The following is a 109430-nucleotide window of genomic DNA, read 5'->3' on the forward strand; positions in this document are numbered from 1 at the left end:
ACTTGCTAAATTGCCCGTAGGAATGCATGTAAGAGTGAATGGTGTGTGAGTGTGCCCTGCGATGGGCTGGCCCCCCATCCTGGGTTGTTCCCAGCCTCATGCCCATTGCTTCCGGGATAGGCTCTGGACCCCCCGCGACCCAATAGGATAAGCGGTTTGGAAAATGGATGGATGGATGGATGGATCTTATTTGCTGATATATGAACTGTGTGTATGCTTATGAAACAAATGTATCGGTTAGGCCTTGGATGTTCTTCAAGGTGTTACTATATAAGCAATTTGGCAGTATTAACACTATAGCTTCACACTTCTAGGGAGTAAGATCTGAATCCCATTCTCAGCTCTCTGTGTGTATGTGTGTGTGTGTGTGAGAGAGAGAGCGGGTATACCTATCCTTATGGGGACACAATGTCCCCATAACGTGATAAATATCCATTTTTTTTCCCTTATGGGGACCGGTTTCCTGGTCCCCATAAGGGAAAACTGTATTTTATAAAAATCAGTGACTGCTATGAAAAAATTAAAAATGCAAAAACTCTTGTACTTTGCTTGGTTACTTATGGTTATGGTTAGGGCAGGGTGGGGGTTAAGGCTGTCATAGTTAGGGTTAGCATTTTTCCCATAGAAGTGAATGAGTGGTCCTCAAAAGGATATGTAGGTATACCCTACATCTGTGTGTATGTGTGTGTGTGTGTTTGTGTTCTCCCTGTGTCGATATGGGATTTCTCCAGATACTCCCATTTCAGCCCAGTCCCAAAGTATGCAGGCTGGTGAACCTGTGCCTAAATTTCGTATAGTGTGTGGATGTGCGCCCTGCGATGGGAACTGACCAATACGGCCAGGGTCTCCCCAGACTTGTGCCCTGTGTCACTGGGAAAGGATCCAGGCTTCAGCTACGATTCCAGTGGCCATCAGGCTTGGGAGTGAGGGACATTCTGCTTCCATGGATGGAGCAGTGACCACGGTGTGACCTAATATGGAATTAAATTAAGTTTTCCCTTGAGGAAAAATTGTAGAATGTACTGACTCCACGTGTGTTTAGTTTTGACCCATCTTGATTTATATAGAATTTAATTTAAGTTATTAACATTGTAAATTTGAAAACTTTTGCAATGAGTACAGCCTCCTAGCACCGATCAAATCAATACCTTTATTCAGTGTTCAAATTCGACCTGCGTTTATAATTATATCTGCAATGAAATTCCAGAAAGCAGGCGGCCACTTATTTCTTCTTAGTTCTGAAACTTCAGTTCTGATGACTCTCAATGTATAGCACACACGCCAACGGTGACATTTAAGATTCTCCGCCATTGCATAATGCTGAAACCCGATACGAGTCCATGAGCTTCTCCACTTAACCCCAAAATGAACGGGGAAGCGCTCGTCCTGTTACCGCCATGAGCTGCGCAGCACGTCGTGCATCATTCACGAGTCTGAGTGGAGCTTACGCTCCATTGTCCCACTCAGCCCTGAGACACTGACCATTTGACACCCCTGTCCAGGACGGACGGATACATTTCAGTCCTGCTCAGCAGTGGCTGATCTCTGCTCTATGCTCCCAAGGTGTCACCCGAGTCTGGGTTCAGGAAGAATGTGTTCTCTTCGTCATATAGTTACCTGGGTGGTCCCCAGAATAGATATCGATTTTGATAAACAAAGTATCCATTATCTCGATGACACTGTAAAGAGGCTCCAAAGACTTCTGCAGATCCGAAACATAATATTTCCAATGTTTACTTGTTACTTAGCAATCAGACTCAGAGCTTACACTGTGCTGCTTGTAATTGTGTGTGTGTGTCTATGGATTATGTTTATATTACATCGTGGGGACCAAATGTTCCCCACAAAGTAATAAAAACCTGTGAACATGCCAAAAATCTTGTATTTTATATGGTTACTTATGGTTAAGGTTAGGGCCAGGTAGGGGCTAAGGTCGTCGTTTTAGGATTAGAGTTTTCCCCATAGAAATGAATGGAGAGTCCCCACAAAGATATAATTACAAACCTGTGTGTTTGTGTGTGAATCACAGTGTAACAATGACATTTTTCATTTCTTTTAAACACAAGACAGTCAAACCTGTCACTAACCTAACTTGCCTAGGTTTAATATGTGACCTGAAAATGCATTTCTGATCAATAGCTATGTAGTGTACATACTGTAGATCAATCCATCCCTTAATTGCTTATCCCAGATGGTCTCAGAAGCTTGGAACCCATCCCAGGCAGCACAGGGTAGAAGGCAGGGATATGCTCTGAACAGGATACCAGTCCATCGCAGGGCACACAACCTTCATTCAGAAAGAATTAGCTAAGTGCATGTCTTTGGCCTGTCCCAACCAATATTTATGTATTTATTTTAATTTAGTGATCTGTGGTTATTGTTAACACACAACAAAATGTGTCCTCTGCATTTAACCCATATGTAACATAGCAGGGGACAGCTAATTCCGCACACGGGGAACAGTGCTTGGGGGCGGTACCTTGCTGGTCAGGGATTCAAACCTGCAATCTTTCAATTACAAGTGCGCTTCCCTAACCACTAAGCCACCCTGCCCACAATATGAAGAGAACATGCAAACTGTACACACACAGAGCAGCGCTGGCATTCAACCCCCCCCCCCCCCCCCCCAACCTAGACATGTAAAGCAACTGTGCTCCCCAATAAGCCATCATCTTTTTCATATCACTTTTCCTGGTGAGGGTCCCAGTGGAGGTACACCAGCATGTCTGGTCAGACCTCCCTTATCAAAGACATAAACTCTCGCTCGTTCCAGGGTATCCCCAGAAGTGCCCAAGTCAGCTAGGGGATGTAAACCTGTTAGTGTGTCCTGGGTCTGATCCAGGTTCCCAGAACAGCTCCACTGGGATCAGATCAGCCAGCATCCTAATAATATGCCCAAAACACTTCAGCTGGCCCCTCTGGATCAGAAGGAGTAGTGGTTCTATTTCAGGGTCCCTCCAGATGTCCAAACTCCTCATGTTGTCACCAAGATCCTTGTGGAGAAACTTCATTTTGGCCACTTGTACTCGTGACATTAAACTCATTAACCACAGTTCATGACCAGAGGTGAGGTGAGTACAGGCTAGCAAATCATGAGCTTCGTCCAATACCTTGAAACCCACAACCAACGAACCCATCCCTCTATCCAGGGGCATAGCTAATAATTCTGGGCCCCCTGACAAAATGTCACCTTGGGGCCCCTGCTAGCAATGCCATTTTCTGAAGAAATATGGGATGCCACCCCCCATTGATAACATTTACTGGGGGAGATTCCTACATGGTAGAATTTGCCATTTATTGTGTAATGTTCCCGCAGAAAAAAGGAAACCACAGGAGAGCCAATGGAGTCGGGGCTGTTGGGGATCATAACTGGTGTGGTGCTGAGGCATCAGCCCCTCTGAGTAGGTGCGTGGAAGATCTTGCCTCATCGGCACGATGACCATCTTCCTCTGCTGTTGGAGGGGCTTCATAAATTCCTCATTTCAGTGGCAGCACTCTCTAAGGTACGCAGACCAGGGAGTGGCAACATCTCTATAGGTGGGTATACCTCTTATTGGTCTGATCACCCTAATGGCTGCCATACTCAGGGAGTAGCTGTTGCTGTGGCGGATCGACACCTGAAGGTGTCTGATGTCACTCTTTTCAACGAGCATATTATGAGTCTGGGAATAAGACACTGTTTGGCTGTCTTGTCTGTTGTCTCAGTGTATGCTCTGACCGCAGTGAGTGATGTCTCGATAAGGGAGGCATTTTATTTGCAACTTCGCTCAGTTGTTGATGGGTGCTCTCAAGGTGACACTCCTCTGGTTATGGGTGATTTCAGTACAACCACTGGCACTGACAGGGCTGTCTATGAGGATTGTGTCAGTCCCCGTAGTTCTGACACTATGGTGAAAGTGGCTCCATGTTTCAGGGGCTGCGGGTCATTGGATCCAGGTTCCAGCACCCTGAGCTTCATCGTTGGACTTGGTACTCCAGTACCAGTAGTATGGTGGAGGAGATCAATCACATCCTCATGGGCAAATGCTAGAGGATCCTACAGAACTGCAGAGACTACAGGAGTGACCGGTTCGTGAATTCCCACTACAGATTTGTTGAAGATTCAGCTTAGGTCCAGTAGGCTACCAGCTACTAGGAGAATGAGGCTGGACCTAGCCAGACTCCAAGATCAAGCTGTTCCTGATGAGTTTCTAATGAGTTCCTCATGTGAGGAGCTTGCAGACTTGGGTGTAACTGCTGATTCTAATGTGATGTAGGAGACCTTCTATGACAAGACCCTGAGGGTTGCTGAGGGTTGTATTGGTGTTCATAGAAGGAGATGTTTTCTCTCGCAGGGCATCCTGGATACTATAGAGAGTCACAGCACACAACTTGATGGCAACTCTGGTCTTTAACAGGAACTGAGATTGACGGCTGCAGGTGCTCTTTGGACAGATAAGGAGGTGTTTGTTAAAGGAATCTGTGAGCAGGAGACGCACCATCTATGGTCTAGCGACCCACATCATGCTGACAGAGGAATTGGAGCATTATGCGCATCCAAATTTTTTCCTCAGCGTCTCAGGCAGGGCGGGTGAGGGAACAGACCTCAAGGATGACACCATAGTTGTGACCCTTTGGGTAGGCTACTTTGAGAAACTGTTAAAAGCTGATCCTCCAACTAAGACATTGGACATCTTTGGGTCCATAGCTCTTGAGTCTGATCCCCTGATTAGCTGCGAACCACCCAGTCTCACTGAGATTGCGCAGGTGGTGAACCAGCTGAGGGTAGGGAAGGCTGCAGGGATCTGTGGTATCCGGGGTGAACTTCTCCAGTCTGGTGGTAAGGCTGTTCTCCTTGCATTGCAGGCAATCTTTGCTTCCATTTGGGAAATGGACGTCATCCCAACTGACTGGAAAATGGGATTTGTTGTGCCTATATGGAAAGGGAAGGGTGATCAACTGGATTGCAGCAACTACAGGGGGATAACACTGCTCTCAATGCTGGGTTAGGTCCTTCCTAGGGTCATTCTCAACAGGATCCAGGATTACTTACAAGCCTACCAGAAACTAGAGCAGTCAGGTTCTATGCCTAAGAAGTCATCCATCAATTGCATCCTGGCGCTGAGGGATCTCACCGAACACAACTGAATATCGGCAGAGTTTCTTTGCAGCCTTTGTCAGTTTTCATAAAGCGTTCAAGTCAGTTGATCAAGCTGTTTTCTGGGACATCCTGAGGCTTTGTGGGATCTCCCCAAAGTAGCTGGACATCATGGCCAGCCTGTACACTGGTACAGTGAGTGCTATGCAGACTGCAAGCAGAATCTCTGCATTCTTCCCAGTTGATTCTGGGGTTCATCTGGGGTGTATTCTTGCTGTTAATCTGTTCAGTGCCTGCATGGACTGGTTGTTGGGAAAGGTTGTGCAGGTTGACGCCTGTGAGGCATCTGTTGATGAAGAAAGATTCACTGATCTTGACTTTGCCAACGATGCTTTGATCTTCGAGGAGTCAATGGAGACTTTAATTGGAGCTCTCGAGAGACTGAGTGAGGATTCTGGATAAAAACCAAGATCCAGGCCTTTAATGACCTCTTGAGCACAGCCATCAGCTGTGTGTCAGTCTGTGGAGAGAATGTCGACCACACTGAGTGGTTCACTTACCTCAGCAGCGACATTCATGTCTCTGGTGACTCTTCCTATAAAATCAGTAGATGGATTGGGAGAACATGGGTGGGCATGAGGTCATCTTTAAAGTGCTGGTGTTCCCTGTTTTGTTGTATGACTGCAAGACATGGATACTATCCAATGACGTGAGATGAATACTGGACTCTTTTGGTACTGTGTCTCTTCAGAGAATCCTTGGGTACCGCTGGTTTGACTTTGTGTTGAATGAGGGGTTGCTCAAGGAGTCTAGAATGAGACACATTACCTGCATTGTGAGAGAGCATGAGTTACAGAATTTCCCTGAAGGTGATCTGGCTCGCCGGATCCTCATTGCTTAAGACATGAGTCACTTGACCAGGCAAAGAGGATGCCCACGTAACACCTGGCTGTGGCAGATAGACAACCATTTCCGGAGGGTGGGACTGGACCGCGTGTTGACCTGCGGGGGTTGTCAACCAAGATTCTAAGGTGTTTTTTTGTGTGGTGGGTGTGGCAACACGCTGTACCAGTGCATGCTCCCCAGCCTGGCCTGACCTGACTGTAAAGCCTTCTTTTTCCAAACAATTACACTACTCTTTGTAATGGCTAGACAAGGGTCACCAACCTTTTTGAAACTGAGAGCTACTTCACAGGTACTGAGCCATACAAAGAGCTACCAGTTTGATACACTCTTCTTAAATAACAAATTTTCTTAATTTAAAACATGTTTTAAATGTTTTTTTATACTGTAGATGTTGTCATTTGCAAATCTATACAAATGCAAATGTAATTAAAGAAGAATAGCAACAGGATCAAATTAAATTTTAGACGTTGCTCACTGGTGAGTTGTGCTATTTTTAGAACAGTTCTGCGGGCAACTCATGTGGTTCTTGGAGGCATCCTTGTGCTTGCGGACACTATATTGGTGACCCCTGGGCTAGACTGATCATTTTTGTTGTGAAATTATGGGATATACTTAGACCTGTGGCAGTTTGGCTACTTTGCGTTAACTCTTTTTTCCTCTTTGGATTCTGCCTCATAACATTCGACATGCAGATTTCTGTTGATAGGATAACCACAATAACCACATGTTGATTTTGTAGTTAGTTGGGGATGCATGGATTTGTTCGTTACATAAACTTATTTTATTGTAATATTTTTGTACTGGGATGTTTTCCATATTGTTATGGAGTAAAACTTTTCTTAATCTTCTTAGTCTAAAGTAAGAAGTATATGTAAAATAAGTAAAATTTATGCTCCCTGTTTCGCATTTAAACACTAACTGACACTTATTAGACACACTTTGCTAGTATTAGGTTGGACCCCCTTTTGCCTTCAGAACGTCTGAGATGATATGAATTTTGTGACACGGCATGTTATTCTGCTGGAAGCAGTCATTAGAAGTTGGGTTCACTGTGATAATAAAGAGATGGACACGGTCAGCAACGATACTCAGCAAGGCTGTGGCAATTAAACAATTTTTGGTTGGTATTAAGTGGCCCAAAATGTGCCAAGAAAATATCCCCCACACCATTACACCACCAGCAGCCTGAGTTGTTGGTACCAGGCAGGATGGATCCATGCTTTTATGTTGTTTATGCCAAATTCCAATCATACCATCTGTAGCAGAAATCGACATTTATCTAACCAGACAATGTTTTTCCAATCTTCCATTATCCAGTGTTGGTGAGTCCATACCCACAGTAGCCTCACTTTCTTGTTCTTAGCTGACAGGAGTGGCACGTGGTGAGGTCTTCTTCTGCTGTGGTCCATCTGCTTCAAGGTTCAACGTGCTGTGTGCTCAGAGAATCTTTTCTGTATACCTACTTTCATTGTGCATGAAAGTCCCAGTAGATCAGCAGTTTCTTAAATACTCATACCATCCTATCTGGTATATAAAATCTAGGATAAAACCCAAACAAAATTAGGTCTTGGTGTAGCACTACTGTATGTGACTGTCTTCTGACACAGAAAATGGAATGATTGACATCTTGCTTATTTCAAAACAAATAAGTATTCTGTACATCGAAAGTAATACTTTCACTAGAGATTGACAAATGGTTCGCCAACTTCTCACTTCTGTGCACTTCGTTTTGTATTGCCTGTGACATGGTGCATTTTGGTTAATCATTTGATGGTTTCCATTCGGCTGTTACAGTATTCCGTTTTGCAGAGCAGAGACTTTAAGTCCACTTTCTAAATTTTCTGGGTAATCCAAAAATCCCTGAAAGAATATCACAGGTATTGCACATTTGAATTTTGAGCCATTTGGATATTTTACATTGTAGTTCTGTAGCCGTTCGTACGTAATGGCAGGCATTCGGTAAAATGCGGTATCCTTGCATTTTTAGATTTCCCTGCTTTTTCCCTGATGTTAAAGGCATATGATTCTGTTACTGCATCTGAAGCAGTGTAGACGTTCATTAAATCACAGGCTTGCAGAGTAACGTTTGGAGTTAGCGGCCTGCATTGTGGGGGATACAGCTTCCACTTCAGGGTGCATCTATGCTCCCAAAAAATGGAATTCAGCGTCCAAGTATATAATTTTTAGTTCACTAGTTCAGCTGTTCTTATAAGTGTCTGTCTCTCTCTACCCAATGCATGGAAAACCATGCCTACTGGGGCGTTCAAATTCAATTAAAATTCTTGTAGCCTACCTCAATTATTAAATTATGTAGATAATTATAAACAGAGCAGTATTACTTCATCCAGAACTAAAACCAATTAGTAAATAGATAGCTATACACTACACAGTATAAGCATCTGTATAAAAACCTAGGTATTATTCATGAAACATTGAACTTGCATTTTGAACCTGCCACTCTTGAGCACGTTAGAGCAGTAGTTCAATATAACAGTATGTAGTTAAACATTACCTACTTAATGTGGACAGAATGTGAAACTTTTCTTTATGTACTACACTACTACTGTAAATAATATACTGTACATGTAATTTTTGGAGAATATATTTCAGGAATATTCTGCAATTAAGTTTCCATTACAGAACTACATAATTATGTAGAAGGAATTTTAATGTGTATATGTTTTACTTAAATTAAAAATGAAGGTGCCATTATAGAGTTAGTTGGCTTTGGCTACACAGCAATAGTAAAATTTTGTTCCTTGTTGTCTTGACTGAAATGCCAGCTGTTTATAGGATAACAACATTTAAATCAAAAATAGGCGTATAAATTATTCACAATATGCCAACTGGTAATAATATTGCACGTAATGAATGCTGTTAATGAATTGAGCACAGATTAAGTCGACAAGCAGAGTAACAACTGGTAACCATCAATAACACCACCTTCTTCGTTATTTTAATTACTCGTAGACTGCTTCGAGCATTTTGGGCGGAACGGTAACACCGATGTAAATTTCCAGTTAATGAATGCATTTATTAAAAACTCCTGTAGGGTGCGGCATTGGGCATTTGCAATGTTCACAGTTACGTTGAAGCTGTAGCTTGATAAATGTATAGCAACTGACTTTATTAACTTAAATGTAATCGTGTACCAAGTCTTCATTAATACTTAGCCCACATGGCACGTAACAGAAATGGACGCATGCGCACTCTCTCCACTTTTAATAATGCAACAGCAACACATTATCCCATTACATTTTCTCTCCTTAGCAGAGGAATTCAGCCGGTGATTAAAATCCCCCCCCCCCCCCCCCCATACAAACAAAACACACGTATAAGATTAAAACAATTTATTATAATATAAACGTTTCAAAAGATGGGTTCGTAAGCTATTAAATACAAATTATGTAATTTAATGGAAAAAGTATTGGAGTCAAAAATTTACAGCATAGGTTATTCAGGATATTCGAATGGAACTGTATCAATAACTGCAAAACCTATCGCCGTCAAATGCCTGTATGGGATATTAAGCTACAGTACAGGGCTGATCAAAGCTGTGTCATACAGATCATGTAAGTTTAAATATGAAACCTCATGCATAGAAAATGCTACGTTCCAACCATAAATATAGCCTACAGTTCGTGTCACAAAAGGTACTTGCTTCCAAGTCGTTCAAAATTATTAGAAAGTCGGTCAAGAATAAATAATGATCATATATAGTCACAGAAAAAAAATACGTTGCTTGCATTCGAGATCCTTAGTGACAGGATCAAAATATGTCTATTGAGCAACATGTGTAGAGATGAGTTAGGAAAGGTTGGATAATTCCGCGTGAAACGATACAAAAATAACATTTAAGAAAAGGTTGTCTTCCAAAGTATTTACAGTCATTGTGTTTCTGTAGTTTATAGAGTCATTTGTTTGTGAATGTCCCTTTACTTCTTTTTCGTGACTTTTCTGGCGGTGGTCTTGGCTTTTGGTTTTGCGCTTCTCACTTTCTTTGGCTTGCTCGCCTTGGCCGCTTTGGAGACCTTGGCTTTTTTCACGGGTTTCTTCGGCTTGGGCGCCGCTTTCTTCTTCGCCGGCGTCTTCTTCACTTTCTTCTCCGCTGCTTTAGGTTTCTTGGCTTTCGCCGGGGATTTGGCCACCTTTTTGGGTTTGGCCACCTTCTTGGGCTTCGCGGCTTTGACCACCTTCTTCTTAGCTTTTTCCACCGGTTCGGGCTTGACTGCCTTCTTCGTATCTTCGGCTTTGGCCAGTTTAAATGAGCCCGAAGCCCCGATGCCCTTGGTGTGGCGCAGGATCCCAGTGGCCACAAGCCTCTTAAGCGACAGTTTGATCTGGGAGTCCGCGTTGTCGCTTACCTTGTAGTGGCTTTTTATGTACTTCTGAATAGACTGTCTAGACGCACCTCCGCGACTTTTGTCGGCGTGGATAGCCGATTTGATCATTTCCGAGTATTTGGGATGAGATGCTGATTTCTTCTGGGATTTAGTTTTCCTTGCCTTCGATGTTGGTGCTGCTGCCGTCTCTGCCATGGTGATCCCGGGGTATTTTAATTAATAGCAGTAAATATCTTAAGTCTTTGCACCTTCAAAATAACTCCCGAATTCTCTCCTGCAAGTCTGTCACAAATAGTCCAGGTCAGATATCTGGAAGAAGCGTCGATTTTTCTCATAAAGACGTCTTTCCAGTGGGTATTTTAATTAAGTTAACCCTCTATGGCATGAATTTTTATTTTAGGAGGAAAAAAATATTTGACTCTAGTTTTAGGGAGCTTGGGGGTCCTTGATAAAATATTAATCATAAAATGTGTCCCCCCCAGCCCCCCCCACCAGATTTTGGTCTGTTGTCTCAGGGCAACAAGATGCTTCAAGGGTACTAAAACGCCAAGGTTTTGTATATTATATAATAAGTTGAATGAGAAGCAAACAAGCAATAAATTAATTTAAAAAGTTTTATTTCAACGACAACAACAATTTCAACAATCATCAGTGGATGGTTTATCAATCTGTGTGTTGGAGATTAGCTACAGTGTATGTTTGTGTTTCTGAATGTATGTTCCTGTGGGGTAAAGACTGAATCAGTGTTTCTCCAACCCTACAAAGCACAGTCTATATTATTCTGTATGGAACCTCAGGAAGCAGTTGCTGGTGGATGTGAAACACAGATGCACGCCACATTTTTGGCACTTGGCTTTAGGTCTACCTTTGCATCCGGGTACCTTGCATCTCCCTTTCTTTTCATCCATGACCATCCAGTGGGCTGTGGCATCCAGACTCACATCAGGGACTGGAATAGGTGTAGCGGGTCCTCTTCTCCTCTTTTCTTCATACTCCCCAGCAATTGTGGAACTGGGACGACCTCTCTTACGTTCCAGATTCTTGCCACTTTTGCACAAGCTTTCTGCAATATATGACTTAAACGTGTAAAGCTTCATCTGTTCGTCTTTTCTCATCCCAGCACTGCTGCAGTCTCTCTTGTAGAGCAGCCAGGCAGTCACGATGGTCATGTCGATAAGGTGGAACATCAGCCGGTGGTACCACTTCTTCGATCTGATTTTGTTGCGGTACAGTGCAATGAGAGAGTCCAGCAGATCCACCCCACCCATATTCTTATTGTACTCTCTCACCACAGCAGGACAGGGGACTTGAATGATTTTTTTTTGCTTGCCATCCCACCTATCAACCTTGGTGACTGGGTGTGCTCCAATGTAATTACTGAGAAGACTGACTGAACGGTTATCATACCACTTCACAACATGCAAGGTGGTTTCTCCAACCTTAGCCGTCTTCTGTTCAAAAGATCCACGTCCTACATCCCACCCACGTACTACTTGCTCCTACATCTGGCAGCTCAGGGGGTTGCACAGCTCTCCCTGTATAAATCTCAAAATTGTGTGGGACACCATCAGAGCCAGCTAAGATGAGTATCTTGTAGCCCCATTTCTTTGGTTTTGATGGCAGGTATTGCTTGAGTCTATTTCTTCCCTTGAAGGGGACCATCTGCTCATCTACAGCCAGCTTCTCAGACATTGGGATTCGATCATGTTCCTTACACCCATAAAATGTCCTTGCATCCATTTCCTGTGAATAATAGTAGATAGTACATCAAAAAAATTGATTATGGTGATAACTATGCATCCCTACACATCTCCATCCATGAGCATGTTATTGTTAAAACGAAAGTGGTCTAACTGCGCAATGTTGCCCTGTGGCAACAAATGAAAGACTACCGTTTTAGTATATAAATAAAGACAAAAAGTGCCTTTAATCAATTAAATAGGCTTCTTCACATATTCATGCACATCACAGATATTATTTATACAAAATTATTTACATTTTAACATGTTAAAAAGTGAAATGTATCTTACCTTTTGCTAGCAGTGTGTCCAAGCCGGCTATGGTTGCAAAAAGGACTGTTCCACCCCCAGACGAAAGGTCAAACCCACGCCCACCTCAAATTTTATTGGTTACAGACTTGTCATCAGACTTTTACTGTGATGTTTTTTTGGAAAAAATTTAAAGGGGCAGTGTGTGGGCCAAAAAAGTGGTTTGTTGCCTGAGGGTTACACCATGCCATAGAGGGTTAATATTGGTTTTCGAGTGAAAAGTTAGTTAAAACAAGTGAACAAGGACCAATCGCCACCGTATAAATATATTTTATTCTCCCAGCTACTCCTGCGAGTTTATCAAGGCTCGGCGCGGACGTGATTGAGAACACCAACTGCCAGCAGCTGATCTAGCAGCCTCTATGAAACACTCGCAGTCCGGTTTGTGTTTCTTCTTCCTCGATCTCTTGCGAAATTTGCAGAGTGTGGGGTCGAACGGGCTCGCAGAACCGCTCAGCATGAAAGTGGACACCCTCGGCTTCACGGACGTACCGGGTTTCCGCAGCAATCCCTCGGCCGATTAACTTTTATTCCCTGAAAACCTCCGCGAAGTGATGCGCGCTAAGTTCAATTTTGCAGAATTCCTGCAAATTTCACCCAAACAGATAAAACTGACGACAGAATTACCAAATGCATATGGAAAACTGATCAATATTGTAACGTTTAAACGTGGGTCGATGTGTGTAAAACACTTTTTTTGTTTATAATACATCGATATAGTTTCCTAACTAACACAGCCCTGCCATTGACTTTGAGTGACGTGGTTGAGATTATTTACTGTTTAACCTACTATAAATGAAAAGACTCATAAATTAAGTCGATGATATATTGCGGATTATGTATCTGCATCCTTGTTTGATTCAGCCGAATGTCGATTGTGTACTTTTTATGGCTGCTTGAAGAGGGAGTTTGAAATTCACAGACGCGAGCTGTAATCAGGTCTGGGTTTCTTCGGTGTTAGGAAAGTTGCCAACACCCCCAAAGATCTGGTTTTCTGATCATCATTTGATTATACGAATGGATTTTAAACAAATGGACTTTGCTTTAAGCACTCTACAGGACATATACGTCAGTTTAGCATTCCCATTCTCAATAAAATAAACAATTCGTTTATTATAGAAACCAGTGGTGACATTCTTTTGTTCAGAAACTAACTCGAGCAAGTGTATCGACTTAGAAATAATACGATTTTGAGACCCTGGTTTTCCCAAGCCGATTTCTGCTGTCAGTAAAACCCACGAGTGCATCTCTGTTTTACATTTAAATGCAAAACAATTGAAGTTTATTTTAATTCAGATTTTTCTGAGCTGATATATTTTCATAGCAAAACGCCATCTTGGATGCCTCCAGTGTTGGATACATTGTAAGCTTTTCACTTTATTAAATCCATTCGGTGCAACATTATTCGACAAATGAAATAATAATTTAGGTAAAGCAGCCCCTTAAACACAGCCATTTTGTTTAAGTGAACATTTTTTTCTCTCGAAGGTAATAAAATATTACCTTCGTGTTTAAGCACAACCCACGGTCTGTCGTTTGCACCAGTTTACTACTCCTGGCAGAAACAGGTTAACAGTCCAAGGTGCATTGTGAAATTATATACTGTACTGTCTAGATTACTTTTAAATAAAAATAGATATTAACGTGTGTCAGGTTATCAATGGCTCGCCAAATTAATTGCAAGCAACGGAAGTATAAGATCTTCACTGAAATGAGGGTGCTCATTTTGTTATGCTACCGTATATGCAATCCATGTGTGTACTTTACATTTACAACGTATATTAACATATACGACTTAAATTGTAACGGAATTAAACTGTTTTGCCCAACATTTCTGTCCTCTACCAAGTGTTAAATTGTGTCCATGTGTGTTTCATATTTCTCAGATCCAGAGTACATTCTTGCTTTTGATAATAAACCGTGAGCGCTGGAATGGTACCTGGTAGAGAGATTACCCAGGCTCGCTGCGGGTTGGTGCTGAAGACAGCACCTAGAGTCTACACCCCCAGGCGACCGCACACACCCGGCCGCCACCCGCCGGTAGGGTGCTTCGAACAATGGGTACCACAATCGGTCCGTACACGATGCTGATATTATTATTATTATTATTATTATTGTTGTTGTTGTTGTTGTCGGTATTCCCAATAACTTAACGCATCCAACAAAAAAATGTAGAAAATATTTTTATTATTTATTTATTCATTAATTACAGTAGTTGCACTTCGGAAATGATAATATACCGCTTAGTATGACTGGGTAAATGTCCGGTCATTTTAGAAGAGAATTTAGTCAGTTCAGCAAGTCTAGAAACAGTTGGAATCGTTAAGTTTACAGGTATGTACATGGAGCATGTACGCTCCATAAGTGGACTGCAATATGAACATGTAAAACCACAACCAACAAAGTACAGTCCTTTCCTTTGTACAAACGTGCATAAATCAATATTAAGGTGATCAATTAAACATGTGTTGCAGCCTTTGTAGACTTTTATGGCATTTTGGATGGTCAAAAGGTACGCAGCTATGATTATATGCGTAAAACATGCTTGTAAATGGGTGTGTTTATGGCAATTCAGTATACATTCAGGTATATGGAATTTAAAAGAACAATGAATATTTGGACTGTAAATTGAGTTGAAAGATCTCACCATTTGGGTGGGGGACGGTTGCATTTAGTCAGGCTTATGAAGCTTGTCCCCGTGTCAGCGCCACCTAGAGGCCTTTACCAGGTCCGATTTTAGTGCAATGAAGATTTTGCGCTCTTTCTCTTTCTCAGAAATACGTGATCTGCAGTCACTTTATTGTTGAATATAGAGGATATTGACCAAAACTGTAGAAATACTTGACAGTGGTAAATGACAGGCATAAAACAATAACAACATCAATAGTATTTATTATTATTATTATTATTATTATTATTATTATTATTATTACTATTACTATTATTATTATATTTCGGTGTTATAATACCATGACATAATAACAATATAATACTACTACTAATAATAATATGATATAACATATCCCTGTTTAAACTGTAATTCCTACTAGTATGTTGTCAAAATATTTGGATTTTCCCCCAAAAAAGCCCTCATATGGTTCATTTATGCTATACCCCCTGAAAATTCAATCCTCAATTAGAGCCCTTAGCTGTGGAGATACCCTAAATGATTCCTGGCTTTGTAAACATCTGCACTCCCACCCTTGGTACCAAACAGCACACTCTTCAATATAATTTCAGTTTAGAAGTGCGACTGAGCAGATTATTTGCTGGCAGGTTAATTGTGAGGAGATATACGGTACTGTGCAAAAGTGTTAGGCAGTCCAAAGAAATGTTTAAGCTGTTTATCTGGGTAGCAAGTGTACTTTGGCTTAGAACAAGAAAACACAATTAAACATTAGAACATGTGTGAATTAAGAGCAACACAATAAAAACTAGTAATAATGTCTTTTGTTTTCTAAAAAGTTACGGATACCTAGTTGGATGGCTAGATGAACACCGCTTCAGTTCCCAAACTTCTCCTCAGGGGCTCCTCAGCCGTTCCATGATTTTGTTAAATTTCACCAACAGCTCAATTAAATAATTAAAACCAAAGATATTGGTTTTAAAAGTCAGTGACAGATTGACCAGCTGTGTGAGGTGTGCTAGTGGCCAAGTCAAAAAATACATGGCTGCACTGGACGGTCGCTGCAAAAACTAGGATGATTTTAGCAGAGGTTCTGAAATGTCTAAGCTGACATACTTTGACAGGCATAATATCATAGTTTTACACCAACACAAGGATAATCTAAATATCATTTTCTTTGCATGCCTAAGACTTTTGCACAGTACTGTATAATGCTCATAGGCTGAATGTATTATGGGATTAAGCACTAATACACCTTTTTCTTTGCCTTTGCAATCCCCATGAAATTGCAGAACAGATGCAGCCTTGTTGAAACACGCCTTGGCTGTCGCTGTACTTCTCTAATTATTTTTCGAGCCTGACTTGTTTGTATTCGCAGTGACATCAGAGACATGCTCTTTCTGCTTGTGTCGATTTTCTTCTTATGTCCAAGTTTCATCATCCGATATTGTACTAAAAGCCTGTTTTTGATTGGATCCTGTTATGGCAGTACCAATTGTGGGAAATAATCATTGCTGTGATTGTGGTTCTCCTGCTGTGCTGTGTGTAGGTCAACGCATCTACATTCCTGACTTGGAAGGATCATAAAAAGTGGTTCATTGAACGGCCAATGGTTTATTTTCTACCAAGTTATTTTAAATGTCCATCTTGTATTTTAGGTACTATGTAGTGAGTACTTGAAGTATTAGGTTGCCTTCAGATGTATTTTTAGGACTGAGGTATAGCTTAAGAAATGCTTTAGGCATTACAGTTACAACCAGGCTTTTCTGCTTTTACTCAGGATATAAGTAGTGCATCTTTCTTTTTACATCAGCTCTTTCATGAGCTAGACAGTAACCACAGATATTGAAATCGTCTTTGAAAGTATTTTTTGCTTAGAAAGGAATTTGTAGTGACTTTTTGTTGGTGACTCTTCATCAAAGCAAGCTGTGACCTGCAGAAGTGTTCAGGAATGATGGAGCTACATCGTTTAGCTTGTGTATTTAGACTCTAGATTGTTGCCAGGGAAACTCTCTTTTTATTATCCAAGATTAATGCTGCTATGACAACAGAACATCATATAAACCCAAGCATTTGATTTAGACAGGGTAAGGTATTGGACTGGAAGGTATTCATCAACAACTGGGAAGTCTATATTATAGACTGTATTTACAAATAATCAATAAATAAAATCGGTGCATATAAATAAAATTTGGGCACATATTTATTTTGCACATGTTTTGTCTTAATTTTGTACTGTATAATGTCTTCTGAACTGCTGACAGTCAAACAGACTGCATGCTGAGGTAAATTACCGGCAGGCATTCTGTGAGTAGCTTAATACTTGTTGATTAGCATTTGTTGCTAAACCCTGCCTAGGGATGTCGACGTGTGAGGATGTGTATTGCTGTTTCTTGACGTTGGGATGTGGTCGCTACATGTGGCAGGCACAGGCCTGTCACTTTCAGCTGGTGACGATGTGATGTCCCCTTTCCAGACACAGCAACCGGTGCTGCATACCTTCTCAATGAGGCCTCAATCTTTTTACATTACAGCATAATGTTAGTGCTAAATATGTAAGGGCCAAAAGCTCAATACTTGGTATGATGTGCCATGGATGAGTAATCAGATCATATGGCTGGAGGATTCCTGGGTGGCCTATGGAATACACAGCCTTGGTTTTGTGGCTCCTGAGTGTGAGACCCTGTGGAGTACGCCACCTTGGTTTTGTGGCTCCTGAGTGTGCGACCCTGTGGAGTACGCCGCCTTGGTTTTGTGGCTCCTAAGTGTGAGACCCTGTGGAGTACACAGCCTTGGTTTTGTGGCTCCTGAGTGTGAGACCCTGTGGAGTACGCCGCCTTGGTTTTGTGGCTCCTGAGTGTGAGACCCTGTGGAGTACACAGCCTTGGTTTTGTGGCTCCTGAGTGTGAGACCCTGTGGAATACGCCGCCTTGGTTTTGTGGCTCCTGAGTGTGAGACCCTGTGGAGTACGCCTCCTTGGTTTTGTGGCTCCTGAGTGTGAGACCCTGTGGAGTACGCCACCTTGGTTTTGTGGTTTCTCAGTGTGAGACCCTGGGGAGTACGCCGCCTTGGTTTTGTGGCTCCTGAGTGTGAGACCCTGTGGAGTACGCCGCCATGGGTTTGTGGCTCCTGAGTGTGAGACCCTGTGGAGTACGCTGCCTTGGTTTTGTGGCTCCTGAGTGTGAGACCCTGTGGAGTATGCCGCCTTGGTTTTGTGACTCCTGAGTGTGAGACCCTGTGGAGTACACAGCCTTGGTTTTGTGGCTCCTGAGTGTGAGACCCTGTGGAGTACACAGCCGTGGTTTTGTGGCTCCTGAGTGTGAGACCCTGTGGAGTACGCCGCCTTGGTTTTGTGGCTCCTGAGTGTGAGACCCTGTGGAGTACACAGCCTTGGTTTTGTGGCTCCTGAGTGTGAGACCCTGTGGAGTACACAGCCTTGGTTTTGTGGCTCCTGAGTGTGAGACCCTGTGGAGTACACAGCCTTGGTTTTGTGGCTCCTGAGTGTGAGACCCTGTGGAGTACACAGCCTTGGTTTTGTGGCTCCTGAGTGTGAGACCCTGTGGAGTACACAGCCTTGGTTTTGTGGCTCCTGAGTGTGAGACCCTGTGGAGTATGCCGCCTTGGTTTTGTGGCTCCTGAGTGTGAGACCCTGTGGAGTACACAGCCGTGGTTTTGTGGCTCCTGAGTGTGAGACCCTATGGAGTACGCCGCCTTGGTTTTGTGGCTCCTGAGTGTGCGACCCTGTGGGGTACGCCACCTTGGTTTTGTGGCTCCTGAGTGTGAGACCCTGGGGAGTACGGCGCCTCGGTTTGGTGCCTCCTGAGTGTGAGACCCTATGGAGTACGCCGATTTGGTTTTGTGGCTCCTGAGTGTGAGACCCTGTGGAGTACGCCGACTTGGTTTTGTGGCTCCTGAGTGTGAGACCCTGTGGAGTACACAGCCTTGGTTTTGTGGCTCCTGAGTGTGAGACCCACTGGGGCTTCATGAGATTAGAAGTAGGCGATGGCACTGAACGCTCTGCTGACTCCACACAGCAGTCTCCCCACTTCTGTGACCAGCATATGGTGAGCCAGCACCATGCTCCTCTATCAAGCCATGGAGCTACATGCTTCGTGTTTCAGGACTGGGGCAGGTAACTATTTTAACTGTTTCAGCTGTCATCTCCCACCCTCATTCCATCAGAGTAGCAAATTACACACAATAACCTCCCAAAGTGTAGCACCTGTGGCCTGTCAGTCTGTCAGCTTCTACCCTGGAAGTGGCCTGTCGTTCAGCTTAATCTTATTAACTTTGAAATGCACATAATGACCTATTATTTCAAAGTCATTATTTAATAATGCATTTGTCATTATCAGTAATAAAGCTTGGTCATTCATTAGAACATTTCTCAACACAATAGTATTAAGTGTAATAAATATTATAATTTCTTTATTCCAGAAGGTCACGTTGCTCTAATTTACGTAAACAGTGAAAAGCAGTAACATCACTGCCGCAGACTAAGTTTGCACATTTTTCTTATTTTATCCACTTTGTATTTGCTTGTATGAACAGCCATCACATACATGCACAAATAAATTTAACTCTCTTTCTGTTTGTAATCTAACAGAAACCATAAATCATTTATTCAACAAAATTAATTAGAAATGTAACTTTTTTATTTAGTAACTTTGGAAGATATAACCTTTGGAAGATATAACCTCTTGAAGTCATTTGTTATAACTGTCAGTTTTTTGCATCAGCCTAGAGAAATTTTTGTCCGTTCCTCCATCTGGGAATTCCTCAGTGATACAGGGAGGGCGGCATGGTGCGCAGTGGTTAACACTGTTGCCTCACACCTCTAGGGCCAAGATTGAGCCTCTACCATGGGTCCATGTCTGTCCTCCCTGTGTCATTGTGGGGTTTCCTCCAGGTACTCTGGTTTCCTCTCATATTCCAAAAACATGCTGAGGTGAGTTGACCTACCAAATTTCCTGCATGTGTGAGTGACTGGTGAGTGTGCCCTGCAATGGGTTGGTGCCCAATCCAAGGTTGTTCCCTGCCTCGCATCTTTAGCTTACAACATTTCAGTTGGATGAATTTGACTTGGCCATTCCATAACCCTTCATTCGTTTTTTATAGCCACTCCCTTGTAGATTTGCATGTATGTTCAAGGTCATTATCATGTTAAAAGACTTGTTTATGGTTCAGGTTCAACTTTTTGACAGATTACCTCACATCTGGTGATACATTCATTGTAGATACTACAATGGCAATTTGGCCTGTCCCTGAGACCACAAAGCAGCCCCAAACCAAAACACTCCCACCACCAAGCTTCACAATTGGTAAGAAGGTCTATTTCTCAAATTGTATGTTTTTTTTAACCAAATATGGCATCTGGAATTGTGCCCAAAAAACTCCACCTTTGACCCATCAATCCAGAGAACATTGTTCTAGAAGTGTTGTCCCTCATGCTGGTGTTGGGAGCAGTCTTCTTCCTTGCTGACCTCCCATGTAGGCCAAATTTGTGAAATCGCCTTCTAATGGTTGACTCCTAGAATTTCACATGGGTTGTAATAATAGCTCCCTATATATTCTTTGATGATACCCTTGGGGTCTTGGACTCTTCCTGATGCATCTTGCGCACTTCTCTTTGGTTGAATTTAGTCGGATGACCTGGTCGGGACAGATTGCCAGTGGTTCTGAATCTTCTCCATTTGTAGATTATTTTACACACAAATGAGTGTATGATTTCGAATAGCTTGGAAATGGCTTTAATTCAATTTATGATCTCCTCATTTGCATCTGATTCTATTTTTTAGGTTTAATGTAGGTTTATCTAATTTTAGAATATTTCTCTATCAATGAAGATCTAATATTTGTCTGTCCGGAGATATGATATTTTTTTGTGTACTTACTTTTTCACATGACTCTATGTATAGACAAGCCATTTCCCTTTGGAGTTATCTACCTCTATCTACCTGGTCTTACGGTGTGCCAAGCACACGTTATAAACTCTTAACAGCCCCACCAGTGTCTTCACAGCTGAGGTGCCTGACATCTGTCACTGACTATCACCTGAAAATATCATCTTATTCCCAGGTAATCTGGAGGTATAATGACCACTGCAGCCTCCAGAGGCTGCACATTGGTCGACCCAGAAGCAGGTCCTTTTATTTATCTTCCGCCCCTCATCCACGCTCAGCGACTGTCACACTCTGTCATCATGCCAGTATTCACACACTCTGTAGGTCTGCCAGGCTTTCATCTGATTCCCCAGTAGAGGGCGGCAGGACCCTGGAGAGAAGTGTAGACAGCAGAGACAGGGGTGAGAGCAGCCCCACCGGTGTCACGCATGGCTGCAAGCACAAAGGACCCTCCTCAATCACCATAGAGATGGAGGTTCTCTGCTCCTATGTTTCTCCAGGGGGTTGAAGAAACTGCTTCTGTATATCCAGGCTCTGACTTCAAGGTCCATTGTGCCCTTCCATGTGGCTGGAGAAACACGGAGTGAGGCATTTTCCTGTGGTCCTGCTCTTTCATGACTGGAAGGACTCAAGCATCACTGGGCCTCCAGACGTCGCTGCAATGATGCCTGGACCTGTGTAGGACTGACCTACTACATTCCACATTAATCACTTTGAACGAGACCCCAAACATAACCCTTTTGTTATCTTGCATTTTTGTGTTCTCTCTCACAGTAAGGACTGGACTAAATACAACCACTCAACATTTCCATTCCAATGATCAGGTCATCAAGTAAATAGATTGCTAATTGAAAATACGGCAGCCTAAGGGTTGGACCACGACTGAGCTTAAGACTTTACGTCAGCCTTCCATTCGCCATTTCAGCCTTATGAAAATTGATCATAACTGTGCACATTACTCCGAAAATGATTTTTTTATTACCGTTGTATTTGCAAATGGTCGTCAACAGAGGTAGTAGCTGGTGGCTGTGCATCAAATAAAACAACACTGGTGGTCCAGTCCTCCCTGTCACTGCATCCATCTGTAAAGGTTACCCTGTACCCCATGATGGATGCTGGAGACCAAACAGACAAGTTAGCCGATGTTATCAGACAGCTACATATCTGTTTACATCTGAAACATCAGTGGCTGGAGAAAGGTCGAGATCCTCATCTCATACCAGATGCAATGGAGCTGTGTTTCTTCATAGCTATTAGAGGTGAAGGGCAACAGGATTGTTTGTTTTCTATGCTTTCTCCCTATAAAAATCTGTTTGACATTCACAACATTCACAAACAGCTGTCCATGCGGGGCAGGTTTATTTCATTATTGAGTTATTTGAAGGGGGCCCAAATAATGGTAGCCTTTCTAACGATGTCTCTTGATTAAATGTGATTATGAACAGCTTTATGCATGAAGGTACTGTATTGCTGCACAGCTGGAGGTGAGAAATTTTGTGTTCGTTTTAAGCGCTGTTGGCTGACAGTATTACTGAAGGTGCATGAAGGGGCCGACCGTTATGTGGCCTTGAGCAGAATTTGAGGGGTGAGTTTGTCTGGTCAGTATAACCAATCTCTCATTTTGGTCCCCAATTAATCCAGTTAATGGTCTTAAAATCCTGCTCACTTGCTGTCTGTGAGACCAGCTGACTACATGGCTCAAGTCTGTAGTCAGTCAACTTATTCTATAATAATGATCTGCCCTGTACCCAGATTCAATGCATTTCAAGTAAAAAGCCAAAATCGTTAAACCAAGATGCCTGCAGCTTTTGTGTCCTTTTCCTGGTGTCTGGATGAGATGCCAGTCTTAAAATACTTGTGTAATTATTTTGGATTATATTATTTATTACCCACAAAGCAGTTTGTGTAAAAACTCCTGTCGTAATGATTTTTCCCTATAGGGATTTGAACTCACACCCCATGTATAGCAAATTCAGCTCCATGCCGTGTCTTTGCCCAGTGCTGTTCATGTGCAGTGTGCTTGTATTTTCATGCAGTAGTGAGTTCCGTGGGGGCTGCATCTGAGCTGATATTACACCGAACAGGCTACTGGAGACTCACCGCCCCCCTCCTTCCTTCCCATTGCTGATTACACCGCACCACGCTGAAGGCTGGAAAGATCATATGCTTTGAAACCTCTCTCTCATCACCGCTCACTAAACAGCTACCAATGCACAGTATCTGTCCCTGTAAAAATTAATTACACCTTCATGCGCTTTCCAAAGATCCAAAACATTAGCATCCCAGACTGTTTTCATGAATAGTGAAATGTGCAACAGACACATACAGTAGAAAATATTTGCATTGATTTGCAGAGCGTCTGCCAGAGATTTCATGTAGCCCAGAAGACAGTTAATAATTTCAGCTGGATTTCACTGGAGGCAGTGTTCTGCAGTTGACCTGCTGGTTGGTTTTTTTGGCACCAGGGTGCAGTCGTCTCCCCCTGAGCTTTGCATCTGCACCAGGCCAGCTGTCTGTCACTGCTCATGAGAGGAGCACAGAGCATTCAGAGGATGCAGCATCAGAGATCAGGCTGAGGATTGGGTGTCTGGGATTGCGCTGCGGTGCTTAATCGTGAATGCTAATAGTAATGCTACGCTGCGTCTGCTTCGGCGTGGACTGGAGCCCCGTGTACACATGCAAGCCCTGCCTAGGAAGATGTTAGCACATTGCTGTCATCTTCATGCATCTTCATTTTATCCTCAGAAGGGATTTGATATACGATTTCTCACTTCACCTCAAGGTAGCAGTCTGTCTGCTTCTAGCTATGCACCCCATGCTAACATATAGCAGCAAAGCTAGCACCCCCGGGGGCCCTTGTGCTGCAGTAGCGCCGCTCCACAGGCATCTCCTGCTTTGCTGGGCGCCCGGAGATCCTTCACAGGAACCATGAGGTCCATTTTAGGAGAAGTCCTGCCAGGGCGAGGAAGCTGCTGTCAATCCCTCCAATTGGACTCGCTCACTTTCATGAGACCGGTTCACCTCATGGGCCCACTAGCCTGTCTTTTCTTGGTCTATATGTATATGTAGGGATGGATTCACTTATCTGGGGGCCCTAGGCTGGAGTTGCTGATTTAACTAATCATTCCATTTTTCCTGCGGCGGGGCAGGGCCCTGATGTCTGCCGCGGCCCCAGGCCATAGCCTAGGACAATGTTTCCCAGCACAGTCCTCGAGGACCTAGACGCTCCACATTTTTGCTCCTTCCCAGCTCCTGGTCTAAGATTTCTATGCATTACTCTGGCCCTGCCTACACAATCCTGCCTAAAGATGTTCCTCGTCAGGGGAGCCCTCTGCCTGTCACCCCTAGTCATTCGGCCATTCTGTCTTCCTGTTGATTTATTTCTACATATTGCATTAATGTGTATTATTTGTGAAATATGGTGGATCATGCCTCTCTCCCACCTTCCTGTGTCCCCTTATCCACAGTATTCCCTTATCCCAGGACTTGTCAGCATTCTATATCATCAAGAGGGGTTTATCAGTGTGTTTTTCGCTGTTATACAATCTTGGCCTGCACTATGCAACCCCTTCCTTTACTCTTTCAGCAGTGATAAGAGATACTTCTCCTCCTGATTTTCTCTTTTTTTTCTTTTCCCAAAATCTGAAGTTTATATCTGGAGCCATTAAAGTCAGCAGAGTGGGTGAATGCTCCTTTTAAGTTCCCTCCCCCAAGACCACCTCTCTCCCAAAGCATATCTGCAAGCAAAGAGATATTTCACTCCAGACCTGTCCATTCCACCCATTTTTACTCATTCTTATACTGAAAATTAAAATGACTTTAAAATTGCTGTTACACAAATCGGAAGCTCTTTCCGAGGGCTCAGTACCTTTCATGTAAAGTAATGTTTTTCTTGTTCTCATCTAATCTGCTTTCCAGCTGGTTACTATTTATAGCCTTGTGATCTCGAGGCCTAACTGTAAAGTAGCTGCCACAGTCCACCTTTTCTGCATTTGGGTCCCTTCTCCCCCCAGTCATCATTGCTTTGTTTGAGAATAAAGAGATTTAGTGCTACGCTTACAATGTAAACCACACCTGAAAGTGATTTTCCTTGCCCTGTGCTGGACTTTCTGTAATGCAGTGTTATGCTGTTTTGCTTGGGTAGCTGAAATCACACACCACGTTCCAGCTGAGGTCTTATGAGTACGACTGATTACCATCCATCTATGCACAGATATATCCAAGTATTTCAGCAGCATGTTCACAGAGACACAATACAGGCACGGATGAAAATATGTAAATGTTTACATCGTTCTTATGAGCTGCCGTTATCTACTTCCCCAGAAGTACCAATACTGACAATTCCAGAGTTCCAAATAAACCACCTTACATTTATCTCCATTGAATTTCACCCACTTCCTCCGCTTGTTGCAGCACCTATTTCTCTATCATTTAGAAATCTGTGAAATATGTCAGAATCAATGCACTATGGTAAATCTCGAATACTTCTGCCTCTATTGGAGGCTGTGTCTCTTAAACTCGCATAACACTTTCTGCTAGTTTTTCTTTTTATATCCATGCACTGCTTTGGATCGCAGTTTTAAAATCTATGCTGTTACAGTAGCTGCCTTCAGGTCTGCTCAGATGTGTGGATTTCCTCAGTCCATGCTGTGCCTTTGAATTGTTTAACAAATTCGAAGTGAATGCTACCCACCACAACAACACCTAGTATCTGGACGCCTAATTGGTCTGAAATTTACAGAACCGGTTCTATTCTAGTTTGGATTGGCCGATTGACCGGATATCAAGCAGTTATTAGCAGGAACGCTAATGCCGATTGGAGAACAACCACAAACCTCACTGCTATCAACCTGGCAATGCAGAGGTCTGATGAGACCCCGGGTGGCGCTCATGTCACTGACAGTGGAGAAGCCCTGACAGATATGTTCCTTTTCTGTCTTAACAATGGCCTCAGGGAGGTGATGCCAGTTTTCTTCTGATCTCAAATAGCTAATCTCTCAGGCCATGGTCACAGCCATTAGGTCCTAGATGTAATGCTCCATGTTTCACTTTTATTTAAAGGATGCATGATCCTGTATGTGCCATTTGTGGGAAGTGTTGAAGCTGGTAAAGCGAGCACAGATGACAGACGTGACTGTAAGAGTGTTAAGGTTAATTAAGGCCTGCCGCAATGAAAAGAACTAAAAACTCATGCAAATGGAATAATTCCGTTTTTTTAAATATTTTGTGATATAAAACTAATACTGTGTGTAAATAATTCATCTTCAGTCAATTATTTTTATTAAAATAGTACAAGCAAAGAGCAATTAAAGAATCATTTTGTAATCCAATGAAGTGTGTAATTTTGGAAGGGGTCTCAATACTTCTGCAGGGCACTGTAAGCATGACATGAGCACGAAATGACACTGAATGGGACATTTCTCACTCAATTTCTCTTTAGTTTTCGAAAGGCCGCCTGGTAGCTGGTTAGTGCGTGTCTTGCAATGACTGTAGCAACACCTGGGTGGGAGGGGGGCGGGGGGCAGGAGATTTCATTTTCGCCGCTACATTAATTGCACATTAGCTGTTTCTCGGTCAGCTGGTGCTTACAGTGTATGTGTGAACAAGCCCCTGGGACGACTGTCAAGCGCAGCTCAATCTTTCAATGTCAGGAACCCACCCGCCCCCAACCCCCCCCCCAACACATGCTCAAGCCCCACCCACTGCCAAGAGGCCACACAAAAGCCCAGGCCCCAGACATGTGGAATAAGCAGCTCCTGGACCAAGAGCTGCAACGTCGTGCACAAACCTCTGCTATTATTATCTGCCTCAGCATGTACTTACGACATGCGTAGTGATCCTAGCCGGAACACTTTGTCCTGATGCCGTGTAACACTCACCTTTTCGACAGCATTTGAAGCTAATTTTCCATTTCTGAAAATGGTTAGGAGGAGGTAAAGCGTGAGTTATTTTTTTCTTTCGAGGGCCTCCACGGGTGTGCGGTAATTGAATGGAGAGGTGACGACGTCACCCCGCGTCGGAACCCGCACTACCACATGCGCCCTCTAGGGGCGGGGCCTCGGCTGCTGGAGTCAGTGGACTGAGAAAGACAAAAGCCTGACCAGGCAGCCCGGGGCTACAGGTCCCGTCAGCGCCATGTGCCGACAGTGTGGCTGCCCTTGCCCGTGACTTGCCCATCTAACCCTGGTGGCTGCCGGGTAAATTCGTACCTGTAGTTTGCCTGTGTCACCCATGGCTACAGCAAACCCACATCACACCCCTATGGGGCCACCGTGGAGGTGGGGGTGGGGGGAGGTCTGGCTTCTGCACAGCGAAGGAACCAGAAATAGTCACCAGCAACCTAGAGAATTGAGGGTTGCGGTTATTTACTGTACTCTCATCACTTCTTAAGGATTCATGATGGCACATTAAATCATGCTACTGTTTAGAACCATTACCTTTCTTAATGCACACCAGTTGATAAAAGATCTAGCAGTGCGATTATTTAAATCATTCCCTACAGTCATAAATCTAAATGAATGACATGACCTTTGTGTTTCAGGCTGCGTGCATGAGACTCTCCATCATTCCGAGTCACGTCTTGATTCATTGCTTGATGAAAGGTGATCATTGCTACAATTATGGTAGCTATGCATTTCACAGAACATCTTAGGTATCATACATACACAAAGGCCATGCATTCCAGTAAATTGTGCAGTACAGTTACAGATTGTCACCGCTGAATAGTTCATGAGAGTCAGTTCCAGTTGGCTTATAGCTGGGGGACAGACACTGATGGATGTCAATGACAGAGAGCTCCAGTGGGTAAAGCCAGGTGAAAAAGAAGTTTGTGTGGAACCAGCAGTGGGATGATCGCATTCAGTCACTGGAGTCTGTGTGCAAGCTGCAGTGTAACTTATTCCCCCTGCTTCTCCCAGACGCTGTACCCATACTCTCCCGCAGTGTGCAAAAGAGCTGCAGCCAGCGGCCACGCCTCCTCCGGCTCCCATTGGCCGGCAGGGGCCGCCTCCCTCCTCCACTTCATTGGCATTCAGGCAGTGCACTCTGTGTGGAGGGCAGAGGAGAGTGCGAGTGCTACAGGAGCTGGCTCTGCTCCGGCTCTCCACTGGCTGTCAGCGCCGCCGCCGCCGTTCTCCTGCTCGCTTTCGCAGTGCTGCAGGGACAGAGAGAGGGGAACACTCTCCAAAGCACAAACCTGGGACCAGCCTACTTCTTTTTCTCCATCTTTTTTCTTGGGACCTAGCCACCAAGGAGCTAGCTCATTTTTGGCCACCTTAAGCATACCTAACCCCCTTCTTTTTCCTCCCTCCACCCTTGTCCTCCGCGGTTCTTCTGAAATTCCTGGCTAGTATATGGATAGAAGTTCCTTGTTTCAGCTCATACAAGAGCAGGTAAGCAGCCGCTGGTTGTTTCTATGGTTACAGTCTCCTTCGTCACCCTGCCTCTCCATATCCTTTCTTCAATCTGGGGCATCGGGGAGATGGGAGAGGCTGAGCGTGGTGCTGATGCAAGGCAAAGGGGCTTGACACTGGAGTTCGGACGGACGCTAGCCTTTGCTAACCGCGTCAGAGTTGGAGACAGGTCCGGGACTCGGGAGAATTCGCCCGGTGCTGACGATTCTGGCGCTGCCCGTCTCCGCCAGCGGCTGTCTGAGTTTGTTTACGGCAGCTGTGCTAGCACAGACGATTCCCTGCCTTTGCAGCCTGCCCCCAGGAAACGGACAAAGCCGGGGTCTGTGGCTCTCTCACACTCAGCTGTGTTGAGACCCGCTGTGGCTAGCGGAATGGCACAGCAAAGTTAGATTATGCCGTCGCACTTCCCGAGAGAGGGCTGCAACTATTCTTTCAGTTATTGCCTCATTTTCTTCTCAGTACATGCGTTACTTCTATCCTGAGAAATACATTATAGCTTCTGCTGTGACTGAAGACTCAGCGTAGTCACGTTCATGGTTCCAACATCCTGGCGCTCCTGTGATTCCCTTCTGATACAAACTGATTCAGGACTGTAAGTCTTTAGCTGGGCATGGACTGCAGCATAAAGTAATGAGACTATGGTGGACCCCCTTCTGGGAACTTAGGATACAGCGATACGATGCCGCTCGCCTGTTGTCACTGGGGTGATATATTGAATCATAGGCTTAATTGAAAAGATTTTCATCAAATCAATTCTGAGAAAAGAGACATTGTTTAAAAGCAGTATGTACTTCATTTTAACTCATTTTAGTGTCATTCGGCTCCATTGACATTAGAGCGATATTGCACTAGTTACATTTTTTTTATAGATTTGCTATATGACTTATTGTGAAGAGACAATTGGCACGTCCAATAGCCAGTTAGTAATTAGCACGTCCAATAGCCAGTTAGTAATTAGCACGTCCTGCAGCCATATGATTAACATGTTTACCATTCGACTGGTTTATCGCCAGCGATCTCCATGAATAATTACCACACAATACATTGTAGATAAACATGGTTTGCTTGTTGAGTTGCCGCAGTTTGTTAGATATCCCACTGGCCTCCTGAAACGCTGCCGCTTGTCTGTGTGTTTAAGTGGCTATTGGCTGGAGGAGGCTGCAGACTGGATAACTGGTGGGAATTTATCACCTCTGGGGAACGTATGATAGCTGGCACTAGCCATGATGTGCCAGTGAGGAGTCAGGCTGTAGTGTAAAGCTGAAGTTACTGGTGTAAGTAATACAACTGTAAGATGCCCAGTCAGAACCGATGAATAAGCTCTGCTGCCGCTGACAGACACGTCACACAGATACTTTATTTGGAAAGATTTTTTTAAAGCAATTTGTAAAAAAAGAGAGAGGAAAAGTGTTCTGTAAATGAATTAAACTGGCAGATTTGCATGAAAGGTCAGACAGCAGAGCGCAGAAAGATCTGTTGATGTTAGATGCTACATCTAATCAAGATCTTTATAGCAAACTGCAGTAATAATAGTGTGTTACTACTGGATGGTGTCTTGGATATGAGGCACTTATCCTTTGTCTTTGCTATATTTTGCCTCAAGTTTAAGCTGTTTTTCAGCTGTGTTGCTTTGCATTTAGCTCATTGGGACATTTGCGGCACCTGCTGCTTACAGTTTGTCATCCAGCAGTAAGCACTCCAGCTTAGATCACTGCTCCTGACATGTGATTGGTCAGAGACTTCAGTCCAGCTTGCCAAGGAAGTTCTCCTTCTTGAGGTTCCACATCCAGAATGTGAATTCATGCATACACAGGTAACATTTCAGGTTTGATGTAGACGATACATCCCTGTGCAGGGTGTAGCCCAGCCTTGTGCTCTGTGGTGGCTGGGGTGGGCTGCTGGCCCCCGGTGACCCTGACTGGAAAAAGCAGTTTAACGATGGATGGATGGATGGATGGATGGAGAGGATGCTAGAGCTGAGATGTAAAACCGGGAAAGTTGGAATCAATGGTTGAACTGTTAATTGGAAATAGCCATCAGTTCTTTTGGCTGGAGGATCAACCAGCACCCCCCCCCCCCACTAAACTGCTCCAGCTACCCATTTCAGCCAGCTCTGTTGCTCTAAATATGGCAGTCTCAAACTGCCTGACACCCTTCCATCAGTGTGCCCATCAGGCTCCCTGGGAGGTGTCCTGCCACCTTCTGTGTCTGCGTCTATCTCACTCATCCTGCTACCAAACTGAGATTTTCATACTGGCTACTCTTTGTTTCGAGATTCTCGAAAGATGCCGCCCCACCCACAAGCCTTGCCCAAGGCCCCCCGCTTCCTGAAGTGTTTGAAGGCAAACGTTTTCGGCGAGTTCACTCCAACCTGCCTGTTCACCCGCCTCTTTACCTATGTAGCCTTTGATTTTTAGCGATAACATTCCTAGTAGGATACCTCAGAAGGCCTATTACTGTTTTTATTGAGCGCAGTGATTCAGCTATGATCAGAATAGCCCTATGCTGGCCAGAGGAGGTGGGGGGGGGGGGGGGGGGGGCAGGAGCAGATGGGGATAAAAGCACCAGGGGGCACAAAACCAACAGATTGTCAGAGGTTGCAGAGGAGAAGATGGAAATGATGCGAAGCCTCTGAAATGGGTTAGACAAAGGCGTGTTAGGGAAGTGGAGCTTCGTACCACAGCTTTTCCTGGGCATCTGGCCTCGCCTGGTCTTCCCTGCACTAGAGTGACTTATGCACAGTATTGGAAATCTTTCGCCGCTTCCTTCATTCTTGCTTTTAGTGAAGATTAGATGCACACGTTCGCATAAATCTAAGCCAGAGTTTAGTCCCAACAGTACCAGTCAGATTATTGAGGTTGCTGTGGCTGTATTCTCATGTTTATTTAAGTATATTTATGCAAGGTTTCTGCATGCTTATTGTCAGTTGGTTGCTTGTTTGTCTGTCCGGGGCGGGTGGGGGCGCGGGGGGGGCATGAAGAAAGGGCTTTATTAGCCCACCTAAAAGGAAAGCAGAGGTGCTGAGCTCAGGCTATTTCAGGAAAGCCATGACACACGGAGCTTTTCACAATCACACAAATATTGTGGCTTGCCGTTCTGCGTAGGTCTAATACGAAAGCACCGCAGATTGGAGCGGGCCCACACGACGACGGGGCGGCATCCAAACACGCAGTATGTAATTAGAAGCTTTTTAAAGATTCATCTCCTCCCAAAGCTGCTCTCGCACTCCTCGATTATCATCGTTTGGCTGCTCAAGTTTGAGTTCGAGCGCATTTACGGCAAAGTAGGGCAGCGATTCCTCAAAACCTGCCATGGCTCCCGCAAGTTCGCCTTCGTCGGCCTGGGCTCGCGACTCGCAGATGTTTTCGCTCATTATGGGCACGACGCATATGGTGTTACGCATCGACGCAGTCACCCTTGCATTGGGTTTGGTTTTTTATCTTTATGGAAATTTGGAATCTGCATAAGCGTGGTTGGTTGTTTACATGGTGCGGGGTGCAAATGGTCTAGTGTAAACTGGTATTAGTAACCACTGTAATGTAGTCCCACGCTGCCCTGCAAGGCAGAATAATTATGATGATGTGTACTTGTCAGTACGTTTGGCACTTCGACCCACTGCCATGTTCTGGTGAACATCATACGAGGCCCTGCTGTTCTCAGGCTATGGGGGCCTGATTCACCTCTGACCCCCCCCCCCCCCCCCGTTCTCCTGTCCATCCCACTCCACCCCCCCACCCCTCCTCCCCATGCCCCATCCCACACCCGCGTCTCCTTCCTGGCGGAGCAGATGCCCAGTGCTTAAAGGCCGCTTATCATGGCGGCGGATCTGACACCGAGGTGTTAACGTCTGTTTATGCTGAACCCGGACCTCTTTCTGCTCGCTCTGAATCTCCTCTCAGGTCAAGAGGAGCGCTTCCCCCTCGCGCCGCCATTTACATTCAGCTGGCAGTCTTCCTGCGGTACCTGCTAAGGGGAGAGACCCCAGCGCAGAGCGTGGGGGAGATGGGCTCCTCTCCTCCCCTCCCTGTCGGTTTCTCCCTGCGTTGTACATTAATATTATTTAAATCACGGGTTACCGGCTGTCCTTGTACGCCTCAGCACAGGTGGCCATGACGGCGGAGTACGGCTGGGCTGATGAATGACTCGGCACACAGAGCTGAACGCAGGAGGGGGGGGTAACGGGTTGGACATGCATTCTGGTTTGTGCGGGCTTGTTGTTGTACCACTGGGCCGTGATGGGGGTATTTATCCACACTCTAACAGGGTCCTGCAGGTTAACTGTCTGATAGTTCGCTCCGACTTCCTCCAGCTCCGTCCGCCTGGCCCCTGACTCCTCCCCCCCATACCCTCTGTCTGCCTCTTTTTCATTCCACTGCCCTCTCCCCCTCTCTCGCTATCTCCCTCGTCCCTGGCCGTCTCTCTCCTTTTCATTGCCCCTTCCCGGCGCCCGTCTCCCGCACAAAGCGCAGTGAGAACCGCGGCGGTTGAGGCGGCCTGTCACCATGGTGACCGGTGCAGCTTTGTCGAAGCACTGCCTTTGCCGTGCTTCTCGATAAGGGCTCTGCCTTTGGGGCGGCCGCCTCGCCTCCCTCAGCCATCTTCTTTCCTCCCTCATTCATGGCACCGCTGGTTGACGGTTAAACCCATGACCCAAGTCGGTGCCTGGCAGGAAAAGACTACATATTCAAGCCAGGTTGCTGTCTGTGAGCTTTATTGCTAACCATCCTTCTCTGTGCATTTTTATAGTGCATGTGCAGCTGGTAAATGTATGTCCAGTAAATTGACCATTTTTCAAAGCACAAATGGCAGTTAAAGCTTGAGGATTATATTGGGTACATGTCCAACATCTAACTCAATGGACCAATGAACCCCTTCCCTTGTTCTCCACGGAGCTGTTAAATGGTTTGGAAAAAAAACTCCATGGTGACAGTGGAATTCTGCACCCACCCGCGTTAGTCCCCGTGTTTACACGTGAAAGTGCACGCATTATTAAACGAAGCCATCGTCAGCCACTCTCTACGTGATTCACCAGTGAGGAGTCAACTTGAAAGAGTCATCGATTAGTCAAGTCGTGCGAGTTGTCGGGATGATGGCTGTAACCCTCCTCCTCCAATGACGTGCTGGCTTGGGGTGAGCCCCCCGCCCCCACCCAACAATCTGCAGCCCAAGCTTCACCGACGTTTTACAAACGATGTGACGTTGACATCACAATGCCTTCTTTCAACTGGAAAGCAGCAGAGCAAAGACTGTTTGCTTCTATATTGCATGTATGTTGACAACACCTTGTGAGGCAGGCTCACATTGCCACGCAAATGAAGAGCTATGGAGCAGCATTTTTAAATGATAGTCGGATAAAGTGAAGGGCTTCGGCTGCCCATTCAGGAGAAGTGAAACACATCACAACGCTGCACAGACCTCTAGATGTTTCTTTTTCAATTTCAAACCTTGCGATTGGGTAAATACCTTTTCTTTTCACTCACAGTGTTTGTTTTGTTTTGCTGGGCACCACATGTTCCTGTGATGTCTCAGTAAGGCTGATGCTGATTCCAGCCCCTGTCTTGCCAGTGAGAGCTGACTCAGCATCAGTATTTTGACAGTGGTGGCGATATTTGTTTTCATCATAGGATTTCGCAGCCTGGTAATGCTGGGAGAGTCTGGATATTGTTGCAGCATCCGAGAGTAGAACTGAACTTCCTGCAGCCTCGGTGTGACAAATACAAAGGTGACCGTGGCTGCAGTCACAAAACAAAACACTGAGCTTGTGACCTCGAGCTCCAGTATTTTATCGTCTTCAGGTCATCGTTTAATTTGGTAAACACGCTCAGGTTTCCAGCAAAAGTAAAAATATCTGCTTCGCGATCCACCTGGGTTTAATACACATGGGTGTGATTGCTTTGGTCTAATAACAGTCCAGTGACATATATCTCTGTACAAATGGCAATGACTGGCTATGATACAGGAACTCCTGTCCGCTTCATTTATGTTATCAATCCAGTCTTCTTCATTTAAAGGTTTACTGATGAACTGCTCCTCTACGATTTTCTCCCACAATGTAAAACGTTTAGTCTTTATTCTGTGTTTCATTCAAGGTGATTTTCATTTTTTTTATTATGCAACATGTAATTTTTAAGGATTCTTTGTAGGTGATGGCATGGTGCCACACTGGTTAGCCCTGCAGAACAGAGTTAGAGTCTGTTAGGCGAGGTCCATGCGTGTGGAGTTTGCATGTTCTCCTCTTGTCGTCCTGGGGTTTCTGCCAGGTACTCTGGTTTCCCCCCACAGTCCAAAGACATGCTCAGGTTAATTGATGTTACCAAACTGCCCGTAGGTGTGTGTATATATATATATATATATATATATATATATATATATATATATATATATATATATATATATATATATATATATATATGTGTGTGTGTGTGTGAGTGCATGGTGTGTGAGTGTGCCCTGCGATGGGCTGGCCCCCCATCCAGGGTTGTTCCCTGCCTCGTGCCCATTGCTTCCGGGATAGGCTCCGGACCCCCCGCGACCCAGTAGGATAAGCGGTTTGGAAAATGGATGGATGGATGGATATATATATATATATATATATATATGTGTGTGTGTGTGAGTGGATAGTGTGTGAGTGTGCCCTGCGATGGGCTGGCGCCCCATCCTGGGTTGTTCCCTGTCTTATGCCTTTAGCTTCTAGGATCGGCTCCAGACTCCAGGAACCCTGAATAGGAGAAGCTTGTATGGAAAATGGATGGATGGATTCGTGGTAGTTTATTTAAAAAAAAAAACATTTATGTATTTGTTCTAGTCTTCTGTTTATTGTTAATTTACACTCTTTTTTAGTAAAGACATTTTTTAGTTCACATTTGGGACAATAAAAAGCCACATGTCCCTCAGAGAAATACAGGAACTCAAACTGAGAAGCTTTATTTGGACTTCATGTTAAATGTAGTTAGGCAATGTTAAAGTGTTAGAGGACTTGCGGTATATTTTCCAAAAGATTCATTTTAGTCCATCTTCCCATCTGCTTATCCAGGTCACGCTTGCAGGGGTAGCTTGGAACCAGTCCCAGGCAGCACTGGGCACAAGACAGGGGTATGCTGTGGAGAGGATGCCAGTCTATCACAGGGCACACATACACTACAGGCAATTTAAATATGCCGATTAGCCTAACTGTTACCCACTGAGCTGGCCTGATTCACATTCATGTTTTAATTTTTACCTTCATGCTATTTAGTCTACTTATAGTTTTGCTTGACAGTAAAAAATAACTTGCTATGGACAGATCTAATGTAGTTTCAGTCTTTGCATTTTCTTTCAGGCACGGCCTGAGTTTGACCCGAGCATTTCTGCCATCTTGCTTTTTAATAGTCCGAGCAAATCAATAGCCAGTTGCTGACCTGCTGCAGCAACAGTTTGTTTATTTCGCTTTGCGTGGAGTAAGTCTCTCCCGTCAGCCGTCATCTCCATTCCCGTGCCGTGCACCTTATCCGTGTTTTGATGGTCTTGGCCTATGACGCCTTATTTTAATAACCACCTGCTTTTCTGATTTCTGAAGTCCTCTGTGATACATCCCCGCAATGACCGACTAGGTAATATCAGAGGGTGGGGTTAAAAACATGTGCATGATGAGAGTTAGTCGGTGGGAGGCTTGTGCTCTGGCTGAACATGAGAAACCCTAACAAAGACCAGAAATAAACAGTGTCAGTGGACGGGCCTGTGCAGATGTTGCTATGTCAGTCACCAGTCAGCAGGTGGCTCTGTATTTGCAGAAACAGATTTTCTGATCTCTGTGACCACTGATAGGGCTCATCTTAATTTTCATAAAGACAGACTTAAGAGCAATTAGCCCGCTGACCAGGAAGAGCAGAAAGCTGCATGAAAACTCTTTCATGATCACATATTTCCCCACAATAGATAAATAAGTAAAGCATCGGACCTGGGGAGTCAAACAGATTAACCGGAATTAAAATACCAATTAGACAGACTAAACCAGCTGAAAAACCAGTGGCTGTGCAAGGAAACAAGGCAGCCGGCCTAGAAACCAGATCCGTGTTACGCCAACTAACAGCCGTCACCTGCAAATGATCGCTAGAAATGCAGACGCACAAACCAAGGCTGCGTGATCAACCTCGTGTCTGCTGCATCTGCAGTCAGCCACACCCCCCCAGAGGGAAATTCCTTTGACAAAGTCAGCCAAAGCTCGAAGTAAAATAGCTCCCCTTCAGGGCCGCGACAGGAAAGCCCGAAGGCATCGAGAGACACGGTGTAAAGAGCTCCATCGCGTCGCTGCGGATCTGAGGCGGATGGAGCTGCGGATTATCAGTCCCACACATCCACGCACTCGCGGTACAACGGAGTTTAAGAGATGCAATAAGTAACTAGGAGCCACGTGCCCGGAATGACTCCAGAATGATGCAAGAGCTGAAAATCAGCTCTCACCAAGCAACAACACGTTGTGTTCTGGCACATGAACAAATGTCTATGTAGTTTTACTTGTAAAGCTAATATAAATGAGCTTTGCCAGTGAAACATTGTTTGTTGCTGTTCTTACACAGTTTCATAATATATGGGAGGAGCATTAGTTTATTTCACAGATAGCCGGGAATGAATGCTGAGACATTGTTTAACAGGCACAGAACAGACAAAGACAAGTGTCTGTGTTGGCGAGGCCCTGCTTAAAGCCCATTCCATGCAAGGCACGATTTCACCCTTCTGACGATTGGCACTTTTATGACGCTCCCCTGCCTGGATCAATTAAAGAAGAGAAGCGGTGAGCAGGCTTCTGCATTAATAGCTGCCCAGGCTTTGGCTTACAGGGAATTGACAAAGTGCCTGACTCTTAGTGGGTTAGGAACTGCTTACTGGTTCTGCATGTTCTTAGGCTTGAAGACTAGCTTCAGGTACACTTTGATGTGAAATCAAATGATGAGCCGTAGCCTCATAGCAAAGATGAACATGTGAACAGATCTGATGTCCTACTGCCTTACACCTTGCTTTCTTTAAAGTGTTCCATGCCTTAATTTTACCTATACTGCTATTTGAAGAAGTCCCACATGCAGAAAGCATGGTAATGGTTTCTACCATTAACACAGTTGTGTTGTCGCGTTTGGCAGCTGGACCCAGAGAACACCGGTTTCATCGCAGTGGAGAACTTCACCAGCCTGGTGGAGCACCATGAGCTGCAGCTGGACCCATCCAAGTTGGAGATGCTGTTTGCCCTGGTGCAGAGCAATGAGGAGGGCCAGGTTTGCTACCAGGAACTCATCGAGCTGGTGAGTGCTGAAGCGAGCTGTGATTGGGTGGGGGGTCCCAAAGGCATGCTCTCACATTGGCCAATCAGGGAGAGGCAGGGCCGCCCTCCACCATGACATTTAATTAAGACGTTATCTGTGTCTTGGCCCTCTGGTGTTTCATTTTTGCCGATTTAATGCTGCAATGTTTGTTAAGAAATTAAAGAGGAAAAAAAAAATCCCTGCTATCTATGAAGGATTCATATCCATTATTAGTCTGACACAGAGGCATGTCAGCGGACTGTCTGTGCCCTGAGAAAGGCCGGATTTGCTCAGGTCTGCGACTTCCCCTCACGCCTCCACGGCCAAAGCAACAATCACACCAAGGACTGGGAATAGAAGCTTTTATTCTCTCACTTCTTTCTTATGTTTTCAGCTTTCTGATATCCACTGAGACCCGGGGTGCTGGTTCTGTTGTTATCGCTTCTGTACTCTGTAAGCAATGAAACAGACGTGGGAGTATTTCTTCCTTATGAATTTGCAACCTTTACCCCTCAGAATGTGCCTGAATGTCTCTGATTACCGGTGTTTACTGTAAGATGATTGCCGGCGGCAACAAACCCCTCCAGATCATTTTTGTCAAAGTTTATTGAGCGTGGTTAGCACCCCCCCCCCCTTTAAATGTTTTTAATGTCTCATTTTTTTGAGGAAATATAGTATCCAAAAATGTGTTTTCTATTCACTTGTGGAAGCCCCCTCCCCCTTTAAGTCACATTCACACATCTTAAATTCAGAGCCGACTTAGGCTGTTTGTTCCTGATAAGCCCAGAAGTTTCCAGTAAGTCACCATGAGAGAATCTACAGGCATAATGGCAGTAATATCCCTTTTCTGTGACAGAAATGTGATCTTATTTTGAATCTCAATCAGGAATCAAGCACCCTGCTTCTGCAAGTATAACACTGAAATTGACGTCCAAAGCACGAAGTTAGATGATAGCTACATCTATTATTGATTAATAAATGAATAAAAAAATTATGGTTAAAATATTGTTGAATTACTGCTTAGGTTAGCTATGTTATATATAACAGTCCCTCGCTTCTATCTAAGACTAACATTAGCTATGTGAGTGTTCTCGAAATTGGTGTGCTAGTTTATTGTAGCACATGACAGGAGCAAATATAGTGTGTGGGATTCCCTGTCATACGGCATCATAATAAAACAAACAGCTGACAGCAACTAGCTAGCTTTAAAAAGTCCAAAGACGTAGCGAGCATTGCATAACGACAGCTGTACGTGCTTTTATTTTTGTTCATGCACCAGCTTCTTGTGGGAGAGCTCTAGTATCTCCAAGGAGCCGCAAATTAGCACCCCCCCGCCCCCAAGAATTGGATTTGTGGGGCCTTAGGCAAATCATTGACCCCACTAAGCAGTACATCTCTATTGGGCATGACGTTTGCATCACTCTGATGTAGTAAGCGGAAATTTCTATGACTATAATTTAAACATTCAGTTTGTGAAATGTTACCGATAGGTATTTGAAGGTTTTTTTTTCTCACTTTTTTTCTGAAAAATGAAATTTTCAGTTTTAATCCCAGATTTTTTTTGAAACTCTGTTTAATTACTACAGCTTGGTGTTCTACAGGGAATGTTAAAGGGCAAATCTGTTTCTTTGTATACATTTAAGTACCATGATTAACAACCACAAAAGAATGACACTTACATTATTACACTCGACAGTTATGAAAAATCCCAACATTGTAGGATTTCAATAGCTAAACGTTTTTGAGACGTTTTGTATTTTAAGATTTATTATTTTCAAAATATCAAACAGTTCATTAGATAACAATTATTAATATATGGAAATTGCCCTAATATTGACAACACTCCTATTAGTAATGCGTGAGATATACAATCACTGGAGGAAATATAAGGTTTTAAATTAGTCAGTATCATACATAACCTTGTGAAATAAATGGCTATATATAGCTAGTTAGATAACTCGTGTAATTTAAGTTTCAGTAATGAGTTATGTTTGTAAGCAAGCCTGGGAATTAAGCTTGCCCACTTATCTGAGGCGAGTAATTTAGACAAAGGGCGAATACAAAAAAACTTAACACTAGCTCACTGGCTAGTAAAAGATTTGCACATCAGACTATATTTTTTGCTGGACTGGCCCAGTTAGGGGCGGCATGGTGGTGCAGTGGTTAGCACTGTCGCCTCACACCTCTGGGACCCGGGTTCGAGTCTCCGCCTGGGTCACATATGTGTGGACCAAAAACATGTCCAAAAACATGCTGAGGCTAATTGGAGTTGCTGCATTGCCCGTAGGTGTGCATGTGTGAGTGAATGGTGTGTGAGTGTGCCCTGCGATGGGCTGGCCCCCCATCCTGGGTTGTTCCCTGCCTCGTGCCCATTGATTCCGGGATAGGCTCCGGACCCCCCGCGACCCAATAGGATAAGCGGTTTGGAAAATGGATGGATGGATGGATGGCCCAGTTAGGTAGTAGCAAATGTTCTTAAGTTCCACCCATTTGTAAGGGCTTCCTCCCGGTACTCCGGTTTCCTTCCACAGTCCAAAGACGTTTATTTTAGGTGGATTGGTGTCTCCAAATTGCCCCTGGGGTGAAATCATTTGCATTCATGTTTGTGCCCTGTGATGGACTGGCATTATTTCCGGGCTCTCCGAGGCCTCGTACACTGTGCTGCCTGGGATAGGCTCCAGGCTCACCATGAGCCTGCATTGGGGAAGTGGTTATGGAAAATGGATTCAAGGGTAATAATCGCCATAAAGTAGCCCCTGGCTTAAGAGAGGCCCAACTGATCACTCATGTTACTTTATGTAAACATTCTCTACTATTGTGTTTTTTAGGAAGTCTAACAAATCAGTATGTGTGCATTATTGAATTTCTTAAATATGCATGTGCTTTTGAAGTATTCTGGAGGAGTTTTGTGAGTGTGACTCCAGATTCACACACTATTTTAGTGTTAAAAAAAGGCATCATTTTCGCTCTATAGTTGGCAGACAGTGATTGTTTTTTTGCATTTCTCGTTCTTGCCAATGTTGTCATTAAAACAGCTTTTTATATATGTAGGATCATTTTGTGGCTCAGTTGTGCTGTAGTTGCTCATTCCATGGTCTTGAATTTTTCTACTTACCATTGCGTTTTTTTTTTTCTGGGCAAATCGGTGGGCTGCCCTCGGAACACGAGTACGTTGCGAGCGTCCGGTGACGCACCGGCGACCCTGTGCATTCTGGGACAGGCTCCAGGTCGCTGTGACCCTGACCGCGTCAGTGGTTACTGCGGATGGATGGACAGATGAGATGTCCTGCCTAATGCTATGCGTGCCCCCTTCTGGGGAAGCCCTGCTGGGCAGAATGCACGAGATGGATATGGCTGCAAATCGGCGTTATGTTGGTGCTTAGCCAATGTGCTTCCACCCAACCGCATCTTTCCTTGCTGGGGAACCCCGTGGGTGATACCTGACTGATGAGAGAAGCCAAGCCTTCTGAATACAGCTATAAACCACTGCTGTTATATCAGAGGGAATGTCTGCTAGCATCGGGGTGAAGGCACACTGGGCTAATTTAAAGCGAGCTCGCGGCAGGCGGAGGGTGCTGACTCGTGCATGTGCGCTGCAGACAGCTCTCGGGAGTACCGGCCTCCGTTTGGCACCAACCCAGAAGCGTGCTTTGAATCCTTGTCCAGATGGAAGCGCGGCATGCTGACGTCACTGTTAACCCCCACTGAGAGAAGTACAGAGGTATGGAATCCAGACACTTACGTGTGAATCCCCAACCCAGCGGGCCGCATGGTCATGCCTCTCCCACCCAGCTTCGGCTGAATGTGGCCGGGCACATCTCGAAGGCCAGTTCGTACAGGCATGCAGACTGCATTGGACCACCGTGCGCAACGGCGCAAACCACTCAAAGACCAAAACAACGTTGACTGTGCGTCCAATGCCACAACCGCACCACGATCGCTCATTGACCAGGGGAACAGCAGCAGGAACTTAGAAAGAAGATCAGACCAAAGAATATATATAATCACTTTTTCTACTCTCTCTTATCACACTGAAAACAAATACATCGAGTGGGTACAGAGTAAAGTTGACGAGGAAGTTCGTAAATACCGACATTTATATGATTCCTCATTCCAGGATCGTAAAGACTCCAGATGGCTGTAAAGTAAAATAACGTACAAATGTAACTGCAACTCAATACACCTGTCTAGGGCCTTCTGCCAGTGTTATTATAGTTTTGATTTTTTTATTTATTTTTTATATGTTTTCATTTCAATTTTCATTTGAAATCCAGTTTAGTTTTAAGTGTGGCTTAGTTTTTATTTTAAGGATGTATATCTAGTTTTAATATATTTCAGTAATTTTATTTTTAGGGATATATGGAGAGCTGTTTGCTATTTCTGTGATTCAAGTACACTGCATGAAAGAGGCCCAAAGAAAAACGAATCATTACTTTAGCTAAATAGTAATGGAAAGTAGTCAACATTTGTTTTTATTTCAGCTAATTTCGGAAGCAATATTTATAGTTTTTGTATAGTTGTGGTTTTATACTTTATTTTCTAATCTTTTTTTATTTCAGTTTATGATTTTTTTTTACGATAATAACCCCAGCTTGCATACTGTACATACATAATGCAGATTAATTTTAGTAACATCTTTTTAATATTCCATTCATACCGCACTTCATAAACGTGATTTAACAAAAGGTTTGCTCTATAGCGCCTCTCATGGCCAGGTGTCAAAGCATGTGGATCCCTGATGAATATTTAGAACCCGAACGGCACTACAGTTCACTCTGTGGCATATCCCCATCCTCAATGAGTGTGAACCAGCCCTCAGGCTACTGCTGCATGCAGTCGGAAATCCCCCCCAGAGTCTCCTTCTCGAAACACCTGCCTGCTTCAGGGATCTGGTTCTGCACTGATATCAGGGACCATGAAGCTGGAGCAAGACAGGCTAGGAAGTCACCTGCAAAGCTATGGCGGCACCCCCCCCCCCCCCCCCAACCATGGGACTATTTCCCTAAACATGCCTGACATGATCCTCCACCGCTACCAGATCCCAGCAAACCCCAGCGACCGGACTCGGCTCCGGCATGAATAACGAATGTGCCCTGAACTGTCAGGAGGGGAATCTCCACGACAGGAGACACAATCAAACAAATGGCATCGATATATGGGCTGAGCGGCACATGATAGCGGCTGAGCAGGCTGTTGCGTCTCGGGACGTAAGCCGAGACCCTGGGATGTACCTGCGAAGAGAAATATTGGCAGGCAGCAGATATAATTAGTGGCTTTAAATGTGTGTGATTGCTATAAGTCTGTGACTGCTGGAGCAGATGATGCATCCTTAATGAGGCGTCACATTACAGCTGTGCAAAATTTACCAAATTAAACCTCAATCCATTCCACGGTCCTCAGAAATTAGGTAAATGTTGACGCGATTCAGGAATGGCGTACACTCCGATGTGGTCCGTGGGCATCGTTAGAGTTATTAAAAATATTTTTTAAACCTGAAACAGTTTACCTTTGGTGTCAACCAGGATGACTTTTGTTCAAGTGAAAAGGTCACCAGAATGGTATGTAAGCCTGAGCTGACGGCGGCGGGTGAACTGAAACCACTCTGGTTGTGTCTTTAAGCCGAACCTCAGGCACCCTCTGTAAACTTCCCTCGACAGACCCAAGTCTGGTGCCACAATGAAAGTCTGTGCTGCAGAATTATGGGTAACGTCTACACATACTGTACCGCAACGTCATAGAGTTTGCTTAAGGAAAACATCCTGCCTGAGCATGACCAGAAGAAGCCTGTCCTAGAGTGCAGCGGTGACCCCGCACAGAGCTGTCTACTTCTTTGGCCAGCGAGTGCTTTGCTCACCATCTTTCCCAATCGGACCCAAGAAGAAAAATGCACAATGCTGACAGCTCACGGTTAAGGTGTAGGACATTAGGAGACATGCCGGGGTAACTCCCCCTGAATGATGCCTCAATTTGTGCGTTGGATAGGCTAGCTGATGTGCCTTGCCCCTACAAGATGCACTGCCAGAATCAGAACATTAGAATGAGTAATGAGAATGAACTCAAATCTCCATCGCTCCAAGATTGGAGGTGTACCTTACTGTGCCAGCGTGCCACATGAAGCATGCAAAATCTACCCTACAGGGGGTGGTATACAGCTTAGTGGGTCAGGGCCTTCTGTCAGTGTCCAGAAGGTTGTGGGTTCTAAACCTGTGACAGGCAGATTAATCATATGCCCGTTGGGCTCTTGAGCAAGGCATGTAACCTCAACAGATCCCAGGCTGCCCGATGCTGGTGGACCTTCTGTTGTTCCATTTACCTTGGAGGATGGAACTCAGAACTGGGAATGACGTCATGCACGAGTTAACCGTGTTCCAGTACAGCAAGTCGGAAATCCAGTTAACAATACCAGGGACCTGTTTCAAAAAGCAAGATTTCTTGCTTAGCCAGATACCTTGTCGGCCCCAGTTCTAGCCTGGTTAATTTTTTGCCATTTTGAGCAATATCAGCTGATAACACATTATACAGTGTTTTGCGCATAAAGACAACAAGCAGCAACACGTCCACAGATAGAGGTTGGACAGTAGTGTGTATACAACAGATTTAATGAGCCACAAATGAAATGTAACTGCTAATAAAGAGACTAAAACTACAGCTATAACTTCTGTTGATAAAGGGTGCAGCCGTCTGGGATTCTATGGTTGTGTAGGGTTGTGTAGATTCAGTTGAAATTTCTAACTATGAGTTCGAATGTAACGCAGCATTACTCTCTGATCTCAAGCTTCTCTTCACTTAGGACCAAAGCATCCTCTGAATAGTTAAATGCAATGCAAAATCTGTTCTAATGAAGTATGTAGAAGTGTGTTCGCAACGGAACACGCCAATGACTTCCTGAGCGTGTACACATGGCATTACATGAGGTGTTAGTATGTGCACCAGAACATAGAGAGCCAACAGATTTTCCCGGCTGGCCGCAACGGGTGCTGAGCAGATGGGGGCTGACATGTGCATGTCGCAGGACCCAGGGACACACAGACACGCACGGGTCCCGACCTTCGGCCGGTGCTCCAACTCTCTCTCCTGCCAGACTCGGCAGCCCGGGGTTAATGATGTCATTATCGCTTTCCAGGAAACGCTGGGTGCTGCAGCAAACTGCGACGTCACCTCGTTAACCTTCCTCCTCGCAGGCGTCCCCCAGGACCTTGTCTGTTCTCTGCTCACGTGCCTTATGATCATCAACGTGTATTTGCTAAATTTTTGCCATCCTTGTGTGTTCAAACCCTGACATCTGAATTATTCTGCTGGTGCACATGTCTCTGACACAGGACCCAGTCCGAGGGGTCTGGAAGCTCACAGCTAGAACTCAAACGTATTTCCTATTTTGTGTGTGTGTGTGTGTGTGTGTGTGTGTGGGTGGGTATACCTATCCTTATGGGGACACAATGTCGTTTTCTTTCCCTTATGGGGGCTGGTTTCCTGGTCCCCATAAGGGAAAACTCTACTTTATAAAAATCTGTGACTGCTATGAAAAAACTAAAAATGCAAAAACTCTTGTATTTTGCTTGGTTATTTATGGTTATGGTTATGACTGGGTGGGGGTTAAGGCTGTCATAGTTAGCGTTAGCATTTTTCCCATAGAAGTGAATGAGCGGGCCCCATAAGGATAAGTATACCCTACATGTGTGTGTGTGTGTGTGTGTGTGTGTGTGTGTTATTTTGATATTAGGGGGACCATTTTTTTGGGCCCCAGAAGCAGAAAATCAATTTTATGAAAGTCTGTGACTGCAATCAAAAAACAAAAAACCTGCATTTTGTTTGGCTACTTATGGTTAAGGTTAGAGCTGGGTGGGGGCTGATGTTGTCATTGGGATTAGGGTTATGCCCATAGAAATTAATGGAGATATGAATACAAACGTGTGTGTGTGTGTGTGTGTGTGTGTGTGTGTGTGTGTGTGCACATGGATGCACATCTTGAGAGCTTTTCCTTAAAGGTCGTGCGAGCAGACGGCAAACAGAAACAGCCCGATGCTACTACTCGTGATATTTTAGTTTCACTTTTAAGAAGCTGATGATCGCTCTTCACACATGCTGCTTTGTGGCTTTGTTTGCAGTGGTGGGGGGGGCTGGTGGTGCTGGAGGAGATACAGCCTCCCTGTAAGTGTGATTAATGGTGTATGTGCGTTTCTCAGATGGATCCACACTCAGATGGTGCGGGGCGGTGTTGAGCTTACGCCTTGAAAGTGCGCTAATCCCCCACCCCATTCCCAGTCACATGACAGGGTAGGGTGCTCTGGAGCTCCCTCCGGTGAAAACCTCTGCCCTTCCGCCCCAGCCGCCCGTGTGTCAGCACTGCGGACTTGCCCGTGGGTGAAGGGAACAAAGGGATTATCCAGGAACATTTCGCACGGAGCGCCGCCAAACCTTCCTGTATTTATAGTATCGAGACGCGACTCCAGCTCCAGCTCCCGTCGGAGGCCGGCTGTGCCACCCCGTCTCCACGCAGCACTATCCATATGCTCCTGTGTAAGATAAAAAAAAAAAGGATGGGAAAACAACAAACCGGGGCTCTTTGATAGCTGTAGCTGTGCATGACAGCTAAAAACACTGACGGCACAGGCAGGACTGAGTGAAGTCCCAGTTATTGCTGTGGACTTGCTAAATTTAGTGCCCGTGTGTAAAACCGGTGTTGTTGCCCTGAATGGACCCTTGGGCTTCCCCCTCCCTGCAGACGCTGTCTCTTTAAAGTATGCAGCTCCCATTCACTGCCCCCCCCACCCCCCCCCCTACACACACACACACTCTCTAATTTACATAAAACCAGCTTAACATGGAGAACTCGAGAAACGCTGCTTGCAGAGGTGAATCACGCAGGCGAGAGCCGGTCAGCATCCTCACTATCCCCCCCCATTGCCCCCTTGCCTGTGTGAATTTTCTCTAAACTGCAGCTTACTTCAGTTATAGCGTTAAATGATTTAATCACCTAGTATCATAATTATTTCTGGTGCTACAGTCATTACTTTTTATGTCCGGTTGAATTTTTTTTACAGTTTTTCTTTGCTTGAGGTTGTATTACTGGAGTGCAAGACAGCATCATCTGATGGAATGATTTTAGGGCTGCACACTGCGTAACTGCCAAACCCTACTTATGGAGGTTCTGATGAGTGCTGACATTGACGCTGCTCGGCACTGATTCCCCAGTCCCGCATTTAATCATGTCACCAGCAAGCGAAGACTAAACCCAATGCTGGTTTGGTACCTCGGTGGGGAACAAAGAGCAGGGACTAGAACCTGCACCTCTGCATGTCTGAAAGAGACTTTTAGTCACAAGTCTGGTGGCTCAAACGTCATCCTGCCTGCATCTGTCCCAGGTACAGCCGCCAGCAGAATCCCTCTCCCAAAAACAGGGGCCTCAGTCTTGACAGGATCACCCAAAGAGCCCCACGCCACCCCCCCTGCACGTGGACGGATGTTTCCCATTGTCGGGTACGAGCTCTGTCAGAGCCGCCCTCATGCTGGGGTATCGGCTGTTAGGCGGGGTGGTACGTCTGCGTAACGGCGGAGTGTGCGGGTCCTCCTGGGGAGGCTGCACTGCAGAGTCGGCAGGTGTTTAGCAGACATGGCGCTGATCAAAGTAGCATCTCTGGGAACGGCGCTTGTCGGAGTGTTTACTGCCTGCTGAATTAAACACGAGCAAAACTGCCTCTCGCTTCTCCCTCCCCTCCCCCGTAACGCCTCACACCATATCCGAAAAGAAAACCGTAAAACAACACCTACAGTTTACTTCGTTTTACAGTGTGTGCAAAATTACCAATACCTCGACATTCCCCGAATTCTTTCCTTACTCTCCCTACACCACATTTAAATGTCCTACACCCTACCCTGGTGTGTTCTATAGGTCGCCGTGTTCAGGCCCCTAGCTCTGAATTCTCACTTTTAAATGTTTATTATAAATGGTGAATATGATTTTTATTTATTTATTTATTTTTTTAGTTATTACTCAAAATATTTTTTTTCGTTTTCAAGAGACGAGTCAAATATTTTTGAAATCGTGATTTAAGCGATGTCGCATTGCATGTTGGGTAGACGCGATTCCACGGCAGGCGATAGCAAATGCAGCCTAATTTATTTAGGCAGCCCAGGTTCAGTCCCTCGGTAATTCAGCAGGCGAGGGTGTCTGTACCCCCATCACAGACTCAAACGGACTGTGCTGCAGTAATTACACTGTCATCGTTGTTAATGTACCCTCTCTTTACCGTCTTCTTTCTCTGATGAACTGAACGCATTACAGGACTCACCAAATGTTTCTGTCTCCAAAGCCAATTTAAACCATCCAGAGGATTTCATGCTATAATTTCCTGTGTGAAAAGCCTCTTATACTGTGCAGGTACTAACTGTGTATGTGTGTCTGTTTACTTTTACATTTATTCTGCGCTATGCTAATAGAAACTAGCTAATCTTGCTGCGGTTTGTGCTGAGGCTGACCGGCCTGCAGCCATTAGAAATCAATGTGGAGTAGAGCTGTCTGTCATCTCAGAGGGTGACCAAGGAGAGGACAGTACAAGTATCCTATGATGACACAGATATAACCGTGGAATTTGCATGGATATCTATTGATTATGTTATTACTTTATTGAATCAGCATGAATCTGCTTGTGAGATTGTGACAGTGTTTCTGAAATATCTGTGTTAATAAGTATGTGCCCCCCCCCCCTAATATAGTATCACTTAGACTATCATAGAAGTAACAAGTTGCCTTCAGGATTACATATTAACTTAACTGCTCAGCACCTGCAATTAGCGCGATAACTGATAAACGCAGTAAGCAGCATGGATCCCAAAGACCTTACAAAATAAGTGTGTGATGAAGTTGCTGAAAGGTATGCATCAGGCGAGGGATATAAAAATGACAAAATCTTTGAACATACCTCAAAGTGTTGTTAACTTAATCAGGAAGAAGTGGAATGTGCGTGACACCACCCCCAGTCTGCCAAAAGCGGGGTGTCCATCAAAGCTAAGTCACCAGGAACAAGGACAGTTGGTCAGAGAAACCAGCAGGAATCCAATGGCAAGATCTACAGTCATGTGAAAATTTTTTATATTTACTTCTTTATTAAGAAATATCAATATATCGAAATGAAATCTTCTTTCAAATTATATCTGTAGATAAAGGCGATGTAATTGCATCTATGGAAATACAAGAAACAAATTCACTTATTTAAGAAAAGAAATTACCTCTGGGTACTCCAGTTTCCCCCCACAGTCCAAAAACATGCTGAGGCTAATTGGACTTGCTAAATTGCCCGTAGGTGTGCATGTGTAAGTGAATGGTGTGTGAGTGTGCCCTGTGATGGGCTGGCCCCCCATCCTGGGTTGTTCCCTGCCTCGTGCCCATTCCTTCCGGGATAGGCTCCAGACCCCCTGCGACCCAGTAGGATAAGCGGATGGGAAAATGGAAATTGGATGGAAATTAAGTAAGATGTTAATTTCCACTGAGGAAAAAGTTAGGACACCCTCACATTCATCACTATTTAAAATGTCTAAAATTTGAGTCAGGTGCACCATATCAGGTAAAAATGGTTAGAAGATCGTTACAGAGCTTTTTCTGGTAGAGCCTGTCCTATTTAAACCACATATATATATAGTTTGGTTTGCTCTTGATTGTTGAAGTGAGTGGCATCATCATGGTGAGATCCAAAAAGCTCTCTGAGGCCTTCAGAAAGAAGCTTGTACATGCATATGAGTCTGGGAAGGATATAAAAAAATCTCAAGAGAGTTTGGAATCAGCCATTCCACTGTGCGGAAAATAACTTACAAGTGGAGAACATTTAAAACAACAACCAGCAACCTAGCAAGTTCACCTCAAGAGCAGAACGCAAGATACTGAAAGAAGTTTCCAAGAATTCTCAAATGTCATCACGGGTCATACAGGAAGCTCTAGCCACAGTTAATGTCATGGTACATGCATCTAACATCAGAAAGAGATGCACAAGTTTGATTTACATGGGAGATGTGCAAGGAGGAAGCCCTTGCCATCAAGAATCATCTGGGCAACACTGAAGTTTGCCAGTGACCACCTAGACAAAGACCAGACATTTGGAACCTCATGCTTTGGACAGATGAATCTAAAATTGAATTATTTGGACGCAGTAACAGAGGACATGTTTGATGTAAACCAAAGGCAGCTTCTGAGCAAAAGAACCTCATATTGTACCAACTGTGAAACATGGGGGTGGAAATGTCATGATTTGGGGCTGCTTTGCTGCAGCAGAACCTGGCCAGCTCACCATCACAGAAGCCACTATGAATTCTTCATCACATCAGAGGGTGCTTGATGACAATGTAGGACCAACTGTCCAGAAGTTGAAGCTGAAGTGGGGGTGGATCATGCAGCATGACAATGACCCAAAACATTCCAGTAAATCTACCAAGGAATGGCTTAGAAGAAAGAAATGGAGAGTTCAGGAATGGTCAAGTCAAAGCCCGGATCTGAATCCTGTTGAGATGCTCTGGGGTGATTTGAAATGGGCTGTGCATGCAGGACACCCTTCAAACATCACACAGCTTAAGGAATTCTGCATCGGAGAGCGAGGAACACTTTCTGCTAGGTGATATCAGAGATTGATATATGGTTACAGGAAATGTCTCTTTGAGGTTATTTCAAACAAAGGGGGAAATACTAGCTACGTATTAGGGCGCAGAGTGTTCTGACTTAATCCTCAGCAGGAACTGGCATCTTAGTTAATTTCCTTTGTTTAAATAAGTGAATTTGTTTCTGCTGATTCAATTACATGACCTTTACCTATAGATATAATTTGAAAGAAGATTTAATATTGGTCCCGTGACCCAGTAGGATAAGCGGTTTGGAAAATGGATGGATGGATGGATTTAATATTGGTATTTTGATATTTCTTCATAAAGAATTAAATATTTCATGGGGTGTCCTAATTTTTTCTCATGACTGTACAGAGTTTAACGGCTAACAGAACAAGATGTGCATCATCCAACAATATCAATGATACTGACCACATATGGTGTGTATGAAAGAGTGGCAAGAAGAAAGCTGTTTCTCAAAAAGATCAATGACCCAAAGCACAAGGCCTAGAGTTACTATGCAATGGCATGCAAAAAGAACGTGGATTTTCTACAGTGGCCAAGTCTAAGTCCTGACCTAAATTCAATTGAAACTGTTTGGAATGAGTGGAATGTTGCTGTTCATCAGTGAAAATTTCCCTGCGTCTCCCAGCTCAAACAGTTCTGCAAAGAAGAGTGGGCAAAGATCCCAAAATGCAGGTATGCCAGCCATGTAAAAAGCTGCCCTAAGCGACTGGCAGCTGTAGTTACTGCCAAATGTATTTCCATCAGGTACTGACATGTGTACTTAATAAATGATGATATCTCTGTTTTGTTGTGTGTGACTTGTTTTTTCAAATTAAAACGATTTCACTTATTTCATTTTAATTTCGTGTGCTTTGAATCAGGGCAAAACAGGTCTTAATCCTACAATTAAATTTAAAATTACTGATTAAAGCACAAGAAAATGTGAGATATGTGGAGGAGAGTGTGCTCTTTTTCTGTCCCCTGTAATTATGGAATTCATTCTCCGGAAGTGGTCAGTGCTCTTTGGCTCTGAAAAAAAGGTAATTTTCATTGGCTGATCCAGAGGTGCCACTAAAGATTTTGGGCCCCAGAAAAGCACATTGTACTGGACCCCCAACCCAGATCAAACAGATTAGGTTTTTTCAGTCACTCCTTGGAATCATTATAACTTTCCCCAACTTTATGGTGCCTCTGGGCTAATCAGTCTGTCCAATATCTGCATGACTTTGGACTTTTGGACTATGGACTGGTCAGAATTATGCCTTTTTTCATTTTGTAATTGGTTCAGTTGAATAATTATCTTGAGCTATGTTGTCTTTCCATGATGCCTTGTTAGGCTGATGTAGAGGTTAATCATCAAAAAAATAAAAATAATGTTTTCAGATAAGTTCTGAATGATTAAGGGAGGTACAAGAGGTACAGCGTTTTATTCATCTCCTTTGGGAAAGATCTTAAGTATTAACATAAGATGTAAGCTGTGTTTCCAGTGCCGTATAAAACAAACATGGCATCTCTTCGACAAATCTGTGATTTTCATTGGCTGTCAGAGATCATCCAGAGTCAGATTTTATTTTACTCTCAATATGCTCTTGTGACTGTACTGCCTTCCATAAAATAATTCCCCGACAACGATGTGCTCTTGAGAGCGGAAATCACTACAAAATATTTTAAGCTTTTGCAGGATAGGGGAACCGTCTACGCCTGTCTAGACCATTGAAACAGCCCCTGCCTTTTAGCCACTGAGTCGTCAAGGTAGCGCTCTTATTCGTTTGGGAAGCGGAGAAAGAAACTCACGCTGATACCACAAGACCTCAGTGGGACGCGGCGTGTGAAACCTTTCCTTGGCAGACAGCCATTTTTTTTGTCTGCTACGCTCCCCTTTATTTCCAGTAGCTTGTCCGTGCTGCTTCGAATCTTCCGTCTGAAACTTTATCCCAAGAGTCCCGGTGTGAATTAAAGGCATTTGTCTCACAGCAGCAAGCGGGCATCTTCACATCCAATCGGGGATAACGGAGCACGCTTCCTAGCATTAAACATAGATCAGCGCTAAACTCTTAAAATCCCATGTTCTGTTATCCTTCTCCCTTGTGAACGCTTCTCTCAGCTCCTGTCAACGCTCTCCCCTATTCTCCCCCTCCCCCCAGATGAGCAGTAAACGTTCTAGCAGCTTTCGGAGGGCCATTGCCAATGGCCGCCGCACGCTGCAGCGCGAGATCCTGCTGGACGAGACGGGCCTGGGCATCTACAAGCGCTTCGTGCGCTATGTGGCCTACGAGATCCTGCCCTGCGAGACCGACCGACGCTGGTACTTCCACCAGAACCGCCTCTGCCCACCGCCTGTCTTCATGGCCATCGTCACGGTTGTGCAGGTGAGAGACTTGTGCGTTTGCCTTTGCATTTCATGCTTAACGGCGCTCTCTAAGTTTGCAACGGGAGGATCTACAAGGAGATCGCTGGAGAGAGGTCTCTGGAGGGAGATCTCTGGAGGGAGGTCTCTGCTGGGAGGTCTCTGAAGGGAGATCTCTGGAGGGAGATCTCTGGAGTGAGGTCTCTGGATGGAGGTCTCTCTCGAGAGAAATCTCTGGATGGAGGTCTCTGGAGGGAGTTCTCTGGTGGGAGATCTCTGGATGGAGGTCTCTCTTGGATCCATTTCATGGTTTATACTCTTACATTTTAAGGTGTAATTCTTTGAAACAGAAATGGACTGGAACTGGCAATTTTTGGAGCACCACCTACTTGTGAAACTACTACGTGGCGCACAAACACGGAAACAGTAGTGCACGTTCAACTCGACTATTTTTAACCAGAAGACTCTAATTAAGTTTTTCAATAGCCCACTCCAAGCTCCCACACACACAAAGAAACTGCGAAACAGCAATAAATCTGGAGGTCTGTATTGGCAGTACAGGGTACCAAGTCGATTGGGTGTTAAGGGTCACTCTGTGACCTCGTGCTCTGCTCCCTACTGGATCCAAGCTCACTGATCCAGTCATCCATTTGTGGTACCAGCAGAACCTCCCAGACAGTGCAGTAAATCCATTCCATTTATTGACACCATGGAGAAGCGGGAGAGATCTGTGCTGTGAGATCCTGGTTCTTCAGAAGCATAAACTCCCTTGATATCTCCAATTCCAAGCCTGTCCCTAAGCAGACAAGGCAAAATCTCCATTTTATGTTTCTGCAAGCACTTCAACGCTTCTTAAAAAAGGTTCCCTGCAGTGGTAAATAAATGAATAGTCGCTCAAAATCTGTATCTTCTCTTGCAAAAGAAACCATTTTTGAAAGATTTTCAATTTCTGAAATTGACTTTTTTGGGGGGGGGGGGGGGGGGGGGAATCTGTTGTATTGAGCTACCAGGGAAGTTCCGAGAGCTGCTGCGGTCAAAATTCAGATGTGATGGGAAACAGATGTGAAGTTGATTAAGGTGACTGATAAAATGCTGATCAAAGCAAAGAACAGCAATTTTGCCTGTTTTATACTTTAGCCCTTTCATCATTTATTTAGCTTTTGAAACCTCATTCATATTTTCTTGAGCCTATGAAAATATGAATAATAATGAAAAAGTAAATGTTTTGAAATCCGCAATCATAAAGCTATGTCATGTTTATTGCCCCATAGTAATTACACAGCAGCAACTCTGTAATTAAGTGACTTGATATTCTAAATTTATTGAACCGTGTTAGCCGTAATAAGAGTACAATTACAGCAGCTGGCTGTTATAGATGATTGTGTTCATGTGGTGTCCCGTTTTTTTTAATGTTTATCCCTGATTCGCCGCGTTTCTCCTGCCCACCGCAGATCATCGTGTTCCTCTGTTACGGCATCATGCTGAACAAGTGGGTGCTGCAGACCTACCAGCCCGATTTCATGAAGAGCCCCCTGGTGTATCACCCTGGGCACCGGGCCCAAGTGTGGCGCTTCTTCAGCTACATGTTCATGCACGTAGGGTAAGGCACCAGATCGGAAAGGCCGGGCAACCACAAAAGCCTGCGGTCCCCAGAAATAGATCCAGGAAATTGGCAAGGTGCCACCGCGGGGCGTGACGCATCCCGGAGGAAAGGTCAGGCCTGCAGCTAAGCGAAACCTCTTTTACTCAGTTATTAGATTTATTGTCCATGTTCAGCTGCAGGAGACACTGAGTAAAGTTTTAAAAAATGTAGCTTATTAAAGGAATGAGGAATGTTTGCAGAGAGGCCTAGAGGATGCTCTGGCTTCTACCTGAGCACTTAAACACTTCACTGAATTAATTGCTTGATCTGATTTAGCGCTCTCTCTCTCAAAGCGGAGGTTATTAGCTGAGACATGGGAAATCTGTTTGTGTTTATACTGAGATACTATGTGTTTAAAACAGAGATAAACTATTTTTGTCGGTAGCGCAGTGGGCTTCTGTAAATCCAGCCCATGTGGGACCGCAGCGTGTAGCCAGAGTGAGTATATCCACAGTGACCGTAGCTGTTCTACCCCACCGGCTAGCCTGGAACAGCTGGGCTTCAACGCGCTGCTGCAGCTGATGATCGGCGTCCCACTGGAGATGGTCCACGGCATCCTGCGCATCAGCCTGCTCTACATGGCCGGGGTGGTGGCCGGTGAGTCGCTATAGCCTTCGGCGACACCACGCGTCCACACTGTCGGGTAACCCAACACCACATCCTCATGGTCGGCGGTCACCGGCCCGGGTTTATGATGCTCCTGCTCAGCTTGTCACAAGGATAATAGCTTCATTTTCCTTGAAGTCGTCATACAAATACACTTGATCTTATCCTGAAGTCAATTTTGTGGTCACTGTTACGGAACAAAGCTGTAAAGCTCCACGACATTAAATTGACGCACTTTGACAAGCATTCTTAAACTAAAGCTGGTTAAAAATGTCATTTTAAAAATTGTATCTGGCTTTAGTTATTTTGAACCCCCCTGCATGGCACTTATCTTCACAGCCCCACAAGGTGATATGTCCTGATAGTTTCCCATATAGGCGAAATTTGATGTTTGCACTTGGGGAGCAAAAAAATAAGGCATTCTGCTTACCTTATGTGATAACGCACGTATCTAATGCACACACAATCTATCACTTTGCCTGCCTATAGGGTATCAACAAACCACTTATGCAAAGGTGAAAAATGCCATGATATAAAACAAGGGTAACTTCACAGCACTATCAATTTAGTGAGCCGTCATGACTGTGCATGATAGCTAGCCAGGTGAAACACTTAAAACGTAATTTACCTAATGTGCGAAAAGTTGTCTCATTTTTTTCCAACTGGCATAGGCTACGTCCACACGTGTTTGTTGAAAAATGTAGATATTAGTCTCTTTTTTTTGCCTTTCATCCACATTACCCCAGAGTTTTCAGCCCCGAGAAGTGGAGAGTTTTGATAATGTTCTCAGAACCATCCATCCATTTTCCAAACCGCTTATCCTACTGGGTCGCGGGGGGTCCGGAGCCTATCCCGGAAGCAATGGGCACGAGGCAGGGAACAGCCCAGGATGGGGGGCCAGCCCATCGCAGGGCACACTCACACACCATGCACTCTCACATGCATTCCTACGGGCAATTTAGCAAGTCCAATTAGCCTCAGCATGTCTTTGGACTGTGGGGGGAAACCGGAGTACCCGGAGGAAACCCCACGACGACACGGGGAGAACATGCAAACTCCACACACATGTGACCCAGGCGGAGATTCGAACCCGGGTCCCAGAGGTGTGAGGCAACAGTGCTAACCACTGCACCACCACGCCGCCCCTCTCAGAACCATATACTTCTAAAAATTCAGTTTTAACATTGCAGTGTGGATGGGTGAAAATGGAGACGTATGAACATGCAGACTCTGAAAGCATCCTGATTGGGCCATACTCACCATGTGGCCTTTCCTTGATTTGATCCCACTAGTTGATCCTCATTGTCTGATTGGTCACCTGATCACCCTACACGGAAACAAACAGTATCCCAACATGGCGGATATGGAGGTGCTGCTTTCAGTGGCGCTTCCCCTGTTGCAGTTAAACAACATGTGTGACTGCTGCATATTTGCACAAAAAGCAACTACTTTACTGGTTATTGCGTTGATGCACACATGCCCAATGTAGGCTGACAGCTATGTCTTTTACGAAATGTAGCAGCATGAATGTAACATAGATGTCAAAATGGCCAATTAATTGAGATTTTGATTCAGAAGACTGGGTTGAGGGGTGATACTGCTCCCCCCAAATTCCACCCATGGTTTTCCATGAAACATCTCTCATCTGGGGTCTTCCAAAGGGCACTGGATATGCAGAGTTTAGGGTAATCAAATCACCACTGGGTCCTTAAGCAAGACGTACCTTCTCTAGGGGTTCGGGGTACGGGCTAATCCTGTGCTCTGACCCAAAGCTTTTTTCACTTGGATGGCGATTTGAATAGGCATGTAAATGTAGTTGCACATATGTGCTAATGACACATACAGAGCACTGTTCTATCTCCTCGTCGTACTGAAAGAGCGCAGGCTTGACAGAAAAGGCAACTCGGCGCACATCCTCCCACAACGAACAGCAGACCTGGTAAACACTCGAGCTGAGAGAGCCGGAGATGCATCTCTCAAATTCGGCCCAGCACTAGGAGGGTCTGTTGACAGCAGGTCTCATCTCTCTTTATCCTCATCAAAGGCGGCCTCTACGTTGATGTTCTGAAAGACGTAGAAAGGGCTTTTTCCATTTCCAAATCGGAGGCAATGAAAATCACTTTGCCATCGACCTTGTACCCATCTTTGTTGCTTTGATTAGCGAATATTCCTTTCTTTAATTGCTGTCAATGCCGTGTGTGAGTTTTATTGCATTCCTTTCTAACTTATTGACCTTGATTATACAGCCAGTAATGGAGAAAGTGTTTATCATTGCTGCCATCAGTCATGTATGCATCCTACAGGATCTGTTTTCAAGGAGGTGACACCAGTACCAGAATGTAAGCTTAGCTGTGCCGGCTTCTGCACTTACCAGTATGTTTTATTTTTAAAAAGTCATGTGCAAATGTATATTGTCTTATTTTCGCCTTCTGTGTCCTTTACAAAACAACATATTGGGCGAAGTAGGGCACCCAGTGGCCCAGCTAGATTGTTTCTCCTTGTTTAATGCTTTGGATTCGTCATTGGAGATATTTAACAGCAACCCTTATTTGTATATTCTGACCTAAATCCTCAACTTTAAAAGGTCCTGCTGTATTTCAGTAATTTCACACTTTTTCATGCCTTCCTGTGAATGAAAAATGCTCCTTTGTTTCAGTGCAAAATGGGGGATGCACAGGGAAGATTCATCCTGTAATGCGTTTGAGGAATGCCTTGGGAGGGGCATTACAGTGATCGACTGACTGATGGAGCTACCAGGAGTGGAGGCTGTGCTGAATGCCCGGGAGAGCCCGTGCGTGGGGGGGGGGGGGGGGGGGGGAGGGAGAGATCAATGGGACAGGAAGATGGGTTTGCAGACGTGTTGCTTAAGGGCTAATGATCCATCAGGCCTGGCCCGTAATTAAGAGCTCAAACTCTGCCAGCCGGGTAGAAATGGTGAGGATGAGGAAGTCGGGCTGGGGTCAAGCGGCAGAAGGCTGCCCAGGGGAGGGACAGAGTTCAGGCAAACACTGAAAGACTGACACTATTTCTGCCCCCTTTACTAAACACAGGCCAGTTTACTTTCCTGCTCCCTCCACAATTATTGGCACCCCTTGTAAAGATTTGCAAAAAGGGTTAGAAAAAAATCCACCTTTTGGTGAAGTAGTTTCATATCACGCTGAAAAAATTTGAAAAATCCAACCTTTCCTTAAAATAAATTTAAATAAATAAAAATAAATAAAAACAAATCCTTCATCAAGAAATAATCACTTTCAACAAAAACACGTGGCACGATTATTGGCACCCCTGCTTTTAATACTTTGTACAACCTCCCTTTGCCAGTATAACAGCACTGAATCTTCTCCTATAACATTTTATAAGGTTGGAGAATACAGAGCAGGGCATCTGAGACCATTCCTCTTTACAGAATCTCTCCAGATCACCCAGGGTCCTCGGCCATCTCCTCAGCACTCTCCTCTTCAGCTCAGCCCACAGGTTTTCAGTGAGGTTCAGGTCAGGGAACTGAGATGGCCATGGCAGAAGCTTGATTCTGCAGTCAGATAGCCATTTCTGTGTTGATTTGGACATGTGCTTAGGATCATTGTTCGGCTAGAAGATCCAATGAGGCCCAGTTTTAGTTTCCCAGCAGAGGCAGCCAAATTCTGATTTGAAATGCCCTGGTATTTCATGGACCCCATAATGCCATGTACCCTAATGAGGTTTCCAGGGCCTTTGAAGGAAAAACAGCCTCACATCCTCACAGAACCTCCGGCATATTTTGTATTTGGGATAAGGTTCATTTCATTACAGCCATCCTTATTTTTACGCCAAACCCACCTTATGCTTATTGCCAAAAAGCTCCATTTTTGTTTCTTCAGACTACTGAATTTGGTTGCAGTCAAAGTTGTAGTAGTGTTTCGCAAACTTCAGGTGCTTAAGTTTGTGGTTAACTGACAAAAAAAGCTTTTTCTGGCAAACCTTCCTAATAATCTGTTAGCATGCAGGGGGCAGTGGAGACGTGGTAACCCCAAGATATAACTTGGTCTTGTAATTCACCAACAGTCATCCTTGGGGATTTTTCTTTTTGCTCTCTTTTGATCCTCCTCACTGTATGTGGGAGAAAAATAAACTTGGATCTTCTTCCAGGCAGATGTTACGGCGAGTTCAGTACAAGCAAGCAAAGGGAGTCGTAGATGCGAGCGAACAGGGTTTATTGACGGGACACAGACTTCACTCACAGGCAACGTTAATGACAGACCTATGGGAGACAGTCTAGCACACGGACTAAATACACAAAGCTCAGGGACGGAAACACACACAGCTGAGAACCATCAGGAGTTCACACGAGGTTGATGAGGAGGCGTGGCACACAGGAGGATCATACAGGCAGGTCATGACAGCAGGTTTGTAACAGTTACAGTTGTTGTGCACTTTTTTATTATTGCCCTATGAGTAGAAATGGGCATTTTAAGACGAGTACCTATTTTTTAATACCCATTCCCTGACTTATAAGGTCAACACACTTCTCCCTCATTTGGTTTGTATGTTCTCTTATCTTGCCTATGTTGATGGATGACTAAGGGAATTTGGGATCTGTGTCTCCTCATGTTTGCACCCCAGTTACTCAGGAAGTCGTGGATTACAGTTTGAAGGTTCCTTTTCACTCCACTCAATTCAAAGATGTACAATTTACAGGGGGAACATGCTTAAATTACATTGTGCTATTATTCCCAGGGATGTCAATAATCCTGGCACATGTGTTTTTGTTAAAGAAAATTATTTCTTGATGAAGGATTTTTTTTCTTGGAAAGAATTTATGTTAATGAAAGGTTGGATTTTTATCAATGTGACATGAAGCTGCTTCACCTAAAGGTGGATTTTTTCTAATCCTTTTTACAAATTTTTACAATAAATGTGGAGGGTGCTGTACCCATGCTGTTGTGGAAAATAACAGGGCCAGTTAAATGTAGTAATGATAATCCTACAACAGATAAAAATATACTGCATTCCAGTACACTAAATAATCCATCCTCCCATCCATCCATCCATCCATCCATTGCCACTTTTCCAGTAGAGGGTCGCAGTGTGCCTGGAGTGTATACCACCAGTAACCGTGAGGCAGGGCGTACTCTATCTGCACTGTCCTGTAATACGGCTGAGATAGAGGCCGGAGTCTCTAACCCATGCAGGCCACAGAAAGAGCCAGAGGCGATGCTAATTAATACCTTTGTCACAAAAAAGATTAATGTGATAAACCAGATAATATGGATAAGCAGGTTTGCAAGTCATTTGAATGGAAAGTAAATAATAAACTTACAGTATGCCAGTGAATTAAGGTTATAAAAGCTCTAGCACTCTCTAGTATATTGTCTGTAAAGATAAACATTTTTATAGTGTTTTATGTAATTGATTACATTTGTCCACTTACAAATAAGAAATTGTGCAATTTATGGTGTGGGAGTCAAAGCCATTGTGCACGTTTCATTGTGCCTCAGTTTAATTGTTTTAGCGTTGACAATGATGCCCTGCCTGGAGTCCTCCAAGTTATTTCTCACGAACGAACACTGCCCTCTTTTTATCTCTTTATAAACATTTTGTATTATTGTTGTCTGAATAGTTTGTCCTACAATTTTTGTTAGAGCGAAGAGATTTAAAAAACAGATCAGTGGGTTATGTGGAAATGGTTTAATGCAAATATATTTAAAAATAATAGTCATGAAAAGAGCCATTTAGATTTGGAGCTCCAATATTGGACAGTGTTATTTGCAGCAGTATAAAACAAAAGCTGTATTGTCTCAGTGATCTGCCGTAATATATTAACAACATCCCTCCATCTATCTTCGAAATGCCTCATCCTGTTCCGGATCGAGTACCTGGATCACACAGGGCACATGACGGGGGAACCCTGAATAGGATGCTAATCCATCACAGACACACTTATACATACTATGGGCAATTTAGAGACACCGGTTAGCCTGACTGCAGGAGGAAACGGAGCAGCAGAGCAAACCCATGGGAAGGCAAACTGCACACACAGAGCAGAGCTGGGATTTGAGCCCAGTGAGCCTCGGCACCACACCTTATAAGAGCTACATCATTTTAAAGATGGCCATAAACTTCAAGCGGTAATGAGATCTGCTGTTCTCGATAAATTCCGAATGAGTTACTAGAGCTGCGGAAATATATACAGACGCTCCTCTACTTACGAACTTTCAACTTGCGAACTTTCAGACATATGAACGAAGAGGACTGTAAGTCCAGATTGTGTTCCTTAGGCTCCCGTTTCCTGTCCGCAACAATTTATTTTTTCTGTGCGCCAATTCCGCCTAGTACGACTTCTGGCCGCTATTCCCGCCGCGCAGCAGCGTAGCGTGCGTACTCCCAGCATCCTAGTTCTTCGTACTGACGTATACCCTTAAATGATGTTGAATAATTACTTACGAACATTTCAAGTTACGAACAGCCGCTCGGAATGTATCTCATTCTTAAATAGAGGAGCGTCTGTATACATTTTATTTTTACGCAAATATGATGATGGTAATTAGGTAGGTAGTTATCATCTACTGTTTATTCATTAAGAAGATGCTTTTTTCCAAAGTGAGATACAATAGGGAAGGGAACTGAAATAATTTGGGGTTAAGGGCCCAATGGTGACAACAGTCTACCAATGAACTAGCAACCTTCTGATCACAGCATTCTAACCTGCTGAGGCACACACACGATCCAAGAAATATTATGTTTAACGGAATTTCCTCTTACTTAGTCTAAAACAGTGCTTCCTAATCCAGTCCTTGAAGACCCGCTGTCAGTCCATATCTTTGCTCCCTCTGAGCTCCCCACCAGGCACTCCACATTTTTACAAAGAACCTGATTGGGAAACACTGCTCTAAAGTAATTGTTTTTGTTGCATTAATATGCTAGTCAACACAGTTGTGCAGGGTTTATATAAGGCTGTTGGCCCTGTTTTGTTTAATAGGGTAAAGTGCACTGACTCGTCTGTTTCCAGTGGCATGATCTTCACCTACGAGTCTGTTTCTGCATGATTAGTCTTTCACAATGCGTCTTAACAGAAGATTAATTGGGCTGAAGAGTTGATAGCTTGACAAATACCCTCGGAAGGCAGGTCTTTAGGTTGACTTCTTAGATCTCAGTAAGGCTTTTTTGTACAAAGTGCAATGACATGTTGCAATATATAATGAGGCCTGGGAAAGATGCAAAGAGTAAGAAAGAATTTAATTACTTATGTTTGTTCATTTGCTTTTAATGAAAAAAACAGTATGATGTTTTTATAGCTTATAAGGAAGGTATTGTCTATGTATTATGATAGAATGTAACATTAGGTCATTCTGTTTGAGATGTTATTTTAGTATGTGTCAGAAATCCCAGATTATAAACTGTGATTAGAATATTTAGTGGATATATTCCTACTGTCCTGTTCTGGACTAATATACCCTCATCATCATGTTAACTCTAATGCCATTGCAACATAAGAGGCCAGATCAAAGAAGACATAGGGGTGGGTCTGTTGGGTTAAAGCACATGCCTTTATAAGGGGTAAGAAACCGTCAGGTGTCATTCAGAGGAGAATCCAGGCCGCAGTATCCAGGTGTCTCTCCATGTGTGTTATGGAAGGCTTCGCAATGTGGAGACAGGCTTTTGTGTATAAATTTTATATATAATATTTATCAAAATCAATAAAAAGCTCTAAAATATTCTAAAATATTCCAGCTCTGGACATTGCTACTACACTAATTATTATTACTACTAGTTATTACAGAAGTCTACTTTAGCTCAGACAAAATGGAGGAACACAAACTGTCTCCTTGTTATAGTATTCAGAACATAATTTATTCATTGTGCTGATGTTTATAGGCAAGGGTGTATTTTCCTTGTGTAATAAACAGATTTATTCTGACGTTTGCATGTTTGAGATGTGTAGCGCATTCATATTGCATCTTGGCAATATTTCTACAATCGGTCTAGCTCGAGTGCTCCGGGCCGTCTTTTCATCCTGATAATAACCGATTCTGACTGCCCCCGGGTGTTACGAGATGTGAGCCCCCCAGTGCACATTAATCAATAATGCTCCATCGGTATGCTTTCTCGCTCGAATCCCTCATGCAGAATCCTGCCGGTGAATATCTGAGCATGCTCAGTAGAAGGAGAAGGGACTTCAGGCTCTTACGCTTTGCTTTTCCACACGCCGAGGCTATTTCAAGCTTGTGCAGCTGCACGTTTCCAAGCGCACAGAAAACAGAGTATGCACTCGACGTACCCCAGATGCCTAAATCAAACAGCAGTCAAATACACTCGCCAGTAATGTCATGTGGTAGAAAATGGTGCCTTCAGGAAAAAATAGACCAAAACACAGAAGGCAACGACTTGGGACTTTGTTTACGGCTTCCAGAAGTCCATTTCCCGCTGGTGTCTGATGGTGTGGTGCGAGCCGCTGATTCCCCTTTCAGGCGTAACCCCTTCCCTTCTGCAGTCTAGGCCTGTGCGATGCTGGACTGCCACATTGCTAAATTTGTGTGGTTTGATGGGGGGGGGGATTCCTGATCTCTCCAAGGGTGAGGAGCATGACGTCTCGGTAGATCTCCATCTCAGGTAGCTCTGCTTTATTCACGCCCTTTCCATCACCAGAATGGGCAGCTGTTTCACTGCTATCCTGCTCCAGAGGTGGGAGCCATTGCTAACACTGATTGAAGATGTGAAGTGCGATACATGAGGGACAAACACTGATAGGAGACGTCGCTTCCATACTTCCTTATCTAGGCTGTTATATCTTCACATCCCTGAGAATCGTCCTTTCATAACTGCTCACGTGGAACATGCTGGATGGAATTACAGCCCATCCTAAGGCAGAGGACAACTGCCTCTATCATTAGTATGTATTTTTATGTGATTTTCTGCTCTACTAGATTGTTGTACCAAAAGGCACTGGAAAGAATGGAAAAACATCAAAATATTGATCGAAGAGGATGGGAATAGCCAGGTATTAATTGGACATAGGCAGAGATATATTGTTCGACTCCTCATTGTGTGACACGGTAAAAGTTATTAATTGGTTTTTTTCTGTCAGTGCAATTTGTCTTGTTGTGCTACAGAAAGCTGTGTCTTATTGCCATATTTTATGCTCACAAGAACAGGATGAATATGCATTAAAAAAATTCAATCGCCTGTTAATCGACAATCTTATTTATGAAAATAGGCAGCTGTGTGTATTTCATGTCTTGTCAATCGGCCCTTGTAATGAGGCGTCTGCTTGGTGACTCAGCAGCATGCATCACAAACGGGCTGCATTCAGGAGAGATCATTCTAGAAGGTCCTGTAGTCAATATGTCCAGATGAGGGACCCAGCAGGATTATTAAATCTCCACATTCGGCGGCACTGCATTGATTTCTGAGGTTCAAAATCGCCACCTTAAACTTAGAGGTCATTCATATTATCTGACTGGGTCTAATGATAGTAACTACATCCGTCGCTGTTTTATTTTAGTGACTTATTTTCCATTCTTTGGTCCTGAAAGAGAAGGTTGCAATTTGTGGTGTAGCCCTTGGAGATGCCCAAAGCAAGAGAGAGACCATTTCAGCTATTCAGAGGGGGATGTTACTGTGACGATGCATGAATTGTGGGTCCGCGGTCTACCACTGACTCCCAGTGTGACTGTTTTGTTGACGGGGCTGGTGGTAATGGCTCGATCATTAGCACTATACAAGAACCTGAGAACAAAGCAGAATTGTGGGAAATCGATTTGTTTTTTGGCCTCGCGTTACACTGAATCGGTTCTGTGCCTCCCAAACACAGTGCCTTCTTCCAAGATCATAGCACAAGACCTTCAAGAAAGAAATAATCATTAAACTACACAAATAGACTGAATACACACTCCGTACTTCTCTTACATACCCACACACCCGCTCACTGAGACTCACAATGGTATTTCATTAACGGCTAAAATGCATAATTTTGCAAGGCGTCTCCTGAGCCTTCAGACCCCGTCATATTAGGATTAGTAATGCAAACTCTATCTGCAGCTCTTAAATCTAATTGGAAGCTTCTAATAATTACCCCTTAGGTTTTTCCAGCTATAGTTTTAAGTATTTATTCATGATTTCCCCCTCCCCAGATTTCTCTCCTGGGGTATTTGTCAGTACAAATAAATAATTAATAATAAATTAATCATCAATAACAGGCTGAAGCTAAAATAAAGTTCCCTAAATATTGTTTGTCCTCGCAATTCCAATCCCCTTCCCTTCTTTTTCTAATGCTCTTGGTGGATACAGGCAGACGGTGCTTCTCTCTGTAATTTGCTGCTGGAGAAAGGAGTCAAGCAGAGCTTGACACTAGCATCAGAAATGATAGGAGAGAACAGGCGGTTCTGCGGTCAGAGATGGAGAACATGAAGTTGAATAAATCAGTCTGAGTGTCATAGTTGTGACTCAGGCTTCAGGTCTCAGCCTTGAAAGTCTGAGACGTGCAGTGACTTGACCAACCCTAGCAGCAAGAGAGAGGAGACGGGCGCCGGAGATCAAAGCCCGTGTACCCCTGTCACTCAAGCCTGGTCTGGTTGAAGGTCTGAACACAATAACTGGCTTGTTTGTTTATCCTGCCGCGCTTCTCCCTCTCAGTATTGGCTATGGTGTCTCTTCTGCCTTTCCCCACATAAGCCTGTGGAAGGATGAGGGAGTATATTCTAGACAGACAAGGTCACCTTGAAGCTGTATAGTACAAGGCAGAGAGATTATGGTAATACTCTACTATTTTCCATTGCCTAGTCTTCAGGACGTTTCTTCAGAGTCTACCTCTCCCACCTTTTGAGGCTCTTGTTCCATTCCCAGAGTCCTCTAGTGGTTTTCTGTTCTGAGACACAAAATTACTGAGCTCGCGTGAAACTTGCCAGGCGTTCCTGGTAATCGTTTCCTTAAATCAGGACGGCCAGGGAACTATGCAGAGGGTCCAGGAGCAGTGCTCCCCTCCCCTACAGTATTTTGGAGGATTGTAAATCAGGGGGCTCAGCTCGGAGGGGTGATGCAGAGGCAATTAGAGTCTCACTCTGACTGGATTGATGGGGAGAGCGGTGCCCAAGGGGGCGTGTCAGGCACGTGGGTCATGACAGGTTGACGAGCCCTTTTGCAGAGTGTAAAAGCGGAGGGTTTGGGCTCATAGTGGAAATGTAACGCTCTGCCATTTTGCTTTTAGTGCCAAACACATGTGTCAGACCTAGAGCAGAAGATTTCAGCTTTCTTCCCCAAACCATATATATAACCATATATATATATATCTCATTCCATCATATTGTTAAATATACAAGTGTAGTAAACAGAGTTTGTAAAATATTTACTATTGATAGAAGTACTGCTACCCATCTGCCTTCCAACCACATATCTAGTAGAGGTTTGCAGTGAGCCCGGCACCTTTCCAGGAAACACTGGGCTGGGGATACCCTGGGCTGGATGCCAGTCCGTTGCAGGGTACGCACGCACAGTATGGGAAGTTTAGCGACACCAATTTACCTAGCTGCATGTTTCTGGACTGTATCAGGAGTAGAAGGTACCCAGAGGAAATTAACTCCATGCACAGATGGAAGTGGGATCTGAACCTTCAGTGCTGGTGACGTGAGGCGACTGTGCTGCCCAGTGAGCCACAGTGCCACCCGCAGTTTGTGTTCGGTCTTGTAAAATTAATTAAATCATTTACAAAACAATGTCATGTACAGCAGGGTGACCCCAGGCCCTGTTCCTTAACCTGTAAGTAGAGCTAAATATTCAAATGAACAAGACTCAAAACTACTGTACAACACCTTCGTGAAGCATCTTGAAGACGCTTTGAGATGTTTGTAGACGTCTAAGCGGAGGGACGTCCATAGCCCCAGGGCCTGGCGACACTTAAGGCCAAACCAGTCGCAGAATCTGGATTTAGGAAGGCAGAGGTGGAGAAGCTACAGCAATATTAATGCCTCTGCTGCCACGCCATCCTCAGCTGGGGCTTGAAAGGGGGCTGTTAATTTAAACAGAGAACCATTTCCTTAGAATATGGGTCATGGGGGAGGAGGTGACGGATGGCAGGAAGAGACCCAAAGGAAACTGAGGCATCATTTTCCCTTAGCTGTCATACTCATGCTGTGACACTCCATGACCCCAACGCCAACCCCCTGTGTGACAAATGGATATTAAAGCCTGTTGTAATGGTACCAACCATATACTAACATTAAGTCCCCGACAACAGCAGGTCCAACTGGGAACATCAATCCCCTGTCTGACTCTTCACAGATCTGAGTATCAGCCAGATAATTTAAGCTGAACAAATGTGTGATTTTGTGTTTCTTTTTATCATCCACCTCAAGCAGAGTTGAGGAACTGAAGATTTTGATTAAATCCTGGTTGACCTAGAACAGTGCTTCTCATGCGGGTCCTCAGGGACCCCCAGCCAGTCCAAGTTTTTGCTCCGTCCCAGCTCCCTGCCCCAAGGACGGCTTGAAAACTGAAGTCAGCGACGATCGATGCCTGTTGACTTGGTAAAAAATAGCGTGGTGAGGAACATCAGGCACGTTATTTTGGTTTTCAGCCAAACTGGTTATTATTTATTATATGACTAAATGCGACTCATTTTCTGGTTACGTTCAGTTCTATACCAGCCAGATGACAATGACGAAGCCTTAGTTGTTATTTGTCGTCAGTTCAATGTGACAACTTGCCCATTTCAGGCAGTACCCTTATGGTCACAAGTATGTCAACAGTAGTATTCTTCAGAAAGGACCACTAAGTGCCTTAAGCATGGTACTTAAACTTGCTTTATTTTAGACGAGTTCAAAGCCATAAGTTCTCCTTCCTGCTTCCATACATTCAGTGCTGCAGAGCACTTAACTTTATCAGTGTGAGATTGGAACTTGACTGATGTTCAGCGTGTCTTCAGACTCCATTCTCACAGCGACTTCTTTCCTCAAAATGCAAAGACGTCTGGGATACCTAATATACTTTCTTGTCCCTGACAAGGTTAGCTAAAAGTTTTATTTTTTGTTGTTTTATTGATGCGATAGAAAGCTTTTTTTCTTGAAAAGGAGAAATTGAGTCAGGCTATTTGAAGTAAAAAAACAGAGTTGGTGATAGATATCACTTATTGTGTCCTTCCTATAAAGCAGAATAGGAACCAGGATGGAGATCTATCCTCTGGTGTGAGTATTGTGTTTAAAACTGGCACTCAAGTGCGAAGACACTTACATACATACAATTGTCCTCTGTTGTTTCCTACGATTAAAAAATCTGTACCCACATGCCACTTCGGTAATGAGCTCTGTATTTATGACCAGACAGCACGGATGAAAACCTTGACCCTTGTGCTTCTGCTGTCCTGCACGTTTGATGGTCTTTTCCATTCCGGAAATGAGATCATAAGTTTTGCCTTCCCTCTCCCTGAAGACGATTCTCAAGGTTGTCCTTAACGGCTCGACCTGCTTACAAGTGGTTCTTGTAGGACTGCTTGCACTTGTGCTAAAAAGGGGGGCTTTTTTCTCGGAACAGTCTAATTGGACCGCACTGGGATTTCCAGCTGCGTTTGGTTTCCACTCGTCTCTTGTGAGAAGAGTGGCTCAGGATTTGATTGTACCTTTTTTAGCTGTGGTCTTTTTTTCTGGCAAGATTCTTGTGGTCTCTTTCTGGCAAGATTTAAGGGTAAAAACATGGATTTGACTGATGTTGAGTTTCCTTGTGCTGCTCAAGTCCACTTTCCATTTAAAAGTGATTTTCAAGAGCTCTTTTTCCGATTCCACTCAGTCTAAGGGCTGCAAGAGTTTACCCAAGGTTTTGAGCATATACTCCAAAGCATTATTTCCTGACCGAACCACACATACTGTCATAGGTCTGATGAGATTAATTACAGATAGACTTTTGAGTTTGCTATTCTACTGAAATGTCACCCTGGGATCTCCCTCCCAATCACCACCCTTTCACAAGTTTAAGGTCCCCTTTAAAGTGCTGCCCCCCGAATCTGCCAGGGTATCCATGTCCCTAGTGTAACCCTCTGTAAAGTACTTAAATTCCTTTTCCTGAGCCAATTCTTTGTTTATCTACATGGTCAACCATGATTGGTCAGCAGATTGCTGGATTCTGCAAAAGCACACATAGAACTTTGAGACACCACACAGAATGAGCTAAACCCCCCTCGGGCCAATCAGGGGCTTCCCTCTGAACTCCAAAGCAAGGTGGCATCCTTACGGTTTTTAATGTGGAGGCTGAGTATCTGTTTATGCTGCGTTTGCCAATAAGGGGAAGGTATTAAAGGCGGGGGCTGAGAATTAGAATGGGCAGAGTGAGATGTTCCTGTTCCTTGTGTGTTTCCCGTTGTACTGCACTGGACTCCAATCTTGCTGTTGCTATTTATCCTTCAACCACTTGTCCTGAACAGGGTTACCGGGGGCCTGGAACCTGTCCCGTGAATCTCAGGATAGGTGAACACCCTGCCAGTCCTTCACAGAACACACACGCTTGCAATTTAATGGAACCAGTTTGCTTCACTGCATATCTTTTGACTGCTGAGGAAACCAGAGTACCCGGAGGAAGCCCATGCAACGGCGGAGAACATGCAAACAGAAAGAACGTGCAATTCCATAACACAGCTTTGGGGTGCTGTGAGGTTCCGTGGGCTAAGCCTCTATGCTAGTGATTGGAAGGTTGCTGGTTCAAGCCCTGGCCTAGGCAGAAGAGTACATTTCTTTGGGACCCTGAGCAAGACCCTCCTCCCTCCCAGCTCCAGGGGCGCTGCGTGCTGGCTGACCCTGTGTTGTGACCCCCAAACTTCCTCTTATCTGTATGTGTTTCTCAGGGGGAGCAAGATGGGGTAAGCAAAAAGAGAACTCCCCCATGAGGATTAACAAAGTATCAGTCTTCTAATCTATAGAAACCCCAACCCCGTTGATGTGAGCTAACAATTGTACCCCCTAAGCCATCACCCTATTGTCAGACATCTAGAGTAATTGAACAATAACAATCTTACCGTTTGATAAATGTTCCAAGAATAGAATATGAGGGGTTTATTTCAATTATACATTTATTGCTTCAGAAGATAAATTTTGTAGCCACAAATAATTTGTGGTGCCACCTGGTTAACAAACAACATTACAGTGAAGCACTAGAGTCCCTGCTTTCATTGTTAAATAAGTGCTCAGATATATTCACCAGGAAGCCCAACTCACATGGTAAAAGAATGCTGACAGTGGAATATAGCTGTAGAAGTACAGCAGTTTTTGAATATTTCAATTGATTCATTCTAAGGTTATTGTGTACAAGCTGCCCATCCCAGTGTTGATGGCGAGCAAGAAATCCTCTTTCATACACAGAAAAAAATTATTCCGAAGGCTGAGTAATTTACACCAAAAAATTTTAAATTTTTTTAAATCATAACTTCCACTTATAAGTATATGCAAATACATCTATTGGTACAGTGCTCTCGCTACCCTCTGCTTGGCTCCGGATTAATCTTATTGTTTCATAGTCTTGCCTCTCTGGTTAAGGTTCCCTTCAGACAGGACTCTGTCTGTAGATCCCCAGTGGGCTTAGCCTGCTCATGTCTCTTTCTGTACTTACCTGGGTGTTGAGTCATAAGTGAAGCTGACAAGGGACTCGTAAAAGAAATCCTCTTTGTGTCACCGTAATTCTACCTTGACTGGACCCTGACAGGGCTACTAATGTCTCATTGAAGTATCTTGTAGGCTGTGCTTTGTCACTCTGTGAGGCTGCAGCCTTGGCAGAAGATCCTGAGATGGCATCTAACGTCCATCCTGGGGGGGGTGGGACTAAGAATGAAGTGAGTCATTCATCCAGCCTGTAGTGGCAGTAGCAGCTTCTGAACGACACGCCGGCTTTTAGCGAGAGTGTAATGAGACTCGTTTGACAGATAGCTTTTACTTGTTTGAGTGAATGACTGTCCTGAATGACTTACTAAACACTGCTATGCAGTTTAAATCATTGTGTTCTATTGTAACCATTTTTAAAAGGAGGTTATTTGTATCAGAGTGGCACATTTGCTGAGTGGATAGCACTGATTCTACATTTGGGAATATGAATCCTGCCTTCTCTCTGTCTCTGTCTGTAGGGTTTGAATGTCCAAATGTCCCCACAATGTGATAAAAACCTGTTTTTTTTTGTATATATTTCCGGAGCCATTTTTTCAGTTCCCAGAAGGGAACATTCAATTATGTAAAAACTCGTGATTTCAATCAAAGAACTAAAAATGCCAAAAGTCGTGTATTTCGCTTGGTTACTTATGGTTACGGTTTGGGCTAGGTAGGAGTTAAGGATATCATTGCTGAGATTAAGGTTCGTCTCACAGAAATGAATGACACGTGTGTGTGTTCATGTATGTGTCGTGAAATACACTGGCTTCCCACCCATGTTGTACGCCAGTCTTGTGTCCTATAATGGACCCCAGTCTTGTGCTCTGTGTTGCCTGGGATAGACTCCAGGCCCCCTACAGCCCTGATCAGGATACATGGATGGATGGATGGATGGATGGATGGATGGATGGATGGATGGAAATACTTTTACCAATACTATAAGTTATTTAGTGACATAACTTACAGTGGGTATTCATTTGAAAATTATTTGGTCATTTTTACTAATCTTCTGAAGAATCTATACAAGTGAGAAATTAATGTTTTAGATACAACCCTTGTTGATACTGAAATAAACGTGTGGGAAGTGTTGTATCGTTTTATTACCATTTTTAGGTTCCGTTAAGGCATTTCTTCATTCTCTAGTTTTCACATCCACGGAGGGTGACAGGAAATACTGTATCCTGAACAATTCGATCTTAGTTCTTAGAGCGATGGCAGTACTATTAAAGATTTTTCTCTACACCTTTCATTGTATCTCTGGCAAGTGCAAGTCTGTGTCATATATTTTGACTGCTGACTACGCTAGTGTTTTTATTCTAGAAGGAAAAAGCTGTCAGTAACCTCTGTCCTAGCTAACAGAGAACATTCCCACCTATACCTATAGCCAAAGTTATGTGAAGGTCCTCTCAAAGATGGCAGAGAACATTCTTACTGTAACATTAATGGAACGTTATTTCCACGTTTTACATTTTAACAACGGTTCTGTCAATGTCAGCATGATAAAATTATTACCAAAACATCCTTTATTGTTGAAAAATATTGTTTTATAATAAAAATATTATTTAAAAAAGTGCGATATGTTTATACTGCGACTGTGCTCTCCAGCCTTGGACCCATCACCGACTGCTCTGTCATGTCCTTTATTTGTTCATATATAATTATTCTTAGTTATAATCATAGTAACATTGTGGGAACGTCAGGAAAACTGGATACTTTGAACATTTCCATCCTTTAATTGTAACGTTCGATAAACGTTCCTAGAGTTTGACTGCGCTTAGAAGTAGCTTCAAATCTTCATTTTCCTCTATAAATATGCTCTCATCAACAGAAGCGGCCACAGGTTACTGTTGGTTCTTCCATCAATCTTGAGGGCACAATTGTCTCCATCCAGTTATTCTACCTAAAAGTTGAACTGGTAGGGTGATAGCATGCATCCACATCTGACTGTTTTAGTAATCCAGAACCTGACATTTCCACTATCTTCCCTCCTGATTGTGGCTTCTTGTCCAGTGTAGAGATTCCTTCAAAGGAACATGAGATGCTCTGTTACACCCATTTTCCTGGAACACAGTTTGACATGGCCAATGCAATCAAAGGCTTTGCTATACTTTTAAAATACCTTTTGACCTCTTTTGTTATTCCTTCTTTTTCGTTTTATTACCCATCATGCATCAAATGTCTCTTGTTCCTTAGTCTATGGGTCCGTTGAGATGCCATCAATCCTCATGGCCTTTTCCGTAGTGATCTCAGGGTTAATCTGACCATCTCATTCATTATTGAAGGTTCCTCCATGTATGATCTTATTGATCGCATCTTGGTTGTTGATACCTTAAATGAAGAGATCTTCTGTGCATTGCTTTTTCTTAACTTTTCTTAACTTTCGTCCACACTCGAGGTCGAAACTTTTCATTAATCGTAAAGATGCCTATTTTCTCCTTATTATATATTATACATATATAATAAAATATGAAAACATGATTTTCTTCTCCTGTCACCAGCCTGTGTCTGAGGTACTTTTACAAATAACTAATTTATTTTTGTTCACATATGAAAAGGCAAACTAAATGATGACGAACAAAAGAATCCCCAAAATTGTTTTTCTTCATTCTTTGATGACTTCAGCAAGCTCTTTGAAAATTTTAAGCGCTCATTAAATCCTTTCCACATTTTAAGAACAAAATAAAAGAATGATCAAGTAAGTTGTGCATACAGGTAAAATGTACTCATTGGTTAGGCGATCTATAATTTTATGAACAAAGCAAATGAGTATCACAGCCCAATAATAATAAAAAAACCTTTTGCGTGGCTATCTGGAATAAGTACTGCTCCCACTTTGACATAAACTAGATATTAGACATTTGTTTGTTTTAGTCATGTGATGCTGAAGAGCCTATTCAAAGCTTAAAAAGCGTACAGCCTATTTGGCTGATGTCTTGCTTTTGAGTACGTACTGTAACTAGATTTGCATGAACAAAACACTGCCATCATTCTTTGTATTGTATTCATCTGCAAGGTCGTGAAGGTTATTCCAGACATGATGGGATCCGGGTTTGGGTATATTTCATCATTTTGTACATTTTAGTTTGAGCATTCATGAATATGAGAGCTATTATTCCATGTGATTGGCTACAGGTCTGGATCTTCCTGCCAATAAATGGAGGGTATCCTCTTCCTGACCAATAAAATTCTGGAAAGACTTACTGCATAAACTGATCTGATTGAAGTTTCGTGTCCAGAGGAATTTACAGATTTTCCCTGCGGCGTAACAAATTACTTTAATGTTATTGACACAAATGGTAGGGGGCCTCGTAAATATTGAATGCCGAGGTTAAGCTGGTAATTAAGAACCTCAAATCTGACTCACCCATTAAACACATTTTAATGCTCAAGTTGTTACGTAATCATTCGTGTTCCCCTCGCACTCGCAGACATGCGGAACACGTGCAGGATAACATGATCACCTCCCAATGAGAATGATAACTCAGCGTATCCAATGCAATGAGCCAAAAAGGACTGAATAATCATCAGAATATGACCTTCTACAAACGTCTGCGTGATATCCCCAAACCGCAAAGATGTTAAGTAAGCCGCGAGGAGACATGAGGCAGGGGGGTGTTCTCAGGTGACCATCATGCGCTGTGATTGACAGCAGACAGCGGAGTCACTCGATAGGTGCTTGATAATTCCCTGGACGCTTATGAACAGCGAGTTCAGATACTTCTAATTATAAAATCCGCCAATATCTGCTGCAGTGGTGTCGTTTTACAGAGCTTCGTTTTCTCAGTCTGTGTGCATTTCGTTAACCTAAACAACACAAACGTCCCGCTTTTTTTGTCTAATTTAATGACTACTGTACTACTTTTTAATGAACATAAAAACGTGGGTGCTGGGGAACGTCTTGGTTGCACATCACATAGCTGCAAATTGGTACGGACTTTAATTCGAAAAGCGGTCTTTGTTTGTTAATATTCCGCCCCCATTGACTGCTGCTTTTTGACCAACAAAAGGTTGCGTGAGCTTAACAGAGCAGGTATATTTATACTCAATACAGTGATAGTTTAAAACTTCTAGATACTTTTTAAAAAATTATGTCGTTTTTGTTTTTATTTTAACAGGTTCACATAGAAATTAGCATCCAGATCAGCTGATCTAATTCATAAGTAGATTATCGCTGTAATGTACCGTGTGTTCCGCACTTCTGCTTACAATTTCAGCAGTCATGCATGGAACAAATTTGGTTTTATTCAGACTGAGTGTAAATCTATAATTAAAAAAAAAAAGAGTATTAGAACAAAGACCATTTTCTCATTTGTGCATTCAGTTGCAATAATTTCTCATCAAGTAGTTTCTTTTGAAGTGTAAATTATTCACTAATAATCCATGTCTTCTGCTCAGAGAATAAATATAAGCAAATATAATTTTAAATAGTATTCTGTCACACATTACAAATACCAGCAAAACAAGTCTCTTCCACATTGATTTAGGAAACCCAGGGTATAATTGTAGATAATTGGGTGATTATGGCAGATGTTTTAATTAATTTCTTGCGGTATTTGATTTTATCTTCTTTGTGTGATTACTGTCCACGCGCTCCTGTTGAACCTCCTTAAAGTCGCACACAGTGAATGAGGCTGGCTGACTCCTCTGTATAATACTGGCCGCTCGTCTTTGACATACACATGTTCAGGGGCACGAGCAGGTCAGCCCTGTCACGTGGGAAAATCCAAAGCTGGGTGCTTCTAGTCTGATACTCTTTGGTGAGGGAATCCCTCTGAGGGGTGTGATGTCATATCAGCTGGCGCTACTCTCTCTCTCTGCCCCCAGGCTCCCTGACGGTGTCCATCACAGACATGAGAGCCCCAGTGGTGGGAGGATCCGGCGGGGTCTACGCGCTGTGCTCCGCACACCTGGCTAATGTCGTCATGGTAACTGCCATCGTTATCGCCGTTATTGGGATTAACTGGAAGTGAGCGGGAGGGGGGGACTGGAAGAAACCAGGAGAGAAGATGCAGCTTTTATTTTCTTTGCTCAGGCAGTCCGGCCTTTGTGCACTTATTTGCCTTTGTGTCGGGCTCTTTCGCGGTCCGCGTGCCAACGCAGGGTAAGCACTCAGCTCCTTTGACGCCATGAAAAACGGCTGACACGCATTTATCCGCTTCTCAAACAGCAAAGCAATTAGGACACAAACGCGCTCCTGCCCGCCCGCCTTTGGGCGACGTGTTTGGGGAGCGGCTTCCCTGTGATTTATTATCAGCTGACAGCCCAGATTGGCTGCTGCAATGTCCTATCTTGCTCTAATAATGTCACCATCGGCTATATAACCGGATGTCATCTCCATATTGATGGTCCCCACTGGATATGCAATGGCATCATTTGCATTTAGCTGAGTATTAAATCACAGACAGTGGGACCCCTGCAGAAATGTTCTGATTTATCTTCATAGTCACAATTGAACAGGATTCCTTATTTTATTTTTAAAGCAAAACAGATCATTTGTGTCACTAATATTTTTGATTTATGTATTGTTATGGATTATTTTTATGCGAATATGGCAAGCTTTTACTTATTACAGATGTTCTTTCTGTACTACTGTTAATACAATTCACAAAGAGAGATAGATAGATAGATCGATCGGTCGATCGATTGGGGGAGGAGCCATGGGACTTTAAGCCCCTGCAGAGCTATCTGAGAGTCATGTGACTGTTTGCTCATTACTCCTCATAATGGGATCACTTTACAAAGTTGCACTGAATAACTATACCAGCATGTCATGTGTCTTGTGTAATTGCGGCATTGTGGGAAATTAGGAAACGAAAATGAGCCGATTCAGAAGAAGAATTCTAAGCTTAATGAGAAACAAATGGACATATTGTGTATACTACCGTCAGCCCTGAAAAATTCCAGTTTTACACTGACCTGACCCAAGCTGTTATGCACAGACACATAAATGATTTCTCAGATCTAAGCATGTTGTGCCGTTAGTCCTCGAGAGCTGCACCCAGTGGGCCACGTGTGGGCGTGTGCTTTCGTACTTCCTGCTTTTGATAAAATGCCTGGATTTAGTACACAAAGCAAGACCTCTCTCTTTAGCACTATGGAATGTCCGACTCCCAGACAAGCTTATCACTTATTTGTGGGCATTATTATAAATTTATGAGCACTGCCTTAGGCTTATTACACATTTCGGGGGGATATTTAATAGGTCCTTTCTTTATTGGTTTTCACCAGGATCTTTAATCTTGCATGCTGCTTACTCCATGTCTTTTGCAGAAAAAAAATGTTTTTGAGCCCAAGCTGGCCTCTTGATTGTGACAATTCTTCAAGCACGGAGTCCAACTTTTGCAGCAGTAGATTGTTGCTTTCAGAGCTTATGTCAGGTGACTTTCAGATCCATAGAAACCATTGCATCACGTATTAATTTTATGGGGGAGCAACATGATCTGTTGAAGACATTGTTGGCAGTCTTGTGTCCATTTCTGGGCTCTTTGTGGTTCTTCATTTCCACCTATCCTGTCGTTTCAGTCGCTCAGTGACTGTGTTGTGCCTTAGTGGCGGGAGGCTAGAATTGGTGAAAAACATTTCTATTGACCACAATCCGCCATGCTGTGTTGCAGAACTGGGCTGGAATGCGCTGTCCATACAAGCTGCTCCGGATGATCCTGGCTCTCGTGTGCAGTAAGTGTTACAATCAGATGCTTGGAAGTCTCCCGTGTGTAACATGTAATAGGGCTACTTTTCAAACGCCAGCTAAAGGCATGCGGATGTCCTTCATGGCAGGATTCTTACTTCCTTTGTGGGTCACGTGACCGTGGCAAATCCAATCAAGGATTCTGTTGTCGTTGGAGGAAACTCCTAGGTGATGACATCACCGATGCGGCATGACTGTTCTCTCACCCCCTGCAGTGAGCTCGGAGGTCGGCCGTGCAGTGTGGCTACGATTCTCCCCGCCCCTGCCCTCCTCCGGCCCCCAGCCCAGCTTCATGGCCCACCTGTCTGGAGCGGTGGTGGGTATCAGCATGGGCCTACTCATCTTACGCAGCTACGAGGAGAGCCTGCAGCAGCAGTGCTCCTGGTGGGTCATCGTCTTCTCTTTCATCACTTTCCTTCTGTTCGCCATATTCTGGAACATCTTTGCCTATGAACTCCTTGGGGTGCAGATACCCCCTCCGCCCTGAAGAGGACGCCCGTCTTTCACCTTTCCAGTGCGCTCTATGACTAACCTCATCCTGTTCTCCTCCTCGGTCTCTTAACTCCAGACACATTGGAACAGGTTCTTAAAAGAAAACAACCAGAAAATCATTGTACGAGGACAGAAGTTCATTCTACCAATTTTTTTGGGGAAAGGGGGAGGGTTTCTTTTCATGGGAATATATGCGATCTGTAGTTTTGTAAAACTTTCCCATAATACCAACTAAACAGTCAATTCCCTCTTCACTGTGGTTACCTCATTCCTCTAATGTTGATCCTGAGTCTCCGCGCAGATTTGGAGAAGATTCTCCTTGGAGTGCTGTTTCTGTAGATTTCAAAGGAAGGTCTGCTGATACATGAATTGACTTTATGTCAGAATATGGGAGGCAGCTCTTGAGGTACTAGTTACTTAAGCCTTGAGGATCCAGCATTTGCACTTTTGACTCTCGAGGCACCATGGTTTTCGGTATTAAACTAAAGGTAAAAACAAACTCACTGTGTTAATCAACAGCCTGAGAAATGTACTATACAGATTTCGTCATGATTAATAAGGGCAGGAAGAGAGCAGGAGGAATAAAAGGAGATGATTATATATGACACTCTTGAAATCGACTCGAGGGAGAATGAAAGCAGTGTATACTGTCATATGCAGCACATCTATATCTTCATTTTAGAGTGAGTGTTGTCAGATGCTTTAGCAGACCTGCAGACGCCCAAACTAAGACCATATAATACTGATTACAAAGTCAATTAAAATGTCCTGATCATCTCCAGTTTCACCCCAGATGCCAAAAGTCTTTGGACATTTACAGAGGAGTTTCTTTAGTGGTACCATCAGATCAGCCTGATTTCTTACGTCAAAGGGGCAATATGCAAAATACCGTTGCTTTGCCTGCTCAGCCACTGACAGACCTGCCAAGGGGGTGAGGACAGGCCACCTGCTGTCCCAAACCCTCCATGTCCACATCAGAGGCCATTAGTGCCCAACTTATACCTCAGTGTCCTAAGGACTGTATACTTTTGTACAGGAATGTACTGAAAGTTATTTTAATCATCTTATTTCTTGGGTTTCTTTTTTCATATCTGTATTTTGTTCACTGTCTTCAATACTTCATTATTTTCCTTCGGAGGAAAAGGGATGATGTTTCAAATGGTGCCAAATTGTTACTTTCTTATGCCTGTTACTGTTGGATTATTCTATGATTCTTAGTAAACATCCAGTAAAAAAAAGAATATATCGATAAAATTACGAATACTTGGACAAATAATATCTTGGATCATTCCATTTTTTCTTTTCTTTTTTTTTGAAAAAAAAAACAATCAAAACAAGCCATCGGTAGATCGGCATGGACATACTGTATCTTGACAGCTTTGCAGCAAGTAAGGAAAAAAAAAAACTTAACAAAAAATAATAAAAGTTACACAAAAACGATTTTAGGCCTTTTCCTAAAATTGGTTACGGCATATAGGTCAAATATTAGACACATTTAAATTTTTCATTAAAATTTAATAACAGAATATAAGCAAGTCACATGCATGTACTACAAGATATATTTCATAATTTCTTAATGAACCTTTTTCTGTTTAGTAAAATGGGACTAAGATCAATAGTCATGACAGTATTGGTCTACTGAATTCCATGTAAAGATTTTCTATTATGAGTCTCATATTGCAGCGACTAAAGATTTAAATATTTTCCCAGAAAGTAAATGGTGTAAATTAGCAGGTAACAGAAACCAGCAAAGGTCATGGGTACATTGGAAATGTGTCCTTTAAGCTTTAGTTTAATTTACCTTCAAGGTTAAACCTTTGAAGCTTAAAACTTTAACAATATCAGTTAGCTGACAATGATCACAACACCAGTAAAATATTGGCACTGCACTGATCTCTAACGAACTTTTAACTTTCCTTTGATATTTCTTTGTTCCTGCTCATAGGTCAGAAAGGGCTTGTTAATTAGCAATTTAAGTCACATCCGGGGAAGGTACTCTGTATACTGTTGCATACTGCCACATTGCCCTTCTCACATCGAACTGACCTCTGATCGTTTGACTTTGGGTTGACTATGACCTTTCTAGCAGAAATGTATTTCAAAAGTGTGGACATCTCTGTCTGTGTTGGATGAATTTGCTGGCATCCGCTCTGACCATAAACAGCTCCTGAAATGCAGAGCACTATCTTCTACTGCGCAGTAATGCAGAGCGATGGAGATTGTTGGGGGAATGGATTGAAGTGGTTGGAATGCCACTGAGAGTTCTATGAATGCTCGGAATTCTGCTCTAAACGGGAAGGTGTGCAGCAAAAATGCAGGCCAAGAATTCATGTTGTATAGTTAAAGACAAATAAAAAGGAAAATTGATCACAGTGAAGCAGAAGAGATTTGATGTCCTGTTAAATGTAAATTAATATATGCACTGAAGCAAAATTCCTGACAAAATTGTAGAATTATTCATTCTACGGAATTCAGGAATCATTGGTCAAATTAGCGTCAAGTAAAGTTCTGAATAAAACTGGTTAAGGGCTAGACACATTATGGGATGCCTTTAATTCACTATAAATTTGAGTAAATAATGAAGAAATGGGAAGGACTGAACGGCGACCAGCTGCGGTTTGTAATTAAGGTTTGTTTGTTACGAGGATGCAGGGTCTCAAGACTGTGAGAGGGCCTGTGTTGGGAGAACATAGTGGACTGGATTATCATGCACTATTAAACACTGCCTAGTATGGCCCAAAGGCACGCCACTAAAGTGTTTATTGGGAGGTGAGTTAAACCCGCTGTGATTGACTTCTCACAATAATCCCACCCATTGTTGGCTGCAAAGCCTAGTATCTCCTTATAGTATTTTTCAAGGGTCAGATGTCATTCTACATGTTAAAACTTTGGCAGTTTTACTTGAACACTTAATGATGGTACAATGACCACCATGCAGAGACTGTTTTCCTTGGTACTGTTGGCTGAATACCACCACTACCTATCTACAGCCATCATATCTGATTCTATCGCAAAACATCGGGATGTAAGAGCGATTGTCTTGATCCATGAGCGGTACTGATGACTCCAAGGCAACAGGCTGAGCAAGATGCCCTACATATGACACAATTAATGCGATGTAAATACAGAAAAAGACCAAAAACACCTTCTAGCCTCTCCATAGACTGTAGTGGTAGACAGAGTTACAGAGAAAACAGTGATGGCGTGAAACAAGACCTGTTATGTTTCGTGTTTTCATTGCATGAGAAACTGTTGCTAAAAAAAAAACAGCTGGGATGGGGAGTGAGGAGGAGAGAGGCTGTTCCTGTATACCTTAGGAAATACTGTTTGTAGAGATGTGAGCTGTGGCTTGTTCCTAAATGTACAGTTTATTTTCAGAATTTTTGAGAATGTTTTCGAAGGAAAATATTTACAGTGAGGTTAAGGAACTGAATGAGTCAGACATGCCTCCTTTCGAAAACAGCTCAAATTATGGGGGAATTTGAGCATCTGCTAAGAAAATATAATGTGGCTACTGATGTGAACCACACACATCCTTGAAGGTGTGTGTCAGTAAGCTGGAGATGTTTATTTCCTGCTGCTACATCAGTGACAAGTATGCCTAATTACCTGGCACTGGGCCCTAACCCTAACGCAGGTTTACCGGAATGTCCTCTATGAGCCAGGATCTCCTTACAAAAATGTTTTTTAATCCAGAGCAGCATTTACGCAAACAGCTAGTGAAAATAAGCCGTGCAAGTCAGATACAAGGTGTATAGCTAGTGTGTATTATCTTCAGCTAATCTAATGGTACAGTCTAATTGATCTCTTCACTGAAAGCTCCTGCTGAGGTGCAAGAGCAGACATGGAATCGTGGAAGTATTGAAGTACTTTTATACTTCCAAGAGACGAATCCATTTGTCTGTTTTAGGTGTGCAAACTACTGCCTTTGAGGCACACTCGCAGGAAATGGTGGTTTGTAGCCAACCACATCTGAAATTAAATTAGATTGCTATGTCTAGAGAAAGAAGGCATGCATACAAAAAACATCTGACACTGTAGTAGCCATATTTGTGAAGAATCAGTTGACCTTACAGAATCTGGATTTTCTAGGCCTTTTCTTGGCTTTTTTTTCACAATAAGACAGAGGAACATACATTGACACTATTTGGGAAAACCTCATTCATTTTTGAAACCCCTGACCTGGATTTCACTTTATCAGCTTTAATCACCTTGTGCAAAGTGTAATTCTTTGATGTAATTACTGCTGTAATTTGGTGTTGTCATTTTCAAGGTTTAAAAGTCTTTGACTTGTCTTTTTGAAGTGTTACTTCCTAATGTTAAGACCTCTGTCTTTTGAATTAATTTGGAGTGAATTAATTGTACACATTTACTGTGAGAATTCCTGGTGTCCGTTTGAGATCCTTGAGTTTGGTTCCATGTTTGACGACTTCCTATTGCTAGCCTATTAAGAGATACCTTTACCTCAAGGAAACATTATTGATCAAAACTCACAAAGCAAAACCAGCATAATGATTACCTTTCACAGTAAGACTCTCCCATTTTTGGCCAGTTCAAACCATGATAGGGAAGGCCATTGAAGAGGCTGCATTGTGTTTACCTGTTCTCAGACTGGAAGGGGCGGTGGAGAGACAGGCTGCTGAGAAGTCATATATATGTGTATATATTCGCTGCTACCGTAGTTTTCATATTCCTCTTGCTGTAATAAATCTGGTGCCAAGACAAGGGGAAGGATGAACATATCTAAAAATCCAGATCCGGAGGTTGTACCAACCCATCGTTTACAATCTTGTGCTATGGAAAGAAAAAAAAAAAGTATTTTTTTCTGATTCAGAAACTGCTACAAATTAAAAATGTAAATATAGTTTATATTATATTCTACGATTATTTATTGCCGTATTGTACTTTATAAATGTAACTTAACGATTTTATATTGTATATAATTTTGTTTTCTTTTGTACTGTTCGTTGTACTTGCTTTCATTTAGAAACCACACAAATAAAGAGCTGAGACGTGGAGAAACCCTTCCAATTTCTCACAGGTCTGTTCGGTGTCCTCTGGCAGCTTTGATTCCCGAGTTGGGGGCTTCCGGTGCTAACGATCCGCCCGCTCATGGGACCCGGTGCGTGCCCTGCTTGCGATGGCAGCATTTTTCAACGCAGCACACCCCATCTGGAGCTGCTACTACTATCGACAGCGTCCGGGACCTTGGCTCACACAGAAGCATCCCCAAGTTGCCCGCTGCCCGAGTTTATTATGAAAGCGCCAATGCAGACCAGGCTCCGGGAATAGCTGCATCGCAGCCCGTGTCTGCAGAACCTCCAAACGCGGCCAATATACCGACCCCACCTTCAGCGCAAATCAATTCCACATACAGCAACCACGGTGCAGCACAAGTCGAGCTTTTCAAACAAACGCTGCATATTTAAATCAAATAAAGCAAAACTCGCAGGCGGTCAGAATGTCTACATTGTAAATAGTTTATTATACAAAAGTGGGTATTGAAAAAAATAAACACGTAACTGTATTTAGCTTTTAATGCAACACTGGACTTTTAAGGACAGTCCTTCGATTCAGGAATGTTTGTAAGTGTTGTTCACATATTTATTCTTTAAATGTGGATAAAAACAAAGATCAGTAATATGGTCGGTACAGTCTAATCGGTCCTCTGCCTCTTGGTTGGTTTCCTGCTGCTCTCCATGTCCTCCTCAGGGTTCTCCTCCTTGCAGAGCTCTTGGAGCAGAGAGGGTTGCAGCTGACTGGTCACAGCCCACGCCCACAGACAGAGCTCCACCTTGTGGGGTGTCCAGCTCTTTTCACTGTCCGCTGGGTGGAAGGAGAGGAGAGTGACCAGTCACTTAGCAAAGCCTTAGCATTTCTGTGTTCTGTCAGGAGACCTACAAGTGAAGAACAGACTGGACAGCCTGGGAATGAAAAAATAAAATAAAATCACAGATACGCACTGCTGAAGCAGCTTCCTTATTCTTCTTGCAGTAATAAATCTGATGCCAAAACAAAGGGGAGGAGGAACAGATCTAGAATCCCAGATCTAGAGTTTGTACCAATCCATTACTTGCAATCTTTGGCTATGGAGGAAAATATATTGTGTATTTCTGATCCAAAAAAGTAGAAGGAAGGACTTATCTTAAAAATGCAGATGCAGAGATGGGAGGGAGAGCCCTACCTTTGTTGAGCGAGCAGCTCCGCTCCGTCACCCTCTGCAGGTACAGAGAGTAATGCTTGGCTGTGTACTGGATGGGCTTCAAGCACGGAATGCTTTCCACCGCCTCGTCAGCCATGAAGGCAGCGAGCTCAGGGGCGCCCGCAGCCAGAACCGCTGGGGTTGGATAGGTAGGGATGAAATGGTGAGAAATTTGACAGATAGAAGCACTGTCAGTATAAATATAATACTCCAATATCAACAACCAAAAGAAACAACAAATAAAAAGACTTGTATAAGACTTACATACTATTTTTTACATTTTTATCTAACCTAAGAAGTAAATATTGACTTTGCGGATACAGTACGACCTTGGTTACATATGGCTAATTGCTAACCTGATGCGGTGGCAGGCCCCAAGGCCTTCAGAGAGCTCAGCTCAGTGATGGCCGCCTGGATGTCTGGCAGCAAACTGAAGGCCTTCCTGGTGCACTTCTCCACGGTCTCACTGGGATTGGCGGCCACCAACTGCTGTAGCCTCGGCCGGAATTTCCCCCTCTGGGACCAATGTGGGCAACAAAATGGGAAAAAGAGTCACATTCCACGCTGGGCTACGTAGCTCCAGGCCTCGGGGGATGACAATTGCATTTTAACCCCCAAATCCCAAATCAAACAGAAGCAACGTCACTTACTGACCAAATAATTACTGCAACAAGGCTGTTAGAGGCCAGGCAGAAACCAGCATAACGTACATCGCTCAAAGACCACTCCTGAAAATCCAACAGTTTTCTCTGAGCAAATTGTGCTTTTTTCCCATAAATCTGCCAGCTAAACATCTTCCTCAAGTATGTTTAATGCACTTAAACATGTATATAAAAATGGTAATATAGTTTGTTATACTTAAGTTGGGATGGGTTGAGCAACTTAATTTATATCTGCGTATAAAAACATTCAGTAAAATGTGTTTCACAGTAAGAGGGTAATGGATGTCAGGGGCGAGCATCTCCCGCTCTCTCCACACGTACAGTGAGCTTCCACTCCATCACTTTCACCAGTTCCGGGTGTGTCAAGAACCGCTGCGGCCGGCTGGCAATCGCTTTAGGCAGCTCATCCTGGTACCTAGGCAGGAAGACACCCGGCATACCGATGAATGACAGCCAGGTGAACTACCAGTTCTTATACTACTTATTATATACACACTTGCAGACTATTTTAATTTCACTGCAAGGCATAATGATTACTTAGCGCATACCCCAACAGAGAACAAAATAGGTGGGGCAAAGACCATGTGGTGATTCGCGAAAGTTTACTAACCAGGTATGTTTATTGGACACTAAATATCTTTTTATAATTATTATTAACAACACTCGATACAATTATCAAACGAGTATACAATTTGTAAACATCCATACCACAATTGTGTAATAAGCTACTTACAAGAATGATATACTGAACACCAGGTTACACGAAATATTACAATTGCTAGTAATATTTTGTAAAATTGGAGTAAAACATTCCCTGAGTTTAACAGTTTTTACTTCACATACATTTTAAGATTTTACCAAATGACCTTTTTTTATATATAAACGATATAAGGGGGGCTTTAATAACTCTACATTTATGTATAAAGAAATATTGCTAAATACTGCTAAAATGCATGGGCTATTAAGAAGGTACGGAACATTGCTTTCATTACCCCAGAATTCATATTTTACCCGATTTTAATTACATACGTTTATTTTTAGACTTCTTGCTCCACAACACTGCATGAAGTCTTTCTCAAAAGCTTTGGAGTATGGACGGACATTAAACACCAGCCTGCCTGCTGTAAGTATACCTCCATCTTGTGAGAAAAGCACCGCTTATGACAGTCGTGGACAGCTGATACTAAAGGGCTCACCATTTATCCAGAGGGAGCAGTTTGGCCAGTTTCTTCCCCTTAGCCATCGACCTCAGCTCCACCACCCGCCAGTATCTGTTGTAGATCCGCCTCCATAGTGCTGGATCCTCGCAGGAAAACAGGATCCCGTCCTCGGACATGTTAGGGGGCGAAACACAGGGACGGGCCGCGCACCCAGCGGCTGGATGCTATGTTTTATTCCGTTATAATGTGGAAACAAGCTATCATTTAATTACATATAGCTTTTGCAATGAAATGCACACTGCACCAGCCAGACCTTCATACGGTTTACACCCTGCACAGGAAAAGTCTGATTTACCACCGCACGCCCCCTTAACTAAGGACCCAGCTGCTCTCACTTCAAGGGCTCCAGATCACCGAGCACTTTCTCCTGGTTTTATTTGCATTACACGCTGATCATAAAACGTATCACTGAGCCGCGATCAGCTTATCTTTGTAATTAATTTGCCATACTGCCGTTCCCATTGCACGTTCCAGCCGGCTTCCGCTTCCTCTTTCCTGCGCAGGATGCTCCTGTCTCCTGCAAGGTCAGTCTCGGTTTTTTTTTTATTTGTCAAGCGAGCATTTTTATCACTCCCCCTAGGTGTTTACAAGCGACACGTAGCGAGCCGATCGCCCGGCATCCTGAGCCACGGTGACCGCTGATCGAATGTTAGCAAGTTAGCATGTTAGCTGCCCGGCCCGAGCTGACCGGCTAGCTAACGAGCTAATTAGCCATAAACGACTGATCTACGGTTTACGGCGTTTTACGTCTGGTATACCAGAGTGATCCATTTTTATTATGTGAGACTAGATACTTGTGGTGCATATATAAGTACTATCTGACTGGGTAACTTTGGTGCCAGCGTTTGAGAACAGTGTGTACATTGAAGTTGCACACACCTCGTGTTGAGGATCTTTCTTCAGGCAGACATGCATGCATACATTGCAGGCATCTGTGCATGCAAGTAGCCGGACACAGCTTTGACCATTCGCCGTCACAAACCTAAGATGAAGGCGATACGTTTTCTTCTGAATCAGTGTAGGAGGTAAGCGCCAGACATTTACCTATCTCATCATTTTAACCTATATGAGAAAGTGTTTTAATAACCTTGTTCGCAAACTACACGCTAAAAGAAAAGGAATGACAACACGACTGCCTTTTTAATACAATTTTCAGATGAACTCTAAAGACTATCAAGTGACGACTTCATCTGTTGAGGCTGGGGCTGTATAACTTACACAACGTAAGTCGGACAATAAAAGTAAGATGACTAGTTGGTATACAAATAAAACAGTATCTTAAAAAAAACAATCACGTTTTCTTTTGTAATTATACTGCCCTCCTCTGGTCCATTCTGAGTACCGCACGTATTCTAACTGTTGCGCCTTCTCCGATCTGCCTGGCTTTGCAGACAATGGAGAAAATGACACGGGTGACCACAGCCCTGAGCAATAACACTATCACAGGCCGTACCATGTTCTGCCACCTGGATGCGCCAGCGAACGCCATCAGCGTGTGCCGGGACGCAGCACAGGTGGTGGTGGCGGGCCGCAACATCTTTAAGATCTATGCGCTGGAGGAGGAGCAGTTCGTGGAGAAGCTGAACTTGCGTGTGGGACGTCGGCCGTCGCTGAACTTCAGCTGTGCTGACGTCATGTGGCACCAGATGGACGAGAACCTGCTGGCCACGGCCGCCACCAACGGCGCTGTGGTCACCTGGAACCTGGGCAAGCCGTCGCGAAACAAGCAGGACCAGCTATTCACTGAGCACAGGCGCACAGTCAATAAAGTGTGTTTCCACCCCACGGAGGTCTACATGCTACTCAGCGGTTCCCAGGACGGCTACATGAAGTGTTTTGATCTCCGCAAGAAGGAATCTGTCAGCACTTTCTCAGGTACCTCCATCAATGTAACCTGTATCACCCCAATGAAATGAAATGATGCTTTATTTGCCATTTGCAGTATAGGTACTGAAATGAATTAGGTCAGCAATTTACCCACTGTTCCTGGAGCATTCCTACGGGTTAAGGGCCTCACTCAAGGGCCCAAAAGAAACGGGGCCTTTCTGCCGGGGATAGGATTCGAACCGGTGACCTTGCGATCACGGGCATAAAGGCCGACCCGCTAAACCACACACTGCCCCCGTGTCTGAATGGAACTTCTTTTTTGCACCGTCCATCTGTGTCTGTGTTTTTACCGTTTAATAACAGGGCAGTCGGAAAGCGTGCGAGACGTGCAGTTCAGCATGCGGGATTATTTCACGTTCGCCGCGTCATTTGAGAACGGCAACGTCCAGCTGTGGGACATCAGGCGCCCGGACCGGTACGAGAGGATGTTCACCGCCCACACCGGACCCGTCTTCTGCTGCGATTGGCACCCGGAGGATAGGTCGGTGATTTCTTGTATCGTTCTCATTCGGCGCTTGAGTAGAAAAGCCAGGTGTGCTAATGATTGCGTATTGCCAATACTGACTCCATGTCATGTGACCTGGCTTATGTAGGGGTTGGCTGGCCACGGGAGGACGTGACAAAATGGTCAAAGTGTGGGACATGACCACCAACCGGGCAAAAGAGATATACTGCGTGCAGACCATCGCTTCGGTGGCCCGGGTCAAATGGCGACCGGAGAAGAAGTGGCACCTGGCTACATGTTCCATGATGGTGGACCACAACATCTACGTGTGGGACGTGCGTCGGCCCTACATCCCCTTCGCCACCTTCGAGGAGCACAAGGACGTCACCACCGGCATCGTGTGGCGCCACCTCCACGACCCCATCTTCCTGCTATCGGGTTCCAAGGACAGCACCCTCTACCAGCACATGTTCAAGGACGCCAGTCGCCCCGAGGACAAGGCCAACCCAGAGGGCCTCTGTTTCGGCCTCTTTGGGGACCTCGCCTTCGCCGCCAAGGAGAGTCTCATCAGCGGCGACTCCAACCGCAAGCCCTACGCCGGCGGCGACCGCCGGCATCCCATCTTCTTCTTCAAGAAGCCCGACCTCACCGAGCAGTTCGCTCACGTCTCCAGTGCCCTCAGTGTCTTCGAGACGGACCTGGAGAGCCACCGCATGGACTGGTTCGTCAAGACGGCCCGGCTGTACCTGCTCAGCGGGAAGCCTTTTACCGAGCTGTGCGAACACAACGCCAAGGTGGCACAGGAGCTTAACCGGCCTCAGGTGGTTACCACACGCACCCTCACTCCTATATGTGCGGGTTCACTGAGCCTATGAAAATTCTGGTCCAGTTATACGTTCTGGCTTCTTTCATGTTTAAAGGTTTCGACGACATGGACGATGTTAAGGATCATGTTTTCAGACCCGGGTAACCTCAACACAGCAGCACCAAACCACAATATTAGTAAACTGGGTGCTCTGCCCCTAATGAACAGGTAGGACTTATATTGGATTATGTTAAGATAATATTGTATGTCACAATCTTTTGGGTGTTCCGCGTATTTAGTTGGTTTTTTTTTATGATCTTAGCGATTAGTGGGTTTATTTTGTCCACCCGACAATACACGACGCTAAAAAAACCAAATAGTGAGGCTTTGGAAGATATCATCAAAATAACATATAATGCGGCGTAATGTCTGAATGATATGAAAAATTAGATACCGCCCAGGCCTGTAATAGATTCTCTTCTTTTTAAATAGAAGAATAGTAAGATTTAGACTAAATTTACCATATATTTTTGACAATAGAGTGATTTTTTTGCAGTGGAGAATGAGCTTTTCTGGTTGAGAATTTTACTCTGATTGAGGCATATTACTGGTTGTAACCTCGTGTTGTTTTTGTCAGCTTCAACATGAAAGAAATGCCTGCAGGCCTGGGAAATGAGACCCGTCTAGACCGCAGCAAGGGAGAGATCAGGCAGGACAACATCCACATGGATCCCGGGAACTCCCTCATCAGCAACAATGATGGTAATTTCCCCAGCAGCCTAATAATTACTTTTTAATTTAGTTATAAAAGGGCTATTATATGATCAGTGTGCCTTTCAGGGAATGTGTGTTTGCATTGGTATTCCCTTTGTGTAGAAACTGATCCTGCAACTGCTGAATGAATCAGTTTTTTTGCTGACATAATAGTTTCAATACATTTTCCCTGCAGTGTCCTCTGAAATTGTCCTCTCTCCTGTGATTTGTTGTTTGTTACGTCGTTTAGAGGGTTTGTCGTCATGTATTAATTACTGTCTGCAGGGAATCCACGTGTCAGTTTTATCATGTTGGTGTTACTGTGTGACTGTGACATTTTGTCTTAAAGTCTCTCCACGCCTGTGATGCTTGAATGTTTCTCTCTCTAGAAAATGAGGAGACAGAAGGGAGTGAGGGACAGGCAGACATGTTTGGTGATGCAGAGCTGGACGATGACGACCTCTACTCCATGGAGCATGAAAACCAAGCCGGTGAGTTTCTCTTGCTGCGGACGACAGGGCCTCTGGTTAGTTCAACTGGTGCGTTAAAGTGATCTGGAAAAGGTGGGCCACGTCTTCAGCAAGAGCTGGACAAAGCTGGTTGACGAAGCTGATTCCCCACTTGTAGGTGAGGAACCGGAGTACACCCTCCCCCAGGAGGCCTTCCCGCTCCGGCACGAGATCATGGACAACCCGTCAGCGCCGGAGCACCTCCAGGACAAGGCCGACTCGCCGCACGTCAGCGGAAACGAGGCAGAGAGCGTGTGCCTGACGCCCATCGAGTCCTTCTCGCTCATCTCGGTGTCGCAGCCGCTGTTCAGCCTTCACCTACCGCCCTCCTTCTTCAGCCCTGTGGTCCGTGAGATGCTGCTCTACTACGCCGAGCAGGGTGACGTGCAGATGGCCGTCTCTGTGCTCATCGTGCTGGGCGACCGCATCCGGCGCGAGATCGACGACTTGACGCAGGTCGGTGGCTCAGCGGGTCAAAACGAAACGATGCTGTGCTCAACGTCAAGTTAACACAAGCGGCCATCAATAAAATCTCACTGTTTATTGTCAAACCATCCATATGCAGGTATACAGATAAGCAGGATAATGTTCCCGTAGGACCATGGTGTAATATACAATATACCTACAAGTATGTGGACACCCCTATTAATTAGAGCAATTCCTGAATTAAACAAAACACATTGCTGACACAGGTTAATTAAGCACACAGTCACTCAACCTCCTTCGGCTAAAATTAGCAGCAAAATGCATGGTTGTAAAGAGGAAGATAGATGCCCACTCTGTCGATATGGCACCAGCGCAGGGTGCTGTCTTTCCCAGCAGTCAGTTTGCCACGTTTCTTCCCTGGTCAACTGCAAGTGAAATGACTGTGAAGGTCGAAAATGTCTCGGAGCAAATTCAGATGTGAAATGTCACAGAAGCTCACAGAAAGGGACCTGATCGCCCAGTATACAACATCAATACCCAGCCTGAATGGCCATGAATCCCAGCATCAATGTTCCTCGGTCATATCTAATGAAAAACTTCAGCAGAACAGTAAAAGCTATTATGGCAACAATGGACTGACCAACTTCATATTAATACCCTTGGTTTCAGAATGAGATGTTGGACAAACTGGTGTCCACATACTGTGTATACAGACAGCAATTGACGAAGGGAGGGTTTCATAATTATTTAAAAGTGCCAAAAAAACAATGCAGTGCCAAGCAGGGGGGCTGGAGTCAAGGCTGAATATGCATAGTGCATTAAGCCTGTAGTCTTGATCATCATTATGCTGACATTCAGAGGGCGAGAGGTACTGTACGTGCAAGCACTTGAAGAACGTCATGTGACCGAGTGCCCCGGGTGCTGTTTGTCCCATCGCAGGAGCACTGGTACATGTCCTACATCGACCTGCTGCAGCGCTTCGAGCTGTGGAACGTCTCCAACGAGGTCATCAAGCTGAGCACATGCAGTGCCATCAACTGCCTGAACCAGGCCTCCACCACACTGCACATTAACTGCAGCAACTGCAAGAGACCCATGAGTAACAAGGGCTGGATCTGCGACAGGTGGGTCTGGGGGCGGGGCATCACGTACGCAGCTGGACTCGTAGTGTTTCATGGTAGGACTTCCTGTGCACTCCAGCTCTGTTTCTGGGTCAAGGAAATTACTTCTGTGCAAACTGTAGGCTTCAAAAGTCTACAGCAGTGTAATTCTCCTGTTTGAAGGTCAGCCACAGCGATGCCAGGGAGTGGTTTCGGTGTTTAATCCAGCCCTTCCTGTTTCCCAGGTGCCACCAGTGCGCCAGCATTTGCGCGGTCTGCCATCACGTGGTGAAGGGCCTGTTCGTGTGGTGCCAGGGCTGCAGCCACGGCGGGCACCTGGAGCACATCATGAACTGGCTGAAGAGCAGCTCGCACTGCCCAGCCGGCTGCGGGCACCTGTGCGAGTATACCTGAGCTCCGTAGCCGAGCGTGCCTGCCCCGGCTGGCGTCTTTGCCGTCAAGGTGCCGCTGGAACGACCTAGATTGTCTGGGAAGCGCAGTGGAAGCCCGCTGTCTCAGGGCTGGTGACGTCTTGAGTGTGTCCCCACCCCTCCAACAGACTCCCAAACTGCTAAGTTTAGCTGGCTGGACTAACCTGTTGAGATGCAGAACCTGATGTTCTAGCACTGCTAAGGGGTTGAGTTCCAATGGAACAACAGTGAGTCTGTGTTACTTGGTGCTATCTTCATCTCCGAGGTCAATAGCAGTCAAAGCAGGACCGGGTCCTTCCTTGCGGTAGGCTTCACCGCTGGATTTGGGGGGGGCGGGGAGTCGTCGGTTGATGAAGATAAGGGAATGGAAGGACCCTACAATAAAGATCTATTGACCTGTGTTTGGCCATATTTATGCTGCTTTGTGTTTATTCGTCCAATCAAGGTACATTATCTGTAAATGAACTGCAAGGGGACAGACAAGCAAATTTTAGAAAACATGCAATGTGAAGGATTTTTTTTCTTTCTGAACTCAACATTAAGTCCCCGGTACTGTTATCTGGGGGCCCCTGCGTGGCCTGGACCTTGATCTACATTGGTCAGAACAACAGAGTAACACACACTGTCCCTATGCGCCACCCCAATAACAGAGTATGGATTTTAATGTATTACTATAGAATTATTTTCTAATTTGTGTTCCTTCTGATATGTCGTAGAACTGCAGTAGGATGTCGGTATTAACTTTTTTTAAATTTGATTATTGCTGGGCTGCATTTGTCTGTAAACTTGATTGTTTGTTTGAGTTCATGAGAGCATTTTAATGGCCATTTTTGAAGTACAATGGTCTCTAATGTAAACCACGGGTTTTTATATATAATAAAATGTACAGTACACTGAACACTTGTTTTATCAGCTTATTCTTCTTTGCAGGTAAAAAAGACAGACTCTGGTTCATGTGTAATTTAATATAATGAATATTTTACCCTCCAGCCTGACCATATATATGGGCTTAAACATTGTCATGATCTTCCTGTAGCATTGGAAGACTTATTTGTGTGTAGTTGTGTAGCAGATTTTTTCCCACACATATCCTGCTTAGTTAATTATTTGCCAGTTTCTTAATACATTGTATTAAGAATTGAGTATTGAAGCAACCTACTTGCCAAACTCTGCATGTCTAACATCTATCGGTGTGTAAAGTCGCTTGTAAGGGGTAATAGATTCTCTGGGTACTAAAATTTGATCTTTCAGATACACACAAAAAGTCCCTAATGATATTTCATGATTGTGATGACATTAGTGCTTTTTTGAAAGCTTTTCCCCAAATATTCAGATCAGCCTAGTTCAGCATATGAAATCGTATAAAAATCTCTGAAATCAGAAAGGATTAGTAATAACTCAGCCAATCATATTGAAGGCATGTTTTGTATACACACTATATATCATATTGTCTTTTCACAAATCCAATGATGTATGGAAAGACTACATGCATTAACAAGATGAGTTCAGCTTTGGCTCGGTTTCCTTCAGTTAATTCATAGTACTTTGAATGCTGCTATTGTCTCAGCCCTCGCTGTCTTAAATGCTGAGGTATTGATTCATTTTCAGTGCACAGCAGGAATATTCTTCAGGATAACCTTCTGATGCTAGCATTGTCTTCATTAGAGAAATGTCTTGGGGCCTTGGTGTATATCGAGGTCTGACGGTCCATCAGTAACGACATCGTATCTGATCATTCATTGATTCTCTCAGACACAACTGAAGGCCTTATAGGCTTGAACATGACTTTTACTCCATTCGCTGAAGCTACCCGTGATTAATGTTGAGTGATGCTGATCATAAAGTTCAGACTTTAGCAGTGGGGAAGTGGAAAGGCAGCCTTCACCTGCATGAGGGCACTTGATTCATACTATTGAAAGAGCAATTTGTGGCCTGAAAGATGGCGCCCAGTGAGTAGCTCCTTCCATGTTTGCTTCTATGATTTGGATCATCTGCATTTGTTGCTTTTCTAGATTTTTATTATATCCTAATTCTGCTTATACTATTATTTGTGTGGTAACATACTTATTCAAAGCAAGACTGTTTGTTTTATTTAACTGTGTGGCTCTTTAAAGCCACTTTTAACTTCACCCATGGGCAGAACTGTGTTTCTTTAATAGAGCAATTCAAGTTAGATACCTTGCTCAAGGGTACTATAGCGATGCTTCTCCTGGGAGTCGGATGGGCAAACTTCATACAGCACATCCATCTCGTTAAATGCAACCTGCCACCTCCTATTCATTTGTAACTCCACTGGGCACTGGGTAATTGAACCCCAGCCAACCCGATTATAAGTCCCACAGACTACAGTGAAGATTCTGCGGTGTCAATGGAAGGATATCACATGACTCCCCCTTCCCCATTAATTTCTGTTATGTAAAATGAAAAGTTATTTTTCTTCTCATATAGCAACAGTATAATAAAGTATTATATTAAGAAACAGCTAGAAAACACCAATACATTTTGTTGCAAGGTTTTCCTCTGACTGCCTCACTTCTTTCCAGGAAACAGGTTTGACTAGAGATGGGTGATAAACCCTAAAAATCACAATATGTTAACACAATATTCTAAAATTCCTACAGAATGTAGAAATCAGTAAAATGTTAATTATGCAAGAAAACAAGTGTGTAAGCCACATCACCATATGATATTCAGAGAGATTTATTAATATTCATAATCGCAGTATGATATTTTATCAATGTGTCACCCGGCACTAACTATGGTTAATAGTTTAATCCTGAGATTGAAATAAAATGAATTATCAACCAGCTCGCAACCCCTCTGTCTTTGTGTCTTTTAGTCTGTTTCTGAATAAAACAGTATAACACACCAATAGCCAGTGCAGGTGTAACATGTCTGGTCCAAGACGGCTCACTTAAAACAGAAAGACTAGTGTTGCTAAAATGCTCTGACAAATTAAAAAAATCATCTGATACATAAAGTACGATTTTAATCTTGATTTGGTTTGACTTCATTTAAACATGAAAGGCAAATCACACAGACGTTAAAAGGAGTATGAATGATCCGACAGCCTAATTATTCCATTACATTTAAGGGAAAAACTATGAATCACAACACAGTTTGCACTTATGAAAATAATTAGTCATAAGACTTGGTGATTTACAGAATGCCAAATTTGAAGGGGGGGGGGTTGTTCACACTCATTTACATTACACAGCCTTCCAAACCAAATGAGCTTATACCCACCCAAGCATGTTAGGCGTCTTTCTCATCCCAGTCCCTCCCAGGTCCTAGGACACCTGTACCAGAAACTTGGTGTGCTGGGAGCTGGGGGCTGGGGGCTGGGAGAGAGCAAAAATGTGGACGGACTGGTGGTTCCTGAGGACTATTGTTGAGAAAGACGCTTCTAATGAGGAATCACAAGATAATCATTTCAAATAATCAAAATTTGATGAATCCCACACAAAATATCCACCTTCCTCTGCCCTGTTCAAGTAATGCAGTTTATCCTTTAGACATATTACTTAATTAAAATAATATTTAAGATGCCAATTCTGGTGAAACTCAAACAGCAGTATCTATATTCTTGTTCAATCTTCATACATTGAGACTTATTAAAAACAATGTATCCACAGAAAATTACTAGGTCTGATTAGTATCGGGAGCTGGGGGGGCAAAAATGTGGACTGTCTGGTGGTTCCCGGGGACCAGGTTGAGAAACACTGGAACAGAGCAGAAGACCAGCAGACCCGGACGGTGGTCATACCCAGCAGGTCAAGCATCCCTGGCTGAAGCCTACTGAGATCACATTTCCTGCTCCGTGTTCCACCAACAGCAGGTGGCGCTAGCACGGGCTGACAAAGAGCCACATCAGCCCTCCAGCCCGATTGTCTTCCCCTCGGCGAGCTGCCGCTACACCCACATTTCTCCAGCAAGCTTGGACAGGGTGGCGCCATCACCCTCCGTCGGAAATGGTTTCTTCTAAAAAAAAACCTGAGAGGATAGAGAGAACGATGACACCTCTGGAAAAAGTGAGGAACCAGAGGCTTGTATCGAGGGCGATTCTTTCAAACAAACCATTTAAACAGCTAGGACTCCCACTGCTGGGTGAGCTTCTCAGCAGCACTTAGTCTCTTCAGGTTTTTGGTCACCATGTGGACAGTTTTCCCTATAAGACCAAAGAAGCCAAGGTACTTTAGGCATCGCCAGTACGGAAAAACACGACATCATTACTTATGCATCATGCAGTCAGGACTGAAGAGTTACTTTCAAACAATTCCGCGAGCTTGACTCATCAATCTCGATTTAGGCCTGACATGGACTGATTTGAGTCTTACCCATCTCTGTCTCATAAGCGTCCAATTTCAGCACAAGCTCTGACAGGCTGAGGGACTTAAAATCTTCCAGAACATTATTTCCTGTAAGACAACGCAAAGTCACAACTGCAGCAGTATCTGGCTCCCTACCAAGCAGCAATGTATTATGTCACACTTACAGCCAAAAATATTAACAACAATAATTTTACATAATCTGTAGGCGCGTCTTAAAAAAGAAGAAGAAAAAAAAAACTTGCCTTTTCCATCAGTCTCTCCCAGCAGCTTGCGTAGGCCTTCATCACAACATGCAATTACTCCATCACTTGGCAGGCGGGAGAAGAGCTCCATCTGACAGGTCCTGTCCATCACCACACAAGTACAACTGTGTCATCAATCACTGACGATTCCCTAGTCAACCTCTGTATAGCCTCACACAGTCTTAGCCATAGAACGAAACTCTGACGCACTCCTCCTTGATGGTTTCTGCTGAATTACCCAAATGTCATAATGCTTTGGTCAAACCATTTCACGATGGTGATGGGGGGCTGCAAAGATGCTACCCAGTACGCCCCTCACCTCACTGTGTCCAGCACCGAGCTCAGCTCCTGGGCCAACCTGTGGGTTTCCACCAGCTCGGCGTGCACTCTCCTCCAGGGCACCTTGTCCTCCATCAGACAGCCCTCCATCACGGTACGCAGCTCCCTTTCCTGCAGCACCTGCGCCTGCAGACTCTCCACCTCCTCACAGCGCTGCCGTGGAAGCAGAGCCGAGCGGGTTAAAGGTCGCACAGCAACGATACCTGGAGGTAGGAGCCTCTGAACAATAACTGATGACCAGATGAAGATTAGCAGGACACAAGCTTACAAACCTAAAATGCTAGCTGGAAACCAGTTAAAACCAGAAGCTTAGGTCAGAAGCTTTTTCTTACTATGGTGAAAGCACAGTCCTTAAGTTCTAAATTAAAATACTACCAACATACATGGATAAACCAGACCAACAGGCTTCCCTTCATCTGCTTTCATGCTCCTTCCACTCTTTCGGAGGCAGGAGGGTGGAAGGTTACCTTGTGCAGCTGGATCGCCATCTCCTGCATCTCTGCCTCCAGCTGGTCAGCGTAGGCCTGCTCCAGGGCGTCACTTGGTGGCCGCGCCCTGCTGTGCCACCTGGCGATGGCTGACGTCATCTTCCGCTTGGGCCCAAACAGTCTGGCATCCACGGGGCAGAGCATCGGGAACAATCAGGCACCCCAGAAGGTCACCGGCCCTCCCCTAAGGAATTCTCCATCACAGCCACTCAATGCAGTCTCACATCTGCTATTTTTTGCCATGGCAACTGGCAACTATGGGTTATTGAGCACAGTGTCATTCATGAGTGAACACCAGCTCTCTCCATGTCAACTGAGGCTGGATGCAATAGCTGTAGAGGACACACTGACAGGCAAGAGAGGACTGTATCAGAAGACACATCCCAACAGAGATTTAAAACTCATTTCAGATAAACCACCTTTCTATCCGAATTCTTAGATGGGTCTTTTGATCTTGGTTTGTATTCCGTTTTCCCATAATAAAGGGCAACAGAAGATAAAAAAATACATTATATGGCCAAAAGTATGTGACATTATTAAAGGAATTGACTACATACACCACACCCATTGATGACACATGTGTATAATGAAGCACACAGACATGCAGTCTCCATTAAGAAACACTGGCAGGAGAATAGATGGCTGTACACAAGAGGTTAATGACTTTCAATCTGGCATCATAGGATGCCATCTTTCCAAAAAGCTCAACAAATCACTACCCTGATCAATCGCAAGTGAAGTGATCGTGAAGTGGAAACATCTGGAAGCAACTTCAGCTGTGAAGGAGTGGGAAGCACAAAGTGACACACGGGGATCTGATGACTCAACATCGACCCCCAACCTGAAAGACAGCAAATCCCCCAAGCCACGTTCCAATAGCTAATGGAGAGCCGAGGCTATCACAGCAACAATGGGTGGACAAACGTCATACTCATACCACTGGTTTCAGATCGAGATGCTTGACAAGCTGGTATCAGCATGCTTTTGACCAAATAGTGTTTAATTAGTTTTAATTAAGCTGCTCCCAAGAGAACCAGACTATTCCACATGACTAAGCACATCCACAGCATCACGCTGACATCCTGCAGGGGACCTGAGAATAAAAATGTAAGCAGCCTTACGTGATGCCCACTTCCTTTAAATCATTCTCAGTGAGGGTGAGGAATATCCGCAGGTCGATGTCCTGCTCCTCCAGCAGAGGGAGATATTTGGAGAAGCCTATCTGTTCAAGGAACTCTGCCAAATCCTGAGAAGAAGGCACAGGAGGTGATGAAGCTGAAGAACATGCCATTATATGGCGAGATGTGATTAATATTGTGAGCATGCACATTAGAGTAGAGAATGCTGTAGGACAAGGTAATAGAGGGAAGCAGCAGGCTGACAGACACACCTTGGGGCCTGTGTAAGCAGCTGATTGGCTGGAAGGTTGCAGTCCGCCGCAATTCCCAGTGCTGCCACTAGGAGCGCTCTCGGTGCTGCTGTGGCGACTCTTCCCCTTGTGATGGTGACCTTTGCCCACCCTTCGCGCAGAGCTTTTCTTCGCCTGGTCTGAATCCTGCAGAAAAAAAAGATCAAATTGACATATTAGGCAGATAATCTTCCTTCTGGAATCAAGGTTTTAAGGTCCAAACAGTAGGTACATCCAACCTCCAACAGTAAAACTACAAGATGAATGGTGCAATTATGGAACTAAAAACAGGTCACATAGGGTCAGAGAAAAAGGTATAAATAGCATATATCACATAGGAATACATTACCAGGTAATGCTGTGGATAGAATAAATAACTATGAACAGTAAGTGTAATGTACTAATGGAATAGGATACAAGAGCTTGTTTAAATATATACACTACAATAAATGTGAATGATATTTGTATTTAAATCTGAAGTCTTGTCTGCACAGTAAATCCCTCGCATTGCGTGCGGGCGGCTCCCCATGGCTATTCGCCTCATTGCTCTCCAGCGATGCTTCGCGGCTCAGCCCCACCATCCGCGGCAGACAGTCGCTGCTGCTGCCGCTGCTGCTTCGCATGGTGTGCATGTCGTGGTCGAAGAAGGGGCTCTCATCTGCGGGAGACACGTCGCTCGGGCAGGTGAGGGGGCTGACAGGTATCACGGAGCGGCTTAAAAGCAGAGAAGGGGATGGCGTGTGACAGAACTCTGAGCTTGTGATCGGAAGGTTGCCCATTCAAATCCCACCGCTGGCAAAGTATCCAAGTATGGCTCTTAAGCAAAGGCCTTTAGCCCCAACTGCTCCAGAGACAATGTGACCCTGCTCACTGTTGTTTTGAACCAAACTTTCTACCAAATAAGCTTACTGCTGTTCTGCGGCTCACAACTCTTCAGCTGGTTGTAAACATCGGAGAGAAAGGACTATAATCTATGAATAACAGACGCATCTGGCTTCACCTCTGCTGCTGTTACTCTGGCCATCCAGCTCATTGATGGGTGACGTGACATCACGGTTACAAATCCCCTCACTCTGCTCCCCTGTATCTCTGAAGGTCACATATCCGGCTGGCGACCCCCTCGGCTCTGGCAGGAAAGTGCAGTGGTCAAAGACAGGAAGCTCGCGAATCCTAAACAGATGCTTGCAGGACAACTACACTACCTGACCAGAAGTATGTGGACACCCTTTCCAATAATTGAATTCAGCTGTTTCAGTAACACCCATTGCTAACAGGTGCATGAAATCAAATACGGCCATGCAAGCTCCGTAGACAAACGTTGGTAATAAAACGGGTCATACCTTCATAGATAGGATGCCACCGTTCCAACAAAGCAGTTTCTCATATTTCTGCTCTATTAGACTTTCCCTGGTCATCTGTCATACTGTTGTTGTAAAGTGGAAGCAGAGGAGAAACCAACCCTCAGCCACAAAGAGGCTGGCCTTGCAAGCTGTCAGAGCAAGACGGCAGAGTGCTGAAGCATGTGAGGAGTAAAAATTGCACTTCCTTGCTTGAGATGCTAACTGCATATTTTCAAGATTCCTCATCAACAACTGTCCATCAGGAGCTTTATGGACTGAGGTCTCATGGTCGAGTTGCTGTGCTGTGCCATTTGGCTGTACAGCAGTGGAAATGCGTTCTAGGGGGTGATGTATCACGCTTCACTATCTGGATTTGGCAGATGCAAGAACCTGCCTGCCTGAGTGCATAGTGTAAAATGTAAAGTTTGGTGGAGGAGGATAGAGGTGGATAATTCAAGTCCAGAATGAAAAAATCCAAAAAACATTTTGTTTCAACCAACCAGTACTCTGTGACTCAATACTTTATACTCAACCGGTTGTTTGAAACAAAATCTTGGTCTGGATTTTTACTTTCTGGACCTGAACTATCCACCTCTAGAAGGGGCATAATGGTTTGGGGCTGTTTTTTATGGTGTGCTCTTCTGGCTAAAATGGGCTGACATCTGGTGGAAAACCTTCCCAGAAGAGTGGAGGGTGTTATAGCAGCAAAAGGGAATCGACCCCATATTAATGCCCATGGCAATGGAATGGGATACTCGACGAGCACATATAGGTGTGATGGTAAGGCGTCCACATTCTTCTGGCCAGGGAGTTTTATTTATTAATAAATAATAATAATGTATAAATTTACCAGTTTCAGTATCATACATAATTCTTTTACATCTGAATTAGCAAAATAGCATTTTCACTCAAATATCCAGGAAAATCTCTACCACGAGGCCTGCTGGGGGCTCCGACTCGGAACTTGGCTATGGCCTGTGGACCATCATGAATGCTAGGTCCTTTGACTTGTCCCTTGCTGCGGGTAAGACGCGACCTCCGGGGGGCGCTATCTGAGTCTTCAGACGAGCTGAGGTCTTCATAATGCCCTGATGACAGAGAATTAACAATGAAAGAGTAACACTACTATAAAGGAGTAAGGTTGCCTGTAGGTTAAACTCTTCAGGCAACAGTGGACGCTTGTGGCTGTCTAGTAGGAATCTAGTGCTAATTCTGATTCGAACAGCTTGTGTTAGGCTCTTACAATGTTTTGTGTAGCTTCTGTTCCAACTAGCACTTGTTACTGGTCTCTAACTGGAAACTCAACATAGGAGTTATTGTACCCATGTTGGCTCCTTGACAGCTTTATGCTTGTGATGAATCATCTGCCTCACTTGTATATCGCTTTGGACAAGTGTCAAGTAACCAGATTAATGTAAAATAACGAATAAGCCATCAAGTCTTTATAGCCTGAAAAGCAACATCCCCCACCTTGTTTGGTCCTGGCCGACTGCATGTCAATGAGGCTGGCGATCTTGGTGTGACCATATAAAATAGCTAAGGAACGAGCCGTTTCTCCTTTCGCATTTCTTTCGTTGACTTTTACTCCCTGAGGAAGGGGGGGGGGGTTGTGGGCAGGATCTTCAGCACCATGTCAAAGCAAAGCAATTAAAAGTTCAAGTTCTGTGAATGGGGTCTTACATGTTCAAGAAGGTACTGGCCGATTATTTCATGACCTGAAGCAGCAGCCTCCATTAAGAGTGTGAATTCAGATATTGGCTCCCTGTTGAGAATAACTTTACATTGTTATGAGGAAGTTGCAGTAAATACATCGATTCATGCTCAGTAGCCACTCTGGCCATTGCTGTCATTAGAGGCACCCTACTTGATATTAACATTTGCATTGTTGTCCAATAGGAACTTCACCATCTGCTTGTGTCCAGTGCTGGTACAGTGAAACAAAGGTGTCCAGCCTCTTGCATCCTTCATCTCCAGATCTGCACCTTGCTTTTTTTTGGTGGGGGTAAAAAAGGGTACAGGTCACACAACAGTAATGTTAAAAAGAGCTAAACTTAGCAGCATTCCACCATTCATTTCAACCAATAAGGTCAATGAAAAGGTCAATGAACGCAAGAAGTGAAAATGTCAGCCTGAGATGTCCTGACCTGGAGCAGGAAGTAGGCAATGCTCTCATTTCCACAGCTCGCTGCCAGCATAAGTGGTGTTTGTCCTTTCGCAGTAGTCGCATTCACCTCCACACCCGTCTCAAGCAAAAGGTTAGCGATGTTGTCATGCCCAATATAAGCAGCATACATCAGCGGTGTCCAGCCACCTACATTCTTAGCATCCAGGTCAACATCCCCTCTGAACCAAGCAAACAGATGCAAGACAAAACAAAACTTACATCTAACCACCAAATGAAACACTGAGAATTATACAGGAGGTGGACAAAATAAGAAAAACGCCTCATATTTATAACTAGGACTTAATAGGGAGTAAGAACAACGGTCACCTTCAGAAGAGCTTCAAACTTTTTAAAAATAATGTCATATGTCATACAATTTCACTATAACATAAGTACCAAACTCTGGGTATTGGGATTCTGGACAATTTCTCCAAAGGTTTTGTGCTCTGTACACTGGATTATGCATCTTTGTACAAAGGGCCAAGTTAAAAGCAGTGTGTGAAGAACAGCCCTTGCATGAAGTCCAGCTTTTGTTGAGACCGAGTGACAGAGCTGCTGGTTCATTTCAGTGAGGATTTCTGAGGCTGTAGTGTTAAGGTATGTAACTATCCTGCTAAATGTCTGTCTATCCTCGACAGTGAGGCTCAAACTGCGATCACTGTTCCTCTTGCCAGTTAAGTGTCTGTGCTTAGCAAATGCTGTTCCTTCTATATAAACTGGAACAATGTTGTGTGTGGGGGGGAAGCTTGCTACAATGGAACACCCACCTGCGAATGCATTCTGCTACAACATCATACTGGCCAATGGAACAGGCAGTGTGAAGATCCAGAGGTACATGCAGCTCTTCAGGATGCACTAGCTGCCCTCCAGCATCCCCTAACCACAGAGATAGGCTGGCCCCTAGCTGTTCAGACTCACTGGCTTCATCACTTAATTCCGACATCCTCAATCCGGCTCCTGTTTTATATAGATACTTCAGAGAAACATTTCAGAAGGGTAAAATACCATGCCAACAATCTTTCCGAAAAGTAATAATCACCGCTTAAATTATAATTTTCAGTAAATTGAAGAAAAAAAAGTCAAAATATTACATAATAATGTTAATATTATAAAGTTTAATTTTACTCTGCGTTTTAAATCATATTGCAATAAAAGACAAGAACAGTAATTATAAGTTTTTTTGGGCGTTTTAAATTTCCGAAAACAGCTGGTACTACTGTTGCTCAACTGTATTAAACACATAAAAGAGCGAGCTCGTGAAACAATAACCAAAAAGTGATACAACGCCGAACCTTACGGGGGAATTTAAGTGCCACCATAGATAAAGTGCGACCTATAAGTATGTCACAAATAGAGACGGTGAATAACTTTTCATAATCTTTCACCAAGTCGCTCTAGTGCAGATTTGGTGCAAATTATAGTAAAATAATTTTTACAAACACTATATAGCAACCAGCGCAGTTAAATCTAACTTACCCTTGTAAGTCGTTCACGACTTCAATCACTGAGTCGCTTGTTGTAATACAAACACCATCAAACAACACGATTGCACACACGTTACATCCTGCAACCACGACATAGGTTTCAATATCTGGGTTCTGTAGTGAAATTGTCAAACAACTCAAGCAGTCCATAAGTCACGTCGTTGCAAAATGAACTCAATTTCCCAAACAACAGAAAAAAGCCACCGCACTGGTCATGTGATACGCAACCAATGGAAAGTCGAGGCACAGTGGCGTCATACTTGAACAACAGCTGTACAGTTATGCGTATCCAAACAGAGATGCAGTTGTTGCGGCTGCCATAAACTCTACCGGGGATGACGACGAAGGTCTTAAGATTTTGCTAACAAAATATTTAACACTTAAGTTCTATGGTTTCCTTCACTGTCAAAAACTAAAACTGGCGTCCAGTTCCTGATTTCTTTTTGAAATATCGTAAAATCTTAAAAGGTATTTAAGAAACAATGTGATTTAATATTATATTGCAACTTTTGTTACAGCCTTTTTGAAAGCACATCTGTTAATGAAACTTATGGTAAATTTCCAGTGTACTCATATTTCTACTACGAAAATGTACGCACGGATTACGAATATTTTATTGCCTTTCCTTTAGACATCTAAGGTAGGCAATCTTAGCCTTCAAAATTACATAAATATAATTGACATCTGAATCTCTGTCAAGTCTGTCAAATCTCAAAACATTCTCAACTTCATATAACTGTGGAGGGAGCTGAAACTTCGAGTAGCCAAGCAGCAGCCAAGAAACCTAAAGGATTTACAGAATTTATGTAAAGAGGAGTGAGCCGAAATCCCTCCTGAGATGTGTGCAAACCTGGTGACCAACTACAGGAAATGTCATAGCGCTCTGCTTGCTAACAAGGGTTTGCCACCAATTAAAGTCAAGTTTTGCTTGGGTATCAAATGCTTATCTCACTCAACGACATGCAAATCAATTTATAACTTATATAACGTGTTTTTTTCTGGATTTTTGGTTGATATTCTGTCTCCATTAAAATCCATCAAAAAAACTACAAATCACTTATTTCTTTGTCAGTCGTCAAACTTACAAATTCAACAGGGGATCAAATAATTATTTCCCCCCCTGTATATGTATATATGTCATGGCATGCTGAAAAGTGGATGTGCAAGGATTCATTTTATACCTCCCCCACCCTGCAACTTTATTTTTTGTGAAAAAGTTGGACCCCTTATTCTAATTGTTCTAATTTCTCTCTGCAAATCACTAAGGTACCAACCATCTCATCTCTCTGAAGACCATACAATTATATTTGTATATATTAATTTCCTCTAGAGCAGAATCGTAGGATATTATTTTTGCGATATAGCCAAGCCGATCACTTGATTTTGTTCTGCACTTTGTGGTATTTAAGTAGATCATCAAAGTTTCTGGCCAGAAGTAGACTTGGATGTTATCTAATTTACCATCATATTATCCAGACATTATAACACATTATGAAGTTATTTTCAATGGTATTCCAGTATTTTGAAATCTAAATAAAATTGAGAGAATAGAGAATTTTGATGCTAAAATTTTTAAATCCTGCGGAATACCATATCACTGAAATAACCCTCAAGTCTACCCCTTGATGTTTCTGTTTGTCTGAATTACAAGAACAAAAGACACATATGATCAGATGCAAAAAAAAACACTTGTTTTTTTTCATATTTCATAAACTTCTTTGAGAGGTACAAATTTCTTTTTCATTGCTTCTGATTTACAATAACCCTGGATTCGAACCCATTAACCAAACAATTATAAATTGTTGTAGAAATCCTATACATTAACTAGAAGCAAAAACATTCCTGTCAGATATTTGTGATCAAAGTCAGAAGAAGTTAAAGCGGAACTCCTCTTCCGCAGGGGTGAAAACAAACGCCTTCCCGCTGTCCTCAGAGCTGCTGTCCTGGCTCTGCATACTCAGCTTCTCTTCTTTGACCTGTTTTCTGCACTCCGCTTTTCTGTGGAAAACCGGCTTCTTGGCAGGTGTCAACACTGCTGTGACGTGGGCTGACTTCATGTCTAGGAGAAAGCAGGGGCCATTTTGGGTTTATCAGTATCTCACCATATAAACCAGTGTTACCCAACCTGGTCCTCGGGGTCTCCCAAACGGTTCACGTTTTTCTCCCCACCCAGCTCCTGCTAGCAAAAACATGGACTGCATGGGGCTCCCTGAGGACTTGGTTGGGAAACACTGATACGATACATGCAACATCTGGTAAACCGCCTATATTTCGCACTGCTCTGTATGAATCCACCATGCCGTTTCTCCTCAAAGCTCCTCACCAGCTTGAAGCATTTTAAGCTGCTTGGCTTTTTCATCCGCCATCTTTTTCCTGTAGTCGCCAAACATTGCCCTCATCACCTGCCTCTTCTTCACCAGAGGAGCTTTGCTGCTATGCAAAGTTTTCAGTGCACGAGAGGCCTCCTCCGCTGTGATCGACATACACAAAAAGAACTATTACTTGGAACAGAAGAGGTGTTCCATTGCTAATTTAAAAAACATGGCTTTCCTATACAATTTCTAATGCAGTACCTTAATTAAACGACTCTTACTCTGTTTAGGAGTAGACTTTTGAGTCCTTAGGCCCAGTTCCAGCTGTTCAATGCACCAGTCAAGCTCCCTGATCAGCTGCTGCTCTGAACTCTGTAATGCATAGACATATGTAACCAGTGCCTCTGGTGTGTTTTGGTATCGTTTAATGAACAGATCGGACCTGTGTTGACACTTACCAGCACACTTTGCCCCGAGTTGCTGGTCGCTGCATCCTGAGAAGCTGGTGGTGGTTTCTTCTGGCCTTCAGATCCCTCTTGCTTTTTCTTCTTGTTCTTTTTCTTGACAGCCGTGGTATTTTGTTCAACGTCCCGCAGATTCTCAGAGCTGGCATCTCTGCCATCTGCTGGCACAGCAACATCCATGGAGCTGACCGGATTCCCCCCGTTCTCAGTCTCAGGACTTTTTGAGGGTATCTGGAAGTTAAAAGCGAAGTCTGCTCCTTCTCCTGTTAAAGGAACAGAGTTTATCTGACTTCCTGATTCCTGCGGAAGCCGAGTTGTCACTGGGGTTTCCTCAAGTTGCTCCGCTGTTCCATCCGAGAAGAAGTTGAACATGAAGGAGTTGTTGTTGGGCACCCAACTGAAGCCACTTCCCTCGCTGCTCTCCTGGATGGTCTCCCTGACTGTAATGTCCGTGTAGGTTAGTAAAAACTCCATACAGCACATATTCAGACTGCATTCATTAAGACAGCAAGGTGTTTGATATTTTGAATTTAACAAAAAAAAAAAAAAAGCATTTTTCATACCCATGTCCTCTTGTGCTTTGTGGTCATCTGTCATTTTTTGCCTGTAGTCCCCAAAAACTATCTGCATAATCTGCCTCTTCTTCACAGAAGGTGTCGTCTTTGACTGCAACACGCTAAGCACGTGTTTATTTTCTTCAGCTGTCAGCAAAAGAAGAAATGTTTGTAGCACCAGAAACATCACCGGATGGTCAAAGAATGTGAGGCACGCCTTACCTCCCTGTGGATTGCTGTGCAACAACAAGTTTGTCTGAAGTTGCTGGATACACCAGTCAAGCTCATCCTGAAAAGTTCCCCAGGGAGCCTTCAATAAAATAAAAAGTAGGTAGGAGCAAGTAGGAGATACTCATGTTTACTACTATTACTAATATTTTAAGAACACATTCTGCAGTTTTTCTACACGGGAATAGCTGACAAAAATGTGCAAAATCTGGTCAAACTCAACTGTGAAATATCAACAACCAAGTTTCCAGTATATACTTAATAAATTTACTTGTCAAACACACTCGGCTTAAATTTGACATTTACCTTTTCCATCCTAAAATTATTTACATCGGGCCAGAAGAAGCCGAGATAGCATTTCTTGGTGGACAACCTGCGTTCGCAACGGGAAAAAAGCACATTCATTTAACACAACGCGTAAATAGCTGCTCATTAGTTTGTTGCTGGTCAGCCACAACAGAAACAGTCGACACATCACGTAACTGTAAACATTCACGTTTTCAAAGAGGATTGGTAGGTTACTAAAAGCACACGATTAGTTATTAAATACATAATTTACTCGTCAGTAATAGTCGAGCTTTTAAGAAACAGTTTGCAATACATTACCTCTAAAAATTCCCCCAAAAGTACACTTTAATAAGTTGTTCTAGGGTAATCAGAGAGACAGATATGAATAACACCGCGTTGTGTGCACGCTCTCTTAATCCCCCACCCCGTACAAAGCTGCATATAAAGAAGGTTCCGCTATGCATGCAAGAAAGGTTCTATAGCCGCTTTATAACACGGTACATTGTTTTACTTTCTTGTGCCGAGACAAAACTTAACCCTCCCCATACCATGTTAGATTATCATTGGTTCTCCTTACAGTACTTAAATAGCTTTTTTGGGCAGAAAATATCGTAATAACTATTGACATTCACTAAAGTGGTATTCTCTTTGTGTTCAGGATCGAATGAATACTGTTAATGTTTTGACTTTTTCTTCTAAGAAATCAGAAATTGATCATTTGATAATAGACTAAATGTATTTTGTATACAAGTTGTATTTGATGTGTAATGTATTTTTATACACATTATCATGGCTCTGCCTAGGACTGGTCTTTAGGTGGCGCTATTTCTTCCTCTCCCGGTTTTTTTTTTTTTTTTTTTTATCTTTCTCGACCTTTCTCTGCGGACATGCCGTGCGTGCGATTTAGGCTCTGTCTTTAGGTTTGGTGCAGCGTAGCTAACAACACACATACATATGACCAATGAACACTTCAACACAGTAATTTTTGTGTTCTGTTATTAATATGTGTGTAAATAAATCATGGCTGGTTCCACACCTCCGTGGGTAGCCCAGTTTTTTTTGTTGTAACAAGCAGCACCCTCTGGTACCAGGAGTGTCAGACTCCAGTCTTGAGGGGCCGGAGCCCTGCACAGTTTTTGGTTTACCTTCGTTTAACACACCTGATTGAAATCCTTGTGCTAATTACCACTCAGTTCATAAGCTAAATCATTTACGGTGGAACAAAAAAAGAATGGCCTGGTAGTTTTCTCCAAGGAAGAAACAATGTACACACAATGGTATAAAAATGTTCTAGAATCCATTTCTGTACCTTAAAATATACATTTGAACAGCTAGGGTACAATTGGCAGACCTTTGAGAGTACAGCCCCAGTGACAGTAAGTAATAGTACCCTCAAAGGTACAGATGGGTACTTTTTCCTGACAGTGTATGGGTCTTGGTTCAATTCCTACTGCCAACTGTCGTGCATCAATTTTGCATTAGTTTCCTCCCATAATCCAAAGCATGCTGATATATGAATTAACTAAACTGCCTTGACCGTGTAATTCTAGGTGTGGGCACTGCATTGTACCTCCTGGGATAAGCTCCATGTTCACTGCAACTATACTGGATCAGCACCAATGCGCATATATATAATATATATATATATATATATAGGGGCGGCGGGGGCGGCATGGTGGTGCAGTGGTTAGCACTGTCGCCTCACACCTCTGGGACCCGGGTTCGAGTCTCCGCCTGGGTCACATGTGTGCAGAGTTTGCATGTTCTCCCCATGTCGTCGTGGGGTTTCCTCCGGGTACTCCAGTTTC

At 43.8% G+C, this 109430-nt stretch overlaps 6 protein-coding genes across 12 annotated transcripts; 2 read left to right on the forward strand and 4 right to left on the reverse strand.

Moving 5' to 3' along the window:
* Positions 1–9318: 9318 nt before the first annotated feature.
* On the reverse strand, positions 9319–10693 carry LOC125742502 (histone H1.0). Its single transcript, XM_049014570.1, has one exon. It carries the CDS (start codon positions 10519–10521, stop codon positions 9919–9921), a length of 603 nt encoding a protein of 200 aa, XP_048870527.1. The 5' UTR covers positions 10522–10693; the 3' UTR covers positions 9319–9918.
* Positions 10694–27962: 17269 nt separating this feature from the next.
* On the forward strand, positions 27963–83019 carry rhbdl1 (rhomboid, veinlet-like 1 (Drosophila)). 2 transcript variants are annotated; one of them, XM_049014564.1, is made up of 9 exons: positions 27963–28294; positions 37429–37587; positions 52323–52547; positions 53977–54125; positions 54652–54764; positions 75185–75285; positions 76975–77035; positions 77264–77432; positions 82605–83019. In XM_049014564.1, the coding sequence occupies exons 1-9, from the start codon at positions 28256–28258 to the stop codon at positions 82636–82638; spliced, it is 1050 nt and encodes a 349-aa protein (XP_048870521.1). In that variant the 5' UTR covers positions 27963–28255; the 3' UTR covers positions 82639–83019. The 2 variants fall into 2 exon arrangements, with proteins under 2 accessions (XP_048870521.1, XP_048870520.1); XM_049014563.1 differs by lacking the exon at positions 82605–83019 and having other exon boundaries at positions 77264–78816.
* On the reverse strand, positions 83000–86108 carry zgc:112496 (uncharacterized protein LOC541336 homolog). Of its 2 annotated transcripts, none has more exons than XM_049014565.1 (5): positions 85601–86108; positions 84726–84819; positions 84099–84258; positions 83725–83877; positions 83000–83366 (listed from the first exon to the last, which is right to left on the reverse strand). In XM_049014565.1, the coding sequence occupies exons 1-5, from the start codon at positions 85738–85740 to the stop codon at positions 83197–83199; spliced, it is 717 nt and encodes a 238-aa protein (XP_048870522.1). In that variant the 5' UTR covers positions 85741–86108; the 3' UTR covers positions 83000–83196. The 2 variants fall into 2 exon arrangements, with proteins under 2 accessions (XP_048870522.1, XP_048870523.1); XM_049014566.1 differs by having other exon boundaries at positions 83000–83464; positions 85601–85745.
* wdr24 (WD repeat domain 24) lies at positions 86023–92878 on the forward strand. 2 transcript variants are annotated; one of them, XM_049014561.1, is made up of 12 exons: positions 86023–86148; positions 86553–86649; positions 86781–86847; positions 87016–87499; positions 87815–87992; positions 88105–88777; positions 88877–88989; positions 89399–89523; positions 89904–90005; positions 90142–90479; positions 91389–91573; positions 91795–92878. In XM_049014561.1, the coding sequence occupies exons 4-12, from the start codon at positions 87019–87021 to the stop codon at positions 91961–91963; spliced, it is 2364 nt and encodes a 787-aa protein (XP_048870518.1). In that variant the 5' UTR covers positions 86023–86148; positions 86553–86649; positions 86781–86847; positions 87016–87018; the 3' UTR covers positions 91964–92878. The 2 variants fall into 2 exon arrangements, with proteins under 2 accessions (XP_048870518.1, XP_048870519.1); XM_049014562.1 differs by having other exon boundaries at positions 86080–86148; positions 86515–86649.
* A 1786-nt stretch (positions 92879–94664) lies between these two features.
* On the reverse strand, positions 94665–103917 carry anks3 (ankyrin repeat and sterile alpha motif domain containing 3). 4 transcript variants are annotated; one of them, XM_049014416.1, is made up of 17 exons: positions 103769–103917; positions 103060–103249; positions 102273–102471; positions 101993–102114; positions 101809–101890; positions 101599–101716; positions 101061–101216; positions 99789–99914; positions 99328–99446; positions 98771–98935; positions 98502–98626; positions 97360–97501; positions 96873–97045; positions 96554–96654; positions 96318–96398; positions 96058–96148; positions 94665–95973 (listed from the first exon to the last, which is right to left on the reverse strand). In XM_049014416.1, the coding sequence occupies exons 2-16, from the start codon at positions 103233–103235 to the stop codon at positions 96069–96071; spliced, it is 1965 nt and encodes a 654-aa protein (XP_048870373.1). In that variant the 5' UTR covers positions 103236–103249; positions 103769–103917; the 3' UTR covers positions 94665–95973; positions 96058–96068. The 4 variants fall into 4 exon arrangements, with proteins under 4 accessions (XP_048870373.1, XP_048870372.1, XP_048870374.1 ...); XM_049014415.1 differs by having other exon boundaries at positions 103060–103265; positions 103769–103915; XM_049014417.1 differs by lacking the exons at positions 103060–103249; positions 103769–103917 and having other exon boundaries at positions 102034–102114; positions 102273–102301.
* Positions 103918–105452: 1535 nt separating this feature from the next.
* Positions 105453–108068, reverse strand: c5h8orf33 (chromosome 5 C8orf33 homolog). The gene is made up of 8 exons (XM_049014420.1): positions 107941–108068; positions 107641–107707; positions 107329–107416; positions 107116–107253; positions 106547–106992; positions 106370–106460; positions 106100–106246; positions 105453–105835 (listed from the first exon to the last, which is right to left on the reverse strand). Exons 2-8 carry the CDS (start codon positions 107647–107649, stop codon positions 105642–105644), a joined length of 1113 nt encoding a protein of 370 aa, XP_048870377.1. The 5' UTR covers positions 107650–107707; positions 107941–108068; the 3' UTR covers positions 105453–105641.
* Positions 108069–109430: the final 1362 nt, after the last annotated feature.

Source organism: Brienomyrus brachyistius, chromosome 5 (assembly GCF_023856365.1).
Source record: "Brienomyrus brachyistius isolate T26 chromosome 5, BBRACH_0.4, whole genome shotgun sequence".
NCBI lineage: Eukaryota > Metazoa > Chordata > Actinopteri > Osteoglossiformes > Mormyridae > Brienomyrus > Brienomyrus brachyistius.

Excerpts from the sequence above, each read along its gene's own strand:
- LOC125742502 (XM_049014570.1), bottom strand. The coding sequence starts at position 10,521 with ATGGCAGAGACGGCAGCAGCACCAACATCGAAGGCAAGGAAAACTAAA.
- rhbdl1 (XM_049014563.1), top strand. The coding sequence starts at position 28,256 with ATGGATAGAAGTTCCTTGTTTCAGCTCATACAAGAGCAG. Across the intron at positions 37,588-52,322 it reads ACCAGGAACTCATCGAGCTG|ATGAGCAGTAAACGTTCTAG; the intron begins GTGAGTGCTGAA and ends CCCTCCCCCCAG. Across the intron at positions 54,765-75,184 it reads CATGGCCGGGGTGGTGGCCG|GCTCCCTGACGGTGTCCATC; the intron begins GTGAGTCGCTAT and ends CTCTGCCCCCAG.
- zgc:112496 (XM_049014565.1), bottom strand. The coding sequence starts at position 85,740 with ATGTCCGAGGACGGGATCCTGTTTTCCTGCGAGGATCCAGCACTATGG. Across the intron at positions 83,878-84,098 it reads GGGGCCTGCCACCGCATCAG|CGGTTCTGGCTGCGGGCGCC; the intron begins GTTAGCAATTAG and ends ATCCAACCCCAG. Across the intron at positions 83,367-83,724 it reads GAGCTGCTCGCTCAACAAAG|CGGACAGTGAAAAGAGCTGG; the intron begins GTAGGGCTCTCC and ends CCTTCCACCCAG.
- wdr24 (XM_049014561.1), top strand. The coding sequence starts at position 87,019 with ATGGAGAAAATGACACGGGTGACCACAGCCCTGAGCAATAACACTATC. Across the intron at positions 87,500-87,814 it reads ATCTGTCAGCACTTTCTCAG|GGCAGTCGGAAAGCGTGCGA; the intron begins GTACCTCCATCA and ends GTTTAATAACAG. Across the intron at positions 88,778-88,876 it reads AGGAGCTTAACCGGCCTCAG|GTTTCGACGACATGGACGAT; the intron begins GTGGTTACCACA and ends TCATGTTTAAAG.
- anks3 (XM_049014416.1), bottom strand. The coding sequence starts at position 103,235 with ATGTCGGAATTAAGTGATGAAGCCAGTGAGTCTGAACAGCTAGGGGCC. Across the intron at positions 101,217-101,598 it reads GTCGGCCAGGACCAAACAAG|GGCATTATGAAGACCTCAGC; the intron begins GTGGGGGATGTT and ends CTCTGTCATCAG. Across the intron at positions 98,936-99,327 it reads CATCGCTGGAGAGCAATGAG|GATTCAGACCAGGCGAAGAA; the intron begins GCGAATAGCCAT and ends TTTTTTCTGCAG.
- c5h8orf33 (XM_049014420.1), bottom strand. Across the intron at positions 107,254-107,328 it reads GCACAGCAATCCACAGGGAG|CTGAAGAAAATAAACACGTG; the intron begins GTAAGGCGTGCC and ends TTTTGCTGACAG. Across the intron at positions 106,993-107,115 it reads CAAAGCACAAGAGGACATGG|TCAGGGAGACCATCCAGGAG; the intron begins GTATGAAAAATG and ends CGGACATTACAG.